The sequence below is a fragment of the Sorex araneus genome, chromosome 1 (assembly GCF_027595985.1).
Source record: "Sorex araneus isolate mSorAra2 chromosome 1, mSorAra2.pri, whole genome shotgun sequence".
In the NCBI taxonomy this organism is placed as follows: Eukaryota; Metazoa; Chordata; class Mammalia; order Eulipotyphla; family Soricidae; genus Sorex; species Sorex araneus.
The window spans coordinates 162,953,213-163,097,391 of NC_073302.1; positions in this window are offsets into that span (position 1 = coordinate 162,953,213).

Sequence of the window (144,179 nt, forward strand, 5' to 3'; positions counted from 1 at the left end):
GTTAATCTGAATTTAGGCCAAATCTCTCGTATAATCAGGTTTTTAATCTGTTCTTACTTTTGTACACATGTGCTTATCAGCATCTTCATAAACAATTACTGGCTATTGAGTAAAATATAAGTCACTATTGCTCCCATTCTTGCATCAATGAGATGCAGCTCCAGTTCAAGGACCTAAATCTTTTCATCAATCAGGTTAAAATAATATCAACTCCCACATAACACCTTGTCAGAATCATTACAATACCAACATATATAGCAGTCACATCACCAAGCAGGCCATTTTGATGGTCCTAAAGAAAGGAATCTTCAATTTGTCAGTCTAAAGTGTCCTATGTGGCAAATCATGCCTAGGCCACTGATAATAATCCGGGAGTCCATAAAACAACAACAAACGCCATCAAGGAGAGAACTAACAAAGAATATGTAAACTGATTTGAGTTTACTCACTGAGAGATTTGCCCAGCTCTACTCTTTGCATTGTGAACATTGAGGCCGACCAGCAGCAGACGGAGCAATATAGAACAGGAGAGAAATAAATAGGGTGAGAATAAAAAGAGAATGACTCCAGAGAAGAATTTCCATGAATGAATTCAAGATATGCAGAAGATAATCCCCTTTTTCACATATGTTCTTTCCAACCTCTATATTATCTCACATACCTTAAATCCAATGCAGTGTTCTCCTATCACCCTAGCTAGTTTTTGCCCAAAAAGAGATTGTTTTTTGTTTGTTTGTTTCACTTTCCCAGGCATCCTACTTAAAGATATTCCAGGCCCCAGCCTCCCAGCCTTTTCTTCCTTTCCTGAGTTTAGCCATTGTGTCTCTGGTCTTCTGCTTTCTGTCTTAACTGACTGAAGACAAATATCTGAGCTTTAGAGCAGCTTACAGGACACCAGGAAGTGTCAACATTTGCTGCGCTCTGAGTATCAGACTCACTTATTTAGGAGTACCTCAATAAATCTTTGATCCTTTCTTATTGTTTTTTTGCTTCAAACACTGTTGTGAGAAATAATATTTCTTACCAGAGCAGATTATTTTTACTGTGCAATGAGTTGACACATGGGCTTGGCTGGCGGCACTAATAAATATGCCATTTTCACTTGGCTAATTAGTCATATCAAGTTCAAACACCTTGTTTGTCATCAAGCTTAAGTTGGCTCACTGCAATTGGGGATGTCTAGCTGGAAAGTCACAGATGTTTGTGGATATGGCATTCAGTTTCAACTTGAACTAAGTAGTTCAGGTTAATAGTTACGATTGTATTTTTGAAGGACCTCTTAAGCAGTGTTCAGAAGGTCGAAGACCTATCTGGCAATAGTCAATGAACCAGGGTGGCAGTTCAGTTATTGGGTCATGTGGTGTTGCTTAGACTTTGTGGTGCCAGGGATTACCAAATCACCTCTGCAGTTCCCAGAGAGCTCTGGGCCACACAGTGGTGTTCAGTGCATGTAGCACTGGGATCAAAACAGGGCCAGCTGCATGCAAGGCCTTAACCTATGTACTATCTCTCTGATCTCAAATAGCTGCAATTTTTAAGGGGTGGCTTCAGGTTTATCACACAGGTAGCATTATTTCATGGAAAACCTTCCCCCTGAATGTTCTCATGGCTTTTACATCACTATAATTATAATATCTCATTATTATCCTGTGCGTGTTGTTGTTGTTGACAATTCTGCTAGTGTATCTAGAGGAAATTGCATACACGCAGCAACATGAGAGAAATACCCTGCCCCCTCTACACACTTATGAAATAGGGAAGTGCAGAAATCTAATATATTATTCCATTATCCATTCAGGTGTGGGAGTCTCACAGACACACACACAGGCACACAGACACTCTCTCTCTCTCTCTCTCTCTCTCTCTCTCTCACACACACACACACACACACACACACACACACAAACACACACACAGACACATGCAGGGTACATTTAATTACCTTGATAGATCCCACCCACAATGTCAACTTGTTTCCTTGGTACGTAAAAGGCCCATCAGAATTTTAGCAGATGAAATCAAGCACCATTTTCTCTTAAAGAACCATAGACCAGCAAGTTAACAAGTGCCTAAGTAAGGGACTACAGAGAGAGCTGTCAGGAAACCCCAACATCTCCCAGTGAAGGTGCATGACACAGAAGGTGTCAGCATCAGTTACTTCACTGGATAAAGAGTCTAGAAGGGATTTTTACTCCCTTTGGCCCATTACTTCAGAGTTGGAGTCCAAGAGCAGCACTACTTCCCCTCTAGGGCATCACCCAGCATTCGAGCATCAGAGCCTAGAAGGCCACCTTTGTGCCAAACCTTGTGCTGTCAGTTCCTTTGATCACTCCATACCCAGCAAATTGTCGCTTTTGCAAGCAAAAACAAGCTGTGCCAGGTACACAGGTTCAGCTAGGACTGCACTGCTAGAGTCCTGAGTTACTTTATGTTTCAAGCTGCAACTTGCTCACAGATAATGAATGAGGCTTTCAATAATTTTGGTTTAGTCTAGACAGCTTTGATCAGTGACAAATGCATTACAGGTGACACTCTAGTTTTAGCCTAAGATATTTCCAAGTACACGTACACCGCTTTTGTATTTCCACTGTCCCCACTGCAGGGCTTTTTGCTCCATGCCATGGTAGCATCCTTTTCTTCTCTGGCCTGCAAACGTGAGCAAAAACCAAGTACTTTGGAGGCAACATGCTGCAAGCTTATCTTTAACCACCAACCTCATTAACAGTATTACTAAGTGAGAATCTTACTCAAAACCCTCAATACTGGATCCAGGGAGTCCTTCAAATCCCCAATTCCTTCTTTAGAAGAGTTTTCCCTTCCTCTACCACAAAGTCATATGTCTTTCCAGCATTATGTTCTTCTTCCCAAACTATTTGGCCTGGGTTTTGATTTAAGTAAGGCTTAAATACGACCTCAGTAAGAAAGCTGATAGTGTTTTTGTTTTTGTTTTTTTTTTTTTTTGCTTTTTGGGGCATACCTGGAGATGCATAGGTTACTCTATGTAACCCCTATGCATCTGGCTTTGCACTCAAGAATTACTCCTGGTGGTGCTCGGGGACCATATGGGATGCTGAGAATTGAACCCGGTCGACCAAGTTCAAGGCAAATGCCCTGCCAGCTGTGCTATCACTCCAGCTCCAAAAGCTGATAGTCTTGAAGGTGAAAATTGCCTAAGAAGGAAACTAATATTCAAATGCAATTTGAATATTATTTCAAATGCAAAAAGATAAATTTTGTTTTCTGTTTATTTATTTGGTTTTTAGGCCACCCCCAGTTGTGCTCAGGACTCACTCCTCCAAACTCCTGCCAGGCTTGGGAGGCATCTAGGATGCCAGGGACCTAATCCAGATCAGCTCTGTGCAAGGCAAGTGCCTTACCAGCTGTACTCTCTCAGGACCTTCAAACTCAAGTCTCACATCAAGCCCTATTCTTTTATGCACTGCATTGCAGGGGTTCTTTAGTATAGACTCAGGATACTAGAGTGTCCTTTAGTGTTTTTTCAGTCTTTTTCTGACTCCACCACTTTTCAGCCTTGTTTTCATTCTCTGGTCCCCCGTCTTACTTGTTGGATTTCTTAATCTCATGCCATAGTGCCGCAATTATGCCATTCTCATCTGCAGCCCCCTTTTAATATCCTGGGGGTCTTCAGGGAGTTATATAACAACCCCTCAACACAGTTATCCATTGAGATTCATTGCCTTGGAGCCTCTTAGTATGCATGTATTTTCAAATATCACTAACATTTCTAATGAAACTATCATAGGTATTGTAATTGGTTACCTCCTCTGTGTGGGCACGGCATAAATGTCAACATGACATCTGGAAAGGTAAACATTTTTCTTTGTTCCCACCAGACCTTTTCAAGTTTTTAATCTGCTTTTCCAATGAATTTATTACTGTGCTTCCAGGAGCACTAAAATAATTACTCTTCATGGTATTTTGTTGCCATGATGGTTTTCAATAATTATTTAAAAGGAGGAAAAGCTAATAGAAATTTTATATATAAAGCAATATTTTCAAAACCTTGAGTCTGAAAATGTATTTAGCAAACCCTAAAGAAGCCTAATTAATATCTTCTAATACTTTTCATTACTCCTTTGATACTATTATCTTGCTTTTGTATATAACTTATTTTTTGATAACTCAGAAACACCCCATAGGTATCCAACAGATGTACTCTATTTGGCCATATACAATAAATATGCTAGGAAGAATAAAAGAGCCAATTTTCAAGCTTGATATTTAATTCTGCATTTTGAAATGATGATTACTTTGTACACATCTTCAACTAAGTCATAGGTATATGCATGATAAAGTCCTGAATATAAAAAATAAACCTTAGATCAATTTTAATTACATATAAATTGTCTCCTCCGCCCCTCTCGAAGAGCCCGAAAAGCTACTGAGAATATTTAGTCTGCAAGGCAGAGCCTGGCAAGCTACCCGTGGTGTATTCAATATGTCGAAAACAGTAGGAACAAGTCTCAAAATGGAGACGTTATTGGTGCCCGCTCAAGCAAATCAATGAGCAATGGGATGACAGTGACCGTGATAAATTGTCCAGCAACATGCTTACATACATTTGAAATAATTTATAGTTAAATACTCAATAGAGTATCTTATAGCTGCATTCAATAAAGCTCAAATATTTGTATATAAAAACAAGAAAAGAGAATATAAAAAGAAACATTTAGAAAAGAAGTAAGGGCTGGACTGATAGTACAGTGGGAAGGGCATTTACCATATATGTAGTCAACCTGGGTTCAATATCCCGCACCCCATAAGGTCTCCAGGTCCACCATGAATGACCCCAGAGCACAGAGCTAAGAATAAGGCTTCAGCACCACCAGATGTGGCCCCAAAAATCAAAAAAGGGGAAAAATTTTGAATTTTTGCTAATTTCATTATTAGTAAATTTGCATTTGTTCATAAAAGTAACAATAGTAATATTAACAAAAAATTCAGGCACTGCGTTAGGATTTACCAGCTAATCAGAGAAAGAAGACACCGGTAAAGAAATTTATATATTATTAAGTGAAGCTTTCCACCAATATAGCCTACATGTGAATTTTCACTTTGCTTTGATTTAACACTATCAAGGTCACTGTCACTCCATTGCTCATCGATTTTGCTCGAGCAGGCACCAGTAACGTCTCTTGATTGTGAGACTTATTTGTTACTGTTTTTGGAAAATCCAATAGGCTCTGCCATGTGGCTTGATACGGCCGCGTGAAAGGCGAAAGCCCTACCACTGTGCTATCGCTCCAGCCCTATCAAGGTTAAAAAAAAAAGTTATAAGGTAAAAAGTTATGAAAAAGCTCAAGATAAAAGAGTTGTTGAAGTAGAATACCCACTCAGTATAGGCATCTGTAATACATGTATACCCTCTTTGTTATTAATATGTGTACAGTTTATGGTAAAAGTCAACTGCTTTAAGATCTTTAAAAAATGTACACCTTAAACTGGTTAGGCCACCTGCCACACAACAGTATCCAGAAAGAATAGATTGAGTATACACATCAATCTATTTTTGAGAAAAGATAAAGACAAAACTATGGAGTTAGTTGTGGGACCTGAGAGATTCTATAGAGGTAAGAGATAAGGTGCTTCCTTGCAATTGGCTGACCCTGGTTCATTCTCAGCATCCCATGTGGTCCTCCCAAGCACTTTCAGGAGTGCTTCTAAGCACAAACCAGGAATCAGCCCTAGCAACACTAGGGTGGCCCAAGACACCCACACTAGCCTTCTCCAAAAAAGAAAGAATGAAAATCATGGAATTTTTTGGCTGGAGCAATAGCACAGCAGGTAGGGCGTTTGCCTTGCACGCCGCCAACCTGAGTTCAATTCCCAGCATCCCATATGGTCCCCTGAGCACCGCCAGAAGTACAGAAGTAATTCCTGAGTGCATGAGCCAGGAGAAACCCCTGTGCATCGCCGGGTGTGACCCAAAAAGAAAAAAAAAAAGAAAACATGGAATTTATTGGATAGGATTTCAGATCTATAAATTAGACACATCAGGAAAGAGCCTTAATACAAGGACGTTTCTAACATGAGGATTAAGGAACCTGGGAGAAGTCTGTGGAAGGAGCTTCAGAAGGGAGGAAATAAAGGCACTTCCTTAGTTAAATAAACTTCCTTAGTTTTCATGCTCAGAGCATCACAATTTAACCATGACAATAATATCTGGTTCCCATTTATTTTGGTATTGACAAACCACCTATTAAGCGTGTTTTCTTTTAGTGGTAATCATTCAGAATGCTAATTTCTAGGTATCTCTTTATCTTGCTCTGAGAGGTAACTCTTCTGAGGGCTAAAATGTGTGCTCTATCAGGGTACATATAACTACTATAATTAAAATATACTAAAATGCAAATAGTTTATGTTTAGATCATTAGCAGTGAACCTGAGTATTTCCACACATGCAAGTTCATATTTCTACATCATTTCACAGGGGTATATTTTAAATAATCACACAAAAATTCAAGATTTAAACCCTGATTTGGAAGCTTCCTACATGAACTTCAAGTTTCCACTTTAAAAAATGTAAAATTCTGGGGTGGGAGTGGTAGCACAGTGGGTAGGGCATTTGCCTTGCACACAGCCAACCAGGGCTCGATTCCCAGCATCCCATATGGTCCCTCTAGCACTGCCAGGAGTAATTCCTGAGTGCACAGCCAGGAATAGCCCCTGTGCATCTCTAGGTGTGATCTAAAAAGAAAAAAATTGTAAAATTCCAATTGAATTACCCTGCCTTTGAACCCTCTCTCTCATGGTGTTCTCTTTGCATATATTCTTATGTTAACAGTCATAATTCCAGCTGAATCACCGATAATAGCTAAAACAGGACTATGAACTGAAAACAGAAAAAAGATCTATAAACAGTCAACATATTCTCCTGAAAGTAAAAAATGTCATCATGGCAGACTGAAACACACACTTCTATATAGTTTTACTTCTATATTATCTGGGTCCACTCCAGCAAGTCAACTAAACGGTGACATCTGCCCTTTACAGATCGATTTTGTTTCCTTCAGTCCACACTGAAGTGTCTCCTTTGTAATGAGCTTCCAGAACTCTCATTTCCCAAGTTACTTGCTACATTTAAAGTAGTTTTAAATCATTGGTCTTTCTCATTCCTCATTCTCATTTTCTCACTTCTATTCAGAAAGCACAAAGAATTGCCAGGAAATTCAAACAACAGTATAATTTACAAATGGATGTTCTGTAGTGTCATCACATAAGGCTTTTACCCATCTGGTTGTGAAGCTACTTCTGTTAGGATAATCAAAAGAAGGTAAACTTCTCAGAGAAAATGACAGATAATTAATCTCCCAGGACAAAGAGAAAGGGGAACAATTGAAAGAGTATTTCTTTTCATTTATAGTCATAAAGGCTTTAATTTTGAAATTCAATACTTTTAGGGCTGAAAACATGTGGAGACCTTGGAAGAGAAATGAAAATTATTACACTTTATGTTATGGTTTTATTCTATTTATCCTTACCTTGAGATTTTACATAACTTGTAGTTTTTATAATATCTAATACATGGTTAAGTATATGATGTGTATCAAGTACTTAAGAAAATTTAGATTAATATTTAAGTTTAGCCCAAATTTTTTTAAATATATTTTTTGCTTATAATTATAATGATAGATAAGTTTGAGTTCCTCTAAACCAACTTAGTTTTAAGTGATATTCTTCTCAAAGAACATGACCAACATCACCCAATAAATGCACACTGATATATTCTTATAGTTGATCCACATCCCTGTTATCATCTTTATTTCACTTGATATATATCCAAATATCTCAAAACATATCACACATACCTCTTAGTGCACTCTACTTTGAGCTCTCAGGATTTACCTCAAATGTTGCTACACTTTGATGCTGCTATCTCCTCTGATAGAATAAATATACTCAATTTCTTCTGTCAAGATGAGTGGAGGCAAATAATACTTCTTCTCTAGGACCACATATATTAATATTGAATATCACTGTATCACTGTCATCCCGTTGTTCATTGATTTACTTGAGCGGGTGCTAGTAACATCTCTATTTGTTCCAGACCTGAGATTTTAGCAGCCTCTCCTTACTCTTTTTTCCCAATGATTGGAGGCTCTTTTCAGGGTCAGGGGGATGAGACCTGTTATTGTTACTGTATTTGGCATATTGATACTGAATATAAAAATATTGAATGTAAAAAAGAAAATCCTGGAATAAATTATGATATAAGTCAAAAAGAAGATGATGAAAATGCAAGCTTGGGGAGATAGCTCAAAGGCATGTAGCACAGCCTTGCATGTGCAAGCTTTGGCGTTTGATCCCCAGATGATGTGTCCACAGAGCAGGGCCTGTGGTAAGCCTGTTAGGTCCCGACACGGCTTGGTCCAAGCACCACCACATTGCTGGGCTGAGCACGAATCATCAGGCCTGGTCCACCTGGCTAAGGTGGCCCCTGAGCCTCTGGCACCAATGACAGAAAGCCACCTATTAAAAAATATTTTTAAATTAAAATTAAAAGATCCAGTGAGCAACTTTCATGTGTGAATCTGTCACTGTCACTGTCATCCCATTGCTCATCGATTTGCTCAAACAGGCACCAGTCACATCTCCATTGTGAGACTTGTTGTTACTGTTTTTGGCATATCGAATAAACCACGGGGAACTTGCCAGGCTCTGCCTTGCGGGCGAGATACTCTCGGTAGCTTGCGGGGCTCTCCCCAAGAGGGGAGAAGGAACTGAACCCGGGTCGGCCGTGTGCAAGGCAAACGCCCTACCCCCTGTGCTATCGCTCCAGCCCAGTGTGATAGTGAACAGAAATATTTAGAAGTCAATCTTATTTCTTTTGTCATTCAAAGCAAAAGCACATATGGGAACAACAATTGAATTATAATATTATTCAGTCACATATAAAAATAAGATATAAATCAGATATAAAAATGTTCAGTGGCTACAAAATTATGATATTTTCAGTCAAATATAAAAGTTAGAATGTAGAACATAAGAGATCTGACTGAATCTTGATGTCTGGGTTCTAATCTTGCCCCTTCTCTTGTATGTCCTTGGAAGAGTTTTTAACTTATAAAATCTTCAGTTGCCTCATTTGTAAAGTGGGAAAGTTTTATTTCATAAGACCAGGATGAGAATTAAATGCATCACAAAACATTTAGCTAAGAGTCTGGCACACAATAGAGTACTCAATTATATTTGCTGTTAGTTATTCCTTTTGCCTGTCTTTAGCTGTTTGTCATTCAAATTTTTATCAGATCAACGAAAAGGATCATCAGGAGAAAAAATTTATTTTTCATTAAAAAAATTAACAAAAGTTATTATAGATTCAAAATTTTAAAACAGAATTTATACTCCCTGGTCTAAATCTTAGTTAACTTCTACACAAACTTATAATTAATTTTTCAGTTACTCCCTTTTATCTTTTTCTAATTATGAGGCTTACCAATTAGTCTTCTTGATGCAGAGTTCTGTGAAATTTAGTTCATTAGTCCATTGCACACTTTAAGTCAACTGACCCAAAGCAAAAGAAACAGAATATTTGCTGCAGACAGCAAAAATAATAAAATTCATTACTTAAAACATGATAAAATATTATTTCAGTAATAAATAGAGCTTTTCTAAAATTTTGCAATAATTTTTTTTGCCTAAGCTAGCGTATTAGGACTCTCCAAGGAAACATGGCAAAATGATATATTTAAAAATGATAATGATGTTGATTGATGATTATGATATGTGTGAGAGAGAATAAAAGTTTTTTTAAGGAATTGGTCCAGACAATTGTGGAAACTTGACAAGAGCAAAACCTACAGAATAAAATCATTCATATGAAGACCAGACAAGCGTTATCATTCTAGTTCAAATGCTTCTTCTGGTATAATTTTCTCTTTTTACACTATTTCCTTTTTCCATTATAATCTTCAACTGATTGGATTTGGAGCTATATACATAATGGAGAGTAATTTACTCTGATCTAAAGCTACTGATTTAATATTAATCTTACTTAAAAAATAACTTTCACAAAAACATCTAGAATTTTTAGTCACATATAAGTAACATGCTTAACCATGCTAACACATCAAATAGCACAACTAAATGGAGTATATTTTGTTCACAGTGAAGAACTCTATCATCATATCATTTCACATAAGCTCCAGAATAAATTTGAAGATTAAGAGCTACAATCCATATTTTATGGATGAGCAAACTACTATAGAAAATTTAATGGCTCCTGATCTTGATTTCTGAGATATAGATTGTCAATTTCTACCTGATACCAAAACATGCATCAAATTTCTTTTTCCCAATAAGTTTTATCCAGAAAGCTATCTTTCTCAAAGCTGTTATTTATATAGCATTTCGAACTCATCTAAATGTTTCCCTGCTTTTGTTTCCTAAATATAATGTTCAATAAGGCATGATTTCTTCATTTCATCTTGTCACTTAATATCCTAGTAAGATTTAGTAGTTCTCACAGATAGGAAAGGAAAAGGTCAAGCTATCACTATTTGTAGACTATATGATACTATACTTAGAAAATCCTAAAGACTCTACAGAAAAGCTCCTAGAAACAATAGGTTTGTATAGTAAAGTGGCAGGCTAAAAATCAACATCCAAAAGTCCATGGCTATACAAATAATGAAATAGAAGAAAGAGACATAAAAAATGCAATCCTGTTCACAATAGTAGCACTGTAGCACTGTCATCCCATTGTTCATCAATTTGTTCGAGCGGGCACCAGTAACGTGTCCATTGTGAGACTTCTTGTTACTTTCTTGGCATATTGAATATGCCACAGGTAGCTTGCCAGGCTCTGATATGTGGGCAGAATATTCTCAGTAGTTTGCTGGGCTCGCTGAGAGGGACAGAGGAATCAAACCTGGGTCAGTTGCATGCAAGGCAAACGCTCTACCCGATGTGCTATCTCTCCAGTTCACAATAGTACCTCAGAAAATCAAGTACCTTGGAATCAGCTTGACTAAAGAGGTGAAGGACCTATACAAGGAAAATTACAAAATACTCCTTCAAGAAATAAAATAGGACACTAGGAAGTGGAGACACATCCCCTGCTCATGGATAGGGAGGATTAACATTAACATCATACATTAACATTAACATACAGATTTAATGCAGCCCCTATCAGGATACCCATGACATTTTACAAAGAAATAGACAAAACACTCCTGAAATTCATATGGAATAATAAACCCCCATGAATAGCTAAAGCAATCCTTGGGTAAAGAAGATGGGTGGCATCACCTTCCCCAACTTCAAAGTCTAGTAGTAATTAAACTACTAATAAAGTAATTACTACTACTAACAAAGCAATAGTAATTAAAATAGCATGGTATTGGGCTAGAAACAGACCTGCAGACAAATGGAACAGAGTTGAATATTCTGTCACAGACTCTCAAATATATGATCACTTGATCTTTGACAAAAGAGCAAGAAATGTGAAACGGAACAAGGAAAGCCTCTTCAACAAGTGCTGCTGGGAAAACTGGATAGCTACCTGCAATAAAATTAACTCTTACCTCTGTCTAAACCCAGGCATAAAAGTCAGATCAAAGCGGATTAAAGACCTCAATATTAGACATGAATCCATAAGGTACATGGAGGAAAATGTAGGCAGAAACCTCCATGACATTGAAGCTAAAAGCATCTTTAAGTATGAAACACCACTGACCAAGCAAGTGGAAACAAACATAAACAAATGAGACTACTAAGAAGCTTCTGCACCTCTAAAGAAACAGTGACCAAAAGAGAGAGCCCAGAGAATGGGAAAGAATATTTACCCAATACCCATCTGACAAGGGGTTAATATCCAGGATATACAAGACATTGGTAGAATTGTACGAGAAAAAAACCTCCTACCCCATCAAAAAATGGGGAGAAGAAATGAACAGAAGTTTCTTCAAAAAAGAAATACAAATGGCTACAAGACATATGAAAAATAGCTCCACGTTGCTAATCATCAGGGAGATGCAAATCAAAACAATGTGATACCATCTCACACCAGAGAGACTGGCACACATTCAAAAGAACAAAAGCAACAAGTGTTTGCATGGATATGAGAGAAAAAAGGATGCTCTTTCACTGTTGGTGGGAATGCTGATTGGTCCATCCTTTTTGGAAAATACTATGGGTATTTCTTGAAAACCGAGAAATATAGCTTCCAAATGACCCCGAAGTACTACTTCTGGTAATATATCCCAAGGTTGCAAAAAAGCACAGTAGAATGACATCTGCCTTGTATATTCATTGCTACACTGTTCACAATAGCCAGAATCTGGAAACAACTCAAGTGATGACTCCAGACAACTCGAGAACAGATGATTGGTTAAAGAAACTTTGGTGCTTCTACACATCAGAATACTATGCAGCTGTTAAGAAAGATGAAGTCATGAAATTTGCTTATAAGTGGATGGACATGGAGAGTATCGTGCTAAGTGTAATGAGTCAGAAAGAAAGTGACAGACGTAGAAGGACTGCACTCATTTGTAGAATATAAAATAACATAATATGAGACTGAACCCAAAAACAGTAGACACAAGAGCCAGAAATATTGCCCTATAATTGGAAGCTTGTCTCAGGAGCTGGAATGGAGACAATGATGGTTGGAGGAATCATTCGGAATGAGAGATGTGTGCTAAAAGTAGATAAAGGTCTAAACATGATAACCTCTTAGTATCTGTATAGCAAACTATAATGCCCAAAAGTAGAGAGAGAGTATAGGGGAAATTGTCTGCCTTTGAGGCAGGGGGAGGGATAGAATGGGGGGTCAACTGGGGACATTGGTCGTGGAGAATATACACTGATGGAGGGATGGGTGTTTGATCATTGTATTACTGAAACTCAAACATGAAAGCTTTATAACTGTATCTCACAGTGATTAAAAAGATTAATTTAGTAGTTCTCCATGTGTCCAGAATATAATAATAGCTTTCTAACCAATACTTTTTCCTCAATATAAAGGGCATAGAACAATATGCTTATGTTCTCAACATAGTCTCTGACTGGATCTCTAAGTTGCTAAAGTTATTTACAATTTAGGTAGCAAAAGGGCACCTCTACTCTAAAGATTTAGCATAACTCTTAAAGAAAAGTGAGTGTATTAGCTATATTCTCCAACTCCTGCCCCAGGCAGAATTCATAATTCCCATAGGAGTCGAAACTTGCTTAAAGATAGAATATATTACATTGTTTTATAGATTATTATTTCTATGTCTGTCTACTGGCAAAGTTTAAGGTTTTAATCTAGCCCATATCACTTCTTCACCACTAAGAACTGCTTCTAAGTTATCATGTCCTTACTTCTTTAATTAGAACTCATTGTATATCCATAATTACCATGTTACAGTTATTTCTCTCACATACATCTCTTCTTTGTCATGCCAACGAAGAGTCTGATTAGTACTCCACAAGGAAACATAAGGAAAATGATATATATTTTAAATGATACGATTATAATTAATGGTTATGAAGATATGTGAGAGAGAAAAAAATTTAAAGAATTGGCCCAGACAAGAAACTTGACAAGAGCAAAACCTACAGAATAGGCCAGTCATACGAAGATCAGGCAAGAGGTATCATTCTAGTTCATATGCTTCTTCTGGCAGAATTTCCTCTTTTACGATATTTTCTTTTTCAATTATAACCTTCAACTGATTGGATTTGGACCTATATACATAATGCAGAATAATTCACTCTGACCTAAGGCTACTGATTTAATATTAATTTTACTTAAAAAATAACTTTCACAAAAACACCTAGAATTTTTAGCTTCATATAAGTAACATATGAGTCTTATCTTTCCATGCTTGCACCCAAACAATTGAAATTTGCTGAAGAATAATTTAAAACAGACACTAACCAACTCACTATAAAAACATGAATGACAAATATAAAATGCTTGCTCAACACAAGAGTACTTGTATATTATTTTCTTTTGGTTTCATTACTTTCCAGCTTAACTATCTTACACATATTGCCATCTCACCTTAAACTACCTGTATTCCTCTTTTTCTCCACTTTCAGATGATGATTCTATCTTGTTCTTAAAAATTTCAAAACGAAAGAAAGTAGTCAAACCAGTAGTTTCTCTTCTTGTTACCACAATCAAATAAATTTTTATTTATATAGATACTTCTGTCTACTTCCTATAACTAGGATTAAAATATCTTTCCTAGTATCCACTTATAACTAAATCCCAGAGACTCTCTTTTCAATATCTTTGTTCTTAAATAAAGGTCTCAAACCTTCACTAGCTTTGCTCTATCAATTTCCTCTTTCCTCTCAATCATTTGCCAATTTGCCTTCCTCCCCTGCCCTTTAAGTTATATCTGTTTTCTCTTATATTTTTAAAGTACTTACATTGACTCTACAATTGTTTTCCTACAATTGACACTTCATTTTATCCTTTTTTTTCCACAGTGTAACTTCTGCTTCCACTTAAAAAAATAATAATAATGTAGTCTTGTTTCACTCCAGTTTGGCTTCTTCTTGCTACCATTCTACTTTACTCTTGATAAAGTAACAGAAGTCCTCTATATCACTAAATCCAATAAGCATTACTTTCATTTTACTTGTTCTCAATTGGTTGAATCTAACACAAACCAATTGTTTCTTGAAACCCTTTCTCCTCCTAGATTTAATGGGAGATATTCTCCTATTCACTCATTGTTCTATTTCTAGCTCAGACTCTCTCACTTGTTTCTCCTCCTCAAGGTTATTCTAAATATTGGCCAGATCTGGGACTCTCAGAGGGCATATTTTTCTCCCTATATATACATTCTATATATGTTTTAATAATTTGTATATTATACAATGATTATTATATTATTAATTATCATAATTATATATAATAATTTATATATGTTTTAATAATTTAACAATTAAAACCTATATATGTAGGTGTTAATCTAGTACCAGTGGTTTAAAATAACCTTATTAATGATTCTCTATTTCCATATGTTTAAATCTAGCCTAGTCTCCAAACACACTTACCTAACAGCTTTTTAAAAAAAATGGGTTCCTATTAAAATGTCTAATAGGCATCAAAAACTTTATCTTATAACAACAGAATTACTTATCTCTATCCCATTCTCCAGCTTTTCTTCTGAAGGCTTCTTTTCTTTTCTTTTTCTTTTTTTTATTGAATCACCTGAGATACAGTTACAAGCTTTCATGTTTGAGTTTCAATTATACAATGATCAAACATCCATCCCTCCACCAGTGCACATTCTTCATCGCCAATGTCCCCAGTATATCCCCCCTCCCCCCCCCCGTTTCCAATCCTTCCCCTACCTCCGTGGCAGACAATTACCCTCATACTTTCTATTTTGGGGCATTATGGACTGTGGTACAGGTACTGAGAGGCTATTACATTTGTTCCTTTATCTACTTTCAGTACATATCTCCCTTCCCGGACTATTCCTAAGACCATCATTGACTTAGTGAGTTCTTCTCTATTCCAGCTGCCTTCTCCCCCAGCTCATGAGACAGGCTTCCACTATGTGGAAAAATTCCCTGGCCCTTGTGCAAAGACTTCTTTTCACAAGGCAGTCTTCGCTTCCAACTTTCTCTCTTACTACCAATTGCCATCTAAGTAAAATGTAAACTTTGAAGTCCCAAATCTTGAGAAACTAGTCTTAATTCATCTTTATCTCTAAATCCCACATTTAATCCATTAACAACACCTTTCTGAGACTAGACTGTATTTCTGCTTCCCTGCTTGCCTCTTCACTTTTTTTCTACACAGAAATCAAATAAAATATTTGGTGATTGGGCCCATACCTGATCATGCTCAGGGGTGCTGAGATTTGTACTCCTGGCTTTGTGCTCATCAGTGACCCTGACCCAGTGATGTTTAGGAGACCATATCTGAGGTGTAGAAATCATGTGAGGTGTAGGAATCACTCATGTCTTCAGCATTGCAAGACAAGTTCTTTAACCTAAGTATTACATCTCATGCTCAAGAAAAAAATTTAAACACAAAGAAAAGGAATTTTCTGGTGATATAATGACCCGTGACATCAAGAAATCAGTAATGTTTCCTTGAATTTGCTTCTGTATTTGTTTCATCAATGTCTCTCATCTTGAATATCTTAAGAAAGATGCTAGAATATTTTGGTGTTCCTATAGACCAGGTAAATAAATTACTTAATGGATATGAAGATATCTGTTATAGTTGGTTTTGGGTCTCATTTTGAAAATAATTTATACATTGGTGGTAGGAGATGTACACTGGTGAAGGAATGAGTGTTGAGGCATTATATGACTGAAACCCAATCATAGACAATGTTTTTTCTTTTTTTGCTCTTTGGGTCACATCCGGCGATACTTAGGGGTTACTCCTGGCTCATGAACTCAGGAATTACTCCCAGCAGTGCTCAGGGGACCATATGGCATGCTGGGAATTGAATCCAGGTCAGATGCATATAAGGCAAACATCTTACCCACTGTGCCCCATAAATAACTTTGTAACTGTGTATAACTATGGTTCAATTAAAAAAATTTTAAAGATTTATATGTAAGATTTAATTTAAAGCAAAATATACACATGGCCTTCATAGAATTAACATATTTAGAAAGGCTTCCTTCCCATTCCCAGGTTCACTTTTGTTATGCTGCAAGCTCCCTAGTAGTGCTAGTAACGGAGGACCACTCCTCAGTGCTAGGGCCTGGTGCTTCTCTGGCCCCTGGGTGCTAGGTGCCACCTTGTGCTAGGGGGTCAGAATTGGGGGCCCTGCCTTGTAAGGTATGCCTACCAGCACTTGGAGCTATGGCCCTTGTCCCTTGTTTTATTTTTCAAAATAAAAGCGTAATGCCATCTTTAATCTATTTCCTATTCCTCACTTTATTTTTTTTTTTATCAAGTCACCATGAGATACCCAGTCACAAGGGTGTTCATGACTGGGTTTCAGTCATACAATGTTCCAATACCCATCCCTTCACCAGTGTTCATTTTCTACCACCAATGGCCTCAGTTTCCCTTCCAACACTCTCCCCACCTGCCTCCCCAACCTTCCCTGCCCCCCAACCCCACCCACCCTAGTGTTCTTCTTTCTCTTTTTTTCTGTTCTGTTCTTCTTTTTCTCTCTTAAACCTTCTGGACTTTCTGGTTTGCAATATAGGTCCAGAGAAGTTATCATGTATATCTCTTTACCTTTCAGCACTCAGTTCTTGTCCAGAGTGATCATTTTCAACTATCATTGTGATATTGGTCATTGTGATATTGGTCTCTTCTCTATCCTAACTGCCCTCCCCCCGCCGTTCCTCTTGTGGCAAGCTTCCACCTGTAGACCAGTCCTCCTGGCCCTTGTTTTTACTCTCCGCAGGTATTTATCTCATTTTACACTTTTTTATATCCCACAGATGGCACTCCCCACTTTTTTCCCCTCAGGTAACCTCTATTATAAATGTCTGCTGGTTTAATTTTAAAATCTTTTATTCATAAGTTTTATTTCTTTACCTTGTGCACATAGGTGTGACCACCCAATATTTGTCTTTTCCTTTGTTTTGCATAAGCCCCACTAATTTTGAATGATTTTAAATGGCAATATTTCCCTTTTTGATAGCTGGAAAGTATTGTGATATATCCCACATTTTTATGTAATTATCTATGGCCTCTTATAGCCTAGTTCTCCCTCTCGGAGAACCTGGCAAGGTACCAAGAGCATCCTGCCTGCAAGGCAGAGCCTGGCAAGCTCTCTATGGCATATTCGATATGACTAATATAGTAACAATGATGGGTCTCATTCCCCTTGCCCTGAAAGAACCTCCAATGTGGCACCGCTGGGAAGAATGAGCAAAGAGAGGCTGCTAAAATTTCAGGGCTAGGATGAAAGGAGATGTTACTGGTGCCCGCTCGAGCAAATCTATGATCAACAGGATGACAGTGATACAGTGACAATGGTGAGTAGTTCATTTTATTAACTAGAGAGAGAAGGAGAGAGGGGGGGAAGGAGAAACTGAGAAACTGAATTGGACTCTTGCTGTTGAACCATACGGAAGACATTTAAGGAGAAAATCACTATTGGTGGTATCTCTCTCTCTTTCTCTCTCTCTGCCACTATTTTTTGTTCTTGTTTATTTTTGTTTTGGGGTTACACTCAGTAGTTCTCAAAACTTTCTCCTGACTCTGCAATCAGGAGTCATTCCTGGCAATGCTATACTATATTGTTGGCTCTTGGTGGTTATCTGAACTACATAAATCAAAACCTAGAAGCATGTAAACTTATGAAAAATTTGGTGTCATATTTCAAACAGAAGTAGGCATTTGTTTACTATAATTTTATTGTATTTTTAAAATCACAGAATCCATATATATACATCTATACATACATAACCTATAACTATATATAAAACCTATGTATAAAAATATATATTGAGAAAAGTCTTCTATTTTTTTCTTTTTGAGTCACACCTGGCAATGCACAGGGGTTATTCCTGGCTTTGCACTCAGGAATTACCCCTGGCGGTGCTCAGGGAACCATAAGCGATGCTGGATGCAAGGCAAATGCCCTACCTGCTGTGCTATTGCTCCAGCCCCAAGTCTTCTATTTTTAAAGTGTGATCCACAGGGTAGGAGAGATAGCATAGCTGGTGGGGCACCTGCCTTGCACTTGGCTCACTTAGGTTTAATCCCCAACATCCCATATGTTCCCTGTACCCTACCTGTTGTGGTCCCTGAGCATAGAGCCAAGAGTAAGAGCTGAGCACTGACAGACGCAGCCCAAAACCAAGAGAGGAAGGAAGGAAGGAAGGAAGGAAGGAAGGAAGGAAGGAAGGAAGGAAGGAAGGAAGGAAGGAAGGAAGGAAGGAAGGAAGGAAGGAAGGAAGGAAGGAAGGAAGGAAGGAAGGGAGGGAGGGAGGGAGGGAGGGAGGGAGGGAGAGAGGGAGGGAGGGAGGAAGAGAAAGAAAGAGAAAGTGAGAGAAAGAGAGAATGAGAGAGATTCTCCTCCACCATCCACTATGATATGCATCGTAGTGATTCAATCTTCAGTTCAGAAGTGCTATAAAAAGCTGTTTGTATATAGAAAAAATTGTGTGAAACTTTAAAAATACAAGTTATCTCAATAGTAAAAACATACATAAAGTATAAATTCTTTAAAATTTCTTTTAAAATGCAAAGAATTTAACTAAATTCCTAAGCACACATAAAAGATAAGCATATTTAATGTAAATAATGTAATATCTTAACTAGTGATTAATAATAAACAGTATCTTCTGTCATTGCAGGTTGCCATGCAAATGAAAATAAGCATAGAAGTTAAAATAAATGAAAATAAAGGGACCTGGGCATAGATTTTTTTGAATTTAAGTTCTCGTCATTATCACATAGTTCATCGATTTGCTCGAGCAAGCACCAGTAACCTCTCCATTGTAAGATTTGTTTTGCTGTTTTTGTCATATTGAGTACACCACAGGTAGCTTGCCAGGCTCTGTCGTGTGTAGGCGGGATACTCTCAGTAGCTTGCTGGGCTCTCCGAGAGGAACGGAGGAATCGAACCTGGGTCAGCTGCATGCAAGGCAAACATCCTACCCGCTGTGCTATTGCTCCAGTCCATCACATAGTAAATAAGTTTAAAATAAAGTTTTAACAAGCTATTCCCAGCAAGAGTCTTTTCACATTTCTTAGTCTTCTTTAAAAACTATCATAACCACTATTCATCTTATAAATTCAGAAAATGAAAGACGATCTCTGACACCAATGTGAATTCTATTCTTTATCAACTTAAGCAAGTTAAGAATGTGTAATGGGATTTTTAAATAATTTATTTCTTTTAAAAAGAGATAAAGTAACCACAAGACATCTTTTTACAGAAATCAAAGTTTTGTTCTTAATTTGAGTCTAAGTAGGTGAGGTATAATTGAATCCTAGGAAGAAACTTAATAGATCTTAATTAAGATCTTCATTCTAAATTCAAATCCAAGACCATACATTTTAAAAGAAGACATACAGAAGAGGTATCTTAAGCTAATAAAGTGCTTTCTCTTAATAGCAATAGTTTATTTCTTATAACAAATAACAAAGTAGTAGTTACATATTCATAAAAATTGGGATAACTTCCCAAGGTGATACCATAGTTAACTTAATTATATGATATCTATCAAATAAACTCTAAGTGAGATTTCAACAACTTCCCTACAACCAGACAGATTTTTTAATTTTATTTATTGAATATCTGAAAAAAGATATGGAAGTTTAAAGTGTAGGACAAATATCTTACTTCCCAGGGGAAATTTCCTTGGTGAAAGCAGTGACTGACTGATGATTAAGTCCATATCCGAAAATCAGCTGTGCCTAGAAGCATCATAGAAAATTCCGTTATAGTAAGACCAAATAACCATGTGGCCACCACAGAAAGCTGACATCTGATGTCTTGTAATGTCTTGAATTTTACCATTTTTCTTCCCAGAAGCAGAAAAGTACTTTGTAAATGTCCCACCGTATACTTGCTGATAGAAAAGTATAGTAATCACACCAGATTTATAGCTTATTAAGATTTTAAATGCAAATAGCAGATGATGTTTTTGAACCACCTTGCAACCCACTGCTTCTGTCTTGGGTATCAAATATAAGCTCTTGTTGGTCTGAAGCTCACACAGGCCTACCAACAGCAGGACACAGCAGTATAAAGCATATCAGCATGGCAAGGATTTCTTATTAGAAAAATATTCATTCTAACCTAAGTTATCTCCCCCAAAACAAAGTACAAAATGTTTTGATTTTTAAATGGAAACAATATCAATTTACAACTATGTACAGGTTTCAGGTACATAGAATTATAGTTTTTCTCACACACACATGCACACACACAAACACAGTTACTTTATGATCTTCACCAAATCATTTCTAACCATTACACAAATATTTGTTACCTGTTTTATTCATCCCCATGACCCCTGCCCTCTGCCCTCTTTTTCTAGGATCTGTTCATTTTTCCTTTGTTTTGATTTATTTAGCTCCCACATAATGAAAACATACAAATGCAGTGTTTGTCTTTCTCTGTATGGCTAATTTCACTAACATTAATAACAAGTTTGTCACAGATGGCAAAATTTCTTGTGTATATCTTTATAGTATTGCCAGCGACATAGTAAATACTTAATAAATATGAATGAATAATGGCATTAAACTTGTGTGATTGCACACAAGTTGAGAATCTATAAGAATCATGTAGTCACACCACAAAGTATTTTAAAAAATAAAATAAATCTGCTTTTTTAAAATCTGCTTTAAAAAAATTAAAGATAAAATTGTCCTATTTCAGTAAAGTCATGAAGAGAGGATAAGAAAAAGTCAATAACTTACTGAAAAACTTTTAAGTAGATTTTGTTTCATGAAATAAAAAATAAATTTTATTTGTGATTTTTATTTTAACTTATTCAGTTTAAAGACAAGCTGTCAAGTGTATTCATATACATATACGTATATATGAATCTTTGAGAGGGCTATCATACTTGATTGGTCTGGCCAATTAAGAGGAGAACAGTAACAATTGTCAGCCTTCATTTAACAAGGTGACAGGTTATGGCTCTGATACGCTCTATTTAATGAATATATGTGCATACTTTTGCTTCAAAATAATGAGCTTGAAAACATGTTTCCTAATGTTCATTGTACTTCCTGTAAATTATATCAATATTCCAACTAAAAGTTACCAATAAATTGGATAGACATGTTAGATTTAATGATTAGGTTTTCTTTTAATCTTAAGCACTTCTAAAATACAAAACAATTAAATTTTCTACATCAAAGGTACTTTGCATCCTATTGATAAGCAGAAAGCACTATTTCAGCTATTTTATGATCAGTTTGGCATTTCTAGCAAGAAATGACAACCCTCAAGTCAATATTCACTATTTACAGCTAGAGAACTGACAGTCCAGGTAAACACTTTACTAAAATAGCATCTCTGCTTTATTTCTACACTCATTACAGTATCAAATGATATTTTATAAGTTTTAGTAAGTTATACTCTCAAATTTTTTAAGAGGAGAAAAAACAGGATGTGGTACTTTACATTATTTAATATGCAGTACTGAAGTTTTAGTTGATTGCCTTATTATAGTTAAATAATAGTATTTTCCTTTTATGAATAAAAGATTCACTATCTAATTCATAAAAATTCTAAAGAAAAGTTCATATAATTAAAAATGAATAAACAGATTTATTAGAAAATTAGTGTTTTTTTGATGCTATAAGAAACGGAGTCTTGAATCTTGCATTGATTTCTTAGTCTCTACATTGTTTTCTTGTAGTTTTATTATATAGAAGAAAAACTAAATGTGTAGGTAATTAACTCCTATGTAAAGTTTGCAGTAGACTTATTCACATTTTTTGCTGCAGTTGAATATAAGTGAAGAAAATTACAAAATCACATTGAGAGGTTTTTATATCAAATCTCAGACAAAAATAGTACCTCATGAAAATATCTTACTTTTTCAGTAAGCTCACTTTCCCACTTTATAGAGAATTCTTTTTATAAATTCTCATCTCTCCGATCTTCAGGTCAACTTTCGCACTGGAAAACTTTATCTAAACCTTCAACAACAAAATAAGAGCTCTCAGATTCCAAAATCTTTCACTTTCCCACTAATAAATATATGACCATCTCCATCTTTTTATCAAAGTAAAGTGGAGAACTGACTTTACTCCCTTATTGCATTGGTACCTCATTATTTGCCTTGTGGTACTCATGCGTACAATCGTTTTTAAAACTGTGCTGTCTGAGCTACTTCTTCCTTAATATATCATTGATTTTCTTCCTCTTTACTGGAGATTTCTCATCAGTGTGCATGTGCTTTCATATTACCAGAAATAGAAATCTCCCTCAATGCCACATTTCCCACTAACTTCTACCCTACTAACTTCAACTTCTCTGAATAAACTTTTTAAAGTTTTTCTCCATTTCCTGAATTTCAATTCATAATTTTAACTGAAGCTATCTTGTTTCTACTCCGAACATTCACTAAACAATGTCCTTGTCAACATTCCAAATGATTTTCATGTTGCTACAATAACACTTTTCCACTCATCCTTCAAGTTGTTAAATACTGGTTAATAATCATTTCACAAACTCTTCTTCTTGGGACCGTACTAATTTCATAAATTTTCCTCTGTCCTTGCTGTCTTTCCAGATGACTGCTTCTATTACCATAGTATTTAAAGCACTTCCAAGCTCCCCATTCCCATATTTATAATTCCGGGTTTTATTCTATTCTCTGAGATTCATTTTTATATCAAATTACCCTTTCTATTCCTTTCTATAATTTGGATCTCCAGCAGACATTTGAAACAAAATGTAACCTGAAATGTCCTTACATTTTTCCTACTTATATATTGGCTCAAGTAAAAAAATAAAAGTAGCCCAAAACTCCAAGTGGTCCCGGCCGCCGGAAGTCACGCCCTCGACCCACCCTCGGCGCCATCTTGATGCCACAATCCACAGAGAAGCGGCAGGCATTCTGGTGAGCAACATGGCCCGGACAATGCTCCGGACCCGAATCGGGGCCAGCAACACCGGGGGGCTGGAAGGAAGAGGTGCCGCCAGCACACCTTCTCCAGATGGAGCCCTGGCGACACTGAGCAGCAACTAACACGGCTCCAGGATTCGGGACTGGGACACATCCGAGCCGCGCGACCTTTTCTAAAACATACAATCTTTTAATGAAAACTAATTATCAATTGCCTCCTTATTAGAGTTATCTTGTTTGGGGATATAACTCCCACAACAATAGTGAATTTTGTGTTGAAATATGGAACGTAATCAAGGTGAAGAGAAAATAAATTGAAATTCATCAGTTATACAGTTGGGGTGGGGGGCGGGGAGTATACCCGGGATTTTGGTGGTGGAATATGGGCACTGGTGAAGGGATGGTGTTTGAATACGGTATAACTGAGACATAAACCTGAGAACTCTGTAACTTTCCACGTGGTGATAAAATTTTTTTAAAAAATAAAAATTAAAAATAAAATAAAATAAAATAAAAAAGTAGTAAGTCATATACATATATGAGTTCTTATATATATCCGTATATAATTCATTAAAATAGTTGATTCTGCTTATATATTTTATAATACGTATGTGGACAGAATCTACTCACTTCTCCCATTTTTCATTGGTTTTTCCTTTTTATTTTGCCAATCTGGTCTGTTGTCTCCAACAGTAGTTTTTAAGCTTTGTACTGCTGAAACAGGCACTTGTATGCACACTGGTAACCAGTGGTTGGTAACTGTGATTACCACTGTGGTAGAGAAATGGCTTTCAATCTATTACACCTTTGAATTGATATCAGACAGAAAATTAGCTGTTGAAAAACGAGTCTTCTTATTACTGCAACAACACATAAATGTTGTGCTTCTCCAACTAAGCCGTTTTACTCAAGTGGAAGAACAATGTTTGAATCTTTCTTCTATCCTTCAACCTGACACAGAATGGTGGAGATAAAGAAGAATTTTTAAAGAAACTAATAGACTAATAATATTATGGCTCAAGATAATTAGAGCAAACTATGTTTGCAAAAGACAGTGAGTCATCATTAGAAAAGATGCGCAAGTTTAAGCAGGTACAGACTGGGGCTGAGGATGCAGTTCAATGGTAAAGTGCAAGCCCACATACATCAGACCTAGGTTCAATTCCCAGCACTGGGATGAAAGAGGTACCTATTGATGAATGCATGATTCTTTCTGACAACTTTAAAGAGCATAATAAATTATAGGTAATAGGACCAGTCTGGAGTCACATTGAAAGCCTGGAATTTGTTCAGTTATTTGAAAGCCCTTTGGTGATTTTAATTTATGGACAATATTTTAAAAATAAATAAAACCCAGTTCTGTTTATGTCTAAGTTATACTTCCATTTAGTATGTTAAAGTAAAACATATGAAGAGCATATGCTTGAAGTGACATTACTATGATAAGAATCATGACTCAAATGTATTTTTTATTTATAGATAATTTAATTGGTTAACATTTCTTTTGAGATTACTAAGTATAGAAAACAAAAGAGGCTAGAGTTTTTGCCTTGCACATGACTAACAGTTTGATCTTCAGCACCCCAGATGGTCTCCTATGTCCACCAGAAGTGATACCTATATGCAGAGCCAGGAGTAAGCCCTGAGCATCACCAGTTGTGGCCCAAAAAACAAACACAGAAATAAAAGAAATGTATACTTCATGTCTATTTTTCCGTAAAAGAGGGAAAGATTTTATTTATATTTGGAGTAATTGAAAAATACAGTTTACACCTATCCCCCCCCCGCATGGCAGAGCCTGGCAAGCTACCCGTGGCATATTCAATATGCCAAAAATAGTAACAATAGGTCTCATTCCCTTGACCCTGAAAGAGCCTCCAATCATGGGAAAGATGAGTAAGGAGAGACTGCTAAAATCTCAGGACTGAGTGTAATAGAGATGTTACTGGTGCCCATATGAGTAAATCGATGAACAATGGGATGACAGTGATGACAGTGACAGTGACAGTGATATACCTATTTCCCACACATTACTTGTTTATTTGTTTGTCAGGTGTTTGAAAATTTGACAAAGGTTATATTCTGGTTTCTAAATTTTACTTTAATAAAAAAAATTTGATTTATTTGCAGAATTATTTCTGGACTATTTTGAGAATAAAGATTTGTCAAATAAGAGATATCCATACATTTTCCAATTTCTACTCAGCATTGCTTAGAATCACTTCTAGAACTTGTGCTCAGCATATAACATTATTGACCACCATCACCCTACTCTCCCCATTTCAAAGTCTTTGGGAAAGGGAAAGTCATTTCACCTTAAAATAAATATCAGAAGTAATTCATTATAGCCGACATTCTGAATTGAACACAAGAGAATCTCTGATTGCTCTGTAATAATGTGTGATGTAAATATATTGTAAATGAATAACTGAGTCAGGCATCCAGTCAATTCACAACCTTTTGGTTCCTTAGAGCTTTAGGCAGTAAAGCAATTAACACTTTGGAGTTCCATGGCAAAGAAGTGCCCTTTTGCAGACAGGCAATCAATTCAACAGTGAGTTTGTTGAGCAATTTAAGGATTCCAATTAAACATTCAAAGAAAGTCAATTTAATTTCAAGTAAGTGCATTGGTTAAGACTAGGAATATGCAAGTGCCAAAGTTAATCTATGCCACAGGGCAAGTTTTACAATTCTAAGAACATGTATATTAAGGAAAAAGACTTTCTCCACAATCTCAAGGCCTATCTATGCAAAAATGAACCCTCCCTTGCACAAAGTTTCTACAGAAAGGGCATTTAAATATGGCCAGTGGTAACCAAATCTAAGAGTAGGCTTATAGTACTGATTTAGCTAAGGGGATGAGGTCAGGAGTGGTTGTGGAATGAATCCTAGAGACGGTGGTGGATTGATGCTGACACTTTGGGCTGGAGGTAATGTGAGAAAATCATGTCACAGAGACTGGCACACTTATAAATGAACAAGAACAACCAGTGCTGGCATGGATGCAGGGAGAAAGGGACCCTCATTCATTACTGGTGGGAATGCTGACTGGTCCAACCTTTTTGGAAAACAATATGGACGTTCCTCAAAAAACTAGAATCTACGCTTACCATTTGACCCAGCTTCTGGGAATTTATCCTGGGGGCCCAAAGACACATAGCAGAAACACCATCTGCACTCCTATGTTCATAGCACCACTATTCACAATAGCCAGAAGCTAAAAACAACCTGAATGCCTGAGAATAGACATATGGATAAAGAAACTATGGCACATCTATACAATGGAATGCTACATAGCTCTTAGGAAAAATTAGGTCATGAGATTTGCCTATAAATGGATAGACTTGGCGCTGCTGCCAAGATGTGATCCTGGGGGCTGCACGTGTGTGCGGCCTCTCTGCAGCTGCACAAGTGTGACTCCAGACGCCAGCTAAATTTTTCGGCATGGGCAGCTACTCGCAGAATATCTGCAGACTGAGAACTAAGCCACGGCCCCATGCCTGCCCAGGAGGGGAAAGGTATTTCTCTCTCTCACCTCTTCCTTGCTGGAGGTGAAGGGCGTGGTGACCACCATATTATGAGGACCACAGATGGGGTTTACAAGCTTGCAATGATCCAATATCTGGAAGAAATCTCCCTGGACTTAGTTGCTAAAGTATGGAAATCCAAAACCATGCAGCTTAAGCCTTAAGCCTGAAAGCATTGTAATTTTCCACTTGGTGATTCAATAAAATAAAATAAAATTCTTAAAAAAATAAAATAAAAAAAAGCTCCTTGAGTAGAAGAATCAGCTGATGTTCTGTCACTGTCACTGTCATCCCGTTGCTCATCGATTTGTTTGAGCGGGCACCAGTAACGTCTCTCATTGAAAGACTTATTGTTACTGTTTTTGGCATATCCAATATGCATGGGTAGCTTGCCAGGCTCTGCCGTGCCGGCTCCATACTCTCAGTGGCTTGCTGGGCTCTCTGAAATGGGTGGAGGAATCGAACACGGGTCAGCCGCGTGAAAGGCGAAAGCCCAACCGCTGTGCTATCACTCCAGCCCCAGATGATGTTCTATGAGAACAAAAAGAAAAGAATTAGAAATGACGAATAGAATTTATGCGAGCTGGATTTTTGTCTTAAGGTTAAAAAAATAAACAAAATGCAGGTGGTGCTACAGTCTTGATAATAAAGAGCAAAGAATAAAAAAATGGATAGACTTGGAGAGTATCATGCTGAGTGAAATGAGTCAGAAGGAGAGGGACAGATATAGAGTGACTGCATTTATTTGTGGGATATAAAAAAAATAGTATGACACTAATCCCCAATGCCAGGGAAACAGGCCAAGAGGACTGGTCAATGGTGTGGGAGATGAATGGTAGTTTAGACAGAGGAGGGTCCATTATCACAATACGAGTTGGAAATGATCATTCTGAATAAGATCTAAGTCTTGAAAGCAGGTAAAAGGGCATACATGATAACATTTAAGCATCTGTATCACAAACAATAATGCCTAAAATGAGAGAGAGAGAGAGAGACAAGAAGGGTTCCTGCCCTAGAGGCAGGCTGAGGTGAGGGGAGCTTGGAGTGAGAGGGAAACTGGGAACACTGGTGCTGGGAAATTACACTTTTGGAGGGATGGGTGTTGGAACATTGTATGACTGAAACACAATCATGAAACTATGAACAGTTTTGTAATGCTCCTCCCTGTCACGACTAACATTTTTGTACAGTTTTTATATAATAAAGTATTTATTTTTACTATTGAGCCACCGTTTTATATAATATCTTAATGTTTCTTTGTTTCTTTATTAAGTATGTCAAGGATTAGTTCTGATAACTAAGCTCTCAGCAAAAATCATGAAGAGTTTTGGGTATCGTTGTATATTTAAGAGTGGCCCCTGCAAATGTCTTTCTGAAGACATTCCAGAAAAATGTTTTTATGTATTCATTCCTCCAGCTAACACAAATACTATGAAGAGGATTAAAAACAGTATAAAATGTTAATGAAAAACAGTCAAAAACCATAGAGAAACAGATGTGACCAGCCCCTTGGGAAGAGTTCAGTAGTAAAAGATTGTTATTGCTTCCTTAACTAAGTTTCCACATGATTGTCTTTTCTTCAATCAGAGAACGCTGGGAATTATGTCTCTCCAAGGTTTCCCACTCTATATTTTATAGGGAGGAGAGACTGAGAAAATTAGAGTTCTATAATTATATAATATTAAATAATGACTATTTTTAATTTTTCCTTGAAATTTTATGAACAAACTAGAATTCCAGCACAATATATGATGGATTTTTAGAGTCAAGTTTGAGTCCTAATTCTAGACTATTAATTTCCTGATTCAAAGCTTCCTCATATGTAAGATGCAAATATCAGTGTCTATATTGCAATATTATTTTGAATATGATATTCACTCATTTTTATTCATTTGTTAGTGTTGAAATATAAGCATTTTATCATTTATCAGGGGTTAAATATGACTGAGAAATAGCTATAAGCATCAGTGCCTTATCTATTGAGGGAGTCATAATTCAAAATCTGATGAATACCCACTATCTATTCTCCTTTTATGCCACAATAATTAAAACCCCAACTTTCAGTTATTCACATAACTGAAATGGAAATGGATAAAAGAATTAAATTATATTTCCCATCTTTTTGAAGCCAAGTATGACTATATGAATAAGTTCTGGCCAACTTGTATTCCATATTATAATACAAGATTAAAATCTGAAAAAAACTAGTTAGGTATTTATAAAGAAATGTCATGTCAGATTGGAGAGAGCACAGAGGATAAGATAAGTGCCTTGCGAGATTCTGACCTATTTTGATCCCAGCCCCACATGTGGTCCCTGGGCACCATCAGTAATGCAAAGCAAGAAGTAAGCCCTGAGCACAACTGGATGTATATCTCCCTAAGAAAAATAAGAGCAGTCATGTCTATTCCATCCTCTTCTCTTCCATCATACCTCTTGGAACATAGTCATGTCTTGATGCCATCATGTTGAGGATGAGGGATAATTTTAAGAAATATGAACAAGTATTTTAAGAAATATGAACAGGATTAAGGAGCCTAGATTTTTTTTAACTTTAGTGAGCAGAATAGCAACTAAACCATATCAACCTTTACTGATTTGTCAAAAAAATGCTGAGAAAGAAATATGATTTGTCTTTTTTGTACAATATCATTTATAATCAAGTTAAATTAAGATGCTAAGGTGTTAATGAGAGTCAATAATAGGTTTGGCTTTAATTTTTAAATTATTTTTATTTTTAAACAAGTAATTTGATTGGAGGCTGGAGTGATAGCACAGCAGGTAGGGCGTTTGCCTTGCATGCGGCCAACCTGGGTTCAGTTCCCAGCATCCCATATGGTCCCCTGAGTACCGCCAGAAGTAATTCCTGAGTGCAGAGCCAGGAGTAATCCCTGTGCATCGCCAGGTGTGACCCAAATAGCAAAAAAAATAATAATAATTTGACCATAACCAAGAGTGGGGAACTCAAGTCAAGAAGAAAAGAGATTTAAGAGATTTGCTTCATTTGCTTCATTAATTTAGAAGATTTACTTCATTAACTAGAAATAGGGATTATAGAAGAAGTAGCAGATACTTAAAGAAGCAAGACTCAAAACTAATTGATTACAAGAAATACAAATATAATTAGAAATCAATGGAAACAAGGATGGTAAGTCTAAGAAAGCAGTCAGGCTTGTTACTTGTACAACATGGAAAGTGATAGTATTCTTCGCTGCTATAAGAAGACAGCATGCAATTAATTGATTCATTTAATCAACTTATAATCTAATAAGAATTAATAAATGTAATTATAGTATTCCAATATATGGTTTTAATTATATACTTATGGGATTTTTAAGCAATCTTTTTTTTTGTTTTTACTCTGTCACCATGGATACTTCAGTAACCAATGAAGAAAATTGAGATTTGGAGATTCTGACACAATGGCAAAGAAACAGAGATGCTGGATCTCTCTCCTCTCTATATTTCAACTTATAATATCAATGAAATGAAGTGTAGAATTAGATGACTAAGGGATTAGTACCTGTGCCAGAAGAAAACTGGTGCTGAAAAACATTCCAGACCAAAAAAAAAACTAACTATAAGATGATTAGTATAAATAGCCAAAATCTGGAACCAACCCAATTTTCCACGAACAGGTTTACTGGATGAAAAACTTTTAGCACATTTATACAATAGAGTACTACTCAGCTATAAAACAAAAAAAATCATACAATTTTCTGCTACTCATCCACATTGATACTGGAGAGTATCGTGCTGAGTAGTTAGTCAAAGGAGAGGGATAAATAGAAAATGATCCCACATATGCAGGATATAAAGAAACAAAGTAAAGAAATAGCAAATGTTCAAAGGAATCAGAACCTGAGAATTTGTCTTTAGTGGGAACTATATACTACAGGGGTAGGGATGAGATGTATATCATGAGGGGAGAGGGAGGTTGGTGGCAGATGGACTCAGGGACAATGGTGGAGGGAAGCAGAGACTCTGATGATGGGACAGTACTGTAATATTTTATGCATCAAACTCTATCATTGTCAGTATTGTAAGTCACAGTGCTTAACATTAAATTAAAATGTTTAGAAATATCATCCAGTGTACCTCTCAGAAACCATGACTGGCAGAATGGGAATCTGCTGCTGGGGTGTCTGAGGACATGGAACAATTTCTTGGCTCTTGTCATGTCTCTTGTCTAGGAGAGTAATTGACAACCTGTGAAACCTGGGAGCACATAGCTGGTGTTTGAGCTTGGGATGAAGGAGAGAAAATTGTGGAACTTAATGAAAACTTTATGAGGTCCACCTGTGACCATCTCATAAAAAGCCCTGGTTTGTGCAAAGCACCTTCTCTATCAACTCTTGGGACTTTGCCAGATTTGTGCTCACCTACTGGGCTTATACCTCCAGTCAGAGTGGAGAGCACCTGAACTGAATAACTACATCGGTAGACTATGAGAATAAACCTGTTTTTCTACTTGGGACTACTACAGAGTCTGAAAACCTAACTAAAGTCCAGACCTGGTTTTTCTAGTTTTCTCTCTTTCTGCACTCTTTGAAAGAAATGTTGACAGAACCTATAGATTTAGATTATATCAGAGAAGAGATAACTGATAACCTGAAGTAGAAGGGATATCAAACAAATTTTTTAAAATATGAGATTTATTACAAGGATGAAGAAACAATTAAAGTACTTCAAGCATAAACAATGGCCTTAAAGTAGGGTATATGAAGTAAATTACAGTAGAGGAGTTAAACAAGAATCAACAACAAATGGAAGAGTCAAGAGTTGGAGAGCATAGTGGTGGAATGCACACAAAAAAGCAATGCTTAAAAAAAAATGTGAAAACAAAGTAAGGGCCCTTTGGTACTACATCCCAAAGAATAGTATCTGCATTAAATAGTGATCATAGAATGGTAAAAGAGCATAGAAAATGGGTATAACTTTATCCAAAGAATTAAAAACAGGTTTTCTAATTTGGGAAAAGAATTATACATTCAAATGCAAGAAACTCAGAGTCTCAAACAAAGTAACTCAAACAGACACAGACACAGCCCATGATATAATTAACCATACCAACCAAAGACCAGAACAGTATACTACAAGCACTGTAGCACTGTAGCACTGTTGTCCCATTGTTTACCAATTTACTCGAGCTGGCACCAGTAACATCTCCATTGTGAGACTTGTTGTTACTTTTTTTGGCATATCAAATACACCATGGGTATCTTACCAGGCTCTGCCGTGTGGGCAGGATACTCTTGCCAGGCTCTTCTAGAGGGACAGAGGAATCAAACCCGGGTTGGCCTCGTGCAAGGTAAACGCCCTACCCGCTGTGCTATCGCTCCAGTCCATACGACAAGCATCTAGGAAATAATAATACATCATAAGAAGATTGTCCATGGATTTTACCATTGCAGTCATATAAGATAGAAGGACATAGCAAAAGCTATTCAACATTATGAAGGAAATACTTTGGGAATTTGGGGGAGTTCTCATACCCAGCAGTTCTCACAAGCCACTCCCAGCTTTGCACTCAGGGGTCACTCACTCCTGGAAGTTGATTGGGGACTATGGGGTACAAGGTATTGAACCAAGCATTCTTGAATACAAAGCACAAACTCTAACCCATTATGCTATCTCTCTGGTGTAGAAAAAAAAAACTTTAACAGTCAATTCTCCTTCTTTACAGCTTACCATTTAGAGTAGAAGGGTTTGAGTTTTACATCTTACCTTTAAATTTTGAACAAAATTTAAAAGAATTCATCACCAACAACCAGCTTTTTAAAAATTTTAAGAGTCTTGTAAAGCATGAAGATATTTTACCTAGAATATAATTGCAGAATTATCATAAAACAAAATTTAATTTTTTGCTGCCTATAGGAAACACATCTTAGAAGCCAAGATAACACAAACTTAGATAAAAGGTTGAAAAATAATTTGAGAAGTGAATCATTGTCTAGTGGCCAGGTACAGAGGCCAAGAAATTAGTTGAAATGGCTTTTAAGACTCAGAGTTTATTTCCAGGTTACGAGGTCGTAGCCCTTTCAAGCCCTGCACAGTGTAATGCTAGTTACATGAACAGATTTAGGTTTTGCCCTGGATACCAATAGCACTGGGTATAAGCAGCACATCACCAGGCCCTATCACTGAACAGTCAGATGCAATGCAAATCTGAGCGTTGTCCAGAGTACCACTGTGAAGATCCCTCCCCCAAGTTTAAACACAACTTTAGTCATGTCATACAACAAAATTTTTACTTAAAAGAATAATAAAAGATAAAGACTTTATGTAATCATTAAGGGCTTACTACAAGAAGACTGAAAACTTTTTTAAATATATGCATCAAATGGCGTGGGCTGGAGAGGTAGCACAGTGGGTTTGCCTTGCACACAGCCAACCAGGGTTCAATTCCTCCATCCCTCTTGGAGAGCACGGCAAGCTACCGAGAGTATTTTGCCAGCACAGCAGAGCCTGGCAAGCTACCCGTGGCATACTCAGTGTGCCAAAACCAGTAACAACAAGTCTCGAGGAAATTGACTGGTGCCCATCCTCGAGCAACGGGATGCATCAAATAGCAAAGAACTAAGATAAAGGAACTTATCCAAATTTGGAACTTTTACTTGACTTCTTAAGAAACAGAATTTCTGTTTAGGCTAGCAGTGGAGTAGGGATATCAAATTAGCAATTTCTGAGGAAATTTTTCTGGTAGAAGATTAGGATTAAAAAGTAAAGAAAGACAGCCACATAATTTGAGGCCATCAAAGCGTCTGACTTGTGGGTAAGGAAACACTGCCTAATTTTATCAGTCATGAAAACCAAGCCCCTCTGTTTTAGGTGTGTCTCTTTTATTGCAACTGAAAACTTTTCCTACTAAATCAAGACTGTCTAACCTGAAATGTATTGAATTTTAGTTTCTCTCAAAAGATGATTTGGATGTTTTGCTTCTGTGAGTACAATGTTGAACTACACAATATCTAAAGTCTTTTCTAATTTCTGACCATGGTAGACAAGTATTTTGTTTGTTTGGTTTTGGGCCATACCCAGAGACGCTCAGAGGTTATTCCTGACTCAACTCAGAAACTGCTGGTGGTGCTGAGGGCATCATATGAGATGTGAGGGATAAAACCCAGATCATCCCAGGTCAGCTGTGTGCAAGGTAAGCACCCTACCGGCTATACTATCACTCTGGCCCCAGGAGAGAAAATTTTAAAGGAACATGCAGGAAACAATGGGGTTTTTTTTGTATTAATACAACATTTGTAGACCTAGTTTTGGAGCACAATTCCATTCACTCTACTTTTATTTAAACCTAGTGAAATCTGTTTCAGATATATATCAATATTTCTCTGTACTTTTTAAGTTACATAACACATTGGAAGAAAAAAATTTTAAGCTGAGAAAAAGGAACAACAATGATGAGATATCAGCAGCATAATGTAATAAGGAATATAGTCAAGTCCTTATCTTTACACATCAATCATGGCAGAACCAGGAACAGATATACAGTCTCGTTCAGAAGTGCATCACAGAATTGCTTTAGAACACTGAGCTATAAAGCTCTTAGCTTAATGAGTTGGTAACATTTTTCAGATTTGTTTCAAACATGTTGTTTTCCAGACTGAGTTAGACTCCAACAGCTCTTGCCAACACACTCATCCTAAACAATTACATTAAGATCCATAAGGCCGTGTTTACAGTTCTGAGAAGCGAATGTATTGTTAATGGGCCATAAACTATCCTGTGTGTGACTCAATGGTTTGGCTTTCTGAAATTTTTGTAATAGTCAACAGAAAATCTTCAACATCTACTTGCAGTTGAATTAGCTTTTGGGATATAAAACTGAATCCTGAGAATCATCCTTTCTATACATTTCAAATCTGATGTACTTTCTGTATAGAAAAAAACAATTTAAATAGAATTTTTATGGAAGATCATTACCATAGTTTAGAATAGTACTGCATGTTATAACAAAAAGTAAATAATCATGATGAACCATAAAAAAAGTTCAATGTGCTCAATATCCTCAGTTTTTTCTCAAATATAGTTTTTGCAATCTCCTGTGAAACTGTGCATCGGCGCATCACCAATAGTCTGGGAACAGACATCCACTACATCTTCATGTTCGTCATGCCTGTTACTATGTTTTCAGTGTGCCACAAACCTGGCGATATCCAACCACTGTTTTTTTCTTCCTGTGTAACTGTGAAGTGCCTTTTGTACTTGCTTTCCGTCTTATTTTTCTTGTCTCTTTCAATTTTCAATTCTGTTTCTTTACATTTCTGCTGCATTCTCTCTTCCCTCCAGGAGTCCTTCTGTTTTAGGCTAATGTCTCTCAGTTACTTCTCTCCAGATGGTTCTGCTTTCTCTTGCTAATACATTCCATTTGTCTCAATGCATTTTAATTGTTTCAATGCATTTTTTAAATTAACTGAATTAAGCTTCCCAAACCCTGCTCTCTGTTTAATTTTATTTTTTTGAATGCCAGATTTCTTTCTTCTTCCTAAGTGTTCAACAATTTAGTCCTCTGATTATAAATATGAACCAACCATTCATCAAGTCACTCCCTAATTCTGAATTTACAGTAGACCTCTCAGACTTGACAGAATTCCCTAATATAGAACCTATAGCTGTACTTGTGTTTCTTTAATATTTTGACGATTTAAGTGTTTTGCTTTTTAAGAAAGATTATTACACAAGAAGTCAAACTCCTGGGTTAAATAACTGGTTTGATGATGGAAAAGTCATTTTTCAAAAGTGGCTTTCAAATTTTGTTCCCATAAACTTAAGTGCCTCAACCAGATGTTATCTAAGTGCCTTACCACCAAATCTTTCTCTGTCTCTGTTTGTCTGTCTGTTTTTCTGTCTGTGTCTGTCTGTCTGTCTGTCTGTCTATCTGTCTCTCTCTCTCTCTCTCTCTCTCTCTCTTTCTCTCACTCTCTCTGACCAGAGAAGCTGAAATTCAGTTGTCCAGATACAAGCATAGAATTTGAGTGCTCTTATAACTGAGGGTGAATTATAAGTAAGGGTACTATTGTAACCACGAAGATTAATGTCCAGGCCCCCTGGTGATAAAGGGGTCAATCAATTGAGGAACACAGCAATGGATAAAGAGCTTTATACAGCAGCAGCAGGCAGGTTGGCAGATGGTAGATTCATATCCTCAAAGTAACCATCCTGTTCATCTGATCACAAGAAGCAGCTTTTATAAGAAACACATTTTTAGAAAAGGCAGGTTGCAGGGCACTAAAGTGATCAATACAGTCCCTGGTGAGCTTGTCTCCTGAAGCACCCTGAATTGTATCTACAAATTTAAGCAAAGATACATCACTGAAGCTTCAAGCTATCCTTATTTCAGGCTTTTGGAGAAAGAACTAGCTGAGGCCAAATGCCAGCCCAGAAGAGGTTGCTAGTTTTTTCTGAAGTAAAATAGTTTTATTAGAGAAACATGAAGTGAGGGGTAGGGGTGAGGGGGTCATTGAAGAGAAAACACAGGCTTTTCAGGCGGGAAAGAGCTACTTGATAGTTTATAAATTTTTTTTAATAATTTTATTGAATCACCATGTGGAGGGTTACATAGTTCTCAGGATTATGTCGGTTATACAATACTCAAACACCCTTCCCTTCACCAGTGCCCATCTCCCATCACCAACCCCCCCAGTATACCTGCCACCCCCTCCCACCTCCCCAGTCCCCACCCTTGTACATGATAAGTTCCACTTCATTTATGCCTTATCTCGATTACATTCCATGTTTCAACCCACAACTCACTACCGTTGTTGGGGTTTCCCCCAAAAAAGGAAAGCAGTCCTATTGCCAAGGAGGCATTTGATAGTTCTCCACTGCTAAGAATATAGAGATATTAAGTCCCGCTGTTTGTTACATGACTTTTCTTTTTCCCCCTTGCCCCGCGCCACCGAGTTCACGCCTGTTTGGTAATCGCCACGCTGCCTGACAAGGGAAAAAAAAACCGAAAAGGATGGTTATTTCCCGTCATCGGCAGGCGTGGGGCTCTGGCTTAGTTGATAGACTAGTAGAGTTTCTGCAAGCAGTTTCTGGAACCGAAGGGCTTGCGCTGGTATCGGCTCCGGCTCGAGATTCCACCAGCGTCCCACTGTTCCATGTACATAATTTTTCCCCTTATATCCCATTCCCACGCCACCAGGTCTGTTTGCTTAATGGACATCACACTATGTTTGACACCACACCGCGTTTCTTCCCGAGAAAGAAGGATATTTCTTCTCAGCCGGCGTGGGGATATAGCTTAGTTCAGTCTAGAGAGATGGCTACCACTTTGATTGCCTTCAATATTTCAGCAACAGACTTACTATTCTTGTTAGGATCTCCCACAAAAGTCCGACCCATTAAAAAGGGACATATTACATATTGCTGATGCTAAGATGACATTAGGTTTTGGGTTTCTGTATAAAGTCCAGGGAAAGTACAACCAGAAATAACATCACTACAAACTTTTACCCTTTTATGGTGCTCATAAGATGGAGAAGCCTAGAGAGAGGCTCGGCGTCTCTATTTTGCGCTCAGGAAAACCGAGGATCCTGCGCTGTGCTCAGGAGGGAGGTGTGGAGAGAGAGAGAGGTTAAAAGAATTGGGGGATGCCCGGCTCCCACTGTTTCAGCGCACCGTGGGGTCTCTGGTCCCATGCCGGAGTTAGTTCAGTGGGCTGTTTGGAGTCCAAGGGCGCTTCCTTGGGCTCTTCCATCATGCTCGCTCCACAGCAGGGTCCAAAGGGATAGTTTATAATTTTTAAATTTAGCTCTAAATCTCTTTGAGAATGATTTCACAATTTCACCTGGAATTGTCATAATGTGAGAGCCCCCCTAATTATTATTTCAAGTTTCCATTATATTTATTATTTCTCATTGTTTTTCACTTTATAATTATTTCCGTTATTAAGATTTGAAAGTTTGATAGTATTGTACTTTTTCCAAGTTTCATAGACATGTAACTTATATAATGGTGCAGAAGTTTAAGGTATATGGCTTAATTACTTAAAGAATTATTACCATGGTAAATTTAGTTAAACTCTATCATATTAAAAAACAATTAGTAACATATAAGAAAAAAATTTTTCTTGAAGTGAAAAATTTGGAATCTTTCAAAGTAGCACATATTAGTATTAGTATTATATAGCTATGTATTACACCCCGGGATTTATTTATATTATGGTTAGAAGTTTGCATTTTACCACCTTTAGCTTATTTCTCCATCTTCAGACTTTTGCCACTGATATCAGCAAGTTTATGGTTTTCATTTAATAACTGTATGTGTGTTTAAATTCCACATGTAAGTGACATCCAACAGTGTTAGTCTTTCTCTGACTTTTTACACTTAGCATAATGCCTTCAGGTCTATCCATGTTGTCCCAAATAATAAGTCACCCTTTTTAATTTTGGATAGCATCCCATTGGGTGTCTGTATGTGCTTGTAAGCATGTACATTGCAGTTTCTTTACTCTTTCATCTAACGATGCACAGTTAAGTTGCTCCAGGTCTTGAGTACATAAATAATACTGCAATAAACATGGTGCATGGCTATCTCATTAACATAATTAATATAATGACTTTCCTTCAGACATATGCCCAGAAGTGAAATTGCTGGCTCATTTGGTAGCTTTTTAAAAAAATTTCTTCTGGAACTTTCTTATATTTTCCACTACTGCTGCATAGATTATATCCCTTCCAACAGCAGTCAGTGATCCTATCTAGCATTTGTTACTTCATGGTCTTCTTATTTTTTCAATAGCAGTAATTACAACAGGAATAAAGTGCTGTTCATGGTAGTTTGCATTTTCCTGATAATTAGTGATATACTGAGCATCTTTTCATACACCTGGTGGTATATTGTCATCTTTAAAAAATTGTCTCTTCAACTCCATTGTCTGATTTTTTTTCACTGTTTTATTGGGTGACTTTTTAAAATAAATTTTTGACATTCTTTGGAAATTTGGTCTTTTCATGAATGTTTTGCAAATATTTTCTCAGATTTAGTAGTTTTACTTTTAATCTTTTCTTTTGCCCTACTTAGTTTGACATAGTCACACTAGTTTACTTCAAGGTAAAATGACTACATTAAAGTCTCAATAAATCCCAATTTTTGATTGCTATGATTAAGGATAGACAATATGATTAAAAACAAAGGTCACAAGCAGATCAATGGCACAGATTGTAGGGCACTTGACTTGCACACAGCTGACCAACATTTTATCCCTAGTACCCCATATGGTCCTCCAAACACCACCAGGAATGAGCCCTGAGCATGACTGGATGTGGCCCAAAACCTGAAATAAATAAATTAATATGAATAAATAAAACTAAAGCTTATTCAAACAATAAAAATTTGTCTTAAACTTTTGCTAGAGTAAATAGGATTCATTGGCTTGAAATTTGGGAGTAATTGGGGTTGATGCTTCCAAAGTTAATGTAAACAAATTGAGATTAAAAATAAATGTATTTGAAGCAAACAAAATTAAGAAAGAAAATACACTTCTGAATCAAGATTCATCATTGGAATTTTCTGATACACTGGGTTATAATATTTATTCAAAATAATTTTTACTGCTTCCTCCTATTTGTAAAAGTGTATTCTCTGATATTTTGACAATTAGAAATACATGGAAGTTTGATTTTTATTACACAAATCTTTAGTGTCTGCAATTGTTCAGTTACCAAACTAAGTAAATAAAACAGAATATATCAGCCCTTTGAAGTAATTTTTGTGTCATACTTTAGCAGAAAGAAAAAAAGGACTTTTTCTTTAAAAGAAAATTTTAATGATTATTTGCTTGATAAATGAGTCTTTGAGTCATATTATAAAATGTATTCTTTAAATTTGAAAGGACAACAAGTCACAGTGAAAATTCTTTAATATTAACAGTGGATGTACCTTAAGTTGCTGGATTTATAACATTTACTTATAAAATAGAAAAGTATTTGATGTATGTTTGTGCATAGGGAAACCATTATCAGGAACTAATCCAATTCAAGTGTGATTACTGCTAAAATTAAATTTTGTATATTTTGAGGATCTAACACCAAATGGTGCGAGTGGGTCACAGCTGGTGTTGGTGAGTGAAAAGTCATAATGATATTGAACTTGAGGCAATAAGGAAATTATGTGAATTAAGGGCAAGGAAAGAAGAGGAGATTAAATTATTCAAAATCTCAAGTGGGGTTTCTTTCTGGTCCACTAAAACAGCTTCCTGTGGTGATCTTCTGTACTCTGCATAGCCTCCAAGGAGCAAAATTACTTGAACTAAATCCAAGTCACTCCTGACAGACCACCTCCCCAACACCTCACTGCCCTCAGCCCCCAGATTTTTACCTTACAGCCCAAGCAGTTTACCTACAAGCAAATTTTCTGTTTGAATGATATAAGTTTTGCTTAAATTTTTTAGCTTCTATTGTTCAGTCATGGATTTCCTTTCTGTTAGCCACAGTGTCATGAGTGTGTTTCTCAATCCTCTTTTTATTACTTTACGTGTCTGAAAGATAAGCTATATTCAAAAATATTCATTCAGTAATTATATACTACTGATCTAAGATCATTTCTAAATATACTAGCCATTTATACAGAGGGGAGACATTTTAAAAATAAGCCTATATTGAATAATAGAATAGGAGTCTAACACCCAAGAATAGTAGAAATAAGTACCAGGAGGCTGTCTCCATGGCTTGGAGGCTGGTCTCCCATCCTGGGCAACTCAGAGAAGGGAACACCAAGTAAATTGTGGCCAGAGGTCATACGGGGGAAGGGTGACGCGTGCCAAATATAGACTAGAGACTGAACACAATGGCCACTCAACACCTTTATTGCAAACCACAACACCTAATCAGAGAGAGAGAACAAAAGGGAATACCCTGCCATAGTGGCAGTGTGAGGTGGGGGGAGACGGGACTGGGGAGGGTGGGAGGGATGCTGGGTTTACTGGTGGTGGAGAATGGGCACTGGTGAAGGGATGGGTTCTCGAACTCTGTATGGGGGAAACATGAGCACAAAAATGTATAAATCTGTAACTGTACCCTCACAGTGATTCACTAATAAAAAATAAAAAATAAAAATAAAATTAAATTTAAAAAAATAAGCCTATATTATGGTACAAATACTATGTTAGCATCAATGGGAAAATAGGTGTCCATATATATATATATATATATGTATATATACAGAAATATATGCAGAAATATAACTGAAAATTTATACAGAAAATAAAATCACACTAGTAAAAAATTCTTGGAAGGTCTATGGAATTATTTGAATTTTTAGCATATGAATGAACTTCTTAAATAAAATATTGCTTATAATTATTACATATGAAGTCAGTTTTAGAAAAATGCTAATGTTTTAGCCATCATGATTTTAATACAAATTTAATACAAATTTCATTTACTTTCTTTAATAGATATAGCAAGCTCTAGATCTAGAGAGCGCAAACAAGATCTAGATAGCTCAAAGATTTTTGTGGTGTCTACTAATTTTCAGTTCCTTCCTTAAAACTATTTTTAAAAATAAATTAATCAAGCAATAGAGAAAAGGTAAATTATTGGCAAGTTTAATTTTATTTGCTCAAAATTCCGTTCATTATTCTTGATATGATTAAGAGAATGCACACTAGCACATCCTATGAACTTATCAACCTGGCAAAGGAGGCAATGGGAGGTCAAGGTCTTCACCAGACCATCACTCCTTTCTGGGGTTGTTCCCTCTAGTCACAGGGTTTGAGGATAGACCACAAGGGATATATTCTTAGTCCATTTTTGTAGAGCAAGAAGCAATTCTCTGACTCCTAATTGCCACCACTATGACCATCTTGGCTTTCTCTGGCTCAGCAATCTGGTAGTCTGCTGAATCAGATAAGGAGAAGAGGATTCAGCTTCTAACATTGCTCTCTTTCCCATTGTAAGGACTACAAATTCAATGGGGCACAAAAGATCAAATATTTCATTTAAGTATAATCTTGGGAATTTATTTCAGTTACTGTGACTAAAGGAAAAGTCTGAAAACACAGAGTCAAGTGGTGTCACGATAAAACACCTTTCTTTTTCTGTAAAAGTTTCCAAATGACAGATGGCAGTGATGAAAGCAACAATACTGGCAAGTTGTTCTTTCTGTTTCTAAGAAATAACTTACATTTGGTTTTAAGAAACCCCTTTATTCCTTAATTATATATAAAAAGGTGTGTGTGGTGTGTCCATATATGTGTATGAGAAAAAAAGAGAGAGAGACACTTTATGTATTGATACTGATGTAGAGATACTGTTTGGGGGTTAAGCCAGGTGCTTCTTTTATGTTACAAAAAATGACTTTCAGTACTGTCACTGTGGTACTGTCATCCCATTGTTTATTGATTTGCTCTGGAGGGCATTGGTACCGTCTCCATTGTGAGACTTCTTGTTACTGTTTTGGGCATATAGAATACGCCACAAGTAGCTTGCCAGGCTCTGCCATGCGGGCGGGATACTCTCAGTAGCTTGCCAGGCTCTCCGAGAGCGACAGAGGAATCAAACCCGGGTCAGCCGCATGCAAGGCAAACTCACTACCCATTGTGCTATCGCTCCAGTCCCTGGTACTTTCAGTACCTATGCAAATCACATAAAAATCAAAAACAGAAAATGCATCTGATAGAATGTCAGATTTTTTCCCTTGACACTAAGGACATGAACCAGATAATTGATAAGTAATTTTTCATCTTCACACTGTTTCTGTGATACCCACAGAGGGAAAAATGGTTCAGCTGTGAATATTGTCATGATACTTTCTCTAGGCATACGTTCTAGAAGTTAATATTTACTTTGTTAGTAAAATAAATCCTCAAATTTCCAATAAATGAGTTCTGAAGTCACAATCCAGTCAGCAGAATCTTCCAGAAAACACTTGAAGAGGTGAGTGGGATTTCAAAAAGAACTTTGAGGGATTTTAAAAGCTGTTTTATTATTGACATTATTCCACATAGAAGCTGCAATGATTAAAAAAGTGGTTATTATTAGAGAAAGTACTACTTTAAAACACATCTGGTTTTGTTCAGCAGAAAAATGAAGAAAAATCTTAGTTCTCTCTCTCTCTATATATATGTGTGTGTATATATATATATATATATATATTTATCACAGAATCACCCCAGATATTCAACAGACCTTCCCCAGTGAGAAAGCTAACCTTCAGCTCTCTTATATAATTATCTAATTTGGTTGATCAAAGATTTTTCCACATTTTAGTTAAGTGTCATTTTGAAACAAAGAATGTCTTATCAACAGATATATCCCAAACTAAGCCACAAACGCCACCTCTTTTGTGGCAGTGACCTGATGAAATATAATCAATAAAATACATTTTACACTGTGTAAATTATTCTTAAGTTCCATCAGGAAGTTGGAAGTAAATTTTCAGTCCCTTGAGAGGCCATGAAATAGGTCACTGCTGTGAGCTCCCTCACCTGTCATGTTGTAGTAGCAAAGAGCATGTACTTGCGATGTTAATGGTTTTAATAAGCGAAATATGTGTCAACAGCAGTAGCTTATTCAGCATAGGACACCACAGATTAATATCACCATGTTCATCTTTTAATATTAATTATATAATGAATTCTTGGTTCTAAAATTAGCACTGTAGAATATTATTATTGCTCTTTGAGAATCTTGCTAGCTAAAAGATATAAAACAAGTGTAAAATATCTAGGTAGGTTATAAACTTTTTATTTAGTGAAGAGAGAAAAGTGATTAAAAACTGAAAAATTATGTGATATCAAAAAATTATATATAAGTGAATATAATAAAAGAATGAGAAAGGCTACCAAAACATGAGTTTCATTATCGCATCTGGTTTCTTTTAAGTTTGGATGAACAAATAAATGACCGTCAGTCAGACTAGTGAGACAAAAAGACAATATTCAAATAGAGGATATGATAAATTCCATTCTCACTGGTGTGAGATGAAATCTCATTGCATTTTGATTTGCATTTCCCTGATAACAAGTGACAATAAACTCTTTTTAATATGCCTATTGTAACTAGCCAGTGTTGGCTAGGATGTAATGAAAAAGGAATCCTATTTCACTGTTGGTGGGAATATCATTTAGTTCAGTGATTGCTTTTTCTCTATGGAAAATAGTGTCGATATTTCTTTAAAAATTAACAATAGTGCTTCCATATTATTCTTCGGTCCCATTTTCCAGTGTTAGCCTAAGAATACAAAAACATAATTCAAAAAGGTCAGTGTACACTTATGTTTAATGCAGTGCTAAGTGCAATAGTAAGTACATGGAAACAACCCAAATATCGCACAACAGAGAAATCATTGTCAAACAACTTGTGGTATGTATACACAACAGAATGCTATGCAGTTGTATGAAAAGATAGGGTCTTTCCATTTACGGAAACTTAGATGGAATTGGAGGACATCATATTACTTGAAATAAGTGAGGGAGAGAATACAAATATTGGATCCTCTCACTAATCTGAATACATAAAGAAACAAAACAAGGGAATAGACAGCATAAAAGGAGAACACATCCTATATCTTTAATTGCAGAACTGAGATAACCAAGCAGTGGAGGACAATGGAGAAGAATAGGGGGAGTAGATTAGGGGTGAGGTGAAGACAGTGTAGGGGATGGGTGGAAACAGCCCTGGTCAACTGGTGGCAGTGAAAGCACAGTAACTTGGTATAACAAAATCATATAAACTAACACTCTTGTAATCATGTTATAGAAACTTCAAATATAACGATAAAATAATAAATTTAAAATAAAAGATGACAGTAAAGAGGAAAATCAAACAATTTGCAAGTCTAACCATGTAAAGTTTGTTGTTGTTTTGTTTAGGGCCATATTCGGCAGTGTACGGGGACTTTGGCTAAGGGATTGCTTCTAATAGTACTCAGGGATCATGAAGTAAGGAGAGCAAACCCAGAACTTCTATAAGCAGAGCATAAGCTCTTGCCTACTGAGTCATCTGTCTGGCCCTGTAGAATTGTAGAACTGTCATCCTGTTGTTCATCAATTTGCTCGAGCGGGCCGCAGTAACGTCTCCATTGAGAGACTTGTTACTGTTTTTGGCATATCAAATACCACGGGTAGCTTGAAAGGCTCTGCTGTGCGGGTGGGATACTCTCAGTAGCTTGCCAGTTTCTTCAAGAGGGACAGACAGAAAAATCGAACCCGGGTCATCCTCATGCAAGACAAATGGCCTACTCGCTGTGCTATCGCTCCAGCCCTATGTATCTTTTTGGCCCTACATATTTAAATTTTAAACTAAAATTGAGTAAATCCAAAATATATATCCTGTTTAAAGGAACCTGAGGCAAGAGGGAGAGAAAGGCGAGAGTTTACCTGGCAAGGAGGGCATGACTTCATATTTCACTCTGCAACTAAAGAAAGTAAGTTTTTCAGATAGAGAGAACATACATTTTCAGATAGAGATAAACTTACCCCTACATGATACCCCCAAAGTAAATTCATGCTTATTAAAAGAGAAGGCAGAGATTGCTTTTCTAATTACATAAAAGGCAAAGTAGTGAGACAAAGACAAAAGCACTTTTCGAACTCTAGAATCTTTTTTTTTTTAATTTATTTATTTTTAATTAGAGAATCACCGTGAGGGTACAGTTACAGATTTATACACTTTTGTGCTTATACTTCCCTCATACAAAGTTTGGGAACCCATCCCTTCACCAGTGCCCATTCTCCACCACCCGTAAACCCAGTGTCCCTCCCACCCTCCCCAATCCCATCTCCCCCCCACCCCACCCTGCCACTGTGGCAAGGCATTCCCTTCTGTTTTCTCTCTCTAATTAGCTGTTGTGGTTTGCAATAAAGGTGTTGAGTGGCCGCTGTGCTCAGTCTCTAGCCCTCATTCAGCCCGCAACTCCCTTCCCCCACATGGCCTTCGACTACAATGTAGTTGGTGATCGCTCCTCTGAGTTGACCTTTCCCCGGAACGTGAGGCCAGCCTCGAAGCCATGGAGTCAACCTCCTGGTACTTATTTCTACAGTTCTTGGGTGTTAGTCTCCCACTCTGTTATTCTATATACCATAGATGAGTGCAATCTTTCTATGTCTGTCTCTCTCTTTCTGACTCATTTCACTCAGCATGAAACTTTTCATGCCCATCCACTTGACTACAAAATTCTTGACCTCCTTTTTTCTAACAGCTGCATAGTATTCCATTGTATAGATGTACCAAAGTTTCCTCAACCAGTCATCCGTTCTGGGGCATTCGGGTTTTTTCCAGATTCTGGCTATTGTAAACAGTGCTGCAATGAACATACATGTGCAGATGTTGTTTCGATTGTACTTTTTTGCCTCTCTGGGATATATTCCCAGCAGTGGTATTGCTGGGTCAAATGGGAATTCAATATCTAATTTTTTGAGAGTCGTCCAAATTGTTTTCCAGAAGGGCTGAACCAGTCGGCATTCCCACCAGCAGTGAAGAAGGGTCCATTTCTCCCCACATCCTCTCCAACAGCGGTTGCTTTTGTAGACCACAAACCATAAGGTACATTGAAGACAAGGTCGGCGAAACCCTCCACGATATTGAAGATAAAGGTATCTTCAAAGGTGACACGGAACTAAGCAATCTAGTAAAAACAGAGATCAACAAATGGGACTACATTAAACTAAAAAGCTTCTGCACCGCAAGAGATACAGTGACCAGAATACAAAGACTATCCACAGAATGGGAAAGGATATTTACACAATACCCATCAGATAAGGGGTTGATATCAATGGTATATAAAGCACTGGTTGAACTCTACAAGAAGAAAACATCCAACCCCATCAAAAAATGGGGCGAAGAAATGAACAGAAACTTTACCAAGGAAGAAATACGAATGGCCAAAAGGCACATGAAAAAGTGCTCTGCATCACTAATCATCAGAGAGATGCAGATCAAAACAACTTTGAACTCTAGAATCTTTAGTTGCCTTTAATGTAGAATAATCTGCAATTTTATGCAATAGCTGTATCATTAGGTATAGATGAGCATTTTCACCTTCTCCTACACACACACATACACACACATACACACACAACACACTCATAAAATTTTGAAACAGAATAACCACAACAGATACTTCCAAACCAGGAAAAGTAAAATGCAAGGCTAACCAGATGATATTTATGAGAATGGAAAAAAGGGTTTCTTTCTTCCAATATCCTGACAAGCACTGATTTTTTTCTATTCTTTTTGATGTGCATCAACCTTGGTATGAGGCGATGCAGGCTTTTTTAAATTTGCATTTCACTAATAAGTCAAAAGCATTCTTTTATATACCTATTAGCCAGCTCTATATACACTCTGAAATAGTGTCTATTACTGTTCTCATAATTTTTAATGGAGTTGTTACAAAACACTTTTGTTGTTAAGTTTTGCAAGTGTCTATGAAATAAAGCTCCTAAAACTGAGTGACACAGAACATCCTGGGCATGCATCGCAAATGCAGCCACACAATCTCTTATACTCTCGCCCACTGATGTACCAAAAGTAGCACACATTTGTTTGGGTTTAACATATATGTTTGTAATCTCTTATACAAGGTTCTTAAATGACTCCAAGATGAAATACAACAATCTTCATACAGTTTCCTCTGATGGTGCTGGGAAGGTGCACAATGGTGGTATTGGTGTTTAAATATTATCTATAGTGAGCTACTGTGAACAACTTTATCACTGTATCACTGTCATCTCGTTGTTCGTCGATTTACTCGAGCGGGCACCAGTAATATCACTATTCCTCCCAGCCCTGAGATTTTAGCAGCCTCTCCTTACTCACTTTCCCAATGACTGGAGGCTCTTTCAAGGTCAGGGGAATGAGACCTATCGTTACTATTTTTGGCATATCAAATATGCCACGGGTAGCTTGCCAGACTCTGCCCATGTGGGTTGGATAGTCTCGGTAGCTTGCCGGCCTCTCTGAGAGATATGTATATACTGTCATCCCATAAACAACTTTATAAAAATAAATTTTTTAAAAAAGTTTTGCAAGTTCTTTATATATCGTGAATATTAGTTCTTTGTCAGATGTGTGGTAAACAAATATTTTCTCCCATTCCAGAGGGTGTCTTTTTTAATTCATTATTTCTTCTGCATTTTATAAGTTTTTTAACTTGAAATAATCCTGTTTGTTTATTTTTGTTTCCATTTGCTTGGCCAACCACATTGAGTCACTGAAGATGTCTTTAGACTCAATATTATGAAAAGTTCTGTCTATTTTCTGCTTCCTAGAATGTGATTTATGGATTCAGGTCCAATATCAAAGCCCTTAATCTACTTTGAATTAACTTTTGTATATGCTGTGAGATAGATTACAAATCAAACTTCCATGTATCCCAGCAATTCCACTTCTTGCGATCTACCCAAAGGCCCAAAAGCACTATGTTAAAAAGACATTTTTTACTCTTTTATTTATTTTAACACTGCTCACAAAAGCCATATGTGGAAAAAAAACCAAGTATCCAAGAACAGATGAGAGGATAAAGAAACTGTGGTGTATATACATAATAAAATATTACCCAGGTATAGGGGATAAAATGAAATTATGCAAATTGCAACTACATGGATTTAACACAAGCAAGTCATTTTGACTAAAGTCAGCCAAAGGAAGAAAGGCAAATCTGGAATGATCTATCTCATGTGTGAAATATGAAAAAACATAGTAAGGAAATTAAAAAAAAAATAATGGCAACAGACCCTGAGAGTCTGCCTATAGATCTGAGTTTATTCATAGGATAGTGCTGGTTGGGTAAAAGAGGATCTTAAGACAATGGTGGAGGGAGACTGACACTCTGATGTTAGCTGTGGTGTTAGAAAACAATATGTCAGCATTGTAAATTATAGCAGCATTGTAAATCATGGTGCCTAAAGAAAAATGCAAAAAAATAGCAAAAAAGAAAAGAAACAGTAGTGAGAGGACAGAGTTAACAGGCGATTAAACAGAAGAAAAGGTGCCCTCGGCCGAGATGTGATCCTGGGGGCCGCACGTGTGCGGCCTCTCCGCAGTTGCACGAGCATGATTCCAGAAGCCAGCTAAACTACTTTTGGTACCAGCAGCTCCTTGCAGAATGTCTCCAGACTGAGAACTATGCCGCGTCCCCATGCCTGCCCAGGAGGGGAAAGGTTTTTCTCTCTCGCCTTTTCCTTGCTGAAGGGAAGCACGTGGCGACCACCATATTATGAGGACCACAGATAAGAGATACAAGCTCACAATGATCCAATTTCTGGAAGAAATTTTCCTGAACTTAGTTGCTAAAATACAGAAATCCAAAACCACGCAGCTGCAATAGCCTCATATCTCTTCACAGCAGCTCTGCCTCTAGTGGGGAACTCCTAACAATAATAGTGAGGTTTTTTGTTGATATATTGAATGTAACCAAAGTAAAGAGAAAGTAAAGTGAAATTTTTCAGTGACCCAGGCCGGGGGGGTTGGGGGGAGGCGGATGGGAGTTATACTGGGGGTTTTTTTGGTGGTGGAATATGTGCACTGGTGAAGGGATGGTTGTTTCAGCATTGTATAACTGAGACTTAAGACTGAAAGCACTGTAATTTACCACATGGTGATTCAATAATAATAAAAAAATAAAAAACAGAAGAAAAGGTGTGTCACAAGGTGACCTCTGACAGCATAGCACAGAGAGAAGAAATAAGGAAAAACTTCTGCCGAGAAAGGGAGTTTGGAAAGGAACACCACAAATCAGGGCTAACTGCTCCACAAAAGAGACAAGGGACAAGGCCCAAGAAATAGTACACGATAAGGTGGTGCAGACTTAAAGTGATAATTGCAGTTCACCCCCTAGCACAACATGTCCCCTGAGCACCTACTCTGGTACAGTCCCAGAAGTAAACAAGTCCACCAGCACACTGGGGTGTGAAACAACCCTCACACCAAAAGAGGGCTGTGGGGAGAGGGAGCACTTCTAAAAAGAAAAAAATAATTTTTTTTAAATTGCTTCCTCATCTCCTTAGTTAGAAAAGTATAAAGGGGAAGATAATAGACAGTTTTCCCTTACAGGAACACCCGACAACTAGCTGGGGTTTTCCTACTGTTCGTCTTCCTTTTACCTCTAATAAAAACTTTGATTTACACTCACCCAATTGCCTCATGTCCCTCAATCTTCAGTGACAGGTGACAAGAACCTTTCCTCCATAAAAGTAGGCAGCAGATCAGTCACTGGTTCAAGGAAATTCAGTCTCCTGCAGGGCAAGTGTTGTCAGTTACTTGACTAGTGCATAATCAGGCTGCCAAGAAAGATTTTTCTGAGACTTTTAGGTTAACTTCTATGTCATCATTCTTTTTCTACAGGAATGACTCTGAGTATAGCCAGATGACCTTTCCAGCCTCTTCCCCTGATCCCATAGATTGTACACTCGCTATAGAACAGAGGTTCCCAAACTTATTTGGTCTATAGACCCCGTTAAAGGAAAAAATAATCATGCAGTATCCAACACCAGAAATCTACCATTTAAGCCAACAGAGACAACCCACCCCAAGTTGTACCCAAGGCTGCTCTAACTCCCCCTCAATAATCCCAGCATCCCCTATGGAGGTGGTATTACCCACATTAGGATACAATGATACAGAGAGATGTGCAATCAAAGTGATCATCATTCACTATTGATGATGTTGACCTATTTTTCTAAAAAATTAGGAAATGCAATGAAATCATGCAGAATGGAACATTTAGTAGACAAAGAAGTACAAATTGACCCTGTTCATTAAAAAGGAGACAGACTTAAAGTGAGATGAGTGCCATGATCCTGGTTTTTGTTGAAATATCATTCCAAAGTAAATTAACTTAAAAGACAAAATATAATTTTTTAATTGAATCACCATGAGATATGGCTACAAAGTTGTTCATGATTGGATTTTGGTCATACAATGTTCTAGCATCCATCTCTTCACCAGTGTACAGTTACCACCAAAAATGTCCCCAGTTTCCCTTCCATACCCACCTCATCCCCTCCACCTGCACTTCTATGGCAGGCACTTTTGTTCTCTCTCTGTCTCTCTCTATCTCTGTGTCTCTGTGTCTCTGTCTCTTTCTCTCTCTCTCTCTCTCTCTCTCTCTCTCTCTCTCTCTCTCTCTCTCTCTCTCTCTCTCTCTCTCTTCCCTTCTGGGCATTTTGGTTTGTGATACAGACAAGTTATCATGTATATCCCTTTACCTACTTCCAGCACTAGTTCTATCCACAGTGATCATTTCCATTTCCAACTATCATTATCATAGTTATCCCTTCTTTATCCAACTGCCCTCTTCCTTCCACTTGTGGCAAGTTTCTATTTTAAAAACAATGAATCTCTTTCTCAAGCAAATTTTAATAATAAAATGCTTTGCCTTTTGTATTTGAACCATTAACATTCACAGCTCATAGCAATAAATGCTCAATATAAAAGTAGTAATAAACTCATGGGCTGGAGCTATAGCACAGCAGGTAGGGCATTTGCCTTGCACGCAGCCGACCCAGGTTTGATTGCTCTGCTCCTCTCGGAGAGCCTGGCAAGCTACCAAGAGTATTTCGCCCGCACATCAGTGTCTGGAAAGCTACCCGTGGCATATTCGGTATGCCAGAAACAGTAATAATAGGTCTCACAATGAAGACGTTACTGGTGCCCACTCGTGCAAATTGATGAGCAACAGGATGACAGTGATGATGTGATGAATAAATTCATAGTAATAAATTTCACTATATTTTTCTTCTGATTGTTTACAGGGCATGGCATTATTTATATAAATGAACACAGAAGTTAATAATAAATAAAACTGAATTAATATATGACTAGCAAATTGTCTTTTCTGAAGAAATGATGTTTCTATGTAACTTGAAATGGTAACAAAGAAATGGAAAATGGCTTTGGAAGAAAAGTTGAAGGAAGACAATTTCTGGCAGATGCAATACAGAACTAGATGACATTAATAAATACTGGTTCCCATCAAGTTGTGTGGCCTTTTCATCTGCTCCAGAGAGAGGACACAAATGCCTCTGACAAAATGTATATATTCTCCATTTTTCATTCTTTTTATGTTCACAACCTAACAGCTTTTATAATCAGACTATAAATGTCATATTAATAAATTTAAACTTATGTAAAAGATTGATTTGGGTGGTATACAATCTTCATTTTTAAGATGTAATTTATCAACTTACATTAGTTAAACTCATAGTTGTCATGCTTTCTATGCTTCTTAGAATTAAAATTAAGAATTTGATATCACATCTTTAATAAGTAATGAACATTTTCTGACATTTATACCTTCTAATTAGTCTATTAGATATTGTAAAATTAATGACTGTCTATTGAAGAATTCTCTTTACTATAACAGATTAAGCTTAAATATTATAACTAGAGAAAGAGCTTTTAGTACAAGAAACGCCATCACAGATTTTCTCTGTCAGTTCTATTCTTTTTATACTTTCAGTTTTTCATTAGGATAGCCAAATTCTGGCTTTTTTTCTATCTAACAACCTATAAGAGTGACTAGTCACAATTGAGACACCATTTGTACATATGTATATATATATATATATATACATATGTACAAATGCTATGTATATATATATATGTGCTTTCTGATTGAGCTGTTAGGCATTGCAATTGATAAGAATGAAGAATCCACTATTATATGATTAGAAGGAAAATAAATCAAACAATAAAAGACAAATATAAGGTGATTTTCCTTATATGTGAAACATAATTAACGAAAAAGGCCATTAATAAATCACAACAGAAGTAATTCTTAGACGCTGTTAAAGAAAACTGTAATGAATACCAGAGGGTGAAGGGAGAAAGGGAAAAAGTACAGGGCATAGGGTTCTATTCTGATAACAGAAAGGACACTAGGACTTTGGTGGTGTATGCTGGGGGTCATATATGTATAAAGAGGTGTAAAGTTGTACTTGACATTGTAAACCAATGGTATGTCGATAAAATTTTGGTGTTTGTTTTTGTTTTGGGGCCACATACAGTGGTGCTGAGGGCTTAGTCCTGGTCCTGTGTTCAGGACTCATTCCTGGCAGGTTTGGGGAACCACATGAGGTGTCTGGGACTGTACCCAGGTAGGCCACATTCAAGGTAAATTTTCTACTATCTACTTTTTTACGATCTCTCCAAGATAATAAAATGTTAATGATAAAAAATAAAATCTTCCATTGACATAAACTACTTTTGAAGTGTTTTGAGGTAGACTAAGGTAATAACAAAGTTAGAGGAAGGAGCTCTTTGAGAAATGGTAGAAACTAGATGAATGGAACAAAGAAGGTCTGGAGAATAGAGAAATTCATACAAAACAGAAGGAAAATATTTCCACCATGTAATTAAGTTATTTTCCTATATTGTTCTAGAAAATAGAATAAAAATTAACAAAATTAATAAATAATAAATAAATAATCAAAATTAATAAAAGTCTTTTGGGAAAAGACTTTTTCTTACTTCTGATGTTTTCACTTTACATGTGAGATTTTCCTTCTGATCCCAAACAACTTTTGATCTAAAGGACCCCAAAGATATACACGATATACATGACAGTCATTAAAAAATAATCAATCTTTATGAAAAGATAATTTTCAGGAATTGCTGTTAATCACATTTTTGAGCAATATTCCTTTAACAGTTTAAATATTTCCCTTTTTCATGCCAGATTACACTTGGTGCCATGCCACCATATGGTCAGAGACCATCAATGGTGCTCTCCTACCAAGTTAGCTCCTGGTTTTTTAGTAGTAAAGTATAATAAATTTAGTTCATTATATTATGAAAGCACTGGAATGATACGAACATACCACCTTAATAAAGGCAAGTTATGTAATCATAGGTTGCTCTCTGTAAAGTTAAGCCTTCACAGCATTTCAGAATGCTGTTGGAATGATTTCCCCAATTTAGCTTGGAGAGGGCTGTAACTATTTCCAAGTAACTATACTTTGGAAATCTAAACGTGTAACAATATTTGGTGGGTAACAATATTTCATTATTTAGATTTCTTTTGTTTCAGCGTTTAAAAAGTTTGACCTACCAAGGTCATGTGACTTTTCTGCACTGTTAAACTTCATTGTAATAATATGAGAGACAAAGAAGAAATCTGAATGGCCAAAAGGCACATGGAAAAAATGCTCTTCATCACTAATCATCAGGGAGATTCAGATCAAGACAGCAATAAGATATCATTTCACACCACATGGACTGACACACATCCAAAATATCAAAGACAACCTGTGCTGGCATGGATGTAGGGAGAAAGGGACTCTCCTTCACTGTTGGTGGGTATGCCGACTGGTTCAGCCCTTTCTGGAAAACGATATGGTCGTTTCTCAAAAAATTAGAAATTGAGATCCCATTTGACCAGCAATACCTGTCCTGGGAATATATCCCAGAGATACAAAAAAGTACAGTAGAAATGATATCTGCACTTGTGTGTTTATTGCAGCACTATTTACTATGACTGGTTAAAGAAACTCTGGTACATCTACACAATGGAATACTATGCAGCTGTTAGAAAAGATGAAGTCATGACAGTTGCATATAAGTGGATCGACATGGAGAGTATTATGTTGAGTGAAATGAGTCAGAAACAGAGGGACAGACATAAAATGACTGCATTTATTTGTGGAATATAAATTAATATAATGGGAGACTTACACCCAAGGATAGTAGGGATAAGGACCAGGAGGATTCCTCCACAGCTTGGAAGCTGGCCTCACAGGCTTCACATGCAGCTAAGAATGAGAAGGGACCACAAAGCAAAGGATGCATGGAGGACTCGCTCAGGATGGGAGATGTGTGCTGAAAGTAGATTAAAGACAGAACACGATGGCCACTTACTACCTGTATTGCAAACCAAAAGGAGAGAGAGAGTGAAAGGGACTGTGCCTGCCACAGAGGCAGGGGGTATGGGGTGGGGGTGGTGGGAGGGATACTGGGAACAATGGTGGTGGAGAATGGGCTCTGGTGGAGGGATGATTACTCGATCATTGCATGCATGACTGAAATATAATCACAAAAGTGTGTAAGTCTGTAATTCTATCTCACGGTGTTTAATTATTTTTTTTAAATAATATGAGAGAAAAAATAGTTTCCCTATTTATTTTTAAGACTTTTTATTTTTTAATTGGAACTGTTAGTATTTAAATTTGTATGGAAGATTTGGTTGATAATTTTTTGTCATACAAAATTTAATATACTATAGCTTAACCTTTATTGTTTATGTCCATTTGTAAAATAGGGAAAAACGGACGAATTTTGTTTTTGTTCTTTTTTTTATAATGTAGTAGTACTGCTATTTATTCAGCCATTGATTAAGCTGATTGAATTGGGCATGAACTCCACATAGCATTTTTTTTAATTTTTTAATTTTATAAATTCACAATGTTTGATTACATTCAATATTCAAACACCAATCCCACCCATCATCATACCTTCTCACCACCAAATTCGGGATGTTTCCATCCCAAACCTCAAGCCCTGTCCAAAACACAACCAAAACAATATATTTTGTATTGTCTGTTACTAAGAACTGCTGAACATGCTTACAAAAAAGTGTTCATATAGGAAACAGTGTGAAGATTGTTCTATTTTGGCAGGAGCCATTAAGACATTCTATAGGATATCACTAACATGTTAAAGTTTGGGTGATGCGAGCTTTGGTATATATATCTAAAAATATGTATATATGCTTATATATATATATATATTTGCCTCTATGATTTGTTGCCTACCATCTGAACTCCAGCAAATGTGGTGTGGTAATTATGGAGCGTGGGTAGGGAGTGTTTTATGATATGTCCAAGAATATGTCCACTCATATGTGAGGCTTGGCCCAAGCATGTGGGAAGCGGCCTTGAGCGTGGCAGCAGTTGGATTATGGAGGTTTTTGGCTGTTGGAGTGGGTCCCTTGGGGCAGAGAGGGCTCTCACCCGCCCCCTCTGGGGTGCCCCGTGTGAAACAGCCTGGCACAGAGTCCAGTGGCATGGCTATAGGGGCTTCATGTTAATGAAGCATCCGCATGATCTGGACGGTGGCCAATGATGAGATCATCTGGTGCCGGCAGGAGGTGGCTTATGAATGTGACTTGTGGGTCCCCAGAGACTGAGGAAAGCAGGCAGAGGATCTCCACTCCTGGTCCCATTGAGCCCAGAGTCCAAGGTCACAAAGTTCCACATTACCTGGGTTCTGTAGGACTTCAGTCATGCGTGATTGACCTGCTGGCGGCACTATACCTCCTCCAATTTTGTTAAAGAGGTAGAAGAGAAGAGAAACTAAGTGACAAGTGACAGGAAGGGAGAAGAGAACCAGAATGGGTTAATAAGAATAAAGGAGGAACCTAGAAATAATGTCATTGGAAGAGAAATTTATAGAAACTTTTGTCTTTGGCCCATTTAGCCTAAAAATGTATAACAGAGTATAATAGTAATAATAATGATAATAATAATAACAGTATCAAGGCAATAGGGTTAAAATATCTTTCTACATAATTAAATAAAATATAAATATATATCAGATATACATTTGATAATATTAACTGCATTAATTATAAATATAACAGGCAATGAGTTTTTATTTTAAAATGTTGATCAGCATTTTGCAGAGCTTATTTCATATAGAGTCAATAAGCCATGGAAAATGTTTATTTAAATAAGTTTAGAGAATACTTCTGAAACTGTTGCAGAAATTTCTATCAACATCTCTATGAAATTCTGAGAAAATTAACTTGGTCAGAATTAGTTCAATGATTATCAGTCGCTTTTGAGTTGACAAATATTTGTTTTTTGTTTATTTTTAACTTCAATTGTGATGTAGGAAACATGCTTTCAGTAGTGCTAACATTCATAGTTTGAATATATAAAGTGAAGGCAGCCTCACCACAGCCAAACTGCCGAAGCACTGACCTTATTATGTAACAGTCTAATGTAAAAACATAATTCTTTGTGTCTCAGTAAAACTCTGCTTGCATCCTATAGAACATATTTTGGAAATACAGACACTGGTGAGTAAGAGTTGAGTATTTAGGAAAGACTGAAAAAAAAAAACCAAAGAATTTAGGCAGATCTTTTGAAACAGACTAGGACTAAAACCTGGCAGACAGAACAATTGCACTCTGGGAATAATCCAGGGAATGATGCGGTTTTAGACTGAGCTGTCAATCCCTTTATTCCAGGATTAGAGAGATACAAAGATAAACTAAATGGAGCTGAAGAGAGTACAGCGTGTTGGGCACTTGTTTTGCATGTGGCCGGGTTCAATCCTCAGCATCCCCATATGATCCCCCGAAGTGCAGAGCTTGGAGTAAACCCTGAGCATTGCCAGGTGTGGTCTCTCAAACCAAAAAATAAATAAATAAAATTAAAAAGAGAGGCCATAATGATATAAACAACTGAACAGAGAAGTGGTGTTCTCATGGAGAGACTGCTCCTCCCCCTCCATGAGAGCTTCAGAGAGTCCAGTGACACCCATGTCAGCACAGAGATGATTTGTCACCTGGGTGATCCAGGCTGACTCTGATTAGGAAGTGACACTTTCCAGGTGTCCTATCTACTCTCTGCTGCTCACTGAGCTTCTAGATAAAATCAATCAGCCAATGACCCAAGAATTTGCCAGCCCTTATCTATAATGAGAGGCATGAGCCCCCTTCATTGGCAGATGAGGAACCTTGAAACCTGGATTGTAAGTACAGATTCATAAGAGTCATATCTGAGTAGAACTTGACAGCAGTTTATTCTGTCCCCTGTGAATCATTAAACATAACCGATTTCTATAAAAATTCCATTTTCAAATGTTATTACTTTTATGAACTTAACTATAAAAGGTCATATTGAACATAGTTTTGCTATCTCCATGTACTTAAACAAATCAGAATGGAAATAAAATTGCATGGAAATAAAAGCCACTCTAACTTTAATAGCAGCACACTGCTCGGTTTATACCAAACCCTCTGGAACTGAGGAGTACCTATGTTGGAAAAAATTAAAATCCAAATGGAAAAGTCAACATTCTAAGCATAGCAATTTAATTTTAATACTTTCTACAACCCTGAAAATTACCAAATATTATTTTATAATACTTTAGCATAGAATGAGTTTTCCAATAAGAATTCTATTAAGAGAAAAATCTGATGTTTATAGTTTCAATTTGTTTCTTGGTTTCTGCACCATCTCTATGTGAATCATTGTGAATATTTCCTTCACTCAGTTCTCCTTCTGCTTGGTGCCAATGTTAGCTAAAGGCTATGTTTCAGATGCCAGGGCATCATTCTACTTTCCTAAAATATAATTCTCTGTTCAGGTACAATATTTTGGCTTTATCTGTTTAATGTTTTTGTTTGTGTATCTTCAATTTTATTTTTCATTTCAGCTGAGCCTTTTAGATAGTATTCCTTTGCAGTTTCTTAGCCAAGAAGTTAGTACATTAGTCAGATAATATAGTCATTTATAATCTATTAGGTGAAATAATCGGATTTTTAACTATTAGGATGCATAATTTAATGAAAAGACTGAAAAATGGCTTAAACAGTGTACATTAAGCATATAACTTCTTTTTTTTTCTTTGGGTTACTCCCAGCGATGCACAGGGGTTGTTCCTGGCTCACACACTCAGGAATTACTCCTAGCAGTGCTCGGGGGACCATATGGGATTCTGGGAATCGAACCCGGGTTGTCTGTGTGCAAGGCAAACGCCATACCCACTGTACTATCACTCCAGCCCCAAGCATATAATACTTTTTTTATTAAAGCCTCAAGTGCAATTGCTTCACCTTTCCTATATAAAAATTTTGTTCTGTTTTGTTTGGGGGTTAACTGGTGGTAATCAAGTATCACTTCTAGCTATGTGCCCAGGGGTCATTCCTGGCAGCATTCAAGTGACTATATTCGATGCTAGGATCAAATCAGAGTGGTCACATGTAAGGCAAGCACCTGAACTCTTGTACTATCTTTGTGACTCCCTTTTTAAGAAAATAATTTTGTTAAGATAGCATGCTCACGCCTTTCCGGCCCCACGCGAGATCGACCCCGGAGGCAACTGAACCACTTTGGACACGAGCGGCGCCCCCAAAATGCCTCCAAACTGTGTGCTCGGAGCTTCTGGCCCAGGTGCTGCCAGCGAGTGATGCAATTACCAAAAGAATTTTCCCTGGACTTCATATAGAAATCCAAAACCGCGCGGCTGCGATATCAGCCGCGCGACCTAATATCTCTTGATTGTCAGCAAGGTGTAAATGTTCCTTTTTGGCAGGGCTTAACGTGGGGGGAAACTCCAAACAATAGTAACAAGTATTTTGTTGAAGGGTAAAAGATTGTAGCAATAGAATTTTAGGCAGAATTTTCCCTGGACTTTATATAGAAACCCAAAACCGCGCAGCCGCGGCAGCCTAATGTCATCTAATCATCAGCAATATGAAATGGTTCCTTTGTAATGGGTTGGACTTTGGGGGGACCATGATAGGGTTAAAGTTTGTAGCGATGTGTAATTTCTGGCTGTACTTTCCCCTGGACTTTATACAGAAATTCAAAGCCGCGAGGCCGCTGCCATGGCCGCGCAACCTATTGTCATTTAATCATCACCAATATGAAATGGTTCCCTTTTAACGGGTCGGACTTTGGTGGGAAATCCTAACAAGAATTTCAGTCTTTTGCTGAAATATTGAAGGCTACCAAAGTGGTAGCCATCTCTATAGACTGAACTAAGCCATATCCCCACACCGGCTGAGAAGAAATATCCTTCTTTCTCGGGAAGAAACGCGGCGTGGCGTTAACCATAGTATGATGTCCATTAAGCTGACACGGACCTGGTGGCGTGGGAATGGGATACAAGGGAATAAATTATTATGTACTTGGAACAGCGGGACGCTGGTGGAATCTCGAGCCGGGGCCGATACCAGCGTATTACTTTTGGTTCCAGAAACTGCTTGCAGACATTCTACCAGACTATCAACTAAGCCAGAGCCCCATGCCGGCTGATGATGAGAAATAACCATCTTTTTTGGTTTGTTTTCCCTTTGTCAGGCAGCATGGTGATTACTAAACAGGCGTGATCTCGGTGGCGCGGGACGAGGGGGGAAAAAAATAGAAAAGTTATGTAACAAACAGCGGGATTTAATATCTCTACATTCTCAGCAATGGAGAGCCATCAAATGCTTCCTTGACAGTGGGACTGTCTTTTCTTTTTTGGGGGGAAACCCTAGCAACAATAGTGAGTTATGTGTTGAAACATGGACTATAACCAAGATATAGTGTAAATGAAGTGAAACTTATCACTTACAAGGGCGGGGACTGGGGGGGCGGGAGGGGGCGGGAGGTATAATGGGGTGGTTGGTGATGGAATATGGGCACGGGTGAAGGGAAGGGTGTTTGAGTATTGTATAACTGACATAATCCTGAGAACTATGTAACCCTCCACGTGGTGATTCAATAAAATTTAAATTAAAAAAAAAAAAGATAGCATGCTCACAATAGTATTGAAGTTGTTTTACAGCTGCAGTGCTGCTACACAGATCCCTCCATCCTGCTCCCGGACCCCTCCATGACATCATGGTCCCATTCATTCCCTGTCCTTTCTCAGCTTTCTCACTTCTGTTGGTTATAATTCAGGGTCTATTTCCACTGGAGATTGTCTAATCTCTTTTGGTGGTGTCTGTGGTGGTGGTGGTGGTGGTGGTGGTTCATTGCCAAATCAATATTAGGAGGTGAATATTAAATTTTGATTTTTTGTTATAGTTGTTGTGTGTGTTAACACTTTTTATGTATTGTATAATCTCTCCCAAGAATTTAACTCAGAGTCCCTTCTAGGTTTTAATTAATCTCTGAATTGTATGCTGAATGTGTTAAATAAGCAGGTACTATATATTAGATAGTGAACTTTAATTATTAGCAGAAGGTAAAATAAACAAGGTATACTAAAGGCTAGAGTCTGGTAAGCAAGAAAGACCTTAACAGAGAGAAAAGGAAAGCCCCTACCATAGAGGCAGGCTGGGGTGGGGGTAGAGTGGGGGTTGATGAAAGGGAACCTGGGGATACTGGTACTGGGAAATGTGCACTGGTGGAGGGATGGGTGTTGGAATTCTGTATGACTGAAATCTAATCATTAACAGCTTTATAAGGGTCTACCTCACAGTGATTCAATATAAAATGTTTTAAGTAATGAATTAATTAAAAATAACAAACATGACATCCCTGTGCCCCATCATGTCTTCCTGGATTTCTTGACTCCCTTGATTTTTCTCTTATCCCAAAAAAGTTCTTCACAGCATCTTTTTCTTTAGATATTTTCTAGATTTTTGCCCTTATACCTTATACTGTGCCACTGTGTATTCTTTCCATGGAGAATTTGATACACTGTGGTTTGAACTTTCTATAGCTCCGACCATGCCCTGTAACCACTCCCTCCAACCAAATCTTATAATCTCATCTCATCATCCCCAAGCCCATCATAATGAATGAAAACTTGAGTGATGTGCTAATAATCTACCTTACCAATAAATGCACTCTCATTCCACATCATTCTATTACTTCTAGAGTTGAAAAATAATCATGTCATTTCCTATATGAAAATTCCTTGATGAGTTCCAAAGAGTCAATGTAGACATTAGTACAACACAGGAATTCTGTGGACCTGACATAGCTAAGAACATCTTCCATTTTTTCACAGACTGGACTTCCCCATTTTCAAAAATATATCACCAACTTTCAAAACTCTCTTCCTTCCTACAGAACATTCTGTCCAAAATATTGTTTGCATTTCAAGTTAAATTTAAATTTTAATATAAAGAGCACCAACTCTCTGAAGGCCTTGGGATTTTATTGTTCAGATCATGCATTTAAAATGCCCATCAAAATGCATTACATGTTTACAATATGTTAATAATCTAAGTATATTTAAAAGGCCTGGAAAAGCAATAGGTTTTAAATAAGAGTTTCCACCCTTCTTTCCCTTTGGAGTTCTGTAACAGTGGAAGAGGGGTCAAGCACTTTGCTGTGATTCTCACGTACTTGCAGTACTAGAAATCCCACCTGGCAGCAGATCTTGGGAAATCTCCGGGATCAAATTTGCAGTCTCACATAAGAAATTAGGCATCCTACCATGAATCACATTTCATATTACTAAGCTCATTAAAAAATGTGTATGGAGTGTTATTGTGTAAAAGAAAGAGTGTTTCAAGGTATGTATATGTGTGTGTATGCTCGTGCAAATGTTTTGCACTATAACAATATTTTAAAGGGGGGAAAAGGAAATATCCCTTATCCTTTACATGTACAAACAGGAAAGAGGGAAGAAGAATTAAATACTATAAAGTGAGTCATATGTAAAAAGTTTATGTCTACTAAGTAAAGACCTGCCTATTTACTTATGATGATGAGTCAAATAGAACTAGGATTTATTAATTATAAATGTGAAGTAAGTTGCTACTGTCTTTCTGGGTTTAAGAATAGGTTTTTATGCAAGTAGTAAAAGATAGCACTTTGGTATCAACAAGCTTGAAGTATACGTTTTTCTCCATAGAAGTTCAGACTAGTAGGTGAGGAGAATGTTCAAGTAATAGACTAGATGTCAAGCATGTATGAGCTTGTATGAGCTCGTAGCTTCCATCCTTAGCACCATATAACCCAAGACCCACAGGTTTTCACTTTGGTAGCATCTGGAGCATCACAAGGACCCAAAGTGCAGCATTAGGCCTAAACACCAAATATTTAGACTGAACCCATTGGCTGATCATTATTCAGTGTGACTCCTGGTGCCCAGGAAAATGACTGGATGGTACAACAAAATAAAAGTCCAAGCTACACAGTACTTCACAGAGCCAGGCAACATGTTTCTTTCTGTCATGTTCTTCATATGTAGACTCTAATTCATGGCCCAAAGTTGCAGAGGTATATTCTTAGAAGCAGAATGCTATGTGAGGATTATTTCCTAATTAAGATTATCAGATATGTTACACTTCTGTCTCCTGCAACCTAGATCTACAACATAAAGGAGGCTTAAAAAGTCAGTCTTTATTTCAATCAAACATGTTTTCAGTTAAAATTTCTGTTGCTGAAGTAGAATAAAGAAATGAATATGGAAACATGGATTAACTATAATTTGGTTATGATTCTAAGTACTTCAAGATGTCCAAAATATTGCATTAAACAGTTTACACATCATAATCACTCAGAAACTATTTATCAGTATTGTAGATTAATATACTCTTGACATTAATGGCTAATTCCTCACATATTGTTAATACTTCAAACAAAAGATTTTTTCTATCTAGTATCAGATGATTGACCATTAAGCCATTAATAGGTCCTAAATTCACCCCTGAACAGAAACTTTCGGCTGTTAATAATGACCAAATTCTTTTTTTTTTACTTTTTGGGTCACACCTAGCGATGCACAGGGTTACTCCTGGCTCTGCACTCAGGAATTACCCCTGGCAGTGCTCAGGGGACCATATGGGATGCTGGGAATCAAACCCGGGTTGGCTGTGTGCAAGGCAAACACTGTGCTATCGCTTCAGCCCCAATGACCAAATTCTTAATGGCTTTCTTTTTACTCTAAGAATTTTCTATCACCAAAGAGTTGCTTAAATATTAATTGATTTTATTAAATCTTATTTAGTGTTGAACACTGTATGATAGAAATCTAATTATGAACAGCTTTATAATAATCTATCTCTTAGTGATTCAATTATAAAATCTTTTTAAAAAAAATAAGTAAATCTTATTTAGTCCCAAGAGACGCAGAGTCTCTTGCCCATCCGCCTGGCTGTCTTCCCCAGGGCCTCCTCAGAGGGGATGGGCTCCAGTTTCCCTCCCCACCCCGAGCAGAGCTCCCAGTGGCCGAAGACCTCCGAAGCCTAGCCACAGCCATGCTCAAGGCCCCTGTGCACACGTTCAGACAAGCCTCATGCATGAAGGAACTGGCAGAGGAACCCAGGTGTGTGATACCCAGGGCTGAGACCTCCAAGGCTGCTTAGATGGGGACTGTGCCTCCACCGCCCAGATTTCCCATCTCCCAGTAGCTAGGCGGTCACACCCAGGGACTGCCCCCGGCGCCATGTAATCCTGTCAATGGCCAACATCCAGAGACTTAAAAGCAAGCTCCCGGATATCTTACAGCCTACTTCTCTCTCTGGGAGAATCTGGCAAAGTACTGGAAGTTTCCTGCCCACATGGGAGAGCTTGGCAAGGTCCCCATGGTGTATTAATATGCCAAATCCAGTAACAAGCTGGGTCTCATTCCTCTGACCCTGAAAAAGCCTCCAGTATGGCATCCTTGGAAGGACAAGTAGAGAGAGGCTTCTATAATCTCAGGGCTTGGACAAATGGAGATGTTACTGAGACTGCTAGAGAAATTCGATGATTAACAGGATGATGATGATGATGATGATGATGATGATGATGATGATGATGATGATGATGATGATGATGATGAAGATTTAAAGACCTGGAAGGAATACCTGTCCCACAGAAGCTTCTTTACTCCCAAACTGATTGCCCATTACTGTACTATAACTAATGTTATTGTGTCATCTAGTGGGAATGAAGAGATCATTGTTCTTCACAGATTTGGTAATTCTTATTCTTTTTCTCCTGTGAGTAGCTAAAATATGTAGAGTAAGTTCTTGGCAGGTTTCTTTTTAGGGAGAGCTCAGAGCCACCTTACCTATATTAGTAGGTAAAATAATTTTCCGGGTTACTTATTTGCTAGTAATCATGCAAAATCTGCCACTCAGATTATTGGGAATATCTTCTACCAAGTTTAAGGAATTGCTTCCTTGTTCTCTGTAACCTTAAATATAGTGATCATATTGATAAATGCTATAAAGTAGTCCTGCAGATTATTAATGAACCCATGAGCTAAATTACAGTGATCATTAAAACTGCCAGTTAGTGTCAAAATGTTTTGACTATCAAATTCAAAGAGATTAATCATTCTTTTAAATACACTCTGCTGGCAACCTAGTTCTTTTTTCTGGTCTAAGATGTCATTTAGTATGGCTTCTGTTCCTTCTATTTTTCAGGCTGGTAATTAAATGAAGGACAAATGGATAGAACCAATCTTTTTGAGAAATTTAGAAAATGAGCTAATGATCCATCCCTTAAACATTACAAACTGAAGGTGAGTTACTAAAGCTAATGACATTTATAATCAGTATTTTTATAGATTGTCAGGTAATCATTTGGAGCAGAAGAGTGGAGATGAAAGGCAGTTCAGACTGGGACATGCTTTTCAGAGGTTGAGTTCTGCCACCAAATCATCACTGACATCTTGTCCTTAAAAAAAGTGAATTTTCAAATTTTGTAAAGTGATAGAAGTCAGAAAATGTTTGGTAAGTTGAAAAAGTAAAAAAAAATATTGACTGAGAGTACAGGTTTTGTTATAAAATTGACAGGGTTCTCAAGATGTGCTTGACATTGATTGAATTAGGTGACACGTCTTGTTTCTATGATTCTTTTTCATTGAAACTTTATGAATCACATGATTTTTATTTGTTTTGCTCTACTTCTCACCATGGCCATAAAAGCTATTACATTATATACTATTTAATTTTAAAGCATTACCCAGGTCTTTTTTTAATTTTTAAAGAATTGTATAAAATAACTTCTCACTTACCAGGGTTATAGGAAATATTATTTCTTTTTTATTACTTTAGCTCCAGCATCCCCTAGTCTGCCTCTATCGCTCTATCACAGGCACTTTTCTTCTTTCTCTCTGCCTCTCTCTCTCCCTCTCTCTCTCTCTCTCTCTCTCTCTCTCTCTCTCTCTCTCTCTCTCTCTCTCTCTGTGTGTGTGTGTGTGTGTGTGTCTCTCTCTCTCTCTTTGGGCTTAGTGGTTTGCGATATTGATACTGAAAGATTATCAAGAATATCCCTTTTACCTACTTTTAACACTCAGATCTTGTTTGGAGTGATCATTCCCAGCTATTATTGTCATATTGGTCTCTTCTCTATCTTATCTACCCTCTACCCCACACATACTTGTCCTCCTAGCTCCTGTTTTCCTTGGCCATGTATATTAGTCTTCTGCTATATGCTTTTTATATACCACAAATGAATGCAGTCATTTTATGTCTGTCCCTCTTGTTCTTATTCATTTCACTAAACATGATACTCTCCTTGTCCACCCATTTACAGGAAAATTTCATGACTTCATTTTGCCTAACAGCTGTGTAGTATTCCATTGTATAGATATGCCATCATTTTTTATCCATTCATCTGTTCTCAGGCACTTGTGTTGTTTCCAGATTCTGGCCATTGCGAATAGTGCTGCAATGAACATTAGCAGTGCAGGTGGTGTTTCTGCTGTGTGTTTTTGAGCCTCCAGGGTATGTTCCTGGAAGTGGTATTGCTGGGTCAAATGGGAGCTCAATTTCTAGTTTTTCGAAGAATGTCCATATTATTTTCCAAAAAGGCTGGACTAGTCAGCATTCCCACCAACAATGAAGGAGAGTCTCTTTCTCCCCACATCTATTCCAGTACTAGTTGTTCTTGTTCTTTTGGATGTGTGCTACTCTTTGTGGTATAAGATGATATCTCATTACTGTTTTGATCTGCATCTCCCTAATGATTAGTGATGAAGAGCATTTTTTCATTGCCTTTTGGCCATTCATATTTTTTCTTTGATGGGGAGAAATGTTATTGCTTAATTTTTCAAATTTTCGCTGTGGAAATTTACCCTCAATTATGGACTGATTAACATAAATCTGAGAAATTGAATGGTAATTTTTCCCCTTTCTAATATCAAAATCTATCTGTAATGTGAATTGTAAAAGTGAGAAAGTATGTTTAATTGCCTCCCTCTGCTCATCTCCAATGAAAGAGGAGATATATTTAAGTAAAAATAATAATTCTTAGAATTCTAAATTTACTATTTTAAAGACATTTTAGGGCCAGGATTGTGACTCAGTGGTAAAAAAAAAATGTGGTTTGCATGTGTGAGGTACTGGATTGACAAAAAAGAAAGAAGGAAAGAAAGAAAGAAAGAAAGAAAGAAAGAAAGAAAGAAAGAAAGAAAGAAAGAAAGAAAGAAAGAAAGAAAGAAAGAAAGAAAGAAGGAAAGAAGGAAATAAAGAAAGAGGGTTTAATTAGGTAAATAAAATTATACTTATACAACATATATAAAATATAAGCAAATTTTAAAACCAGAATTTAATACTATAATCCACCTGCTTTGATTTTAAAAATCAAGTAAAAGTTGTTTTTAAGAAGTCAGAGCTATTAATGTATTAATATTGACTAAAGAGGCAAAACTGGTGTTGGGATTCAGCTTGCCCTCATTAATGGAAGGGGTCCTTTCTTACACACTACACATGTTCCTAGGGGGATGGAGAATTTGGTTTTTCCTTTCATATCACTGACTACAGTGAGCATGGCTACATTTCCAATTTCCTAACCTCCTTCTGAATACTTTGGTGTTTGTCTCAGACTATCTCTATGCAGAGCAGGCTGGATATTCAAAGGTATTATATAATCAACTATGTAAAATCCCTCTACTTTTCTTTCCTTTGGGGACTTCAAATTCAAATGAGTGACAAGAGAATTTATTACATCATGCATTCTTTAACTTGGTACTGGGGTCAACAATTTTTTTTTTGCCATGGGCAGTGCTCAGGGGTTACTCCTGGCTCTGCACTCTGGAATTACTCCTGAAGATGCTCAGGGAACCAAGGATGGGATCCAAGGATCAAGGCAAGCACCTTACCCACTGTACTATCTCTCTGACCACTGGGTTCAGCACTTAACATGAGTAATTTCAGTTATTTTCCACACTTATGTGATTATACATATTTTGCAGATAAGAAAATATAGACTTGTAGAGGGTAAGAAATCTTCTCAAGATCATGAGATTTCTTCTCATGAGAAATTATGAGGAAAATGAGAAATGAGAAAATGGAAATAAGTGAAAGGAAGCATGGGATGGGCCCAGTTGTTTCTGTTCAGTATACCAGGCCATAACCATATAACCTGTACCTTAGAGTTATTTGAGGTTTGGATTGGAAGAATAAATGGCTAAAATTGTGCTTAAATGTAAAGTATTGCTCACCAAATTTTCAAAGTGTACAAGCAGAATAAACTCTATAATGAAAAATTTTAAAGTCTAATATTAATTAGAAGAATTCATTCATATATATGTTTAGCATTGACATTTATGTGGATGGTAATGCTGTTATAGCGTGAGACTAAAATATATTCTAAACCACTGAGTTTTACAGACAAATCAAAAACTTTATATTTTATTTTTAGTACACTTGATATATATTTTGTAATTTGTTTCAAGAATATTTCTCTCCTTTAGAAGATTTTGACCAACATTGAAACATATTTATAAATCTCAAGAATATAATAAAGTCTTAATTTTAGTCCTTTATCTATTAAATACTGCTTTGACATCCTTACAAACATTTCTTTGACAGGAAACTGTCATCTGCAATAGTTAACAATGTATAGTAAACTGATAACACATTTTATGTTGTTCAGCATTTATAAACTGCAACTGTGCTTACTTAATTCAACTCACTTTCCACTACTGTAGAGATATAGTGCTATAACATAATCTATAGTGTTTTTGCACATATTCATTGACAAAATTCATCTATCCAACAATCATTTTGACATAATGGACTTCTATTCTTTTTAGGAATCTGCTCATCTTATAAGGTAATATTTAAAGTCCTTCTGTTTTGCAATGAAACATACTCTTATTTTTCCTACCTGTTTTCATGTCATGCCCAAGAAGAGAGGGATTTAAATTGATAGATGAAGACTTAGAGGTGTCTATTGTGTCAATGAGCTAAAATTGTACTTCAATTAAGCATCTCTCTGCCTATTTCCTATTTTTTTTCTTATTTTATAAAGCTGACATGTCCCTCGGGCTGGAGTGATAGCACAGTGGTTGGGCTTTTGCCCTTTCGCCTTTCACTCGGCCAACCCGAATTAGATTCCTCCGCCCCTCTCTGAGAGCCCAACAAACTACTGAGAGTATGGAGCCCGCACGGCAGAGCCTGGCAAGCTACCCGTGCATATTGGATATGCCAAAAACAGTACCAATGAGTCTCTCAATAAGAGACGTTACAGGTGCCCGCTCGAACAAATCAATGAGTAATGGGATGACAGTGACAGTGACATGTCCCTACATGGTCAGATTGTTTTAGAGAATATTAGACCAAGTAAAGAATTTTTAATCCTTCTTCCTTGTTTTTTTTCCACTATGCATCAAAAAATTCAGAGTATTTATGGTCAGGGGTAAATCTACTGGTGGGCTTCCAGGAATTCTTAATATTGCTTCATAGAATACATAATTTGGAAACAAACTCTGGCCTGGCCTTGAATCTTCCAAGAATGACTGCTATTTGAGACCAAATATTAAAATCAAACACAAATTCATGGATCTTGTGATAGACTTGGTGAGAATAAGATGGAAAATATTATATTGACCACGTTAAGGAATGACATTTACAATAACTGAGATAAGAAATGGTATCACTAGGAATTGGGGACAAATATTTAAAAGAACATGGTTAATTACCTCAAACTAAAGAAGAAAAGAGAGGAAAACAAGTAGTAAATTAATAATAAAGTTGATGAATAGGATATCAATAGAATTGATCGACATACAATGTAACTCTTACAGCCCTAAGAGCATGCATGGACACATGATACTAATGAGAAGCCCTTGTTTGCTACCTGCATAGAGCTGGCTTTACAAAGTTTAAAGGTATTTAGGTAAACATTTCTAGATCTAGCTCTCAGTCTATGGTACTAATTTATGAGACAAACATTTCCCAAACCCCACAATCAAACACTCACACACGCACTCGCGCATGCTCACACAAACACACACACATAAATAACATACAGGATTAAAGAACTTGTGAATGCTCTGAAACTGTAAAGTAATGAAAAAAAGTTATTCAGGTTCAGAAATATTATATACCATAATTCTGTACACCTGCTTACAACTTTTGCATGTGTATTACTGTCTTAATATGAATTCTTAATAAATGTGTATTTTTCATGCTTATGTTTTATTTAAATTTCTCATTGTGTGACTTATAGTCCTGAAACAGCAAATTGCTGATAATCACTCCCAGTGTATATCTATGCACACACACACACAAACACACACACAGTGTAAATTATTTAAGGTTAAAGATTATAAGACTTACTTTTTGTATCCTATTTAGCTTGTTACTTGTTTAGCAAATATATATTGTTTTCTGTAACATGAATAAGTGTAAGACAGTTGTGTGAGAATAGGAAAAGCCAGCTGAAGAAAGTGACTGTTACTTCTTCTTGAGTAGTTAATGGAGAGTATAGAGAAACCCTCAAGATAAATTTCAAATGTTTTGTCCCTGGAAGGATGACTGAAAAAAATCTCCAGTAATTGATATGGAGAACTCTGCCCTGAAATGTAGCAGTCAGTAACTAAAGCTATTTGTTAGTCATTTCCATTTTCTTAATTACCATCTCTAAGTAGCTAGAGTATACTTGGTGACATATTCATTGCATTGAATTTTTGTTTATTATACCCTGCCATTTTCTTCTGGCTCATAAGCTCTCATTTGATTGATAATGCTGTGAATCTTATGGGCATTCTTTTGTATGTGAGTTCTTTTTTAGTTCTTACTGTCTTCAAAACTCTGTCTTTGGTATTTGTCATTCCAGTTATATTGTGTCTTAGAATTTTTCTATTTGGTTTTATTTTCCCCAGAAGCCTTCAGACCTCTAGGATCTGGGTGCCTGCACACCTGAACTTTGGGAATTTCTTACCTATAATTTCTCCATTGAATTTACTTTATTGTTCCTCTGGGATTCGATAATCCTTATATTGTTCTTCCTGAATTTATTCCATTGTTCTCCAATGTGCTGTTCATTTATTCTCAGACTTTTTTTCTGGTTTTTTAATGGATTTTTCCTGCATCCTCGGTCTTCTCAATATTTTATTCAACGGGTGCTATTCTGCTCATCAGATCCTTTATTGAATTTTTATATCACCTAAGATACTCTTCATTTTTGTCATTTCTGATTGCAGTTTTCACATTTCTGCTTTCATTTTCTCTTGTACTTTGCTGTACCATCTTTTATTTTAGCTCATTAAACAGTCTCAATCTGATGTCACTAAAGTCATTCTGTGACAATTTACTGAGCCAGTTTGTACTGATAGAATCTTACATCTTATTGTTTTCACTCACTGAGCATGTTGGGCTTCTATGTATCTTGCCCATTTTGTTCGCTGTGTCCCTGCTGGATTGAGGGAAAATTTTTGTACTTAGCCTATCTGGTAGTCTCTAATGGGTTAAGATATGTGTTTCACTTTTCCTTCCTCATTTGTCTTCATCCAGTAACAGAAAGGAAGCATAAGTGTGAGATGCGCTAAGTAGAGCTGTTAGTTCAGGAGGTGTAGAGGTGGGCTTGCTGATATGAAGGAGGTCGGGTGTGAAGACTGCTAGGACCTGGTGGCTGATAGCTGGAAGGGAGGGGAATGTATTTCTAATTCCAAAAGGACTCTTCTGATGTCAGCTGGGAAGTTGACCTCAAGAGGAAGTTAGAGAAGCAGGCAGAGCTTCTGAGATGCGGAGACGGGCATGCTGATATGTTGGAGATCAAGCATAGAAGCACATATTTCCATTTCTTTACTCTTCTTGAATTATTCTCCATACCTATTTCATTTGCTTTATTATGCTTCTGTTAAATGTGTCTTCTCAATTTTTAGTTTTAGAATTTAGACCATCCTGACTTCTACAAAACTGGTTAATATTGATAAGTTTCTGTCAATTCACTGTGTAATCTTGATTTGCACTTTTTTATTTGCTGCTTAAATATGTTCCATGGTTGTTCCTAAATTTTTAGCTCCCAGATCCACTCAAGATACACCTGCCTATGCACTCTTATTTATATATTTGGAAATTATTTTATTCTTCTAATAGAATTGGTCTACATCCTCTTTTACTTTTTTTTTAAGTTTTTATCTTATTGAATCACCGTGAGAAAAATATAAAGCTTTCAGGTTTAAGTCTCAGTCATATAATGATTGAACCCCCATCCCTTCACCAGTGCACATGTTCCACCACCAAGAACCCCAAAATACCCCCCTCCCACCCAGCCCCCACCTAAATAGCTAATGATCTTCACTTTATTCTCTCTATATTTTGAATACATTCAGTATTTCAATAAAGAACTCACTATTATTGTTTGGAATTTTCCCCCAACAATCAGGCCTCTGAAAAGGCATTATTTAATAATTTCTTTTCATTGCTCAGAATGAAGATTCTATGAGCTCGCATGGCCACTTTTGGATTTCTGATATTTTAGCTCAGTTCACAGTCTAGATGCATTTCTGTAAGAAACCGCTCTGGGTGCCAAAAATGGGTTAGAAGACCTCTGGGATCATAGTCTTTAGGAGCAGAGGGTCCGTTTCACGCTTGGCAGCTCCGGATCTTATCTGGGCTGAGGGTGTACTGGTAATGCCCACTTCCCATGATCGCCTATGAGCCACAAAACTGCAAAATTCATACCTCTGTGTTGGGAGTCTTAGAAGGTGGCTCTCGCCACGTGGATGTTGCCGCCGCCACATTTTTCCGTGCAGAAAAACAGGGTGAAAGCAAAAATCCATCCCCGGGCGGCACAGCTCACAGTCTAGATGCATTTCTGTAAGAAGCCGCTCTGGGTGTCAAAAATGGGTTATAAGACCTCTGGAATCATAGTCTTAGTGAGCAGAGGGTCCCCTCTTTTACTTTTTTATTATATTTTTTTCTATTTTATTTTGGGACCACATCCTCTAGTGCTCAGGTGTTACTCCTAGCTTTGTGCTCTCGAGTGACTACTGACCATGTGCAGGGGACCATATTTGGTGCAGGAACCAAACCTGGGTTAATCATGTGCAAGATAAGTACCTTTCCCACTGTACTATCTCTCTGGCCCTACATCACGTTTTCAACTATGCCCTATGTAGGCACTTTCTTTTACAAATGCCATCACATTCTGTATTCTTATATTGATGTTCATATTGTTATAATTCACCTAACTACACTCACAACTGCTAGGAAAGTACATTTGCTTGTTTGGTTAGTTTGGGGTGACATCCTTTGATGAGTGTGTTTACTCTTGACTGCTCTGTAGTCGCTTCTAGCAGTGCTCAGGGAGCCATATGCAGTGTCGGGGATTGAACTAGGATCAGCCACATGCAAAGCAGAGGTTTTAACACCTTACTACCTCTCTGGCTTGCTAAAATACATTTAATGTGCATAATTTTCATTGAACAGCCCTAAAATATACAAGTCTTTATTGAATTACTCTCACATTGAATGATGATGCAGATTTATTTTCAATGTATTCTTCTTACCTCTTGCATGAGGTAAGAGGTATTTTATTTAATAAAATAAAAAAAATAATTTGTCTTTCATCATCGGAACAAACTTAAGTATTATAAAGAGGAACTGGAGTGATAGTAAAGCCAGTAAGGCATTTGCTTTGCAAACCCTCAGTGATGTCAGGTGTGGCCCAAAACAAAACACATGAGAAAAAAGAATTATCAAGAATTTTTAGTACATTTCATAAATATTTCATGAATATACAATATTAAGCACTATATTAATTTATCTTAAATTCAAATTTAACTAGGTGTGAAACTCCGGGACATTTTAAGACCTCAGTTAGGCACAAAATAAAGAGATCTAGAGTCCAGAAAGAAAGGTAAGAATAACAAAGAAGCCTATAGGAAAGAAATGAAACTGAAAAACAAAAATTTGGAGGCTGAGAGAGGTAGTACTTGTCTCGCACATTGCCAACACCAGCTTAATTTTCAGCATTACATATGGTCCCTTGGACTGGAGCAATAGCAGGTAGGACGTTTGCTTTGCACTCGGCCAACACAGATTTGATTCCTCTGTCCCTCTCAGAGAGCCCGGCAAACTACAGAGAGTATTCCGCCCACACAGCAGAGCCTAGCAAGCTACCTATGGCGTATTCGATATGCCAAAAACAGTAACAACAAGTCTCACAACAGAGACGTTACTGATGTCCACTCAAGCAAATCGAAGAACAACAGGATGACAGTGCTACAGTTCTACATATGGTCCCTTGAGTACCACCAGAAGTGATAACTGAGCACAGGGCTAGGAATATGTCCTGAGAAATTCCAGATATAATCCCCAAACAAAATTAAAACAAGAAACGAAGCTGTTTTCAATTTGTTTGGTTTTGCATTGTTTTCTTTCAGGGCCAAACCTGCTGGGTCTTAGGGCTTAGGGCTTACTTCTTCTGGCTCTGTGCTCACAGATCACTTTTGGTGAGGCTCAGGAAATGATACTGGGTGCCAGGGATTGAACCCAGCTTGAACACATGCAAGGCATACATACCTTACATACTATCTATCACTCCAGCCCTCCAAAACTGATACTTTTGAAGCTAAAATTAAGGGGAGACATTCACTGCTAGCTGTAATTTTTATCAAGTAAATAAACTACAGGGTTCCCAAAACTTGCTTTGCTCTGTTTGTCTGTGCTTATGTACACAGCACTCTTGAAATAGTTGCTTAGTTCTCCAAACATCTTTTTTTAATTATAGATCAACTTCACTGACATATGTTAAACATCTACAACTATAGCTTTTATTTTCTATAAAGGAAATACTTTAAGTTGTATACACAGATTCTGTAAGCAAAAGAATATTGTGTACCATTGTTAAAAAGCCAAGATATTTTATGATGCATCCCATATTGTGACATTTGGAGGTCAAACAGAAAAATCTGATTTATTCCTTCACCTAAAACACTACTTCAAAGTTCAGATGCCCATAACTTAGAATTTCGATGAGAGGGGTGAAAGGAGGGAGAGGAGGAGAGAGAGATAAATTGAGCCCAAACTGGGATAAAGTGAAGAAACTCTGTTTCATTTAGTTTGTTTCTTGAAATATCTGGGGGCTGGGATTTGGTGTTCAGGCCACACACAGCCATACTCAGGGTCCTGGCTCTGCACACAGTAATCACTCCTGAAGGAGCTCAGGGGACCAAAGGGAGTACCGGGGATCAAACCTGGGTCTTCCACATGCAAGTTTTATTCTCTGCACTATCTCTCCAGCCCTGGGTGTGGTTTTGTTTCTTCATATTCTTCTCATGCAATAAAATTGACTTTCTACACTGATTTGGTACAGAAATTTAAGTCCAAAATGACCAACTATTGGTCACAGAATCTGATCTCCAAATTAGGTTCATACAAAATATTCCAACTTATGCTACTTATAGAAAAATGGAAACACGTAGATGAACTATATGGGTGACAAGGTAATTTAAGCTATTTCTAGAAAAATTAAAAAGAGTTAAAGAATAGGTTCTTTTCCAAATACATGTATAATTCTCAGCAGCTGGTTAGAAGTATTGCTGTTGCCAAGTCTCAGATGTCACAGATTTCACAGCTGTATCAAATAATGTCAAGACAAAACTTCAAAGACCTAATCTTGAGTTCAAAAAGGTCAGGGAAGGGGAGAGACTCTCCAAACAATAATAGTGAGTTTTGTTGAAATATTGTATGCAATCAAAGTGAAAGTAAAGTGAAATTTATTAGTTACACAGGCGGGGGGGGCTAAGGGTGGGGGGGCTAGGGGCGTGGGGGGGTTTGGGGTGTGAGGGGGCGGGGTGGAGCTATACTGGGATTCTTGGTGGTGGAATATGAGCACTGGTGAAGGGATGGGTATTCGAGCATTGTATAACTGAGATTTAAACCTGAAAACTTTGTAACTTTCCAAATGGTGACTCAATAAAAAATTAAAAAAAAAAAAAAGGTCAGGGATATGCAACTGTTGGATGCATCTTCGTCACTGACGAAGTCGCCTCTGAGAAGCCTGGCTTAATTCAGTTATTGGTAGATATGAGCAGAACTTACAGGGGCAGAGCAATAGGCAGTCAACAGAACATCATACTTATAAAATTTCTAAATGTCACATCTAACAGAAAAAAAATAGTGAATTTTTATATGTTAATAATTTTGCACAGATTTTGTTTAAAATTTGTGCACTCAAAATATAATTATATTATATGTAATCACTTAGAAGTGCCAGCTTAGGGGTCAGAGTGATAATACAGCAGGTAAGACGCTTACCTTGCATTCAGTAGACCGGAGTTCAATTCCTGACACCCCATATGGTACTTGGAGCCCCACCAGGAGTGATTTCTAAGCACAGAGCCAGGAGTTAGCCTTGAGTACCACCAGGTCTGGCCCAAAACAAACCAAAAAAAGTGACTGCATAATTTACTATCCACATCATAAAATTTTTCCAGAACAAATGCTAAACCAAAAAGATCTCCTGAACATTAGTCATAAACTGAATAATTCTGGACAAACAATAGTTATATACACAAAGTTATGTGTATATAGCAAAAAAATACAAAAATTATCTTAAATCTAAATAGTGGGGAAAACTATATAGCAATAAGAATAATCATAACTAATATGCATTGACTCATTATATCTAAAACATTTATGTAGCCATGGCACCGATTTTATGAGTCATGGAGCCATTTTACAGACTGACAAAAAGATTTTTTAAGTCATAACATATAAGAGAAAATGAGAAGTGACATAGCTCTACACAGAATTCATACTCTAAAGATAATATGCGCTGATTTAAAGGTAAAGAAACCAAATAACTAAACATTAATATTATAACCATAGTATCACATAGTACAAGAAAGTGTTCTAAATTTAAGTATAGGCTTATTTTTAAAATAATAACAATATTTTACAATGCAAATATGCAAGTTTTGTAAGAATTGTACTCACATTATAATTCACCCACTTACCACCCTAAAATCACTGGTTTTTTTACTAGGACTCTTGCACCTACCCCAATCTTTACAAAGAATTCTACTGGATTATTAACCATGCAAAGTTTGAGAAAATACTTCCTGGAATATAGAAACATGAGCAATTGCTAACATTAGATCATGTCATTGATTTCTTAAATTTTATCTTTGTAATCTGCTAATACAGAATTTACTGTAAGAGAAATTACTGACCAGAATGACCATCTTTAAGGACTTGAAAACGACCATGCTTCTGCCCAGATAAGATCCGGAGCTGCAGCACGAGAAACAGACCCTTTGCTCCTAAAGACTATGATCGAGAGGACTTCTAACCCATTTTGGCACCCAGAGCAGCTTCTTGCAGAAATGCATCTAGACTGTGAACTGAGCTAAAATATCAGAAACCCAAAACCTCACGGCTGCTATCACGGCCGTGCGAACTCCAAGTCTTCACTCTCAGCAATGAAAAGAAATTATTAAATGATGCCTTTTCAGCAGGCCTGATTGTTGGGGGGAAATTTCAAACAATAATAGTGAGTTCTCTATTGAAATATTGAATGTATTCAAAGTATAGAGAGAATAAAGTGAAGATCATTAGCTACTTAGGTGGGGGGTGGGTGGATGGGGGTATATTGGGGTTCTTGGTGGTGGAACATGTGCACTGGTGAAGGTATGGGGGTTTAATCAGTATATGACTGAGACTTAAACTGAAAGCTTTGTAATTTTTTTCATGGTGATTCAATAAAGTGAAAACTTAAAAAAAAGAAAAAGAAAACAACCATGCTTATTCAATCTCAATTAATTAAAAATATTAACATCTACCTACTAATTCACTTAGGTTTTCTTATAGTATTCAATTTTAAAGTTTAATTTGAGCAATATAATTTTACACATAAATTAAATACTTACATAAATTATTGTTACAAGTAACTCCTAATGACAATAGAAGGAATTGTTCTGACATTTGTTTTAAAAGATCTAAATTTATAGGTAATGTTTATCATAACTGTATCTAGAAAAGTTAAAATATCTAGTCTTTATTCAGTTCGTTTATGTTATCTCTCATAAATAGTTATTAAATTTATTATTTTATTAAATTTCATGATACTTACACAAGTTAACATGCTAAAATATGTCTCTATTCTTTTAAACAATATTTGCTTACTGCTTGCCCAGAATCACTTTAGGCACTAATGACAAATCAATAAACAAAGTAAGCAAATAAATAAAATATATTACCCTCCTCAAGCTCTTTAGTAAGTCTTATGCTTGTTTGGCCTTAAGAATGTATGAATACTTTCCTTCTTTGTTTGTTGATTCTTAGGTAATGACAGGTTTTAAATGTCTAACTTCATGTGTGTGCCTTCTAACCTTGAGTTTTTCCTGTAAGTAGTGAAAGTGATTTTCTTTGTGAGTACCATTTTTCCATTTGATTAAACCTGGCAATTTAAAGATAAAAAAAAAGAATGTATGAATACTTGGGGCCGGAATGATAGCACAGCGGGTAGGGCGTTTGCCTTGCACGTGGCCGACCCGGGTTCGATCCCCGGCATCCCATATGGTCCCCCAAGCACTGCCAGGAGCAGTTCCTGAGTGCAAAGCCAGGAGTAACCCCTGAGCACCGCTGGGTGTGACCCAAAAAGAAAAAAAAAAAAAGAATGTATGAATACTTAATGATAAACATTCATAAATATGAATAAATACTATATCAATGAAAGAAAGTTGCAACTGTCTATTACTAGAGAAGCTAGAGGGAAAAGTTAAGCAGTAAATGTTTAAGTGAATGATGAGAATAAGCTTCTATGGCTAAATACAAAAAGTATTTGTATGACACAGGAGTCAGATGGACCTACAGAAATTTTTATCTTCCTATTAATTTGAAATATCACCAATATTAATAATGATTAGATATCCTGATGCAAGTGTGATACAATTATAGCCCCTTTGGATGGAAAATAGACCATGAAGGGAATGGTATCTACTGCCGATAAGTGGGAATTAGAAAAAAAAGAGGAAAAGCAATGAATATATTTTCTGAATAAAATCTCCTAGCATAAAATCAAGGCATCCGGTAACTTTACCAAAAATATTCCAGAACAAATTAAATTTATTATGGAAAATCCTCTTAAACGAGGTAAATCCCCCACTCCCTACATATTCTTTTTATTCTGTGCTATTTACCATTATGATTATACAGCAGTAAGTCCCATCCAATGAAACTGCATATTTGCTTTTCTTTGCAGGAAAAAGAAAAGTTCAAGAGAATTGAGTGGTGGGAAGGCAGATTTGAAGAGAGTTTGTTGCTGCAATTCTTGTACTGCTGATAGGGAAAGAGAAAGAGGAAGAAGGAAAGGAAGGAAGGAAGGAAGGAAGGAAGGAAGGAAGGAAGGAAGGAAGGAAGGAAGGAAGGAAGGAAGGAAGGAAGGAAGGAAGGAAGGAAGGAAGGAAACGTAGTTGGCTTAGACACAGACATGTGACCCCAAATCTAACAAATATATCTAGTTGGTATAAACACAATTTTAGTCTTAACATTAGAAATTATGTTTTAGTCAATCATGGAAGCAAAGGTTTGACAACTCTGTTAGAAGGATGCATTTCTCTGTTTAACTTATTTGATAGTCTGAGTCCTACAACTCCAGAGAGTATGTCTGATCTAGTTTGTGTTAGTAATTAATACAAATTAATAATTTATAATATTTAGTGTAAATTACTTAATTGGACTTAAAGTCCTCTTACAATATAAATAAAACATTTGAATGATTCTTATTATATAAAAGGTGCTAAAAAAAAAATGAACCAGGGGCCGGAGCGATAGCACAGCGGGTAGGGCGTTTGCCTTGCACGCGGCCGACCCGGGTTCGATCCCCGGCATCCCATATGGTCCCCCAAGCACTGCCAGGAGTAATTCCTGAGTGCAAAGCCAGGAGTAACCCCTGTGCATCGCTGGGTGTGACCCAAAAAGCAAAAAAAAAAAAAAAAAAAAAATGAACCAGCATCATTGAAGAGTTTATGTTTCATCTGATTTTATTTTGCTAAAGCAAAATAGTTTATATTGAATTTAAAAAGATGTAGGCAAGGGAAAAGAATAGTAGAGAGCAAAAGCTTGAAAAAGCAAGAACGACATGCAGAAGGATACATGTTCGAGGAAAAACACAGGCTTCGAGAGCAAGTCTCATGCGATTCTTGAACAAAATGACAGAAAATGGAAAAAGGACCTTTTATACAGAGAAGCTAGTGAATCCTAACGAGGCCAGATGTCTGATGTATCAGAAACCCAAACTCTGACAGACCACCTTTGGCAAGAAGGGAAAGGCTTTATTCTGGGTAAATGTGATAAAGACAGGATGACATGGGAGTGGAAAATTATGTTGAGATTAGATAGTGAATAAATTTGAATGACATCTTATAAAGTTTTAACTTTAATTGATGGATCATAGGAAGCAAGAGAAAGTTTATAACGATGTTTTTAAAACTCACTAGAATAAACTTGGACATTGAATTGGCTTGATTAAATAATTCATGAATGGCAGCATCTTAGCAAGCACGTAGAAAGGTCATGCAATGGACCAATAAAATAGTTATCCGTTCCTTTGCATAAAAATGGAAGGTTTTTCAATGTTAGAAACAGATTGGGTCAAGATTATCAGCAAAACAAAATGGGGTTTGGAGGAACTTTCCTCAAGATAGTCGAAGCCATCTATCACAAGCCTACGGCAAGCATTATCCTCAACGGGGAAAAACTAAGGGCCTTTCCTCTGAGATCAGGCACAAGACAAGGATGCCCACTCTCACCACTCCTCTTCAATATAGTACTGGAAGTACTTGCGATAGCTATTAGACAAGAAAAAGAGATTAAGGGCATCCAGATAGGAAGGGAAGAAATCAAACTCTCACTATTTGCAGACGACATGATACTATATCTAGAGAAGCCTAAAGCCTCTACTAAGAAACTCTTAGAAACAATAGACTTATACGGTAAAGTTGCAGGCTACAAAATCAATACCCAAAAATCCATGGCCTTCATATATGCAAACAATGAGGCAGAGGAAAGGGACATGAAAAAAGCAATCCCATTCACAATCGTGCCCCAGAAAATCAGGTACCTCGGAATCAGCTTAACCAAGGAAGTAAAAGACCTTTACAAAGAAAACTACATAACGCTACTCCATGAAATCAAAGAGGACATGAGGAAATGGAAACATATACCCTGCTCGTGGATAGGGAGAATCAATGTTGTCAAAATGGCAATACTCCCTAAAGCATTATACAGATTCAATGCGATCCCTATAAGTATACCCATGACATTCTTCAAAGAAATGGATCAAGCAATCCTAAAATTCATATGGAATAACAAACGCCCAAGGATAGCTAAAACAATTCTTGGGAAAAAGATGATGGGAGGCATCACCATCCCCAACCTCAAACTTTACTACAAAGCAGTAACAATTAAAACAGCATGGTACTGGAACAAAGGCAGAGCCGTAGACCAATGGAACAGGGTGGAATATCCCTACACACAACCCCAAATGTATGACCATCTAATCTTTGATAAGGGAGCAAGAGATGTGAAGTAGAGCAAGGAAAGCCTCTTTAACAAATGGTGCTGGCACAACTGGACAACCACATGCAAAAAAATGGGTTTAGACCTTGACCTGACATCATGCACAAAAGTCAGATAAAAATGGATTAAAGACCTCAACATTAGACCACAAACCATAAGGTACATTGAAGACAAGGTCGGCGAAACCCTCCACGATATTGAAGATAAAGGTATCTTCAAAGGTGACACGGAACTAAGCAATCTAGTAAAAACAGAGATCAACAAATGGGACTACATTAAACTAAAAAGCTTCTGCACCGCAAGAGATACAGTGACCAGAATACAAAGACTATCCACAGAATGGGAAAGGATATTTACACAATACCCATCAGATAAGGGGTTGATATCAATGGTATATAAAGCACTGGTTGAACTCTACAAGAAGAAAACATCCAACCCCATCAAAAAATGGGGCGAAGAAATGAACAGAAACTTTACCAAGGAAGAAATACGAATGGCCAAAAGGCACATGAAAAAGTGCTCTGCATCACTAATCATCAGAGAGATGCAGATCAAAACAACTTTGAGATACCACCTCACACCACAGAGACTAGCACACATCCAAAAGAACAAAAGCAACCGCTGTTGGAGAGGATGTGGGGAGAAAGGGACCCATCTTCACTGCTGGTGGGAATGCCGACTGGTTCAGCCCTTCTGGAAAACAATTTGGACGACTCTCAAAAAATTAGATATTGAATTCCCATTTGACCCAGCAATACCACTGCTGGGAATATATCCCAGAGAGGCAAAAAAGTACAATCGAAACAACATCTGCACATGTATGTTCATTGCAGCACTGTTTACAATAGCCAGAATCTGGAAAAAAACCGAATGCCCCAGAACGGATGACTGGTTGAGGAAACTTTGGTACATCTATACAATGGAATACTATGCAGCTGTTAGAAAAAAGGAGGTCAAGAATTTTGTAGTTAAGTGGATGGGCATGAAAAGTTTCATGCTGAGTGAAATGAGTCAGAAAGAGAGAGACAGACATAGAAAGATTGCACTCATCTATGGTATATAGAATAACAGAGTGGGAGACTAACACCCAAGAACTGTAGAAATAAGTACCAGGAGGTTGACTCCATGGCTTCGAGGCTGGCCTCACGTTCCGGGGAAAGGTCAACTCAGAGAAGCGATCACCAACTACATTGTAGTCGAAGGCCATGTGGGGGAAGGGAGTTGCGGGCTGAATGAGGGCTAGAGACTGAGCACAGTGGCCACTCAACACCTTTATTGCAAACCACAACAGCTAATTAGAGAGAGAAAACAGAAGGGAATGCCTTGCCACAGTGGCAGGGTGGGGTGGGGGGGAGATGGGATTGGGGAGGGTGGGAGGGACACTGGGTTTACGGGTGGTGGAGAATGGGCACTGGTGAAGGGATGGGTTCCCAAACTTTGTATGAGGGAAGTATAAGCACAAAAGTGTATAAATCTGTAACTGTACCCTCACAGTGATTCTCTAATTAAAAATAAATAAATTTTAAAAAAAATAAAAAAAATAAATGTATAAATATATTATATAAATTTAAATTTAAAAAAAAAAAGATTATCAGCAAAAGAAAATATTGATGAGGTTAGGCATGAATGACTTCATTTGGGGTCTGAATTTTTGTTTGTTTGATTTTTTTTATTTTAAACAAAGAGAAGTGTCAGGTGAAATCCTATTGTCTTTGCAAAGTTAGATATGTTAATTATTTGAGTGAAGGATGAAATGAGACCTAGAAAAGCAAAGAGCAGGATATGAAACTATTGAAAAGTTTGGGGAGAGGGGAATATTTAAACAGAAACGGACAATAGACACAAATATGTGCTGTGTTTAAATACATAATTTCAAGGTTTTCATATTAATATGAGATGAATGATGTAACAGAGAGGACACAAAAGTAATGCCAAGGTTTATGGCTGAGGAACTGATAGTGACAATATCATTGTGTAGCAATGATGTCACTGTCATCCCCATTGCTCATCGATTTGTTCGAGCGGGCACCAGTAACGTCCCTCATTGAGAGACTTATTGTTACTGTGTTTGGCATATCCAATACACACGGGTAGCTTGCCAGGCTCTGCCGTGCGGGCCAGATACTCTCGGTAACTTGCCGAGCTCTCCAAGAGGGGTGGAGGAATCGAACACAAGTTGGCCACGTGAAAGGCAAACGCCAAACCACTGTGCTATCGCTCCAGCCCATATAAAGAAATAGAATATTTTATTCAATATATATTTTCTATCTTCTGTTATTTTAATAATTTAGCACAGCGAGTAGGGCATTTGCCTTGCACGCAGCTGACCTGGATTTGATGACTCCATCCCTCTTGGATAGCCCTGCAAGCTACCGAGAGTATCCTGCCTGCACAGCAGAGCCTGGCAAGCTACCCGTGGCGTATTCAATATGCCAAAAACAGTAACATCAAGTCTCCCAATGGAGATGTTACTGGTGCCCACTAGAGCAATGGGATGACAGTGATGACAGTGATTAAGGCACTGGAATTTCAAATACTTTTAACTTTATTTTTCATTCTTACATCATTTCAACACCGTGCTCCACCAAAGTCTTTTTCCCTCCATCAATGACCCAAGAATCCCTCCCACCATCTTTTTTCCTAAATAAATCACTTTTTGGACAAAGTCTCCAGTTTCATAGACCAGAGCTATAGTACAGTGGGTAGGGTGCTTTCCTTGCACACAGGTGACCCAGATTGAGCCTAGCACCCTGAAATGGTCCCTTGAGCCCACCAGAAGTGATCCATGAGTGCAGAGCCAGAAATAAGCCTGAGAAATGCTAGAAGTGCCTCAAAAACTAACCAAAAAAAAAAACTTCTAGTCTCAATGACATTGGCCATTTGTTGTTCCCTTATTGTGCTTTTATATCCCATATATGAGAGAAACATTTTTTCAGATTAATTGTGGAGGTGGTGAGACAAGCAATAAATAAAGCTAAATACCTGAAACTCCTTAAAACTATTGATCAATGACAAGTTGATAAAAAGAAATTTTAAAAAACTGTATCTTCTTTTTTATGAATATATATTTTAATAATATATGAATAATTCTATAACACATTTTAAAACTTATATGAAATAGATAAATCCTACAAATATGCAAGTTATTAAGGAGAATTTTCAAAATGTAAGGGAAAATCAAAATATGCTTATAACAGTGTATAAAAATGTGTTTTTTAACCTTAAAGATGGAACATTTGCTATATGCTAGGAAATATTATATACTTAATGCTTAAAAATCTGCATTAGTAGGCAAATTGCTGTAATAAAAAACCTCTTAGCTATAGAAATATCATCTGAATAGACAAAAGACACTCAATATAAATAAAGCTTCAATTGATTATTGAAAATGTGCAAATTTATTAGCAAACTGGGAATAGACCGACTTTTTTTTTTTTTACTGAAGTACAGTGAGTTTCACAGTTACAAAGTTGTCTGTGATTGGGTTTCAGTCATAGGATGCTCCAACACTGTCCTTTTGCCAGTAAACAGGCCTTTTCTAAACCAGTAGAGGGCAACCATAAGCTTCATGGTGAGTGCCAGAGTCAGTGGCAAAGTGTTGAGTGGTTTGTCTTTTAAAGAAGCCCCTTTCCACACAATACCTCTATTGCAAACCACAACACCCAAAAGGAGAGAGAGAACAAAAAGGGAATGCCCTGCCACAGAGGCGGGGTGCAGAGGGGGATGGGGTGGGGGTGGATGGGAGGGATACTGGGATCATTGGTAGTGGAGAATGGGCACTGATGGAGGGATAAGTACCCGATCACTGTATGACTGAAACGCAAATACGAAAAGTTTGTAAGTATGTAATAGAACCCCATGGTGATTCACTTATAAAAATAAACAAATAAATAAATAAATAAATAAATAAATAAGTAAGCCCCATTAAGGCTTCTTGCAAAATGGCTTCAAGGCTATGTGTTCCCTAAGCTGTTTTCTGACCACGAAATTCGTACTGATTTTTCAAATGTGAATGACAGTCTATCTGCATAGGATTTTCTTGGTGAGGTGCTTATTTCATTGGAATCTGTTGATTTTTAGTTTTGGTTTTGCTACACCTACCATTCTCCTCTGTGTCACAGGGCCTTGTATGATAAATCTGCTGAGAATTTTATGGGCTTTTCTTTGTATGTAAGCTCACTTTTTGAACTTGCTGCTTTCAATGTTCTGTCTCTGCCTTTTGCTTTTGTCATTCTGATTACAACGTGTCTTCAAGTTTTTCTATTTGGTTCTATTTTTTGGACCTATTGGACCTAAGTGCCTTTGCTTCTGACTCTAGGAAGCTCTTATTGATGATTTCTTTAACTAACAGTTCATCAAATTTGGCTTCCTGTTCTTCAGAGATCCAGTGATTCTTTCACCATTTCTCTTGTGTTCATCCCATAGTTTTCTGGTGTGCGGTTCACTTCTTTTCAAACATTTTTCCATATTTTAGCATTTTCTAGAGGTTTCATGCACCTCATTTTGGAGCTCACTGGTCTTTTCCTCAGCTGTTACTACTTTGTTGCTGAGACCTTGTAGTCAGGTTTTAATATCATCTACTATATTTTATATTTGTGCCACTTCAGATTGTAGTTTTCTTATTTTGACTCATAGTTTTTCTCATGCTTTGCTGACTACCTGTGCCATCATTTCTCAGAGCTCATTAAACATCTTCAACATGGTGTCACTACAGTGATTTCTGTAAGGATTAAGAGAGCTGGATGGTACTGGTAAGAGTCTTATATCTTACTGTTATCACTCACTGAGCTTGTGGGGCTGCTGTGTGTCTTCCCATGGTGTTTGCTACACTCCTGCTGTGCTGAGGGTGAATCTTTGTAGTTAGCTTGCCTGGTACTCTCTGAGGTGTTGCTGCTGTTCTCTTTTCCTTCGTTGCTGTCTTCAGTGACTGGAGGGAAGAGTGTGAGCAGTGTAGATGTGCTGTGATGAGGAGCCCTGTGGTGGCATGATTCAGGAGGTATGAAGTTGGACCTGATGAGTTGGAACATGGAGACTGCAAGGACCCAATAGGAGAGAATCTGTTTCTGGGTCCAAAGGGGCCCTGAGGAGGTGAGCTAATTGGTTAACCTGACCTGGGATGACAGCAAGCAGGTGTCTAAGATATAGAGGTGGCCCTCTTGAGACCACCATCCTATTTTTATAATGAAATTTAATTTTTTTCTATTTTTATTGAAGTGGTATGATTTAAAATACTGCTAATGACAGTTTCTTGCATATATTGTTCCAATACTATACTGGAGTACCTATTTCTCCATTATTTATAATTTTCCTGTTTATTTTGATAGTCTTAATATGTTTTCAGATTCAAACCTTTCTTACCTCTTTATCTTGGGTTCATTTACCTCCCCATATAGTCTAGGTAAGAAAGACAAAACCCACTAACACTGGATATACCCAACAGATAAAACAGATTTGTGTTTTTGTAAACTGACAAGGACATAAATGTGCCAGATGCTTAGAATATTATTGTTTTCTTATTTATGACCAATAGAATCCTCCCTATTTAATTCACAAGAGTCTCTAAATTTCAGAGTTCTTTATCTAAATATGCAGCAAGTTTAAATTATACTCATTTCTCTTATATGAATTATTTTTGCCTCTAGACATTTTTATTTCCAAGTGAGTTCATTAGCCTCTGTTTCAAAAATCACAGATGACTTAAAGATTTTTTTTCTTTCCTTTCATTCTTAATTGAGATACATAGTTGTTCACAAAGTTGTTCATGATTGGGTATCAATCACACTATGTTCCAACCCTCATCCTTTAGACAGTATACATTTCCCACCACCAATGTCCTCAGTTTTCCTCACACTTACCTTACCCCCAGCCTGTCCTTATGGCAGGCACTTTCCTTATCTCTCTGTCTCTGTCTCTGTCTCTCTCTCTCTTTCCTTTTGGGCATTATGTTTTGCAATACAAGTACCAAAAAAGGTATAATGTTTATCTCTTTACTTACTTTCCAGACTCAGTTCTTGTCCAGAATGATCATTTCCAACTATCATTGTCATAGTGGTACCTTTTCCCCACCCAACCACTTGTGGCAAGCTTCCAAGTGTGGACCAGTCCCCTGAGCCTTTGTTTCTACTGTCCATGGGTATTAGTCTCATGCTGTTTTATTTCTAATATTACACAAATGAATGCAGTCATTCTATGTCTGTCCTCTCCTTCTGACTCATTTCACTCAGCATGATACTCCCCGTGCCTATTCATTTATAAGTTAATTTTGTGACTTCATTTTTCCTGGTGCCTGTGTATTATTCCATTATGTAGATGTACCATGGTTTCTTTATACAGTCATCATAAAGATTTTTTTAATTTTATTTTATTGAATCACTGTGAGATAGTTACAAACTTTCATGTTTGGGTTACAGTCACACAATGATCAAACACCCATCCCTCCACCAGTGCACATTCCCCACCAACAACATCCCTGGTATACCCCTCTTTCCCACCCTTACCCTGCCTCCATGGCACACAATATTCCCCAAGGACAGTAGATACAAGGGCCAGGAGGATTATCCCATAGCTGCAAACCTGCTTCATGAGCGGAGAGGAAAAGGCAGATGGAATAGAGAAGGGATTACTAAGAAAATGTAGACTTGGAGGAATCAGTCAGGATGGGAGATGTGTGCGGAAGGTACATAAAAGACCAAACATGATGACCTCCCAGTGTCTGTTTTGCAAGCCATAATGCCCAAAAGTAGAGAGAGAGTATGGGGAATATTGTCTGCTGAACCCTGATTGAAATGAACCAAGGAAAGATCACAGAGCGTCACCTCATAACTAGTTTTCAATACAGGCAAAGTAGTGATATAAATGTGTGTAATTTTCTTCTCTTGAGCAGAAGAAAACTTGTGGGAAAGGACTTGGGAATTGTCTACAACCAACACTTTCAGCAGTTGAAAGTCAGTATCTTGATTCTAAGTGGGGATCCCAGAGTCATCACCAATATTGTATTGGCATTATCCAGGTTATTCAGGGAGCCGCCATTCTTGAAGTGAGTGAGGCCCAAATAGGGCTGGAGTCTTGGCTCCACCTCATCAAGAGAAAGGTAATAGAATACAGATTTCAATAGTGAAAAAAATTAAGATGTTTAGTAGGCAACAGAAAGAAGAACAACCTCTAAATTGTAGAAATGCTAAACAAAAGGAGAGAGAAAAAATATCGGTGAAAGATATTATGCCAAGACCTTCCCCAGTCCAAGAAAAGAGACTTGTGTACTGACCCAGGAGGCTCAAGGAAGGCAAAAAAAATATAAATCAAAACAGAGCAATGCAGAAACACACAGTAATTAAAATAAAAAACAAAGAGAGATGGTCTCTGTTAAGCAACAAGAGAGAAACAAAGTCTCAAATTTTAAAACAAACAAAAAGCGCATAAAATTGACACAGATTTTGAAAATTAAATGCTACAAGCCAAAGAATAGAATGAGGTATTCTTTTTTAAATTAATTTATTTATTTTTAATTAGTGAATCACCGTGAGGGTACAGTTACAGATTTATACACTTTTGTGCTTATGCTTCCCTCATACAAAGTTCGGGAACCCATCCCTTCACCAGTGCCCATTCTCCACCACCAGTAAACCCAGTATCCCTCTCACCCTCCCCAATCCCATCTCCCCCCACCCCCACCCTGCCACTGTGGCAGGGCATTCCCTTCTGTTCTCTCTCTCTATTTAGGTGTTGTGGTTTGCAATAAAGGTGTTGAGTGGCCACTGTGCTCAGCCTCTAGCCCTCATTCAGCCCGCAACTCCCTTCCCCCACATGGCCTTCGACTACATTATAGTTGGTGATCCCTTCTCTGAGTTGCCCTATCCCCAGAATGTGAGGCCAGCCTCCAAGCCATGGAGTCAACCTCCTGGTACTTATTTCTACAATTCTTGGGTGTTAGTCTCCCACTCTGTTATTCTATATACCATAGATGAGTGCAATCTTTCTATGTCTGTCTCTCTCTTTCTGACTCATTTCACTCAGCATGAAACTTTTCATGCCGATCCACTTAAATACAAAATTCATGACCTCCTTTTTTTCTAACAGCTGCATAGTATTCCATTGTATAGATGTACCAAAGTTTCCTCAACCAGTCATTCGTTCTAGGGCATTCGGGTTTTTTCCAGATTCTGGCTATTGTAAACAGTGCTGCAATGAATATACATGTGCAGATGCCATTTCGACTATACTTTTTTGCTCCTCTGGGATATATTCCCAGCAGTGGTATTGCTGGGTCAAATGGGAGCTCAACCTCTAGTTTTTTGAGAATCATCCATATTGTTTTCCAGAAGGGCTGAACCAGTCGGCATTCCCACCAGCAGTATAGGAGGGTCCCTTTCTCCCCACATCCTCTCCAACAGCGGTTGCTTTTGTTCTTTGGATGTGTGGTAGTCTCTGTGGTGTTAGGTGGTATCTCGTGGTTGTTTGGATCTGCATCTCTCTGATGATTAGTGATGTAGAGCACTTTTTCATGTGCCTTTTGGCCTTTCGTATTTCTTGGTAAAGTTTCTGTTCATTTCTTCGCCCCATTTTTTGATGGGGTTGGATGTTTTCTTCTTGTAGAGTTCAACCAGTGCTTTATATACCATTGATATCAACCCCTTATCTGATGGGTATTGTGTAAATATCCTTTCCCATTCTGTGGAAAGTCTTTGTATTGTGGTCACTCTGTCTTTTGCGGTGCAGAAGCTTTTTAGTTTAATGTAGTTCCATTTGTTGATCTCTGTTTTTACTAGATTGCTTAGTTCCGTATCACTTTTGAAGATACCTTTATCTTCAATATCGTGGAGGGTTTTGCCGACCTTGTCTTCAATGTACCTTATGGTTTGTGGTCTAATGTTGAGATCTTTAATCCATTTTGATCTAACTTTTGTGCATGGTGTCAGGTCAAGGTCTAAGCCCATTTTTTTGCATGTGGTTTTCCAGTTGTGCCAGCACCATTTGTTAAAGAGGCTTTCCTTGCTCTACTTCACATCTCTTGCTCCCTTATCAAAGATTAGATGGTCATACATTTGGGGTTGTGTGTAGGGATATTCCACCCTGTTCCATTGGTCTACGGCTCTGCCTTTGTTCCAGTACCATGCTGTTTTAATTGTTACTGCTTTGTAGTAAAGTTTGAGGTTGGGGAGGGTGATGCCTCCCATCGTCTTTTTCCCAAGAATTGTTTTAGCTATCCTTGGACGTTTATTGTTCCATATGAATTTTAGGATTGCTTGATCCATTTCTTTGAAGAATGTCATGGGTATCCTTATAGGGATCGCGTTGAATCTGTATAATGCTTTGGGGAGTATTGCCATTTTGACAACATTGATTCTCCCTATCCACGAGCAGGATATATGTTTCCATTTCCTCATGTCTTCTTTGATTTCATGGAGTAGCATTAAGTAGTTTTCTTTGTAGAGGTCTTTTACTTCCTCAGTTAAGCTGATTCCGAGGTACTTGATTTTCTGAGGCACGATTGTGAATGGGATTGCTTTTTTCATGTCCCTTTCCTCTGCCTCATTGTTTGCATATGTGAAGGCCATGGATTTTTGGGTATTGATTTTGTAGCCTGCAACGTTATTGTATAAGTCTATTGTTTCTAAGAGTTTCTTAGTGGAGGCTTTAGGCTCCTCTAGATATAGTATCATGTCGTCTGCAAATAGTGAGAGTTTGATTTCTTCCTTTCCTATCTGGATGCCCTTAATCTCTTTTTCTTGTCAAATAGCTATCGCAAGTACTTCCAGTACTATATTGAAGAGGAGTGGTGAGAGTGGGCATCCTTGTCTTGTGCCTGATCTCAGAGGAAAGGCCCTTAGTTTTTCTCCGTTGAGGATAATGCTTGCCGTAGGCTTGTGATAGATGGCTTCGACTATCTTGAGGAAAGTTCCTCCAAACCCCATTTTGGCGAGGGTTTTCATCATGAAAGGATGTTGGATCTTGTCAAATGCTTTCTCTGCATCTATTGATATGATCATATGGTTTTTATCTTTACTTCTGTTGATATGCTGGATTATGTTGATTGATTTCCGAATGTTAAACCATCCTTGCATCCCTGGGATGAATCCCACTTGGTCTTGATGTATGATCTTTTTGATGAGTTGTTGGATCCTATTTGCTAGTATTTTGTTGAGGATCTTCGCATCGGTGTTCATCAGGGAAATTGGTCTGTAATTTTCTTTCTTAGTGGTGCCTTTGTTTGCTTTTGGTATTAGGGAGATATGTGCTTCATAGAAACTGTTTGGGAGAGTTTCTGTTTTTTCAATTTCCTGGAAAAGTTTGAGGATAACAGGCAATAGGTCTTCTTTAAATGTTTGGAAGAATTTGCCAGTGAAACCATCTGGGCCTGGGCTTTTGTTTTTGGGGAGGTTTTTGATTACAGTTTCAATTTCCTTAACATTGATGGGTCTATTCAGGTATTCCAGGTCTTCTTTCTTCAGTGTTGGGAGATTGTAGGAATCAAGGAATCCATCCATTTCTTTTAGGTTCTCCTTTTTTGTGGCATAAAGACCTTCAAAGTAGTCTCTAATGATCTTTTGAATCTCACTGGTTTCTGTTATGATGTCCCCCTTTTCATTTCTGGTTCGATTTATTAGAGTTTTCTCTCTTTCTTTCTTTGTGAGTCTTGCTAGCGGTTTATCAATCTTATTTATTTTCTCAAAGAACCAACTCTTTGTTTCATTGATCTTTTGGATTGTTTTTTTGGTTTCGATGTCATTAATTTCTGCTCTAATTTTTATTATTTCTTTCCTTCGGTCTGGTTTGGGTTCCTTTTTCTGGTCCTTTTATAAGGTCTTGAGTCTTGAAGTCAAGCTATCTATGTGGGTCCTTTCTTCCTTCCTGAGGAATGCTTGGAGAGCTATAAATTTTCCCCTTAATACGGCTTTAGCTACGTCCCATAGGTTTTGGTAGCTCGTGTCTTCATTCTCATTTGTTTCTAAGTATTTTTTGATTTCTTCCTTGATTTCCTTCATGACCCACTCATTGTTCAATATTGAATTGTTTAATTTCCAGGTGTTTGATTTGATTTTCCATATTTGTGAGTGGTTAGCTTCTATCTTCAGCGCATCGTGGTCTGAAAAGATGGTTGATACAATTTCTATTTTTCCGATTCTATTGAGGTATGTTCTGGGGCCCGGTACATGGTCTATTTTTGAAAAAGTTCCGTGTGCACTGGAAAAGAATGTGTATTCTTTCTTTTAGGGGTGTAAAGCCCTATATAGGTCTATTAGGCCTCTCTCTTCAATCTCTTCTTTCAGAGTCAGTGTTTCCTTGTTGAGTTTTGTTCTTGTCGATCTATCTAGAGGCGATAAGGCCATATTGAAGTCTCCAACTACTATTGTGCTGTTAGTGATGTCCTCTTTGAAGTCTGTTAGGAGTTGTTTTAAATATTTAGCCGGTCGTTCATTAGGAACATACACGTTTAAGAGTATGATTTCTTCCTGTTGTACATCCTGTATATCCCTTGATAAACAGAAAATGACCTTCGCTGTCCCTTTTGATCTTTTTCATCCTGAAATCTATGTTTTCGGATACCAGGATGGCCACTCCAGCTTTTTTAAGGAGGTTGTTTGCTTGCAGGATTGTTTTCCATCCTTTGACTTTGAGTCTATGTTTACTCTGTTTATTCAGGTGTGTTTCTTGCAGGCAACAGAATGTTGGGTTTAATTGCCGGATCCATTTTGCCACTCTGTGTCTCTTGATAGGTGCATTTAGGCCGTTTTGGTGCAATTAGTTGACATTGAGAGAGATTATTGTGATGGGGTTTTGTTTCATCTTTCTGTGGGATTTGTTGTTCTTATGGGGCTCCACCTTGTCTTACAGTAGCCCCTTTAGATCTTCTTTCAAGATTGGTTTTGAGTCTATGAAGTTCCTGAGCTGTTGTTTATCCGAGAAATAGTGTATGGTTCCTTCGAGTTTGAGTGAGAGTTTAGGCGGATAAAGTATTCTTGGTGAGGCATTCATTTCGTTGAGTTTTTTCACTATGTCCCACCATTGTCTTCGGGCTTAAAGGGTTTCCTCTGACAGGTCAGCTGTAAATCTGAGGGGTGCTCCTTTGTATGTGATTTCCTTCTTTGACCTTGCTGCTTGCAGAATTGTGTCTCTATCCATAGCATCTGTCATTCTGACTATGATATGCCTTGGAGTCTTTTTATTTGGGTCTCTTTTTGCTGGTACTCTTCGGACTCCTTGTATCTGGATGCCTGCCTTCTCCAGCTCTGGGAATTTCTTAGCAATGATGTCTTTGACTGTGTTTTTTACATTGGGGTTACTTCCCTGTGGTTCTGGTACTCCAATGATTCTTATGTTGTTCCTCTTGAAGTCATCCCCCAGGGCTCTGATTCGCTCTATAGCCATTTTGAGGTCTTTGGCCATGATTTGTTGTTGTCTATAAGCTTTCTGCAGCTCATCTTCCAGGTCGCTGATTCTGTCTTCGGCTGTAGTCATTCTACTATTGAGGGCATCTAGTGAGATTTTTAATTCATCTACTGATTCCTTTATTTGTGTAACTTCCGTTCGTAGGTTTGAAATTTCTGCTCTCATATCTTCCTGGATTATCTTGGTAGACCGTTCCAGTGCTTCATTCATCTCCTCCCTTAATTTGTTGGATGTCTGTTCCATGTTTGCTTGGAGTAGGTCGACTCTTCTCCAGATTTCCTCTCTGAATTGTTTATCTGAGAGGTCGTAGATGTAAGTAGCCCCTGTTGATGTTTCTGGTGTCTTTTCTTCTCCCTCTCTTTGTAGAGGGGATTTTCGCTGCTTCTTCATATTGTTAGGGAAGTATAGAGTTGGAACTTTGTAGTTATTTATTCCTGTTCCTTCTTGTGGAAAGAAGGGGCTCTGATTGTGCTAAACTTCCCTTATTCACTGACAACTTTTATAGTGTCAAACTAAGCTAATGGATATTTTGCATAAGTGTTTGAGATCTCATAAGTGAATTTTCAAAGAAATACACAGTACCGATTGAGGTGAAGTAACAAAGAATATCTGCAGCCACATTAGTGGCCGCCACTCGGACCGGTGGCCACGCCCACTTTGAGACCACGCCCACTAAGACACAGGCCACGCCACGCCCCCAGTGTCTTCCTATTAGAGAGGGGGGGAACAGGAGGGCGTGGCCAAGGGATGGTCTTGGTTCCTGATGGACGTGCGGGCGCAGTTACACATCCAGTTCTGGAGACAGGGTGCGCGGGGCGTGGAGGGGGGGCGGCTTCAGGAACTCGGGGGACGCAGACGGCAGCGGGAAGCAGGGGACAGGAGGGCGTGGCCGAGGGGTGGCCGAGGGATGGTCTTGGTACCTGATGGACGGGCAATCATAAAGATTTTTTAAATTGAAATGGCAAACTTTTCCTGTGGGTCTTACTCCATCTTTAATTCATTTTTAATTGAAACAAATTTGGAACTGGGGTTTTAGGGTCACACTGCAGTGCTCAAAAGCTATTCCCTGCTCTGTGCCCAAGGGTGGGCCCTGTCAGTAAGAGGAGAGCACAGAGAAGGGAGGTACTGTGGATTTGAACCAGGATCAACTACATTTGAGAAAAGATCTTTGCCTGCTGTATTATCTCTCTGGTCCTTCATCTAGTAAAAGGCCACATGTTTTCATCCCAGAAGTCCTGTGTATTTCCAAGATATTATAAGAATTATCCAGGTGTTCAAAAGTAGGATTTAATACCTAGTTTATATCATACTTGGTCCCATGAAAGACATAAAACGAATGTCATTTATAACTATAGTTTATAGAATAATCTATATTTTAACATATAGCTAATCTATGGGCTGAAGCGATAGCGCAGCAGGTAGGGCATTCGCCTTGCATGCGGCCAACCTGGGTTCGATTCCTCTGCCCCTCTCAGAGAGCCTGTCAAGCTACCAAGAGTATCCTGCCTGCATGGCAGAGCCTGGCAAGCTACCATTGGCGTATTCAGTATGCCAAAAACAGTAAAAATTCTCATAATAGAGACATTACTGGTGCCCACTCAAGCAAATAGATGAGCAATGGGATGACAGTGATACAGTGATATAATGGCTAAAACAAAAGGGCACCCAAACTGAAAATATTATGAGTACCAAGGCAGAACTGTTTTATTTTTCCCAGAGTCACTGCCCTACTTTATATATATATTTTTTTTTAATACTTGCTTAAACTAATATAAATCAGCCAATGACTATCCTAAAAAAATTCTCTATGGCCAAGCCCCAAATTTTCTGACAGACTCACAGGGTGCCTTGTCCTCTGGAGAAACTGGCAGATGTAAACTGGGGACAGAGAGAATGCCATCTGTACTGACCTGCACAAAAGCGCTGGACCAGTTGGGGGAAGTTTTCTGTCTGATATCTTCAAGCAGCCTCGCTATTATTTCCAGTTTTAACAAACTTCAATTTCATCCATTGGCAATATGTTTCCAAAATAAAATGGCCTGAGGAAATGAGGTAGACGGAGCAGATTGTAATTTGTCCCTTCATATTCTTGGTATTTCTTTCCTTTTGATTTAACAGGTTCAGGGTGCAAATATACAAGAAACAGCAGCCAAAAGAAACATTCAAGTTCTTCCTGGGCACTTGTTTTCAATTTCTTATTCAATAGCACCGCCCTGTGGTTATTCTGTTTACCTATCCTGCTTATGCTAGGACACTCAGCAGTATTTGTATTTCCTGTTCCAGGATATTTTACTTCATAACCACAACTAAAATCGCTATATGTAAAAGTTGTGCTTGTTAATCATTTCTCTAGTAAGATGTTGAATTTAAATATCCTTTTCCCTTTAAGGATGATTGGTTTTTTTCATCCCCTCAAACACCATACATAGCACTTGCTATATAGCAATGCTATCTGAATGTGTATTAAGTTTTTTTTGTCTTGCTACCTTAATATTTAATAAATATTAATGGCTTTCAATTTTTTTTTCTGAGCTCTTTCTAGAATTCAGTATCACATACATATACACATACTAATTATTTCTCTTAAATTTGGTTTAAAAGGCAAGTTTGTTTTCTTATAAAATTGTAGACATTGTTACTTCTGAAATGTTTATTTAGAGTCATTAAAACATCTTGATTGATTCTTCTTCGACTTTTTATTATTCAAATAATACCCACACTTCTTTCTTTTATATCTTTTATATTTTTCAATCTCTATACCAAGTGCGTTTGTTTGCAGAGGTTGTGTGTATGACAGCTCTTCACAGATACCTTTACTTTATTTGAAAGTCATAAACTTTTCTCCTTGATGCCTCCTCCTAAAATAAACATATACAGTGCAAATTACTTTTAAAACCACTGATATTGTCATCTTTCATTTTTTTAATTATAAACACATTTGATCTGTTCATCACAGCCCTTCACATAAGGATAAATATGCCATTTTGCAATGATAGATAAGAAGCTGTATGTAATGAGAATTATGAAACTATAATGAAAATTAAGAAAATGTGATGGAGACTGAGAAACTGAAACTGACCCCCAAAATTAAACAAGAGGAAGGAGGGAGAAGCATTCCTTTCATGACCCCAATGAACAAAGTTAAGGGCCCACCAGCCCACCAGATTTCCAGGAGTGTACTGGGCCTGACAGATTTATGGGAGTACCCGGGAGACACCACCTGAAGGCCACACCAAATGGGCAAAATAGCCTGACACCGGCTGTTTTCCCTTTGAGTGCCTGAAGACCATACATGTGGAAAAGACATATTAATTTCTTTTTGCCAATTCCCTCTGTAACTCCTGTATTACTGATAAGAATGTACTTTGTAGCCCACCTTTAGAGGATAAAAGGAAGACCCTCTTTACAAATGGGGCTCCAAGTCTCTTTCTCTTCTGACTTGGGGTCCTCAGCGCTGAGCATCTAATGATCTCACTGTCTTACCCAGAACTCTCTCTCCGCTCACTCAAGCTCGCACCAGCACAACAGTTTCAATATAACTTTACTTACATTCCTATAAAACTGGGAATAAAGTAAATGTCTTTCTGAAAAATATGCAGAAATGTCTTTTTAAATATTTTTGTGAGGACAAAGAAACACAAAGTAAAGCATGGGAGATGTGCTTAATAATGGACTTTCTTAAATTTGGTAACCATTTCTGATATTTTGCCAATTTTTCAAAAGGGTGAGTTACTTATATTAAAAAAAACTCAACTTCCTTAGGTTTTATTTATTTGTAAAAACATAAAATAAGTTGTTTGTAAATTGCTTAGCTTTGGTTTGGACTTTTTAAACTTGTACTTACATTATTATTTATAGCGACCTGGGTTCAATTCCCTCCGTCCCTCTTGGAGAGCCCGGCAAGCTACCAAGAGTATCCCGCCCACATGGCAGAGTCTAGCAAGCTACCCATGGCATATTCTATATTCCAAAAACAGTAACAATAAGTCTCACAATGGAGATGTTACTGGTGCCCACTTGAGCACATCGATGAACAATGGGCAACAATGCTATAATGCTACAGAATAGACATATGTCTTGGCAAGTTGTCATTCTTTTAAGTTAGATCAGTTTCCAATATTGGATCCTCTTACTCTCAATGTTTTTAAATATCCTTGAGTCCCTCAGAGATATTTTTAATATTATGTTGCCCTTTTGATGTACCAATGTAACTCCCTTTAGGACATATTCATCCTTACTGTCATGAATGCTTAATTTGTACTTATTAATAAATAATTAATTTTACTATATTTAGCTATACTTCTAATTACAATGCATATTATTTTAATTTATTTGTTGCACTTTTATCTTTGTTGAACAATTTGCTCTTTCAATGATCTGTTTTATATAAGCCACATGTAATTAACTCTAGATGGATAAGCCAATAAAGTGCTTAGGTTGTCTGTGTTAAAAAAAAATTAAAAAGAAAAGAAAACTCAACTTTTTTCTCTGAGTCATGTTAGCATTTGATTCTGATTTATAAACAATTATCAGGTTGATGTAGACAGATAGGTTAGGGAAGGGCCCCCCAGCCCACCCCACCCCCCGATTTTATAGAAACAAAATTTCTGGGAAAAAATAAAGCCACCTGTCTTAAGTTTGACCCACCTTGTGGATACATAAAGTAACACCTGATAAGACCTTCTCCAGCAGTGGACCTGTGGAGACTGGATCCCTCCCCACAGAAAGAGTCTGGAGGAAATTACAGGGAGAACCCTTAATTACTACCTTTAATCTGATTATCCAGCAGGAACAAAGATCAAGAAAAGGAGTTCTGAGGCAGACTTTTCCCAACTCTACCCACTTAGCAACAACCCTAACAATAGACTTTTATTTAGCTAGAAAGCCCCACAAGGGTTGGCAGGTTAGAGAAATCCTATAAAAGCCACTTAAAACAAAGGGAGGGCATACATATGCATACATATGCTGCCTGAGCCCATGTGCTGCTTGTGCCCACATGACCAAGCAAAAGTGATGCCTGAGCACATGTGTCACCCGCATCTCCCCTCTTGAAATGTTTACTTTTATGCTTTCATGTCTAATGCTGGGATGTGTGTAGGGGCTCTCTCCAGCCTCAGAAAACTTGGTTTCTCTCTTAAGCATGTTGCTCTCCATTCTCTCCCACTTTCTCTCCCTCCTCCTCAAAAACTTCCAAATAAAATCTTTTTTGCTTCACTGCTTGTCTTGTAAAATTCTTTTCTGCAAGAAGAGACAAAGTAACTCTGGTCCCCAGGTGGCTGATCAGGAGAAAGTGACCATCTTTCTCCTCCCTGCTTCACATGAGCCAGCCATGGGGCCCACCAACACCAAGATCACATTTCCATTTTATTTATTTTATTTTTTTTTAAACATTCTCCTTTTATTGAATTTACTTTTTTTTTTTTTTTGCTTTTTGGGGTCACACCCGGTGATGCACAGGGGTTACTCCTGGCTCCTGGCAGTGCTTGGGGGACCATATGGGATGCTGGGAATTGAACTTGGGTCAGCCACGTGCAAGGCAAACGTCCTACCCGCTGTGCTATCGCTCCAGCCCCCACATTTCCATTTTAATGCTTAAATTTTTAACTAAAGTTCTTATGTCTTAAATGTTTATTCTCTAGTTCCAAAGGGGACAATTACATAAGAGGTCAGTTTCAAGATAAGCAGGAAAATGTATCTAAGAAAAAAAAGCAACCCCCCCCCCCAAAGAAAAGCAACCCAACTAAAACATGGCTTAAAGGCTGGAATAAACATTTTCCCAAGCATGCTATAAAATTAGATAAAGAGTTTCATTAAAGGAGCTCAACAGGAGTAACTGAAGAGATAGAAAGTACAGTGGATAGGGTGATTGCCTTGCAAGCAGCGGCCACATGGTTGGTCACTGCAAATGGTCTCTCAGCCTTGCCTGGCCTGATCCCTGAGGTAGAGGTAGGCCTTGAGCAAAGCCAAGTGTGGACCCAAATCAAGCAAACAAATGCATAGTGCTAACATTACTGATCAACAAAGAAATGCAAAGCACAGTGAGATGCAAGCTTACACCTGTTAAAAGGACTCCTAAAAATTAGTAAATGGTGAAGATGTTGCTGCAAAAGAGGACCCCTTTGTTCCTTGTTGAAAGGAATGAAATGAGGATAGCACCTACAGAAAACAGTAAGGAAGCTCCTACAGAAACTAGAAATAGAACTATCCAACTATCATATAGTTGCATCTGAGTCTATATGTAAAAGAAACTCGGTGAAAACCTTGAAGAGATAGCCATACTTTCGTTTTCATTGTACCATCATACACATTACCCACAATATGAAAGCGGTGTAATTGATGATTAACAAATAACTGGATCTTAACATTTAGCATGCTCTCACTTATACACACAGTTTTTGATTCATTTTATTTATTTATTTTGGTAACCATCTTTTTTTTTAATGAGTCACCATGAGATGCACAGTTACAAAGCTGTTCATGATCAGGTTTCAGTCATACAATGATCCAACACCCATCCCTCCACCAGTGTCTATTTTTAACCACCAATGACCCCAGTTTCCCTCCCCATCACCTGTAGTTGAAAAACTGGGGTCATTCTCTTGAGTACTGACCCTGCCAGCCTGCCTCTATGTCTCTATAACAGGTTCTCTATCTCTGTTTCTCTGTCTCTCTCTGTCTCCCTGTCTTTCTCTGTCTCTCTGCCTCTGTCTCTCTGTCTCTTTGTCTCTCTGTTTCTCTGTCTCTGTCTCTCTGTCTCTCTGTCTCTGTCTCTCTCTGTCTCTGTCTCTCTCTGTCTCTGTCTCTCTTTGTCTCTCTCTGTCTCTCTGTCTCTCTGTCTCTCTGTCTCTCTCTCTCTCTCTCTCTCTCTCTCTCTCTTTCTCCTTCTATGGTCTGCAACACAGATATTGAGAGGCTATCATGTTTGTTCCTTTACCTACTTTCAGCATGCACTTCCTATTCAGAGCACACACAGTTTTTAAAAATTAGCCATAAAAAAGAAGGAAATCTTGTTATCTGCAACAACATGGATGGACCTTGAGGGCATCATTAAGTAAAATAAAGGAGAAGGAAACAAGTTTGAAAATTATTCTTGCCAAGAGCTGGGGTGAGAATAGAGGTTAGTGCTGTTTAAAAAAACTGCCCCCAAACTACAAAATGTACAAACTTTCAGATATAAGGTAAATACAGTCTGAGCATTTACTTGATTACTCGATGACTACAGATGATAATACCGTACTGTATAATTTTATTTGATAAGAGAGTATAACTTAACTTCTCACCCCAACTATGAGAGAGTGCTTATTAATTCAATTGGATAGGGATCGTTTCACAGAGCATATTTATATAAAACATCACATTAATTAGTTTTAACATCTTAAAGTTTTATTTGTTAATTATATTTCAATAAAGCTGAGGAAAAATCAATATGACAATGCACACATTCAGGACCTCACTGCCCCTCTAGTGGCTCCCCAAAATAGTAATATTTATTCACTAAAAATTTACAGTGGTTCATGTAAAACTTGAAGTTCTTACTGTTAATGTCATTTTCCTCCAAAAGATAGATGAGAATTAGATTAAAATTAGGAAAATTATGGTTTCTAAAACAACAACAAAGGCATGTTCAAACTAGCATCAATTTTTTCCTGATGTCTGTCCTCTGACAAGTATTCCTGGAAAAGGGTGATCAGAATGACGACCCACAGATGTGTGGAGGTGGGAGTGGGTGTGGTAATGGCCAACAGGCTGAATGGACAAATTGTAGCTGAGTTAGATTTCACTAAGTGTATGTTATGTACCCTTATATTCTTTGTCTTTGTTCTTTCTGACTGATTTGGTAAATTTTTTACCCCCAGGGCTATCATCTTTGAAGTGTAGTTAAGATTCTTTTTCAGTGGATTATTTATGAATAATCAAGCAATACAAAACAAATTATGAATAAACAAGCTATACAAAACAAATTATTTTGATTCTGCTTTGGGGGGCGAGATTTGGGGTTCAGAATAGAAATAAGGTGCTGGGAAGATGTAATGGTGGTGGGATTAGTATTCAAATATTAAATGTAATCAAATATTGTAAAAAACTTTATAAAGATAAAATTTTAAAAAAGAATTCCCCCAGGACATACCCTTTTACATGCCAGGATTCAAGTTTCTGCTTTTTTCCTGCTTATATAAGTGAGCTTGTAAAAGCTTCCTCCAGTGACTATTCACGTGGTCTTTCAATTTTCCTGAGTGAGACTTGGTGACTCATCAGAAATGTTTCAAATTGTTTCTCAAACTTAAGTCTTTTGGATTAACTATGGCTATAAAAAAGTATAAAGTTATTTAAAACAAACAAACAAAAAAACAAACTAGCCTTGACGATATGTTTGTCCCTGTGTCTGCACAGCTGTGTAGCCAACACAAAAGCAGACATTGACAAACATGTGAGTCACCAAGAACAGAGGGGGAAAAAACTCTTCATTTTTTTCTTTTCTATTTTTTTTTTTTGCCTTTTTGGGGGTCACACCCAACAGTGCTCAGACACTCCTGGATCTTCAGTCATGAATTACTCCTAGTGGTGCACAGGAGACTATATGGGATGCCAAGGATCGAACTCAGGTTGGCTACCTGCAAGGCAAGTACGTTAAACACCTTACTATTATTCCAGGCTCTGGAAAAATCTTTGTTTCTTTGGAACTTTCTTCTACTTCATCCCACCAATGACTTCTCACTTGGAATAAAAGTCAAATGACCTGTATCTTGTATTCATTTTCATTTTTGCCAACTAAATTGTAAATGTCACCAAAGCAGAAATCTGTGAGTTTAACTCAGCGCTGTATGTCGAGCATCTAAAACTATATCTTCACATAGTAAGTGCTCAACAAGTATTTATAGCATAAATATATTCATTAATCAAAGAAAAATAGAGAAGCTGTTTCCAGCCAGTTATAATCCACAAACTATTAAATCTATTTATAGTAAATTTATTATCATATCTTAAAGTAAATAAACTATTTCTCTCAATTAATAAGGATAATTTATCAGAAAGAAAGGTCACTCTGTTGGGAATCAAAAGATTGAACTTCATTATAGCAAAGCTATCTAAATACCAACCATACATGAATAACAGACGTTTCCAGAAAAAAACTTGTCCCAAGATGTCATTATTTAAAACTTTGGAGAGTAGGAGAAGATGATCTTTTCTCTTCTAGTAAAAGAATTGTGGACCAGTGGTGATAATATAACAATTCTGCTACCAGGTTGGATAAATCATGAATCATTAAATCCCGTTGATCGTCAAGTGGTCTCAGTAACCTCAGTAACCTCTACATTCGTCCTATCCCTGAGATCTTAGAAGCCTCTCTCTTCTTGGCCTCTCCAACGATGCTGCATTGGAGGCACTTTCAGGGTCACGACAATTAGATTCCGCTGGTTACTGGCTTTGGCATATAGATACACCATGGGAAGCTTGCGAGCTGTCCCATGTGGGCAGGAAACTCTCAGTAGCTTGCGAGTTTCTCCCAGAGGGAAAAGTAGGTTATAAGATATTGGATATAAGCTTCATGGGAGCTTGCTTTTAAGTCTCTGGATGTTGGCCGTTGATGGGATTACACACACCTGGGTTCCTCTGCCGGTACCTTCATGCGTGAGGCCTGTCCGAACATGTGGAGAGAGGCCTTAGTATGGCTGTAGCTAAGTTCTGGTGGTCTTTGGCCACCAGGAGCTATGCCTAGGGCAGAGAAGGAATCTGGAGCCCATCCCCTCTGAGGGACCCCAGGGAAGACAGCCAGGCATTCTGGCAAGAGACTCTACATCACTCTCTTCTGGGAGCTTGCTTTTAAGTCTCTGGATGTTGGCTGTTGATGGGCTTACACACACCTGGGTTCCTCTGCAGGTACCTTCATGCATGAGGCCTGTCCGAACGTGTGGAAAGGGGCCTTAATCATGGCTGTGGCTAGGTTCCAGTGGTCTTTGGCCACCAGCAGCTCTGCTCGGGGCAGGTTGGATAAAACATGCATAAAAAGAACACATTCGACCTGGCCTGTTAAAAACCTGGAATAGGTCAAACTAAGAAACAAGCTAACTGTAAGATGACTGTCATGTGAGATTAAGGAATTTTAATCACTGTCTAATAATAGGCTGTGATGGCCACCAGTCATAGAGATACTGCAAAACTTAGGGTGGTACACCACAGCACCAGAGATCTCTCTGGGCCCCATACCAGGCCAATATCACCGGGGCACCCCAGATGAAGCAGGTGCAGTCTCCCTGCCTACCCCAAATGGAATCCTAGTAACCAAGAGCTTCCACAAACAAGGCCCAGGTATGCAGGATCAGGACTAAATCTCCAGGCCATATGGCGGCAGAGGACCTGGGTCCCCACCCACCCAGAAGACTGGCTGTCACACCCACAATTTGCTTCCTGGCCCCATCGTATAGCACCAACAGTCCTGGCCCAGAGACTCCCAATTGAATCCCAAAATGGATTAGTGCCATACAGATGTCTCTGGAACCCAACCATTTACAATCTAGAAATTTACATTTACAATCTCGGCCACACGAGTTCTCATGATACTCAAAATGAGCAATGGAAAATAAATTACCTAGTGTCTGCCCCTGGCAGGTAGGTTTGCATGGTGGTGGGAAAATTTGAGCAAAACATAGTGCCCAAATGTAGAGAGAGAGTATTGTCTGCCATAGAGGCAGGGTGAGGACTGGGATGTGGGGGGATGTTGGGGGAATGCTGGGGACATCGGTGGTGGAAAATGTGCACTGGTGGAAGGATAAATAAGTGTTTCATTATTGTATGGCTGAATCTCAAACATGAAAGCTTTGTAACGCTATCTCACGGTGATAACAATAAAATAAAAAAGTAATATGGAGTTCATGCCCAATTTAATCAACTTAATCAATGGCTGAACAAATAGCAATACTCCTGCATCATTTAAAACAAAAAAAGAAAAGAATTGAAAAGTATTTGCAAGTATTACAACTCTATGGAAGGTGTCCCCATCAAAACAAGTTTAAAATAATTTTAAAGTGGAGTGAATCTGGGACCCAGAGCAATAGTACAGCAGGTAGAGCAATTACCTTGCACGAAGCTGACCCAGGCCCAATCCCTGGCATTCCATATGGTCCCCAAGCACCACCTGGAGTAAATCCTGAGTGCAAAGCCAAAAGCCAGGAGTAACCCCTGAGAATAGCTGGATGTGACCCAAAAAGCAAAAAAAAAAAAAAAGAGGGGAGCAGTGAGTCAGTAGATACAATTACAGTTTTGGAAACCACTATTATTTATGAAAAACATTCAATACTGTTATGAAGATACAATAAGCAAAAAAAATGATTATTACTGAAAATGTACTTGTCTACTTTTGTGCTATCTCCTCTTATGTACCTCAATTTCAGAAAAAGAAAAAAACTTGGCGTGGTGGTTAGTTACATGGTTGATAATAAATGGAATTCTATTAAATGGAATTGCCACCTTCTCGCTATGATTGTGAGAAGAATGGGAGTTGGGCCACACCCATAAGTGCTCCACACTTACTCCATTACTTGGTCTTAAACCACACATTTTTGACATAGTTTGCTACCTATGTCAAAAACAGTTAATATTTTTTCCACTTTGTCAAAATATATATATATGTAAATAGCTGAAAGACTATATTCAATTTAAAATTTTTCTATTGAAATTTTCCAGTGTTGGAAGGACTGATTCATACTTTTCCCCAATCTCTTCTTGCCTCCAATTCTGTTTATACCTAAGAGGTCTCAAGCGCACACAGACTGCACACTCTGTTCCCTATCTTCTCTTGAAGTACAAGTAGATCATCTTCTAAAGGATTCACCTAAGATACTCAAAGCAGGCCTAGTTCACACTGGGAAAGTGTACAGTATTCTGATCATCTAGGATACCAGTTTTAGATGGTACATGAATTCTGCTAGGTAAATTTCCTTACCCTGTAGATTCCTTCTGTCATGAGTATCTGCAAGATCAAAGATGCCTGTATCTTGGATATACTCTTGTAAATAATACACGAGTATCTATAAGACAAAGCAAAACCTACTAAAGTATTTCCTACTTTCAAATAGTTCAGAACTGTTATGCATCCCTCAATATCTGTTATCTCTATCATTCTCATTTAATAATGAACATCAAATGAACACGTGACCACTCAGATCAAGGCAACATTTTCAAGTCTCTTTTGTAATTAGATATGACATTTGTGATTAATGATGCTGATGTGATATGTGCAAATATGGTCATACCAACAAGTGAAGGAGCACTCACTTTGCTCCTCTTTTACAGCTGGCAGAAATGAGAGCAGTCTTCTTTTACCTCTAGCTGGCAATTAAAGTAACTAGTTAAGAGAGTTGTCCCTAATGTTTGTTGAGCCAATTTATCAATCTTTACAATATCTAATCATGACTCATAAATAAAGCTCAAAAGAGATTAACAAGCTGTAGAGATACCTCCAGACCCTGTGCCAGGCTGAATCTCATAACCAGGTCACCCTAGAGTGGGGCAGGTGAGTCCACCACTACCCAAACAGGGCCTTGGCAGCTGAAAACTCCACACTAATTGCTGCCATGCTCACGGCCAGAGACCACAGGCTCAAGATGAGCCTCATTCAGGAGTGAATCTGTTGAAAAACTCAGGTATGCCGGTTTTGTGACCAAAATCTCCAGGTTCTCAGGGAGTCAGGGATGGGCTACCTCCTCCCATCTCCCTGTTCTTTCAGGAGCCTGGCAGTCACTCCCATGGACTGCTATAAGCTCATGAACAGGACATAATCCAAAGACTCATAAATAAATCTCCAAAGAGATCAACAAGCTGCAGAGATGCTTCCGGACCCTAAAGTCCTATCCAGTTAAAAATTTAATTCCAGCTATAGTTAATTCCACTCAAAATGTTAGAATTCCTGCAGCGTGAGGCTATGACGTCTCAAACTCTGCACCACTGATATACCAGGAATAGCACATCACATTGGATGGGATGTAAAGTAGAAGGCAACCAATCTCAATTTAAAAAAATATTAACACAAAAGGTTTAACCTATAACGACATGTTAGTAATCTCATAGGGCTTAATGGCTCCAGAATGAGATACAACAATCTTCACACTTTTCTTCTTAGTAAATCTTATTTGATCATTTTAGAAAATTATTCATAGCAAGCAATATAAAATAAATTATTTAGGGTCTGCTATTGGGGCAGGCATGGGTGGTGGTTGGGAAATTTTGAAATAATGGTGGTAGGACGGTGTAATTATGGTGGGATTGATGTTGGAATATTGAATGTAATAAATCATCATGAACAACTTTATAAAAGTAAAATAAATTTTTAGAAAAAAATTTAAATAAAATATTTAATCATATATTTCTATTGGAGATAAATAAGACGTCTTTCTTTTTTAGGTCAATATTATTTTATCTTGAATCTGTATCCAATTGTGGTATTATCTTTGTAATTATATAATTCAATTACATTTAATAATAACTGAACATATGAGTTCAAAAGATGTCAGTGTTATATGCAAAGTAAGTTAAATGTTTTTGTAAAGATTCTAAAAAATCTAGGACAGAAAAAATAGGCACTGAATTTGGTAAGAGCAAAACTACTATTAAAAATAATGAGAGAAAGGAATTATAAAAGTAGAAGATGACTCTATTTAAAGCTTCACAAGTATTTGTAATTTTTCTTTACATGTGAAAGATACTGAGATACTAAAATTAGAGAAATTTGAGATGCATGTCATATATTATGTATATCTTTTTAGAAATGTGGGGCAGAACTTCAAAATATGACCATATATACTCACAGAAATAGTTTCATTCTATGTCTAAAGTTAAGCTAATGACTGTACTTCATTACGTTTTAAGTTAAAAATATGTAAGGTTCTCCTGGATTTCAGTGATTATTAATAAGCTCTTCAAGGTTCAAACACATGATAGGGCTTTTGTTGTCATTGTTAATATCTATTGGTTAGTTGAAAGAAATAATGCTTAGTTTAAATATAAAAAATAATAAAGCATAAAATAAATCGGTTATTTGTGTACTTCCTCTTAAATATCTACAGATGGTGCTAATATGACATTTTAAATCCCATAGAAATAGTGTAAAAATCTAGTGAACATACTTAAATTTTTTCATCTTCACTAGTTTGAAAAACTCAGGCAATAATCAAATGAATGTACTTTTATTTTTTTGTCATTGACAATGATTCTATTTGATTTCATAAACTATCACTTTCACTATGAAGAACACGAAAATAAATTTTTATAAACTTGACAAAAAATAAACGCTAAATTAATCATATGTCTACTAAGATGCTTTGTCTTTTTAATTTGTAGAAAGTTAAATATTTTAATTTTATATATCTGCCCAGTAAGTGTGAACTCTAAATACTGAGTAAATATTAACTTCCTTGATAAATTCGCCAAATTCCAAACTGATTATTATCTTAAATGCTGTCAGTCTCTGTATGACAATAAACCTCAAAATAGTTTACAGTAGAATCAGAATGAGAACTCACATTCCTAAGTTCTAAAACCCACTGTCTATTCTGTAGAATAGACTTATCTGAGTTAAATTTGAGTCTTCCATTCTCCCTCACCCTCTCATCTCTGTCTCTCTGTCTCTGTCTTTTAAACACACACACACACACACACACACACTCGCGCGCACACACACACACACACACACACACACACACACCTCTTAATTCTTCCTTTTTTGGAAACACCAAAATTATAATGTCCTGACTGAACATTTCATGCCTATACTTTAATTAAGATCATCCTTCTTTGTGCTCAGGGCATAATCTTTGCTCTACGTTTAGGGATCACAGGAACCATAGGCAGTGCCAAGGAGTAGATGTAGGTTGATGGCATGTAAGACAAATGCCTTACTTGTTGTGCTATTTCTCTGGTCCCTTAATTTGGTTTATTGAAAAGAATTATGCTAATTTATTCCCAAATGGCTTTCATAATTATTTTCTGGAAAGAAGAAACATTTCTTTCTTTCTCTTTTACACCTTTATGCCAGAACATATATTCCTTAATCCCTGTGGTGGTAGTCTAACAGACTGCACTCTGTTCTTTGCTAACCTAGGTAAAGACAAAACAAGAATAGTAAAGTGGCCATACAGCAACCAAATTTATATTAGAATCTTAGTTTAAATGCATCAATAGATAGAACAAGAATACACTACATGAACATATATACATTAAATTGTTTTAATCTGCCAGATGATGCCTCAGTTTCCATAATTAGAGCACATAGTAAAAAAATATAAAAGATCATCATATATTTTTTACGCAAATTTTCAGTTTTTCATTGGCTATGAGAAGCACACTCTCACAGATGGAAAATATCTGAGTATACATTCTTCTGTCTCGATATCTACAAGCTGTTATTTCTCAATCTCTACTGAGTATCACTAAATTTGTCTCTCACCTTATGAATTCAATAATTTTTAGTGAATGTAAGTTCTCTTTGAAGTGTCCATGGTACATTGTTTCATTGCTATTACATTTTTTCTTTTTTCCTACCCAAATTGTATATGCATAATCAATTCCATCACACATACAAAGAAAGAAAGGAAGATAAAGTTCCTTCTATTAGAGAAATCAAATAGAATGCAACAATGATTACTATATTGAAGAAAGATGGTGTTGACACTTTTCAAAATGTGCTCTACAATATAGTTCTGTCCAAAATGGATCATGAGTGTTTCTTAGATTTTTCAGAAGTATGCTATTGTTATCCCTGCAATCATGAAGTTCTTGTTAATCTAAGAACTGATTATCACTGCATCACTATCATCCCATTGCTCATTTATTTTCTCGAGCAGACACCAGTAATGTCTTCATTATGAGACTTGTTGCTACTGTTTTTGGCATATCGAATACACCACGAATAGCTTGCCAGGCTCTGCCATGCTGGCAAGATACTCGGTAGCTTGCCGGGCTCTCCGAAAGGAGCAAATGCCCTACCCGTTGTGCTATCGCTCCATAAAAAGCACAATTATCTTTAGACAGTGTAACTTATACATTCTTCCCTACTAAGTGGTCCTTTTGTGCTTGTAATATTATTTGCTTTGGAATTTATTTTATAGTGTTAATAACTGGAATTATATAAAACTCATCTAAAAAATTCAACTTTATTTTTATACAGTAAACTAGAAAATTCTATTTGAATGAAAAAAAAAATTTTCTATGAACTAAAACTATTTATTCTCACTCATCTTCTAAGTTAGGGAATATAGCACTTTGCTAATTTAAAGTTCATTGAAGGCTTCCACCCCTGGCATCCCATATGGTCCCCTGAGCACGGGTAGGAGTAATTTCTGGGTGCAATGCTAGGAGTAAGACCCGAGCATCACCAGGTGTAGCCCCCCCACACACACACAAAAATTATTTTAAACAAAGTTCATCAGTTTTCTTTAAACTATAAATACACAAAAAGAAAGAATAATGCAATAGTAAGGTAGTATTTTACCATAAAATTAAAAATCAGGAAATAGAGCAAACCAATATAGTCTTTTATTAACTGTGGTTTTGATTCAACAGAATGAAATACTATCATTATTTCTTTCAAGGTGATTACTGGATATTTGGATAATGAGTGTTATATGTAGGCTATTTTGGAAACATTTACTGTATGCTACCAGGAGTCCCTAAAGAAAACAGATTATTTATCTATATGAAGGTTAAATTACATTGTTCTAGTTTCACAATGAATAACTGGCAAGTATTTTAATGAAAATATTGGTAAGAGGGCAGAAAAAAGTCATTCTTCTTTGCTACTGTCATCTTTTATAAATTGTTGGTCCACAAGAATAGCTTGGCAATGCAAATTGCCATTTAACTAACAATATAGAGTAATTTGTCCTTTCAAAGACATCAGTGTATCCTTCACAAGGACATTGTCTAAGGAGCATTAATATTTGCTGCGGCCACGTTCTATCTCTTTTTAAAAAGTGCCAGATCACATACTTTAAGTTTAGCTGATTTTATTAAGTACATGTATTTGTAAAAGGACTGGAGCAATAGCACAGTGGATAGGGCGTTTGCCTTGCCTGAATTCGATGCCTCCGTCCCTCTCAGAGAGCCCAACAAGCTACCAAGAGTATCCTGCCCGCAAGGCAGAGCCTGGCAAGCTACCCGTGGTATATTCGATATGCCAAAAAAAACAGTAACAAGTCTCACAATGGAGACATTACCGGTGCCCACTCAAGCACTTCGATGAACAATGGAACAACAGTGCTACGACAGTGCTACATATATTTGTGGGGACAGTTTGCTATTGTTTGGCAGCCACACCTAAGTACTCAGGGGATACTCCAATCTCTATATTTAGGAGTTGCTCTTATCCCAGTGTTACTTGGGTGGCCGTAAAGTGTCAGGTATAAAACCTGGGCCTTCAGTTCATTGAGCTACCTCTCTAGTCCTCTTAAATTTATTGTTTTATTGGGGTTGGGGTGGGCTTCACACAGCTGTTCTCAGGGAACTTCCTAATGGTCCTCAGGGAACAAGATGAGGTACCAGAGATAAAACCAGCATCAGCTTCATGCAAAGCAAGCACATCAAACCCTCCATTATCTCTCTGAGCCCTCTAACCCCCTGTTAAACTATATTTTAGAAGCAGAAAGTGACTTTTAAGAACTGAACTTGTACACATAAACATATGATTTAATGGATTAATAATCGTAAGACCAGCTAGAGTACGCTTTTCCCATTGTTGCTAATATTACTTGCAAGGCAAAATCCTTATCTAGTTAATTGATGAAGCACAATGATTAGTCCCTTATAGGAAATCCAGTCTTAACTCTAGCAAATGAAAACAAGTCGCCTCACAATTGATTATGCTGTTGACCATAATGGAAAAGATTTTAACTTAGAACAATATATAAAATATTGAAACCCATTAATGATTCTATGTTCTACCTAACAGTCTGTCAATTTTTGTAATAAAATAAGATAAAATTCATGACCTTATTATATAGACATAATTTTGAAAGAATACTTTCAAAGGTTGTGATTTAGGAAATAGAATCCAAATTTTTTAACAAACCAAGATAGAAATATTACTAGGAAAAAAAGGAGGGTGTGAGAAGTGAAGTTTAATTAACTCTTTTGACAGATTATTTTAAATGATATTTAGTGAACATATTATCAGATTCTCAGTTAAAGCTTTTTGGCAAATTCTGTTATAAAGCACTCTGTTGTGAAATATTTAGCATGGTCAGGTTCTACAGAAAACAGACTCTGAATTACATAAATGAATGCAAGTACTTTTAGAAAAATGCACTTAGGGGCCACACCTCCAGTGTAGTGGAGAAAGCAAGTTTAGGCTAAAGGGATCATTCATCTGGGATTATAAATCTCAATCACCCAGGGCCCAAGGGATAGTAGAGCATATAGGAGGGTTGTTGGCCTTCCATGCCATCAACCAGAGTTCAGTCCTCGGCATCCCATATAGTCCCCCATGTACCACCTGGAGTAATTCCTGAGTACAGAGCCAGGAGTAACCCCTGATCATCGCCAAATGTGCCCCCCCCAAAAAAAAAGAAGAAAAATATCTCAGTCACTTCTATCCCTGAGTGCAGAGCCAGGAGTAAGCACTGAGCTCTAAGCTCTGCCAGGTGAGGCAGAGAGAGAGAGAGAGAGAGAGAGAGAGAGAGAGAGAGAGAGAGAGAGAGAGAGAGAGAGAGAGAGAGAGAGAGAGAGCTAGAGAGAGAGAGAGAGAGAGAGAGAGAGAGAGAGAGAGAGAGAGAGGGAGGGAGGGAGGGAGACTTTGACCTTTGTACCAATGAATAAAAATGTGGTTGGATGTGGAATTCTACAGAGTGGGCAGAGTTGGTGTGACCAAAGCCTCAGGTCAAATTAAAGGAGGAATTCTTCTTAACACCAACAGGCAAAATTCCCAGGTGACATGTGGAAGAACGCTTCATCAGCACCACTGTGATTCCATTTTGTATGTCTTGGTTTAACTTGCTTCCTATGACTTTATTCCAGATACGTTTCTTCCAGGATTTTTATTGACCTCACTTCCTGGGAAATGAAAGGAGAGCTAAGTTAATGGAGAGATATTTCATGTCCATGAATGTAAACTCAATAGTGTGGCAATAATCTCCAAATGGAGTTAGAGGTTCAATGCATCTTAACAGGATTTCAGCTAACTTCATTGCAGAGAGTGATCCTAAAATCTACCTGGAAACATTACCTCTTCTTTACGGGTTATGTCATGAGTTTTGTCTTTAAGATCCCTGATACAAATTTTGGCTTCTCCAATCTGCTCCTGATTCCTACAGCTGCCTTCATTAATGCCCTTATTTCTGTTAAATGAATTTTTGAATATTTTCCATCAATATTTCAAGTTTATTAAATCACTCAATGATTCCCCCAGTTCAGTGAACATAAAGAGAATTGTTACTCTGATGTCAAAATAGATATGTAAACTTAAAAGTTCTGATGAAGCTAAATAACCCCACTACCACCCACTACCACACACACACACACACACACACTTTTTTTTTCTTTTATTATCTTCGCTACTTCTTAGAAGTTAAGGGTAGAGCTCCAAGTTACAAGTGATCTGAGGAGCTATCATAGCCTATTCACAATATGAGGCTAATTTCTGCCAGCCACAGATACCTTGAGATTGTTTCTTAGATGCTTGCGTGATCAAACTGGTGGCTCATGATTTCAGATGGTGCTTCTGGATAACAACAGCAGCAGACTTGTGGCAGCAGTACCCTGTAGATGCTTTAGCATCCAGGTCTAGATGGTCTGGGCTCTGGAGGAAGCTTCACAGTGGCTGGTGGCTAGTGTCTTAAATTTGGTGTGATGTGGCAATCCACCTCATTTGGACAGAAACTAAAAATCTATGGTCTTGTGTACCCAGTGACCGTTGTTCTGTAAGCTGATCTTCATTGTTACAAGTATACTTTTGTGTTTGTCAATACAGTTTTGGCCTGGCTGCTTTGAACCACATCCCGATGGGTGAAGTTCACCTTCAAAATATCCGCCTCCTGCTGTGGCCTCGAGCATGGCAGCCTCCTTTTGCTTTTGAGGATTAGCTGCTCCTAACTGTGGCCTGAGGACCAATCACACCTTATCTATGGTGGGTACAGCCCACTGCCTAGTCTCTTTCTGACACATTGAGCATATGCAAAAAACCTATAGGGATACTTTGTGTTTTGAGTTTTTTGACAGGCTGATGATTAAATCTGTTGCACCCATTTTGGGGAAGCTGCCATTGGATCAGAGGTAACTATAGCTATAAGCCTTTCACATTGTCCAAAGGGTAGACAATGAGTGTGTTGAGACTATGAGTGCATTGGGGTGGCTTATATCAGGAGAGGTGTGTCTCAGATCCCTGCTGGACAAAGCAGAGATCGTAATCGTGCTGGGTTTTGCTCATTTTTGAAATGACTGCTTCCATTCGGGGCCAGCGCTCATGGAGTACTTGTTAGGCTAACAAGTCTAGAGATTACTCTTCGTGAGTAAATTCTGTGATAAACCTAAATGTTCAGTACCTCAGAAAAAAATCCTATCAAGTTCATAAGATTATGTCAACTTAGAGGTGAGTTTGTGGGGCTCTTGCATGTGGCCCTGTCAATGATGGCTACTTCCTGCTTTCACGGGTAGCAGAAACCTAATGTGTTGGACTCCATCAGCCCTGAATCTGTTTGGGACTTACTGAATGCTGGTATAAAACTGATGTTCTAAATATATTTTGTGTTCAACATCCTCCTGCCCTATGTTGGCATTTTGTGTGGTTCTAGCTTACTGCATTTGCCATTCTCTTTTCTCTTTCATTCTCATTGTCTTCCATATTCCATATTCCCACCTAAGGAAGCCTTCCCTGAGCTCTGGACTAGTCTACTGTTTCACCTTCTGCAGAATTGAGTCTTTCTAAGTTGGAGGCTGTTTTCTCCAGTGATTTTTTTCCTATAAAGCCCCTTGTGGGGGCTCTGCTCCATTCAATTTTTCAGTTTTGATGCCCCAAGTGTTGCTAGCAGAACACTACTTTGTAACCATGTTGGCCCTGCCCTTCCTTCATCTAAATTATTTTCTTCACTATTGTACTGTAGCATTGTAGCACTGTCTTCCCATTGTTCAGCGATTTGCTCAAGCGGGCACCAGTAAGGTCTCCATTGTGAGACTTGTTGTTGCTGTTTTTGGTATATCAAATATGCCACGCATAGCTTGCCAGGCTCTACCGCTGTGCTATCGAGCCAGTCCTTCTTCACTATTAAAAAGAATCTTTTTTTTATTAAGACACTGTGATTTTCAAAGCTGTTCATATAGAATTACTTCAGGCATGCAATCTTACCACACCAAATCCGCACCAGTGTCCCTAGGGCCACCTGAATGGAAGAGGAAAGAGCTGTGTGCACAAATCCCAGCATGAGTGTGTCTGAGTACATAAGCTTCTAAGAATTATCACTAAATTTGGATTTAGCTCCATCTTAAAGCTAATCTGCTCAAATACCTCATTTTGATATAAAGAATTAAATACAGAAAACCTCAAGTACGTATTTCCAAGTCAATAAATTAACTGTGGCTTAGCCAAAACAGAACAGGTTCATGAAACTATTGAGCTTTTGCAGATTCCATTCATTCCATTTCTCAATGGAAATCCACAGAGATAGTACAGAGATTAAGGCACGCCCACCTCCCACAGCCACCGCCATGTCAACTCATTGGCCCATATCATAGATCCTAAAGTATCTGAACCACAGGACACCTTCTAATCCCTCAACACTGAAATTCCAATAGGAGCACATCAAGTTAAATTGGAAAATAACACACAAGCCAACTAAGTTCAACAAGCAAAAACAATAACACAGAAGGCTCAACTAGCAACAACCAGTTTAATGAATTCTAAGACAAGGGCTTAACAACCCCAGGATATAACAATTTTCCAAAAAATATTGATTTTTATATTCTTACTAATTTTAATATTGGAAATTTGTTTTCTAATCAACTTCAACTCTAAAATCATATCAACAGTCATCGCTTTTGATACATTAAAATAATTTTTTTAATTTTAAAAGAATGTTAAAAGTAAAAATTGAGGCTAAGGATTATCAGGTAAGTGAAAAGTAAAAGCAAAGCAGGATTGGTTACAGGAATGCCAATAGTGGCATGATTTAAAATGCTAAAAAATATCTTCAGAAAAATTATATTATGAATATGGGTTAGAATTTAAATTCAAACTTGCTGCAAGGAAAGAAACCTAAAGGCCAGAAAGATGGTACCGGTGTTAAAGCACATGCCTTCCATGCAGCCAACCCTAGTTTGGCCCCAGCACAATGTATGATCCCTCAGTACCATATAATCAAGAATAAACCCTGAGCACCAAAAGGTATTGTTGGATGCCCCCCCAACACACACACACACAAAAAAAAACCTTAAAACAAGAAAATCAAAACATTTAGTTGGCACAGATATTTATTCAGATATGTGTAAGAAGTGGTTAGATGAGGTAAAACAAAAAGTGAAAAAATAGAATGTCTAGTGGCTTATCAGTAGACTCAGACAGTCAGCTGTGTTCCGGAGTAATTAGTTTTCAAAAAAGACTCTTAATGCCACTAAAGTATGCAGGAAAATTGCAAGTATTTTGTCAGGAATACATATTTCTTTCTAGAAAGATATTTGGAATTACCTTGTACAGAAAATATTTGCAACAATTTTCCTTTCACAAAGATTAAAAGCAGTAAGCAGAAAAAGAGATATATGAGGTAATGATTTACGGTGTCTTAAATTTATATGGAGCATCAGAAGACAGAGATTCTAAATATATTATTTTAAATACAAAATAAATATAGGGTGATCAATGTACACTTTTCAGAACTGAACATTTCTAGTAGAAAATGAATACAAATAATTCCATGAGGAATGTAAGAATTCAATCAATAAATTTGAATTAATAATAATAATTTCTTACCTTGAGAATAGAGTTTATATACACATATACATGCAGATATGTGTATATATGTCCTTCAAATACTTATAAACAGTCATGAACATCCATAAAAATGAAAACTTTTAATGGACATATAACAGAATATCTTTGAAAGTGATATTTATCAGAAAATTTTTTTGCCTTGTACAACAATCTCAACTCTAAAAGGTTAAGACCTCAGGACTTAGAGAAAAGGAAAAAACAGAGACTAATAATTATTTTTTCCTTTAGCATTCTCTGAACTACCATCAGCTAAACTGGAAATGCGTTCAGTCAGAAGTGCCAAACTGGACGTGATGTGGCATAGCCCAGAGAGAAGCTAATGTGTGTCCTATAGGACGTCTGGAAATTCAGCGTTCACAACCTACACGTTAGTCCCACATGACTTGAAAGTTAGACACCTGAAACACATTCAAAAGGTATCTGCTGCAGAGTAGGTGACCCTGAACAGCTTGGGTCACCCTGTAATTCCAGAAATTTGCTAAAAGAGGACCCTTTCACTATGAGAAAGAATTTAAAAATTGGCCAAAAGAATGAATAAAAAAAATCAACTAGATCTTCAGGGATCTAAGGTTTCTGAAGGGGAAAAATTTGAGAAGGGGACCACCTCAATCAAATTGTTTGATTTCGTAGAATAAAGGAGAACACTATTGAGTAATAGTGAAACATATTACTTTTCAAGGAATGCCAGCACAGAGGCAAGACAAGTCACAGCTGATAAATGAGCATCTTAAATTCACTGACTGCATATTACCAATGAGGTAATATCAGCCCAATGGAAAGGAAGAGGAAAAAGAAAAGCAGTGCTAAGTTTCACTTTTTCAAAATAATGTAATGGATATAGCAACTTAATTTCAATGCTTTTAAAATATTAATCTAGATTTATTTTACATATCAGAAAGAATGAGGTCTCAGAATCCAATAGGGCCTCAGGAAAAAAAAAAATGGGAAAAAAAATAGGTTACCTACCTGTATTTAATTCTATCTGTGACATTATATTTTTACAAGATTTTCAAGGTTTTGCAACATTTATCACTCCAAATCCTATGTTCACACGTCTAATGGTCTAATGCATTCCTGCAATTTTGCATGTATTCTGAAATAGGGTATAAAAATCCAATTATATAAAAGGACAAAGTTTTGAAGGGGAAGAAATGTTATTTTCTGTAAAAAAAGTTTTTATGTTCAATTAAGGTAATTATTAAAAGCACACTCAATTTAGAAATTGTGAAGTGATTTGTGACCTTGCTAAAATAACACTTAATAAACACTTAGTATGTATGTGTTAAGAAATTAATAGGGTTATATTATTTGACCAAATAGTTCTACGTGAGCAGCTATTTTGAACTCCTTTTTTGCAACTGAGGCAAGGCAGAGTCATCTGGATCACAGAGTGTAACTGAGCCAGATGTCCAGCTCAGTTCTTGCCCAAGAACCCACATACTCAAGCTTATCTATGGCATGTGTCAGCTCTTATACAGCAAATATCTTATTCTGCTGAAAGGAGAAATGTAGAACATCTAACTTTGTTGTATCTTTCTATCAAATGTAGAGAAATAAAAGAAGCAAGCAAATTAGGAGTGTTAGGTGACTTCATGCATCATTAGATATCATGCTCCTTTTAGCTTTTTGCTCCAACATTCTTAAAGAATGACACTCACTCTAGGTCTTCCAGGAGGACTCTCACAACCCCAGATATCTTGCAAATACTTCAGACCTGTCAAAAGGGAAGAACAAAGAGTGCTATGCACCATAGAAATTTTTCTTTTCTTTTTTTAATGTAATTTTTGTATTGCAGTTTTGGTAACACTTACAACTCTGATGTACAAAATTACTGCATCTTCATCACCATAGAAGTTCAGGAGACTCTTCATCACTGCCCAATGTCACATCTAGTCCTCCTGTTCCTTCTACCTCCAACCTCTGCCTCCAATCCTTAGTAATCTGTTTTGCAATCCAAGGCCAAGTGTTTGTCACATTCAATACTGCTTATTACTTTGCTTTGTCTCTCTATAGTTCACATATTAGTGGGATCATTGGAATGTGTCCTTTTCCCTCTGATTTATTTTGTTTAATATGGTGCCTTCCAGTCTTATATAGTTTGAGCAAACTGCAAGATTTCATCTTTTCTTATACCTGCATAGAATTCCGTTGTGTATATGTGCCATAATTCCTTTATCCATTCATCACTAAACATTCAGGATTTTTTTCCATGACCTAGCTAGTGTACTTAGTACTTATGCCTTTGTGAGTTAATGTTTTTGTGTTCTTGGTATACCCGCCAAAAAGTAGAATAACTAGATCATATCATAGCTCTGTTACTTTTTTAAGGAGAATCTCCCAAATTGTCCTCAGGGGACCCAGAATTACCCACACAATAATACAAAGACAAACCACCCAGCAGTTCAATAATAGAACCCAATGATTATGGTGCTCCTTGGTACTAAGGAGCACCAGGACAATCCCTGAGATGTTCAGAGGCCTCCAGAGTCCCCACACTCAGCAATTACCAGGAGCTTCCAGGGATGGATCAACTGATGCTCAGGAAACCATGTGGTGCCAGAGACAAAATCCAGGTTGGGTATGCATTAGACATACACCTAACCCCAGAACTATCTCCTCTATTCTTAGCTTTGTTTCTGTTTTGTTTTTAAGAAGTCTCTGTATATTTCCCATAAAGAGCTGAGCCAGATGGCATTCCAACAACAGTTAATGAGGGTTCCTTTTTTCACCACATCCCCCAAAACATTGGCTGTTCCCAGTCTGAAATATCATTAGTGTGAGGTGATATCTCAATGTTGTTTTATTTGCATCTCCCTAATAAGGGACCATTAGTACTTTTTCACGTGCCTGCTAGGCTTCTGTATGCCTTTTTTGGGGGAAGTATCTATTCATCCTCCTCCCCATTTTGAAGTCACTGGATTTTTTTGTTGTTGAGTTTGTGAGTGCTTTGAATATCTTGGATACTAAAGCTTTATTTGCTGTATTGTGTGCAAATTCATTGTTGTAGTTCTCCTTATCTGTGGGATGAGGCTTCAGCTGTTCACAACTCCAGGATATCTTTCTTTCTTCCTGAGTGGGTGTGTCTCCCTCCCGGGGTGTGGATGGAGCAGGAACACCTTGTAGTCTACTGTGCCTTCTGCAGGTGCCCTCCATCTGCTGACCTTGTGAACGTTGGAAAATTCAGGTTTGAGGCTGCAGGCTCTGGGTCTCCCTGGACAGAAGTGTTGTAGGAGTTGAGCTCTATCAACTATTTATTCAATTTGGGTCTCCATCTACTGTGTGGGAGATATCATGGGTCGGGGAGGGGGGCGAGGGGTAATAGGCGGGAGGCAGACTCTGTCTACTCTTCACAGAATGGTCAGTGGAGAATTTGGGTATCCAGGTCAGCAGAGGTGCTGGGTCGTCCTGGTCTGGAAGTGAGGCATAGATGGGGTCTATTGGCTGTTCTTTGCTCTGTGCCTCTCTGAAAAACTTAAGGTTTCCAGTGTCCAGTAGTTCTGAAGTTGTCCTTCTGTCATCAGTATACTTGCAGGTGGCTTGGTTATCCATTGCTGGGTAGAGAAATTAAAAATACTAAAGTCAGGACTAGAGGATTATACAATGGGTAGGGCCTTGCTCGTGGTTCATGTGCTTCCATGAAGAGTGATTCCTGAATTCAAAGCCAGGAGTTTGGTATAACTGAGTTGTAATATTAACCTAACAATTGCACTGTCAGCTTAATTTTTGCTATGTATATCTCATTCTCTCTGCTTTTAAATGTAATTCCAAATGCTCTTTACATGTGGTCCCAGTTTAAAGTGCTCGTTTCATTTTCAAATATCTACTTATGACACAGATAACAATATACCTTTAAATTAATACACACTCTTAGGTAGGTCACTCTTTAAAATATTTATATTGATTCTTTACTGGATCATAAAGCAGAGGTATTATAACTTATTCAAAATGAAAAAATGACTTTTTACATCTACTATTTCCTTTTTTTGACAGAAGTCTTTTAAAAATTTTTATTTTATATTATTTATTTGGGGCTGGAGTAACAGCACAGCAGTAGGGCATTTGCCTTGCATGCAGCTGACCCCAGTTCAATTTCTCCACCCCTCTTGAAGAGCCCGGCAAGCTACTGAGAATATCTCATCCGCATGGCAGAGCCTGGCAAGCTACCTCTGGCGTATTCAATATGCCAAAAACAGTAACAACAAGTCTCACGATGAAAACATTACTGGTGCCCATTCGAGCAAATCAATGAGCAATGGGATGACAGTGCCAGTGACAGTGATATTATTTATTTTATTTTAGTTTGTACGACACCCAGTAGTGCTTAGTAGTTACTCCTGACTCTGCTGGTAGTGTTCAGGGGATCAGATAGGAATCTGGGGATGGAAGCCTGGTTAGCTGCATGCAAGATAAAAATGCCCTACCCGCTGTATTGTATCTCTCAACCCTCACATTTACTATTTTCTTATTGTTCTTTAGTAAAATTAAATATTTAAATTTCCAATGTTTTCCATGTACTAGACTCTAGATTCCCTACTTTTACACTATTTCTATATAATTTGCTTATATAAATTACAAAGTAGTATGCTATTTATCTAGATGTCTTCATGAATAAAAGTTGCTCTAAGCATACTTCAAGTATTGGAGTATTGGCGTAGTACCAACTCTCTCAGTGCACCTGAAACACGTAGTACTAAAAGGAGTATCTGTCTGAGGTTATTATTTATAAGCTCAAATTGCAATGTGTGAACTTAAATTCACAACCTCCAATTCACTGAGATTACAATTAACAATTTTATACAATTAATAATTAGCATGTCTTTGCAATTTCTACATGAGAATATCTAAACAAGATGAAAAAATAGAATTGAGAAACCACAGTACAGACACATGGATATGTGTCAAGACTTTCACTTGTGACCAAAATTATGATATAAATGAATACATTTCTGTCCTTAAGATATATCATGAGTTTATTATGCTATGACATGAAGAGGGAGCTATCTGGTCAGAAAATAATTGACTATCTCATACCCTATATTTGACAGAAAAGAAACAAAGTACATTCTTGTGTAATCACAAAAAAAGGGAGCAGCGGTGATCTATCTCTCCCGCCTGATGCCACTTCCTCTACCCCAGGGAGGTCGATGATGATGGGCATTTGAAGGAAGGAACTGGAGACAGGCTGGTTGGTCTCAGTTGCAGTTTATTCCATTCCCATCTCCATTCTCCTCTGATTCTCCTCCTGCTTCTCCCTCTGCCATGCTACTTCATTCTCCTTGATCTCTCATCAATCTCCTTCTCCTCCTGGCTTTGGCTCTGGATCCCCCAACCCACTCTGACAGCCTAGTTAAATCCCAAAGCATAAGGGGATGGGATTCCATGTAGGTGTGGTCACAAACAATAGGGTTAAAGTTCTTTCCCTCAGGGGATGCTTCTTCTAGGACAGGTTCTCTTTCAGCAGGACACCCACCCAAGAGCAAAATCCCATGGGTGTGTTTCTACACTCCTTATCTAACAAACATATAAGCATTCATAATATTAATCATTTTGTATGGACGCAGTAAGAGATACAGTAAGCTTAGAGAATTGCCTTCCTGGGGTCATCTCAATCTCAGACTACAGTGCTCAGGCCAGATTAGTCTTTCCTATGCCTAGCAGGGTCCTAGGTCTCATTGATGCTTTTGGATCATGACAGCATTTGTCCATGATCAAGCTCTTAACTTATAGTTAAGAATTGTGGCGCTTTGTCCTGGCCCATTTCGATGCCAGGGTAGCTCACAGCTTGCCCTGGATCCCTTCAGTCCCTCGTCAGGATCCTGCTTTTGGGGTGCTAGGAACTAAGGCAACTGAGGCTTACATTAAGAAAGCAGATGCCCGGGAGTGAATAATATTGAAGCCAATTAAATCCCAATTTACAAAAGCATAATATTAACTGTCTTCCTTTGTCCATACAAAAAGGACATTGTTTTAAACTAAACTATTCAAAAGACATAAGGAGAGGAGAAAGGCAATATTTCACTCATACATATAAAATCATAGATTTCTGAAGAATCTGACCTTACAAGTTAACAGAGTCTGATTAGGGGGAAAAGGTAATAGACCAATTGGGGAAGAGGAGTTTACAGATAAATGCAGTGGAATGGAAGTGCCTTGGGAGCACTGTGATAAACCTAAGCTTCCTGTGGCAAGGGGAACAGGACATCCCAATGTTGTCCTAAAATGTTTAGAGCTACATTCCAATAAACACAGAGGAATGTAGGTGCTTCAGGAGCACTGTGATGGGTATTACCAGATAAACCTAAACTCTTTGTGGCAAGGGAGAAAGGACAAACCACTGATATTCTACACATTCTCGTGAGGTTGATGTGGAATGGTAGGAACAGAGTTTCAAACTAGCCTCTATCTGATGCTTTACTTCTCTGTCTCCTTGACAGCCTGGTCTCGGGCATGAACCTAGTATAGAACAAACTCTTACAAATTATCAAAGATTATTTGTTGTCAACCAAAAGTGGCCGCCTTGGTGATACCAAGTGTTAGCAACCATGCTTATATTTTGCATGGCAGAGTAAACGATTTAATAAGTAAACCTTTTACTAATTAAAATAGATGAATGATTTAAATTAAGGAAACAATCTACTGACTTTCCAAAGTTCTTTCAAACAGTAAACACACTATCTGTCAGTATTGCTATATTCTGCTAAAATATAAAATAACTACATTCATTTGCTATTAATAACATTTTTTAAACCCACAAAGGAAATAATTGCTGACTGTGATTGCTTATTACATTAACATCTACCAAGAACTTGGCATCTGGGCATCATATGACAGATATTCAGTTCACAGATTTCCATTAATTTTTACTGTTTTTTTTCTTTGCAAATGAAAGGAGCAAGGCAGAATAACTTTTAAAAATCTATCACATTTCTTGGAAAAATACAAGGACAAATGACCCAATTCATGGACATTTGACCCATATTATGCTTCATGTTCTGATGTTGTGATCTCAAAATTATAATAACTCTCAATAAGGTCCTCACATTTTCATTGTTCCCTAACTATTACAAATATTTTTACTAATCTTGATAAGGAAATTTACTATTACATTTTTGGGGGGAGGGGGAGTGGAAAGTGGGGAGTTAGGGCCACACCTGGTGATGCTTAGTGCTAACACCTGGCTATGAGCTTAGGAATCCTTCCATCTGTGCTCGGGAGACCAAATGGGGTTATAGTGATTGTACCAGGATCAGTCACATACAAGCCAAACATTCTACCCTCAATACTATCTTATTACATTAATAACTGGTATCTTATTACCAGTTACTTGGTGTCTAGGCATCATACAACAGATAGTCCAACTGATTCCATTTTTACTATTGCTAGGACATAACTGAGCACGAATTTTTATTCTCCGGTATTCTGTTATCTTCATTGATCTTCTTGGTCTAATTTAACCAATATCCCACTTCATGATCATTATCTTACTGAAACAAATAGAATATCACCAATATAGCAACTTTAAACAAATATAAAATATATAAAATTTAAATATAAGACATAAAAACAAACTTACATAAAAGTTGGTAACATTTCCTTGATATTTCTATAAAATTAATACTAGTTTTATTTAAACTCATTTTATGTTATATTAAGGTAATTAATAATAATTTTGATAGAATATGTTTCTCTATTCTTAGAAAAAATCCCTTGTCAAAAAACTTTTCAAAAAACAAATCAAGAAATAATAGATAACAATGAGCCTAGTTCAACCACCACTGCAGATAGAGGAAGTAAATTATTAATAGCAAACATCTTAAATCCTGGCACCCTCAAAGATGCCAACTCCAACCTCTGCACACATACTGACGCCTAAACATCAGCCCATTAGAGCTGAGACAAATAGAATTTGCTTTATGCTATGAAAGCTTTACTGCTATACAGCTCAGAAAAATGACAATCAGGGAAATATTACCTTTTGAAGTGAATCATTTTTTCAGATCTTATTTCAGTGTCATATTATCTTTCACTGTACTTTTGAATAAAAAAAATAGTTCTTGGGGCTGGAGTGATAGCAAAGCGGATATGGCATTTGATTCCAGCAAATCATATGGTCCCCTGAGCACTGCCAGGAGTAATTCCTGAATGCAAAGCCAGGAGTAAGCCCTGTGCATCGCCAGGTGTGACTCATAAAGCAAAAAAAAAAAAAAAATAGTTCTTATTTGCTTTGCTAGATGTCCAAAGATGTAAGGTGTTTATTCAGTGCTTTCAAAATATTTATTGAGTAAATGCTTCACATCAGATACCCATAAATGTTTTAATACAACAGTGAACCCAACACATAAATATCCCTGACCTGTTGGAATTTATATGCTAACCAGCAGGAAACTGAATTTCTAACTCCTTGACAGAAGGAACACTGCATATTATTTGATGAAATGCTTTTCTGTGGAGTTAATTTGTACCCAGCTCCTTATAACTGGATTTATTTATCTATTAAATATAAGTGGTGTAAAAGTGAAAGGACATTTGTTTGTATCATTATCTTTTAAGAGCATAAGACCAAAACAGTCCCCTAGAAATATAGTCACTGCTTTACATAGCACAGATGTATAGACAATCCTACACAAAGCTAAATTTTCATCTTGAGTTTAGAGACAATTTCAATATTGAATACTGTTTGTAAACTATTAAAAAATAGTCATTGATGGAACTTTGGCGAGAAACGTCAGTGCAACAGCAAAAAAAAAAAAGAAGGAAGTTATATATTATAATGCACTAAATTTTACTCTTTAGGTTTCAGTGTCTATAAAGAATAAACCTATAAAATCCACCGTATTGACTCAAATATTTTAACGTCCTGTTCTAAAACACTGCACCATCATTAAGCCCAGCACTAATTTCCATACTCTAAACAAACATTGTGAATATTTATAATTGTAAATAACATATATCACATTCATCTAGAACATCTTATATGGGAGCAAGGTACAAACTAAATCCAGTAACACTTTCTAAGTTATTTGAATGTATATTTTAATGGAATCTTATGATGTGGCAGAAGAATAAAATATACACAATACTTCAATCCTTCATAATCAGGTATTTATTTATTTCTCCATTTATTTAATCTCTTTGTTACAAGGATTGAACTCAGGATCTCATAAATGTAAATCTTACCATCTACTACTGATCCTTATTTGATCTCTGGTATTTATTTTTGTTTTGTTTGTTTTTGCTTTATTTTGAAGTGCTTGGGGATTACTGCTGCTATCTGGGCCCATCCTGTGTTTGGTTTTTGTTGTTGTTGTTGTTTTATTATTAGTGAATCACAGTGAGGTACAGTTACAGATTTACAAACTTCTGTGCTTACATTTTAGTCATACAATGGTCAAGCATCATTTCATCCACCAGTCCACCAGTGCCCATTTTCCACCACCAAGTTCCCAGCATCCCTCCCACCATCTCCACCCCGTTCTCCCTCCTCCCACCACGCCTCTGTGGCAGGGGATTCCCTTTTGTGCTCTGTTTATTTAGTCACCCCATTTTCTGATGGAGTTCGATGTTTTCTTTGTGTAGAGTTCAACCAGTCAGTGCCTTGTAAATCCTTGACATCAATCCCTTATCGGAAGGGTATTGAGTGAACATCCTTTCCCATTCAGTTGATTGTCTTTGAATTCTGTTCTCTGTGTCTTTTGTGGTGCAGAAATTTCTCAGTTTGAGGTAGGCCCATCTGTTTATCTCTGTTTCCACTTGGTTGGCCAGTGGAATATCCTCTTTAAAGATTAGTTTTGCCTTGGGCTGGAGCAATAGCACAGCGGGTAGGGCATTTGCCTTGCACGCGGCTGACCCGGGTTCAATTCCCAGCATCCCATATGGTCCCCTGAGCACCGCCAGGGGTGACTCCTGAGTGCAGAGCCAGGAGTAACCCCTGTGCATTGACGGGTGTGACCCAAAAAGAAAAAAAAAAAAAAAAAGATTAGTTTTGCCTTGATGTTGTAGAGGGTTTTGCTGACCATGTTTTCAATGTACCTGATGGATTCTGGTCTGATGTTGAGATCTTTAATCCATTTTTATCTGAACTTTGTGCATGGTGTTAGGTCAAGGTCTGAGCCCATTTTTTTTGCATGTAGCTGTCCAGTTTTGCCAGCACCATTTGTTAAAGAGGTTTTCCTTGCTCCACTTCATATTTCTTGCTCCCTTTACAAAGATTAGGTGATCATATATTTGAGGGTGTGTGTAAGGATATTCCCCCTGTTCCATTGGTCTGCAGCTCTGTTTTTGTTCCAGTACCATGCTGTTTTAATCATAATCGCTTTGTAGTAGAGTTTAAGGTTGGGGAAGGTGATGCCTCCCATCTTTTTTTTTCCTAAGAATTGCTTTAGCTCTTCGTGGTAGTTTGTTGTTCCGTATGAATTTCATGGGTATGAAATATTATGGGTATCCTTATAAGGATCGCATTGAATCTGTATACTGCTTTGGGGAGTATTGCCATTTTGACAATGTTAATTCTCCCAATCCATGAGCAGGGCATATGTTTCCATTTCCTTGTGTCCTCTTTTATTTTGAGCAGTAGCATTTTATAATTTTCTTTGTATAGGTCATTTACCTCCTTAGGTAAGGAGTTAAGCTGATCCCAAATTACTTGATTTTCTGAGGCATGATTGTGAACAGGATAGCTTTTATCAAGTCACTTTCTGCTCTCTCATTATTTGCAGATAGGAAAGCCATGGACTTTGGGGTATTTATTTTGTAGCCTGCAACTTTACTATACATGTCTATTGTTTCTAGGAGCTTCTTGGTAGAGGCTTTAGGGTTCTCTAAATATAGTATCATATCATCTGCAAATAGTGAAAGCTTAATTTTTTACTTTCCTATCTGCATGCCCTTAATATCTTTTTCTTCCCTAATCTCTATTGAAAGTATTTCCAATACTATATTTAATAGAAGAGGTGAGAGTGGGCATCCTTGTCTTGTTTCTGATCTTAGTGCTTGTCATGGGTTTGTGGTAGATGGCTTTGACTATATTGAGGAAAGTTCTTTCAAAATCCATTTAGACGAGAGTTTTCAAGATGCTTGGATCTTGTCAAATGCTTTCTCTGCATCTATTGATATGATCATATGATTTTTTCTTTTCTTTTGTCGATATGATAGATTATGTTGATTGATTTCCGAATGTTAAACCATCCTTGCATCCCCGGGATGAATCCCACTTGGTCGTGATATATGATCTTTTGATGAGTTGTTGGATTCTATTTGCCTATATTTTGTTGAGGATCTTGCATCCTTGTTCATCAGGGATATCAGCCTGTAGTTTGCTTTTTTGTGGTGACTTTGTTTGCTTTTGGTATTAGGGAGATATGTGCCTCATAGAAACTGTTTGGGAGAGTTTCAATGTCTTCGATTTCCTGGAAAAGCTTGAGAACTGGAAATAGGTCCTCTTTAAATGTTTGGAAGAATTTGCTAGTGAATCCATCTGGGCCTTGGCTTTTGTTTTTGGAAAGACTTTTGATTACAGTTTCAATTTCCTTGATATGAATAGTTCTATTCAGGTATTCCAGATCTTCTTGGTTCAACTTTGGGAGATTATAGGAATCCAGGAATTTATCCATTTCTTCTAGGTTCTCTTGTTTTGTGGCATACAGACTTTCAAAGTAGTCTCTGATAATCTGAATTTCTTTGTTTTCTGTTGTTATGTCCCCCTTTTTATTTCTGATACTGTTTACTAGAGTTCTTTCTCTTTCTTTCTTTTTGAGTCTTGCTAGTAGTTTATCAATCTTGTTTATTTTCTCAAAGAACCAGGTCTTGGTTTCATTGATCTTTTGGGTTGTTTTTTGGGTTTCCATGTCGTTAATTTCTGCTCTAATTTTTGTTATTTCTTTCTTTCTGCCTGGTTTGAGCTCCTTTTGTTGTTTTTTTTCTAAGATTTTGAGTTGTGAAGTCAAGTTATCAATGTGGGCTCTTTCTTCTTTTCTGAGGAATGCTTGCAGGCCTATAAATTTTCCCCTTAACATTGCTTTAGCTGCATCCCATAAGTTTTGGTGTCTTTGTTCTCATTTGTTTCCAGGTATCTTTTGATTTCTTCCTTGATTTCCTTCCTGACCCACTCATTATTCAACATTGAATGTTTAATTTCCAGGTGTTTGGTTTGCTTCTTGGCGTTTGTGTGTGGTTAACTTCTATTTTCAGTGCATCATGGTCTGAGAAGATAGTTGACACAATTTCTATCTCCTGATTCTGTTGAGGTATGTTTTGTGACCCAGCACATGGTCTATTTTGGAGAATGTTCCATGTGCACTGGAAAAGAATTTGTACTCTTTCTTTTGGGGATGCAAAGCCTTGTATAGATCTATTAGTTTTCTCTCTTCTATTTCTTCCTTTAAGTCCAGTGATTCCTTGCTGAGTTTTATTCTTGTTGGTCTATCTAGAGGTTATAAGGCAGTATTGAAGTCCCTAACTACTACTGTGTTGCTAGCAATGTCCTCCTTAAGATCTGTTAGAAGTTGTTTTAAATATTTAGCTCGTCCCTCGTTAGGTGCATATACATTTAGGGGTGTGATTTCTTCCTGCTGTACATATCCTTTGATTAGTAAGAAATGGCCTTCACTGTCCCTTCTAATCTTTTTCAACCTGAAATCTGTATTGTTGGATTAGTATTGCCACCCCAGCTCTTTTGAGGGAGTTGTTTGCTTGAAGGATTGTTTTCCATCCTTTGACTTTGAGTCTGTGTTTGCTCTGACCGTTCATATGTGTTTCTTGTAGGCAACAGAATGCTGGGTTCAGTTTCCAAATCCATTTTGCCACTCTGTGTCTCCTGATTGGTGCATTTAGACTATTGACAGTGAGATTATTGTCACAGGGTTTTGTGCTATCTTTCTGTATGCGTTTGTTGTGCTTGTAGGGGTTTTTACCCCCTTAGTCCTTCTTTTAAGTTTGGTTTTGAGTCTGTGAAGTTCCTGAGCTGTTGTTTATCTGCGAAACAGTTTATGGTTTCTTCAAATTTGAATGAGAGTTTACTGGATAGAGTATTCTTGGTGAGGTGTTCATTTCATTGAGTTTTTTCACTATATTCCCCCATTGTCTTCGGGCTTAAAGGGTTTCCTCTGATAGATATGCTGTAAATCTAAAGGATGCTCTTTTGTAGGTGATTTCCTTCTTCGACCTTGCTGCTTGCAGTATTGTCTCTATCCGTGTCAACCTTCACTCTTACTATGATATGTCTTGGAGTCTTTTTATTAGGGTCTCCTCTAGCTGGTACCCTCAGGGCTCTTTGGATCTGGATGCCTGCATTCTCCAGCTCTGGGAACTTTTCGACAATGATATCTTTAACTGTGGCATGTTCATTGGGGTTGCCCCCCTGTCCTTCTGGTTCTCTGATGATTCTTACGTTGTTTCTCTTGGATTCATCCCTATGACTCTAATTCACCCTAGGGCTATTTTGAGTTTGTTGTTGTCAGTAAGCATTCTGCTACTCATTTTCAAGGCACCCACTGAGTTGGGTTTTTTTGCTTGTTTGGTTGTTTTTTTGCTTTTTGAGTCACACCTGGCAATGCATAGGGGTTACTCCTGGTTCTGCACTCAGGAACTACCCCTGGAGGTGCTCACCTTATATGGGATGCTGGGAATCAAACCCGTGTCGGCCACGTGCAAGGCAAACGCCCTACCCTCTGTGATATCGCTCCAGCCTCAAGTTTTTTTATTTCATCTATCGAATCCTTTATTCGTGACATTTCTGTTTGTAGCTTTTCCATTTCTGCTCTCATTTCTTCCTGTATTTTGTTGACTGCCCATTCCACTGTTTCATTCCAATCATATTTTAATTTTCTGGATGTCTGTTCCACTGTTTCTTTGAGTTCATTGAACATCTTCAACATTTTGATTCTGAATTCCTTATCAGAGAAATCGTATTTGTGAGTAGCCCCTGTTGGGGCTTTTGAACCTTTTTCTTCATCTTCCCCTCGTGGTGGGGATTTGTGCTGTTTGTTCGTGTTGTGGTGGTAATATGGAGGTAGGGCCTTACAGCTCACTATCAGTTTTCCCTCTTGGTGCGATTAGAGATTCTGGGTGAGCTCGGTCTCTGGTGGTCGCCTTTTTCCCTTTCAGGAGTTTGCAACTTCCTCTCATTTGCTCCTCTGTGGCTTATGTGAGGCCTCTAGTAAAGCTTCTGGGGATGCATTATTTTACACTGGACTTGTACAGGTTCTTGTGTCTACGGGTATTATGGTGCAATTGGGATAAACTAGTGGACTATTGACCTAATGTATTTAAGAGTTGTTAGGATATTCTCCCCAGAATTACGTGAAGGAGGTGAAGATATGAGTCCAAAGTACTGAGAAAGAAGAAAATAATTGCTTCGAAGGAGGCCACGCCCCTGGCTGGGAGGCCACGCCCAATGGCTCAGAGGTCACACTAGGGGAGCCTGAAGCGGTCCCCAGGGGCTAGAAGGTGTTGGAGACCCGGTGGGGGCTTCAGGGCACTAGTGTGCTCTTGTTCCGGGGGGCTGCTCTTCCGACCGACATGCAGGACAAGCGGCGGGCTGGTTCCAACGGACTAGGCTGTGTTTGTTTTTCAAAAGTTGAGAAATGACTGTTCCAAGAGACCAAGAGACTCAATACGTATAGTAGTTTATAATAATAGCAATGCCTCTATGGACAGAGTAGCATTTTAAAAAATTTAGTAAACAGCGCCACCATGTGGTAAAATGAGTTTTAGAATGAATTGTACAATCAAATCCTTCAAGTTATTAAAAATAACAAAAATAAAATAACAAAAATATTTGTCTTTCAGTGTCATATTTTAAAAATACCCCTGGTAAACATTTATTAAAATGTATGAATTTTCATTTCTTTAATTATGTTTACATGTAAATATACATATGTATATTTAAATATGTACATTTAAATTTAGATATTATTTTAAATATAAAATAATTGTATTCCAAATAAATATAGCTGTTTAAAATTTTATTTTGTAAAAATTACATGATATTAACTTTTTTATTGGTTTTTAGGACCACACCGGTGGTGCTCAAGGTTTACTTCTTTTTATTGTTTTTGTTGAGTGGGAAATCCTGAGTAGGGATTTTTTGGTTTTGGTTTTTTGGGGGTTTGTGTGTGTGTGTGTTTGTGTGTGTGTGTGTGTGTGTGTGTGTGTGTGTGTAGAAGAGAAAGCACCTTTGGGAAGCTTGTGTCTTGCATAGAGATGCTGCATGTGTATTTTATTAAATCAATATGTTTTAAGATCTGTGTGTGTGTATGAGAGAGAGAGAGAGAGAGAGAGAGAGAGAGAGAGAGAGAGAGAGAGACCCAACATATATCAAACCCAGGGCCTTACTCATTCATGCAAGATAAGTGCTCTGCTTCTGAGCTATTTCCCTTGCACCAAAGATACTCTCTCTCTCCCCCTTTCTTCCTTCCTTTCTTTCTTATCCCCCTTCCTTCCTCTTTCATTTTTCTTTGTCTTTCTTTCTCTCTTTGTCTGTCTTTCTTTCTCTCTTTTTCTTTCTCTTTGTCTTTCTTTCTCTTTGTCTTTCTTTCCTTCATTCATTCTTTCTTTTTTCTTTCTATCTTTCTTTCTTTATTCTTTCTTTATTCTTTCTTTCTTTCATTCTTTCTTACTTCCTGTCTGTCTTTCTTTTTCTTTCTCTTTCCTTCCCTTCCATCCTTCCCCTCCCTCCCTCCCTCTCTCCCTCCCCTACCTTCCTTCCTCCCTTCCATCCTCCTTCCTTCCTTCCCTGCCTCCCTTACTTCCTCCTTCGTTCCCTCCCTTCCCTCCCTTCCCTCCCTCCCTCCCTCCCTTCCTTCCTTCTTTCCTTCCTTCCTTCCTTCCTTCCTTCCTTACTTCCTTACTTCCTTCCTTCCTTCCTTCCATCTTTCCTTCCTCCCTCCCTTCCTTCCTTTCTTTCTTCATTCCTTTCTTCTTCTTCACACCAAGCAATACTTAGAAATTATTCCTAGTTCTGTGCTGAGGCTCACGCTTCATGGTGCTCATTTGGGACCATATGCAGTGCCAGAGATGAAACCATGATTAGCAGCACGCAACCCATTGTCGCTCCTCTGCTATCTTTCCAATCCCCAAATAAGGTTTTCTTGGAATAGTTTTGTATGTTGTCTCTAGTGAGGAATTTACTGAATTTATATGCTTTACTTGAGTTTCTTGAGTCAGTTTTTGCAAGAATCATAAGTGTTAGGCTTCTCATCAGAATTTACACAGTCCAAGATAAGTGATTCTAATCTGCACTCTTTCCTAAAATAAAGAGTGCTCTCAATGATATATACATATCTGTAACTCTTGACTTTATTTTTAAGAATGTCAGTAGCAGCCTCTCTTGTACATACTCTGCAATGCTGCAATGCTGTCCTTAAAGGTTCAGCTTTAAAACATTCTCCTTTGTGAGACCTATATCACCAACTCCCAATGACATAGTTTTTGCTGCATGGTTTCCAGGACCTAGAGATTTGCTTTGAAATTGTTTGAAACTGTTTTGAAACTGAGCTATAAAATTTTACATGACTATGAAATTGCAATCTTTTTCTGTAGTTCTTTGAATTTGCAAAGAACTGTGCGTTTTCCACTCTGCTGAATAAGACATCTTAATTTTAAATCTTCAAAATGTTAACATAATAAACGACAAGTTAAGAAATTACATTATTTTAATAAATCAGAAACTGTTTACTAAGGGAATGAGAATTATATTTGTAAAAAATCAGAAATATTAGTGAACTTTAATCTTAAATTAAAATTTTTAATTCACTGTTTTCCAGCATAATATACATTTAGCTTGAGTATGCAAGTACAGTTCATAGTTTTTGGCACATACAAAAATGACCCCAACTCTTTCAGGATGACTGTTAATCACAGAAGTACTTTGTCAACTTTTTTAAATAGCACTACACTGTAGAAGTGTAGCACTGTCATCCCCTTGTTCATCAATTTGCTCGAGCGGGCAACAGTAACGTCTCTATTGTGAGGCTTGTTGTTACTGTTTTTGGCATATTGAATACTCCACCGGTAGCTTGCCAGGCTCTGCCATGCAGGCAGGATACTCTCGGTAGCTTACCAGGCTCTCCGAGAGGGATGGAGGACTCAAACCTGGGTCGGCTGCGTGCAGGGCAAACACTCTACCTGATGTGCTATCGCTCCAGTCCTTTTAAAATAAATACTTGAATTAAGTACAAAATTTTTAAATATAGTTAAGAAAATCAAAAATATTGTTTTCAAGTATGGGCATGATTAAAACCCAAAAGTGACCTTTTAATGGCCATATTTTTTATTATATTAACTTTTTTATTCAGACTGAATTTCTAATAATTTTTCTCTCTCAAGTTATACACCTTCATTTAAACATACAAAATATTCTTTTCTTCCTTTTTTATTTTTGTTTGGTTTTGGAGTGAGGGAATACCTGAAGATGCTTCAGTGTTACTCTTTTTTTTTTATTTAAAAAATATTTTTTTTAATGAATCACTGTGAGGTACAGTTACAGAATTACAAATTTTTGTGCTTACATTTCAGTCATGCAATGGATCGAGTGCTCATCCCTCTACCAGTGTCCGTTCCACCACCAACGTTCCCATATCCCTCCCATCCCTCCCATTCCCCCCCTCCCGCGCTCCCCCCTCCCACTTCTGTGACAGGCACATTTCCTTCTACTCTCTCCTTTATGGTTTTGTGCTCTGCAATGCAAGTATTAACTGGCCATCATGTTTGCTCTATAGTCTACTTTTGGCACTCATCTCCCATCCCAAGAGGGCCCTCTAAACACCCTTTACTTGGTTCTCCTTCTTTATCTCAGCTGTCCTTCCCCCCAGCATGTGAGGCCGGCTTCCAAGCCGTGGAACAAACCTCCTGGTCCTATCTCTTCTATCCTTCAGTGTTAGTCTCCCATTCTGTTACTTTATATTCCACAAATGAGTGCAATCTTTCTATGTCTGTCTCGAGGGATACTCTTGACTCTGCAATCAGAAATCACTTATGGTGATGCTTGAGGGGGGTGGGGAGAAACCATATATGATGCTGAGAGATTAAACTTGGGTCCGCTGAGTGCGAGGCAAGAGCCCATCCCACTGTACTATCTATCTCTCCAGCCCCAACATATTCTAATTTTGATTGCTGTAGTTATAACCTTTGGTGAGATTGCCATGTTTTAAAATTTTATTTTTCATTAAGAAAAAAAATTAAGGATATTTAAATAGTAAAACTGAATGTTCTTAACAAAACTATGAGATTTAAACAGCACTGTTCTTTTTATCTTTGTTAACTAGACTAACTGGGTTTCTTTTTTTTTTTTTTTCATTATAAGGACTCCATCAATCATTGTCAATTAAAATTTCTTTCTCAAGTTAACCAGATACTGTTCCTATATAATCCAACTATCTTTTTTAACATTTGGGACAATTACAGCTACATCTGTTTCTATAACCTAGGCCAAGTACAGAAATAAATGGATGTTTAAAGGTATGTTTTGCCAATTTATACTTACAAATGTCCAGTCCACTTAAATCTAAATATTTCTTCTGCAATTTAATTTAAGCCTAAATGTCTTAAATTAGAAATGGGAAATGACAAACCAGCATTATTCACAGGAATTGCAACAACCCATAAAATTTCAGCAACTTAAATATTGATTAAGTGATGACCAACTAAAAGCCACGGGTACCTATAAACTGAGTCTTAATCATGCAGAAAGTCCTGACACTAAGGAAGTGCAGCATAGACCTATTCTTACAAATAATAGAAAGTTATTAATGCAAAAAACTTCCTGGATTATAAATCACAACTGGATGATTTGGCAGTAGGTATAAATGTAGCATCTGCCACATTCATCCGACTTTTAATGCCATATGGTAAAGTGAAATATAAAAAGCTATTTAAAATTGAAAAATTGTAGACTAAATACTGCTAAATTAGTTGGTGCTCTACATTTTCATCCTTGACAATCCATTTTGTTTTAGGTTTTTCTTTCTCTTCAGGTGGTAGCATAAATATATCTTTTCTGTGTAGAAAATTAGCCTAGTACCTAATTAAGGCATAAAAATTAGAACTTCAAGTAAGTGTTTTATAAAGCATAAAGTCATTTTCAATGAGGCTTTCAGTAAAAATGTCCTAAAACTACTTTCTAACATTGTATTTTGATAAATAATAGTGAAGGGAATCTGGAAAGATAACTCAAAGAGCCGAAGTGCATCTTTACATGTACAAGTCCCTATGTTTAATCATATATCATGGCTACCCAAGCATCTCTGGGCATCCCTCGGACCCCTCGGACCAGAGAAGTATATCACTTGCTGCATAACCAGCCCAAGAACAGAACTATATGGACCACACTGCTTGACCAGTATCTCCAAGTCTCTGAGCATTTCTGGAGCATTATCTTTAACAAAAATAAGCAAAAAAAAATTTTAAGAAAAGTAGTTAATGAGTAATAAGAATCTTGAGTTTGTGATTTCAGAAGAACTTTCCTTAAAAATTGAATAAACATGCTCAACAGTAATGTACAAATAGGAGTAAGTATCCTGTAGTCTTACAGGAAAACTCATCTTTCAGAAAACATTTTATCATAAATTTTCCCTAATACAGAGACTTATCTTTTCTTAACACAATCACTTTTTGTACTATATATCTTGAAAAACAGTGTAGTCTGCTCATACGAAGGGTAGAAGTGCAATCAAATATTCATCTAAAACACTTAGTTTCCATTTGACACAAAAGAGAAGGGTAAGTTCATTCTGCTTCTGTCCACAAATTCCTCTGACCAAACTTTCAAAAGATGACTATGATAAAGCAACCATTTGGGATCATACCACCAATACAGTTATCAATTTTCCGTAAAGATTTATTCCCAATTCACCCTTCATTCTGTGAAAATATATCTGCTCCTCTGAAATACTTTCTTTTTCCAAATAGCATAATAAGCTTTTTCATTTGTAGATGGTGCTGGACATTGAAGGCAAGCACCTTAATGCCAGTTGTATCTTTATAGCCCTAAAAGCACCTTAAAGAAGGAGGGATTTTTTTTTCTGATTCTTCTGACTTATTTGCAAGGTTTTACAGTATATGTGCTTTCTCTAGGGCCCTCCCCAGCTTCTCAAGTACATGCAGCTTCTCCATCACCCATGTCTTGCAGTGCACAACAATCAGTATTTTCCCAAGTATCCTCCAAAAACAATTTTCTAGAATGCTTCTGTCATGCACACCTTCCTGAACCTTGATGATATTCCTAGCATCATTTGCTGTCATCTATTATTATTAAATTAGTAAAGATTATTTAGTTTTTTTAATAAAAACTGGAACGATAGCACAGCGGGTAGGGCGTTTGCCTTGCACGAGGCTGACCAGGGTTCGATTCCTCTGTCCCTCTTGGAGAGCCCAGCAAGCTACCGAGAGTATCCTGCCAGCATGGCAGAGCCTGGCAAGCTACCCGTGGTGTATTCGATATGCCAAAAACAGTAACAAGTCTCACAATGGAGACATTACTGTTGCCCGCTCGAGCAAATCCATGAACAATGGGACAACAGTGCTAATAAAATTGTAGAGTAAAAAATACTAAAAATTAAAGCAAAATAAATTAGAAGTTCAATGTTTCCCCTCTGGAGAAGCCCAGGATCTCTCTTGAACACATATCTCTTTCCCTCTCCTCACAACTTTATTTAAATAAAACTATTTGGTCCCCTAAAACTATGATAGTGATAATAATTTGAAGCAAAGAGGGATAAGAAATTTTAGGAAAACTATTATTCTGGATAACCTTGGATGATAAAATGCATACCCTGAGTTTTCTAACCAGAAATTTTATCTCAAGTGTAAAATATGGTCAATGTATCACATATCAAAATTAACTTCAGTTAACTTTTACTAATTGTTTATGCAATCAATAGGACTGAAAGGCAATGTTGTTTATTTCATGCTAGCTCTATCTCTCAAAAAAAGAGATTTAGGCAATTGCCATCTAGGCATAATCTGACTGACCTGTGACTGATGTATTTTTAGAGAACATTAAGATGTTAGAAGATAAGTATTATTTATATCTTAAACTTTTAGGATTTGGCTTTGTAGGTTAATGGATAATATTTCCTTCAAGTCTTACTACAAATTATAAGGAGACCAGTAGTGAAGTTGTAGCAAGTGGTGTTGAACCCTTTAATTATTTAGAGAAACTCAAATGAAAATAGAAAAGACAAATGATCATGTAAAACCATTCAGAAGAATTACTGACCTAAGCAGTAAACAGGAGAAGTAAAAATGATCAGACCCAATAACTAGGAGGTTCTTTTCTTTCTTTTTAACACTTCAATCGTAAATGAATTGAATGAATCACAAAAGTGCAACATCCAAGTTGTCATCTTTAGCTAGGCAATAGAGATCGTAAGTTTAAAAATTGGCAGACAGTGTCACGCTCAGCAAAATTAGTCAGAAAGAAAAAGACAGGTCAGACTCTCTGACTCATATATTGTATGCAATGAAACAAAGCAAGCATATCAACAATATCCTATGAAAACAAATCCTTATACTGATAAACAAAACAGGTTTTAACGGGGAGGAATGAACTATGGGGGGGGGGGAAGGGTTCTATGGACGGTACCAGAGGAGAATAGGTACTGTGGTTATGGAGGGGTATCATAACATTGTGCTCTTAAACAAAAACATTCACACTTTTGCAAACCACTGTTTCCTCAGAAAAATTAAGATTAAAATAAATATATGGCAGACAAAAATGAAGCATCTCCAAATCAGTTTCTATAATTCTAGTCTCTTTCCTACCTTTCCACAATCTCCAATCTTTACTTTGTAATGAAATTTGCTAACCACATTTTCAAAAGAAGTACAGATTTCATCCATGTTTACTTTTTCATTTGGCGGAATCCCTTCCTAGTTTGACAATCCACAAGCTAAGTTATAATGTGACCATTTCCCTGAAATCAGCACCTCCATTTTGCCTAACACAATGAAATCTTTAAACAGGAAAAGGAAAAGGAAGAATTTAATTAGTGGGGAAGTTTGAAAATACACTTTAAAGAATATCCAGGAAAGGAATAAGAACATTTGACATCTCTAGAGATCTTTTCTATATAACTAAAATATATGAGAAAAGCAGATGTTACCAATTGAAAATGTAAAGATGAAGCACCTCAGAATTACTCAAACCATAGAAAATAACTTCTAGGGGCCACAATATTCTGTCAAAAGAGGCCTCTAGAAATTTGAATGATTACAGCTAACCTATAAAAAACTGTATCAGTCCAGGAATACATATTAGGGAACTGGTTTCTCTTAGGAAGAGGTGAGAATAATGTTAGGACACTGGTATAAGTCTAAGTCAATATTAGATTAGATGCACATTTATTTTCAATAATTGAACTTTCCCAATATACATTAACATTTTATGATGCTAAAATGACTAGAACTTACCTGGATGATCAATTTTTTTTAACATAAAAGGTTAGTCTAATTCTGTTCTAGTCCTTATCAGGAAAAGAACATTAGTATAGGATTTATTTTCTTGTCATAACTCACTTGTCACAATGGCAAGCAAAGGTCATGACCATTGTACAGTAATATTTTATGTTATTCTTATACAAATTGTTTTCAACTTCAAAGGTAAATGGCAAAAAATAATATACAGAATATACAGTATATCAGAAACAACATCTGAGAGTACAGAGAAATTAACTAATACGTATGAGAAAGTCATAAACTTTATTGATGTTTTTATACATTTTGGAAAGCAGTTAAAGAAGAAAGTCTTTGAGAGCTGTGGGTGGAGTGATAGTACAATGGGTAAGGCATTTGCCATGCATGCAGCCTAGCTGGATTGGATTTCCAGTACCCCATATGGTCCCCTGAACTTTCCAGAAGAGATTTCTGAATGCAGATCCAGCACTAAGCCCTGAGCACAGCCAAGTGTGGACCAAAAACAAAAACAAACAAAAAAAAATGTAAAAGTCTATTAAGTATGCTTTTAATACTTTTCCAATTACTTATTTAATAACATTTTTAAAATTTCCCCTCCCTTTGGTCATGGCTTGGTTTTTGATATTCTGTCATAATACTTTGCAGTCTCAGGTCTGCATAATAAAAACTGCCACTGAGCTTTCCTTCATATGTCTACTTGTACTTCTTTTTACTCATCTAAATAAGTAAAAAGTATTGTTAGAACTAGTTTCTATACACAACTTTTCTAAACATATAAATGGAAATGGGGTTTACACCGTAAATAGCTTCCTTTCCAAATGTCTAAAAGCAGCCCTCATTACTCATGCCCTAAAGAACAGCATTTGAAAGTGTGAAGCAGTTACTCAAACTATTAAATACAAATAAATATGCACAGCTACAATTTAATAATATTGGTTGGTTGTTTTTCTTCTGGTAGCTTTAGCTTTTTTTTTGCTTTAGCTTTTTTTTTCTGAATTAGGTGGATTTACTCATTTTTTTGATTAAGGTATTAGATCTTTGAATATACTTATTTTATTATTATTGATATAACATGGTTTATAATAGTATTAATATTAATATTTTTGGTGTATAAATAACTGCACCTCTATCACCAAAAACATACCCAAACCTTCCACTCCTGTCTTATGTGACTATTAGTTTTCCCCATGACTCCCGAACTCAGCCGCAACCCCTCACAACTTGCTAACTCAATTTTGTTGTCAGAGTCCAAGGGTTTGTTTTCATTGGGCACTGTCCATTCCTTTCCTTTTTTTTCTCCATATGCCACATACAGTGAGATTACTTGGCTTTTGTTCTCCCTCTGACATACTGTTTTACTTATTCAACATGACATCCTCTCATTCTGTCTAAGTTGTAACAAAAGGCAAGATGTTATTACTTTTGTTTTTGTTTATTAATTTGTTTTTGGCCTCACCCAGAGTGCTCATGGTTTACTCTTGGTTCTGGGCTCAGGGATCATTTCTTGTGCTCACAGAACCACATGCATGCAGTGCTGGGGATCTAATCACAGTCATACCACCTGGCTAGAAACTTAACCCCTGTTCTCTCGCCTCAGACCTTGATTTTATCTCTTACTACATTTGAAAAGTACTCTGTTGTGTGTATACACTAACTTCCTAAACTACTATCTGTCATTAAGCATGTGGGTTATTTCCAGATTTTAATTATTGTAAATAGTACTGCAGCGAACATACGTGTTCATGTATCTTTTCAAATTAATGTTTTGAGCTCTTGGAATAGATGCCAGGAAGTAGAATCACTGGGTCATATGGTAGCTCCACTTTTTAAAATTTTTAAAGACATCTCTGTTCTGTTCTCCATAAGGTCTGAACCTGATGATAGTCCTATGAGAAGTAAATAAGGGTTTCTATTTTACCCTCTCTGGCTATTTCCAGTCTGCTTGATACAGGCCACAGTGAGAAACCCTGACAGGTGCTATTTCATTATCATTTTGATTTATATTTCCTGGGTAATCAATGATGATTAATACTATTTTATATGACTTTTGGACATCTATACATCTTCTCTCAGTAAGTGTCTGATCAATTGTTTTTCTTACTATATTTTATGAGTACTTTATATACCTAAACATTAGCATATTATCAGATATGTGGAATATAAATATTTTCTCCCACTCATTAGGATGAATTTTCATTTTAGCTGTTGTTTTTTTTTCACAGTTCTGAAATTCTTAGTTTGATATCATCTCATTTATATATTTTTGTTTCTACTTCATTGTCCACCTGAATCAAATCATTAAAGACACCGTTGAACCATGGATAATGCTAACTATATTTATCTTTATGTGTTTTACATATTCAGCTCTAATATTGAATTTCTATTATTAATATTATTTATAATTAATATTGCCTCCAGCCTATATAGGCAATATTAATTATAAATAATATTTATAATTTAAAATTTTAGCACAGTGGCAGAGCATTTGCCTTGCATGCGGCTGACTCAGGTTTGATTCTTCCGTCCCTCTTGGAGAGCCCAGCAAGCTACCGAGAGTATCTCACCCACACGGCAAAGCCTGGCAAGCTACCCGTGGCGTATTCAATATGCCAAAAACAGTAACAACAAATCTCAGAATGGAGATGTTACTGGTGCCCGCTCAAGCAAATTGATGAGCAACAGAGTGACAGTGATAATTAATATTGAATTATTTTTTAGAGCATTACAAAGCTATTCATGATTGGATTTCAGTCAAATGGTATTTCAACACCCATCCCTCCACCAGTGTACATTTCCCAGAACCACTGTTCACAGGTTCCCTCCCATCACCTCCCACCTTCCTAATATTGAAATCGTTAGTACATCTCGAATAACAATTTTTTTATGGTGTGAGATAAGCATTCCCTTTCTTTCTCTCCCTTCTCCCTATGTGGCTGATCAGATTTCTCAGAACCATTTGTTATAAAGATTTATAATATATCTAGCTCTTTTGTCCTGGATTTCTGTCCTGTCCCTTCATTTAATGGTTTATTTCTGAGCACTCACCCTCATTCCACTGTATCTACAAACAAATTTAAGTAACAATGTCATTTTAACAGTATTCTTTCATCCACTGTATGGGACACAGTTCTATTTCTTTGTGTCTTCCATTTTTATTAGTGATTTTTTTTTTTGTTTCCATGAAAAGTTCTCCTTTTTGTAGAGTGTTTCCCAGGTATTTTTATCCATTTGATATACCTGTAAATGGGATTAATTCCTTGATTTCTTTTTCCTTTATTTTATAGTTTACATATAGAAAATGGATTTTATATATTTATTTTCAATTCTGCCACTTTACTGTATTTATAATTCTTGGTAGATTATTTTGGTGGAGCACTAAGGATTTTTTATGAGCATTATCATTTCATTGGTGAATTTTGATTGTTTTAAAATTTTTATTTTTTTATTTTTCCAGTTTGATTTCTTCTATACCCTTTTCTTGCCTGTTTGTTCTAAGACTTTCAGTACAATATTGAGTAATCATGGTTGACATCCTTTTCTCTCCTTGACCTTAGAGGGAAAGGTTTTAGTTCCTTGTAATTAAATATGATGTTATATGTAGGTTTGTCATATGTGGCCTTCAAAACATTGATGCAGGCATCTTTGATTCCCAGTTTGTTGAATTTTTAATCCTAAGCATATATTGAATATTGTCAAATAATTTATTGTTTGATACTATGTTACTCCAATAATTTATTTGCATATATATCTAGTGCATCCTGTGATGAATTCTCCCTGGTCAGCGTTAAAGATTCTTTCAATGTATTGCTGAGTTTGACTCACCAAAAATTTGTTCTAGATTTTTGCATTTATTTTATAAAATGTATCAGATATTCATTTACATTTGGGAATTGTCTAATCTTTCTGGGATCAAAATGCTATTAACCTCATGAAATGTACTACAATTTATTCCCCCCAGGGATTCTTTGAAAGATTTTAGAAAAGGTAGATATAATATATTATTTGAAGTTTATATATAATTTACTATTGAATCACTCCAGCCTTAGTGTTAAAAAAGAATAATTTTATTACTTTTTTGATTCTGTATTTGTGATTGGCCTATTCAAGTTATCAATTTCTTCCTGGTCCAATGGTCAAGAGATGTATTATTCCAGGAGTATTTCCATTTCATCTAGCTTGCCAAAGAGTTTGCATATAGATGCTCATAGAGATCTGTGGTGTGTGTTATGATTTTAAATCTTTCTTTGAGATTATCTTGATTGGGGTTTCCTATCTTCTTAATAAGCTTATTTAAGAGCGTACCAATTTTCTTTTTTTTTCAAAGAATTAACTTTTGGTTTTGTTGCTATTTTTGTCATCCTTTTTGTTTCAATTATGCTTATTTCTACTCTAATTTCTATTTCTTTCTATTGATCTTTGTTTTGTTTCCTTCTAGTTTTTTTTTTTCTAAGCTCTTCTCTCTCCTTTTTCTGGTATAGTCATTATTCTTTGTAGGATGACATTGCTTTGTCCTTTCCCCCTTGCCACAAGGAGCTTATCCTAGTTTATCCCAGAGTTTAGGCTTATCCCAGGCACACCCATCAAGGTGTTCCCCAGTCACTCCCATCCCTTTGTTTAGGTGTAATCATTTCTCTATGCTCTCTTCCCCAAAACAGTTAATCAGCTTTTCCCCCTAATCTGACTGTTAATTTGTAAATTCAGACCTTCCTAGGACACTGAACTTATACTATAATATTGCCTTTCTCCTCTCCTTATGCCTTTTGAATAATTTACTTTAAAGCAATGTCCTTTTTGTATAGACACAAGAAGACAATATTATGCTTTTGTAACTTGGGACTTAATTGGCTTCAAATATTATTCATTCCCGGGCATCTGCTTTCTCCACTTAAGCCTCAGTTGCCCTCAGTTCCGAGCACCCCAAAAGCAGAGTCCCTACGAGGGACGGGACAGACCCAGGGCAAGTGATGAGTTATGTGCTACCCTGGCGTCGAGATGGGCCTGGCCAAAGTGTCTAATTCTTAACTATAAGTTAAGAGCTTGGTCATGGACAAATGCTGTCATGATCCAAAAGTAAG